Source organism: Corylus avellana, chromosome ca4 (genome assembly GCF_901000735.1).
Source record: "Corylus avellana chromosome ca4, CavTom2PMs-1.0".
NCBI classification, from domain to species: Eukaryota; Viridiplantae; Streptophyta; class Magnoliopsida; order Fagales; family Betulaceae; genus Corylus; species Corylus avellana.
The window spans coordinates 30,835,144-30,973,197 of NC_081544.1; the positions used below are offsets into that span (position 1 = coordinate 30,835,144).

The 138,054-nt window shown below is 36.5% G+C and overlaps 20 protein-coding genes across 29 annotated transcripts in view; 5 read left to right on the forward strand and 15 right to left on the reverse strand.

The window, feature by feature from the left end:
- Positions 1–498: 498 nt before the first annotated feature.
- On the reverse strand, positions 499–2,800 carry LOC132179732 (uncharacterized). Its single transcript, XM_059592497.1, has 5 exons — positions 2,549–2,800; positions 1,797–2,410; positions 1,480–1,588; positions 1,072–1,392; positions 499–971 (listed from the first exon to the last, which is right to left on the reverse strand). Exons 1-5 carry the CDS (start codon positions 2,699–2,701, stop codon positions 918–920), a joined length of 1,251 nt encoding a protein of 416 aa, XP_059448480.1. The 5' UTR covers positions 2,702–2,800; the 3' UTR covers positions 499–917.
- A 1,502-nt stretch (positions 2,801–4,302) lies between these two features.
- Positions 4,303–8,963, reverse strand: LOC132178900 (putative U-box domain-containing protein 42). Its single transcript, XM_059591476.1, has 4 exons — positions 8,797–8,963; positions 7,174–8,328; positions 6,417–6,726; positions 4,303–6,174 (listed from the first exon to the last, which is right to left on the reverse strand). The coding sequence occupies exons 1-4, from the start codon at positions 8,800–8,802 to the stop codon at positions 4,601–4,603; spliced, it is 3,045 nt and encodes a 1,014-aa protein (XP_059447459.1). The 5' UTR covers positions 8,803–8,963; the 3' UTR covers positions 4,303–4,600.
- A 1,414-nt stretch (positions 8,964–10,377) lies between these two features.
- Positions 10,378–15,504, forward strand: LOC132178891 (amino acid transporter AVT6A-like). The gene is made up of 5 exons (XM_059591467.1): positions 10,378–11,095; positions 11,929–12,081; positions 12,704–12,907; positions 14,205–14,670; positions 15,122–15,504. Exons 1-5 carry the CDS (start codon positions 10,675–10,677, stop codon positions 15,246–15,248), a joined length of 1,371 nt encoding a protein of 456 aa, XP_059447450.1. The 5' UTR covers positions 10,378–10,674; the 3' UTR covers positions 15,249–15,504.
- Positions 15,434–28,185, reverse strand: LOC132178890 (DNA-directed RNA polymerase 1B, mitochondrial). Its single transcript, XM_059591466.1, has 19 exons — positions 27,144–28,185; positions 25,342–25,614; positions 25,129–25,262; positions 24,957–25,023; positions 24,735–24,793; positions 24,358–24,475; positions 24,060–24,173; positions 23,760–23,891; positions 23,255–23,671; positions 21,090–21,140; positions 20,564–20,634; positions 19,479–19,563; positions 19,067–19,219; positions 18,910–18,984; positions 17,383–17,472; positions 17,223–17,270; positions 16,611–16,725; positions 16,378–16,481; positions 15,434–16,216 (listed from the first exon to the last, which is right to left on the reverse strand). The coding sequence occupies exons 1-19, from the start codon at positions 27,948–27,950 to the stop codon at positions 16,106–16,108; spliced, it is 3,024 nt and encodes a 1,007-aa protein (XP_059447449.1). The 5' UTR covers positions 27,951–28,185; the 3' UTR covers positions 15,434–16,105.
- A 684-nt stretch (positions 28,186–28,869) lies between these two features.
- On the reverse strand, positions 28,870–37,979 carry LOC132177361 (heat shock protein 90-5, chloroplastic). Its single transcript, XM_059589642.1, has 19 exons — positions 37,547–37,979; positions 36,941–37,014; positions 36,607–36,732; positions 36,430–36,523; positions 36,234–36,317; positions 35,998–36,141; positions 35,425–35,541; positions 34,982–35,029; positions 34,822–34,896; positions 34,534–34,638; positions 34,285–34,425; positions 32,556–32,648; positions 32,306–32,383; positions 31,963–32,217; positions 31,526–31,628; positions 31,242–31,416; positions 31,014–31,119; positions 29,540–29,629; positions 28,870–29,446 (listed from the first exon to the last, which is right to left on the reverse strand). The coding sequence occupies exons 1-19, from the start codon at positions 37,814–37,816 to the stop codon at positions 29,243–29,245; spliced, it is 2,382 nt and encodes a 793-aa protein (XP_059445625.1). The 5' UTR covers positions 37,817–37,979; the 3' UTR covers positions 28,870–29,242.
- A 1,399-nt stretch (positions 37,980–39,378) lies between these two features.
- LOC132177814 (uncharacterized) lies at positions 39,379–42,586 on the reverse strand. The gene is made up of 6 exons (XM_059590277.1): positions 41,915–42,586; positions 41,767–41,803; positions 40,914–41,150; positions 40,766–40,813; positions 39,804–40,243; positions 39,379–39,694 (listed from the first exon to the last, which is right to left on the reverse strand). Exons 1-6 carry the CDS (start codon positions 42,214–42,216, stop codon positions 39,622–39,624), a joined length of 1,137 nt encoding a protein of 378 aa, XP_059446260.1. The 5' UTR covers positions 42,217–42,586; the 3' UTR covers positions 39,379–39,621.
- A 7,924-nt stretch (positions 42,587–50,510) lies between these two features.
- Positions 50,511–52,501, forward strand: LOC132179272 (UDP-glycosyltransferase 89A2-like). The gene has a single exon (XM_059591972.1). The coding sequence runs from the start codon at positions 50,907–50,909 to the stop codon at positions 52,314–52,316; it is 1,410 nt and encodes a 469-aa protein (XP_059447955.1). The 5' UTR covers positions 50,511–50,906; the 3' UTR covers positions 52,317–52,501.
- On the reverse strand, positions 52,269–57,985 carry LOC132179271 (putative pentatricopeptide repeat-containing protein At1g13630). Of its 2 annotated transcripts, XM_059591970.1 has the most exons (5): positions 57,429–57,985; positions 54,937–57,067; positions 54,303–54,418; positions 52,579–52,664; positions 52,269–52,352 (listed from the first exon to the last, which is right to left on the reverse strand). In XM_059591970.1, the coding sequence occupies exons 1-2, from the start codon at positions 57,880–57,882 to the stop codon at positions 55,017–55,019; spliced, it is 2,505 nt and encodes an 834-aa protein (XP_059447953.1). In that variant the 5' UTR covers positions 57,883–57,985; the 3' UTR covers positions 52,269–52,352; positions 52,579–52,664; positions 54,303–54,418; positions 54,937–55,016. The 2 variants fall into 2 exon arrangements, with proteins under 2 accessions (XP_059447953.1, XP_059447954.1); XM_059591971.1 differs by lacking the exons at positions 52,269–52,352; positions 52,579–52,664 and adding an exon at positions 54,102–54,178.
- Positions 57,986–60,114: 2,129 nt separating this feature from the next.
- LOC132179632 (uncharacterized) lies at positions 60,115–62,468 on the forward strand. Of its 2 annotated transcripts, XM_059592374.1 has the most exons (6): positions 60,115–60,566; positions 61,116–61,173; positions 61,265–61,348; positions 61,910–62,051; positions 62,135–62,205; positions 62,365–62,468. In XM_059592374.1, exons 1-6 carry the CDS (start codon positions 60,164–60,166, stop codon positions 62,411–62,413), a joined length of 807 nt encoding a protein of 268 aa, XP_059448357.1. In that variant the 5' UTR covers positions 60,115–60,163; the 3' UTR covers positions 62,414–62,468. The 2 variants fall into 2 exon arrangements, with proteins under 2 accessions (XP_059448357.1, XP_059448356.1); XM_059592373.1 differs by having other exon boundaries at positions 62,135–62,468.
- Positions 62,469–65,973: 3,505 nt separating this feature from the next.
- On the reverse strand, positions 65,974–69,530 carry LOC132177302 (phosphatidylinositol 4-kinase gamma 5-like). Its single transcript, XM_059589565.1, has 2 exons — positions 69,148–69,530; positions 65,974–68,509 (listed from the first exon to the last, which is right to left on the reverse strand). Exon 2 carries the CDS (start codon positions 68,258–68,260, stop codon positions 66,332–66,334), a length of 1,929 nt encoding a protein of 642 aa, XP_059445548.1. The 5' UTR covers positions 68,261–68,509; positions 69,148–69,530; the 3' UTR covers positions 65,974–66,331.
- Positions 69,531–78,247: 8,717 nt separating this feature from the next.
- Positions 78,248–85,865, forward strand: LOC132179434 (transcription factor BIM2). The gene is made up of 8 exons (XM_059592162.1): positions 78,248–78,488; positions 78,593–78,759; positions 79,296–79,380; positions 83,062–83,131; positions 83,226–83,321; positions 83,812–84,206; positions 84,878–85,007; positions 85,384–85,865. The coding sequence occupies exons 2-8, from the start codon at positions 78,648–78,650 to the stop codon at positions 85,483–85,485; spliced, it is 990 nt and encodes a 329-aa protein (XP_059448145.1). The 5' UTR covers positions 78,248–78,488; positions 78,593–78,647; the 3' UTR covers positions 85,486–85,865.
- A 162-nt stretch (positions 85,866–86,027) lies between these two features.
- On the reverse strand, positions 86,028–87,782 carry LOC132178409 (rhamnogalacturonan I rhamnosyltransferase 1-like). The gene is made up of 7 exons (XM_059590848.1): positions 87,723–87,782; positions 87,547–87,635; positions 87,297–87,462; positions 86,911–87,200; positions 86,602–86,806; positions 86,371–86,528; positions 86,028–86,274 (listed from the first exon to the last, which is right to left on the reverse strand). Exons 1-7 carry the CDS (start codon positions 87,762–87,764, stop codon positions 86,028–86,030), a joined length of 1,197 nt encoding a protein of 398 aa, XP_059446831.1. The 5' UTR covers positions 87,765–87,782.
- Positions 87,783–90,848: 3,066 nt separating this feature from the next.
- LOC132178410 (rhamnogalacturonan I rhamnosyltransferase 1-like) lies at positions 90,849–93,975 on the reverse strand. Its single transcript, XM_059590850.1, has 8 exons — positions 93,754–93,975; positions 93,198–93,265; positions 92,989–93,077; positions 92,682–92,844; positions 92,301–92,590; positions 91,503–91,707; positions 91,220–91,377; positions 90,849–91,107 (listed from the first exon to the last, which is right to left on the reverse strand). The coding sequence occupies exons 1-8, from the start codon at positions 93,953–93,955 to the stop codon at positions 90,849–90,851; spliced, it is 1,434 nt and encodes a 477-aa protein (XP_059446833.1). The 5' UTR covers positions 93,956–93,975.
- Positions 93,976–98,518: 4,543 nt separating this feature from the next.
- LOC132179338 (rhamnogalacturonan I rhamnosyltransferase 1-like) lies at positions 98,519–102,217 on the reverse strand. Its single transcript, XM_059592043.1, has 8 exons — positions 101,825–102,217; positions 101,234–101,301; positions 100,599–100,687; positions 100,149–100,314; positions 99,769–100,058; positions 99,247–99,451; positions 99,000–99,157; positions 98,519–98,893 (listed from the first exon to the last, which is right to left on the reverse strand). Exons 1-8 carry the CDS (start codon positions 102,168–102,170, stop codon positions 98,665–98,667), a joined length of 1,551 nt encoding a protein of 516 aa, XP_059448026.1. The 5' UTR covers positions 102,171–102,217; the 3' UTR covers positions 98,519–98,664.
- Positions 102,218–103,912: 1,695 nt separating this feature from the next.
- LOC132179948 (uncharacterized) lies at positions 103,913–109,587 on the reverse strand. Its single transcript, XM_059592769.1, has 11 exons — positions 109,152–109,587; positions 108,458–108,621; positions 108,123–108,345; positions 107,877–108,045; positions 107,599–107,805; positions 107,356–107,490; positions 106,401–106,529; positions 105,674–106,074; positions 104,911–105,127; positions 104,294–104,487; positions 103,913–104,170 (listed from the first exon to the last, which is right to left on the reverse strand). The coding sequence occupies exons 1-11, from the start codon at positions 109,532–109,534 to the stop codon at positions 103,972–103,974; spliced, it is 2,421 nt and encodes an 806-aa protein (XP_059448752.1). The 5' UTR covers positions 109,535–109,587; the 3' UTR covers positions 103,913–103,971.
- Positions 109,588–110,196: 609 nt separating this feature from the next.
- LOC132179850 (uncharacterized) lies at positions 110,197–114,404 on the reverse strand. Its single transcript, XM_059592643.1, has 6 exons — positions 113,959–114,404; positions 113,765–113,868; positions 113,405–113,502; positions 111,708–111,913; positions 110,826–110,875; positions 110,197–110,578 (listed from the first exon to the last, which is right to left on the reverse strand). The coding sequence occupies exons 1-6, from the start codon at positions 114,347–114,349 to the stop codon at positions 110,528–110,530; spliced, it is 900 nt and encodes a 299-aa protein (XP_059448626.1). The 5' UTR covers positions 114,350–114,404; the 3' UTR covers positions 110,197–110,527.
- A 2,259-nt stretch (positions 114,405–116,663) lies between these two features.
- Positions 116,664–117,298, reverse strand: LOC132177042 (uncharacterized). The gene is made up of 4 exons (XM_059589249.1): positions 117,211–117,298; positions 117,074–117,138; positions 116,926–116,989; positions 116,664–116,836 (listed from the first exon to the last, which is right to left on the reverse strand). The coding sequence occupies exons 1-4, from the start codon at positions 117,296–117,298 to the stop codon at positions 116,664–116,666; spliced, it is 390 nt and encodes a 129-aa protein (XP_059445232.1).
- Positions 117,299–118,579: 1,281 nt separating this feature from the next.
- LOC132178691 (uncharacterized) lies at positions 118,580–123,649 on the reverse strand. Of its 6 annotated transcripts, none has more exons than XM_059591195.1 (6): positions 123,239–123,649; positions 122,563–122,637; positions 121,173–121,283; positions 119,969–120,786; positions 118,898–119,529; positions 118,580–118,797 (listed from the first exon to the last, which is right to left on the reverse strand). In XM_059591195.1, the coding sequence occupies exons 3-6, from the start codon at positions 121,180–121,182 to the stop codon at positions 118,689–118,691; spliced, it is 1,569 nt and encodes a 522-aa protein (XP_059447178.1). In that variant the 5' UTR covers positions 121,183–121,283; positions 122,563–122,637; positions 123,239–123,649; the 3' UTR covers positions 118,580–118,688. The 6 variants fall into 6 exon arrangements, with proteins under 6 accessions (XP_059447178.1, XP_059447181.1, XP_059447180.1 ...); XM_059591198.1 differs by having other exon boundaries at positions 119,969–120,723; positions 122,826–123,649; XM_059591197.1 differs by having other exon boundaries at positions 119,969–120,750; positions 122,826–123,649.
- Positions 123,650–127,312: 3,663 nt separating this feature from the next.
- On the reverse strand, positions 127,313–132,486 carry LOC132178548 (D-aminoacyl-tRNA deacylase). 2 transcript variants are annotated; one of them, XM_059590989.1, is made up of 9 exons: positions 132,294–132,486; positions 132,011–132,182; positions 131,765–131,907; positions 131,630–131,693; positions 129,841–129,893; positions 129,351–129,406; positions 128,821–128,895; positions 128,221–128,409; positions 127,313–127,638 (listed from the first exon to the last, which is right to left on the reverse strand). In XM_059590989.1, exons 1-9 carry the CDS (start codon positions 132,393–132,395, stop codon positions 127,551–127,553), a joined length of 942 nt encoding a protein of 313 aa, XP_059446972.1. In that variant the 5' UTR covers positions 132,396–132,486; the 3' UTR covers positions 127,313–127,550. The 2 variants fall into 2 exon arrangements, with proteins under 2 accessions (XP_059446972.1, XP_059446971.1); XM_059590988.1 differs by having other exon boundaries at positions 127,343–127,638; positions 132,011–132,194; positions 132,294–132,484.
- A 1,915-nt stretch (positions 132,487–134,401) lies between these two features.
- The window catches only part of LOC132179009 (uncharacterized), a 6,229-nt gene continuing 2,576 nt past the window's right edge, over positions 134,402–138,054 (forward strand). For both annotated transcript variants that reach the window (XM_059591616.1, XM_059591617.1), the window contains exons 1-3: positions 134,402–134,507; positions 134,596–134,711; positions 137,290–137,369. In XM_059591616.1, the coding sequence (XP_059447599.1) occupies positions 134,441–134,507; positions 134,596–134,711; positions 137,290–137,369 (263 nt within the window). In that variant the 5' untranslated portion in view covers positions 134,402–134,440. The remainder of the gene's footprint in view (positions 134,508–134,595; positions 134,712–137,289; positions 137,370–138,054) is intronic.

Below are 138,054 nucleotides of genomic sequence, written 5' to 3' on the forward strand. Positions count from 1 at the left end.
CGAAATTCAAAACAGCAGTTTTATCTTCGAAATTCAAAACAGCAGTTTTATCTTCGAAATTCAAAATTGCAGTTTTATTTTGAAATTCGAAATTATCTGATAATGGATAATTATCTATGACAATTCAATTCTCTTTAATACCCTTGTTTGAATTTTAAAAAATAAGCATTATCCTTTTATTTTTTGTCTCTGATTAGAATAGAAAGTCTAAGGGTATTTTCGGGTTTTAATTTCGTTTGTGCATAACGCAGTTAAAAATACAGAGGTTTCTGGGCTCCATTGTATCCTGGAGGAAAATTTGCTGTAAACCCTGTTGCATACCAATTCTGGTGGGGGAAAATATTTTCTTAAGGAAAGTGACGTTGTAACACACCTTAGGAGCATTTTCGTTTTCTGTACTTACCCCTATTTGTATAACAGGGAATCCTTCTTTTTTAAACGTCTTTTGAATCTCGATTGTTGCCATCACACTCCTATTCGAATGTGGGTGCGATCGATCAACCTATTGGACCTTGACTTTCCTAATGTATTATTGATCACACTCTCATTTAAATGTGGGTGTGATCGGTTCATTCTGCCTCGTCCTGGTCTTGTTCCCATGTTAGTAGACCAAGTGTAGTGTCACCCCTATTTTTTATGTTATGAGGAATTAAGGCTTCTGTCAAACGAAAACTGATTCTGAAAATAAGTTGGATTGTTTGCATAAAACGTGCAGCAACATCACCACCACCACCAACTACAAAAGAATCAGCAGCAGCAGCAACAACCACCACCAACACCCATTCTCAAATACACCACAACAAAAAGAATAATAAACAAACCTAACAATTAATCCATACAAGGCAATACAAGCAACATCTCACACAAGGAAAAGAAAGTAAAGTGATGTGAATTGTAAAACAACAAGTGACTTCTTTCTATTCATGTTCCCTTGATGTGCTGATGGACTCCCCTTGATTGTGTTGCGGGTTCTGCATAAGGTCAAAGAATACCTTGTTAAAAAGAGAACACATGCTTGGAGAGAGGCCATCTATTTATTATATATAAGGCTAGAGAAGCCAACAAGAATACCTGCAACTTTGTGCAGATTTCAATGATTTCAGCCGGAGGTGCCCAGTCACCAAAATTCCTCTCAATAAACTGGTAAGCAACTCCACTCTTTCCACTGCCAACTATGAAGAGTCCACCCTTGATTTCACCTTCTCCTTTCAAGTTATAGTCTATTCCCGTTGCTTTTGCACGCTTGTAATTTGCAATGGCTCGGGGGTTGAAAACAAATCCTGATAAGAACTTGTCCTTGAGAAGTTTCCCTCCACCTAGAGCTTTGAAGAACTCCATACCTCGATCATAGAGTACAGCACCACCCCAATACCTTGGCCAAAAGTCCCTTACCTGCATCACTAAAATACTAAATCAAGCAAATAGGAATTGATTGGAATTTGGAAGAGCTACAAGTTGAAGCAAGTGTTTGCTCAATACCTCTGGCTCTATGTGCTCATGAAGAACAGCAAATAGTTGTACTCCCAATGCATCAAATATCGGTTTTTTGGCGTAGAGCTGGTGAGCCTCAGCTCTGCACATGATGCACCTGTTTTCAACAACAAAACCATATCACCCTTAAATTTTAAGAAAAGTCACCCATGAAAATTTGAGTTGTGCAGACAAATACTCTTAGTAAAATTATATGATGAGCCCTTGATTTTCTTAATTTCCTTTTTTGTTGCTACCACTTGCAACTGTTATTAATGAACATACTTGTATAAACATGGTAGTGAATATAGAACACAGGAATTTACCCGGGACGTCGGAGGCAGAGGAGCACGGCCGGTTTATCTCGCCACAAATCTGAAGCCCTCATAGGTGGTGTCTTGGTTTTCACCAAACGTTCCATCCCAATCTTATACTCTGGTGTTAGTTTTTGAATGGAGATATTTTCAATAATGGAGTAAGGAGCAACTGTGTCAACTATAGGAGGAGGTTGTACACAACCACATAATCTAGGGTCAGCTGGTTGTGCAGCAACAATTCCTTTGAAGATATATCCATCTTTGATCTTGAAATCAGCCACCGATTGTTCTAATGATTTATCAGAAGTTGTCCCCCCTCTCACAAGGGATTTTCTCATGCCCTGCACTTTGCTAGAGTTGACAGAAACATAACTTTTCTGAAAACTATCCATCCTGTTTGCTTTAGTTGGAGGCAGATCATAAGGCTTCGGAAGCTGGTCTGCACATGCAGCTGTTCTGTCCATGAAACGGGCGATGTGGCCTCTCTTCATACCAACCTGACAAGAAAGATCTTCGATGCTCAAGCCAAGAAGCTCAGGCAGAGATCTCCCATCTGCCTCCAGCTTATCTCCATATTGCATCAGAGTACGGTCATGCAGGTAAGACCTGATTTCAACTGCATTCTGAAGTGGGAAAAATGCATGCTTTAGCAGATTAGTGACAATGATCTTCTGAAGGGATGGTTTCTTTTTTTTGGAAAAAGTAGAGATATAATAGAATTTGTGTATATATGATGAGAAGCTAATTTGTTGTCAACCAACCTTTTCCTGTTGTGTCATGTTTAATGCAATCATGTCTTCAGAATTCATGATCTTCAGTGTTGGCACATCATCCCAGCCTTCTTCTAACAGCTTTGGAAGCAGTCCCTTCAGAACTCCATTTCCGACAAACTCATCAATGGAAAAAGAAGCCATTGTCTTCAGAAGCAGAGAATGGTTCAAATGAATTAGCTGAATTTAGTCTGGATAATGGATATACAATAGACCTTGAATAATGCATATAAATACTCAATTTTTGAAAGAACACGCCTCCAACTTCGACAATGTCAATGATATAACAGTTGTTCAACCAATCCACCCAGCATCTGTATGAGTGTGATTATTAAATTCAAGGATGTTATTATATATAAGATAAAAAAAGATCTATAAAAGTATAATCGACAAGATATTTTATAAGAAAAAATATATAATGGACTAGATGTTTTGGTCTGCTGGATATAGATATGTATCATGCCTTTGGGCATTGCATAGCATTTTTAGTTTTACTATCTATGTTGATCTGTTCATAACATTATATGATTTAAAATTACCACCAATCATATTTGCTCAAACGAATCAAAGAATCTTGTTAGGCCAGGTAACCCCTTTGGTCTAGCAATCCGAATGCCTGGCCCACTTAGTATAGAGCCTAAGCATCCAAGCCTCGCCGTAGAAAGGACACTCTCTCTAAAAGGCAAGGCAAATACTCTTTCTTTTCCTCTCTCTAAGAAACTCTCCATTCAGTTTCTCTCTCTCAGGTAGAAGACTAACTTGATCATCGAAGTGTCCCCGGTCTCTAGTGGGACCGACAAACTTCGATGACCATTTTCTCTGTTTTGCAGAAGCTCCATCGCCAATCCAACTATCACATAATTATTCTAACAAATATCAGCAATATAAACCTGAAAAAATTTTTGTAGAGAGGTGTTTTCTAACTTAAATTAAGTCAGAAACCCTCAATTAAGACTTTTTTACCTTATTTATTGCTCACATCAAAGAATAAGTAATCAATTACAATTATGATTCCATAAATAATTTCTTATTTAGAATAAACTATTGAACACCTTAATTTGTATCTAATTAAACCATACGTGGCATGTAGGCCACACTTCAATTATTAGGAATTTCTAATATTCATTAGATATTTTTTCTGTTGAAGTTGGATTCTTGTGAGTTGCATAACACTTTGCTAAATTGTTAATGTCAAACAATGATGTGGTGATTTTATATAATTCCAAACAAACAATGTAATGAAAGTATGAATGGGTATATCCTTTCATGTGACGTATTCATCAAATATATATATATATATATAAAACAAGCTAATGCAGGCTAAAATACAACAACAAGAAGGAATATCTGTACCCACAAGTCATAACCTTAGACCGTCAAAAGATGCTTACAAAGATTGAGAGATTAAAAAAAGGGTAAAAGGTTGGAGTAAAATATTGGTTAGGAAGTTAGAATTGAAGCAAAATCTAACAGATGGGCTGCAGGCATTACCTAGTAAAGATCGTTCCGGCATTGCCAGCCCAGACTTGCCATGCTATATTTACGGATTCTCTTAAGGATGCCGAGGGATAGCCGGGCAAGACACGTAGGTACGACAGAATCATGACAAAAATCCCCCGTATCTGCTGATATTGTTAAATCAGAGAGAGAGAGAGAGAGAGAGAGAGGATTTTTCTGTTAACAATGGGAAGAACAAATTTACTTCATGAAAGGTCTTCTCTTTAAGGTTGAGAGAGATGGCAAAACTCAAGTCAAAGAAGTGATGACAAAGCTGGAATTATTGCACAAAAGATAGGCCGTTTTCTTCATCTAGCAAAACACTTCTATGTACACTAACATATAAACAAACTCCTACAACCAAGAAACCAATTAACCACAACTAAAAAACATGGGGGACCCATTTACAACTAGGACTCAATAATCACCTCTACAAGGTTCGTATGACCTGTTACAAAACTTCTTCACTTGGTAAAAAACTAAAACCTTTCGTGCTCAATATGAGCGCGCGTACTAAAGAGATTATTTCTGCATTAATCATATCATTTAACAAGTAGAGAAATTTGGCATCTTATTCAAATGCATCAAAATCTTCTCAGCCAACTGCCTCGTATTACCATCCCCATGATGAAAGGCGCTCACCAATGTGGCAGGCAACAACCTGTCCTGTGATATATCTGAAGAAGACTTGTCCCCACCTTTCACCAAAAATTTCTCAATCACCCAGAGTGACTTTTGCCACAGACCCTCTTGCTGGTGTTCTTTCACCAATTTAAGAACATGTTTTATGGCATTTACTTCACTCAACATGTTTACACTCTGGTCTACATCAACCTTGTCATCCAACAACGTACATATAGCTGACAAGGCAGCTTCAGCCACTTCAACATTCTCATGGTCCAAGCAAGCCAACAGCTTTTCAACTGCCTTTGCATCAATCAAACAAAATGTGTTTTGTGAAGAACATGCCCCTCGGTGAACTGCGCACACTTGTATATTACTCCGCTTTGATGAACCAAAAGCTAGGAACTTGGGTAACCTCATAGACTTGGCTTTCTTGATTTGTGGTGGTTTTGATAGACTTATTGATTCTGATGAGAGATTCTCCAACCCAATTGCTGATAACCTCTGAACTTCATCGCTTGATGTTTTCATGAGCAACTCTGTGAACACTAACGTGAAATTGTAGTTTCTTGCTAGAAACAACATTTGAGGATCATATAATGTTGCTGTGAATCTGACTAGAATCCCCACCAGGCCTTCCAAGTAAGCACTTGCATACCTGCTTGATCTTGTTCCACTTCTCTGGATTTGATTGATTGTTTGTAGGATCGTCGCGACTACATTCTTGCTCAGAAGAGCTAGGTTGAGTGTTAGGTTTTGGTGAGGGAGTTGTGCTAAATATTTTGCTGAAACTGCATGTCTCTCTGTGATTTGGGTTATGTCAGTCGGTCTCTGGATTAGATTCTCAGGTTGTCCTCTGGTTTTGCAGAGTCTTTCTACTAGTATATGGCCCATGTAGGGTGAAAGTGTACCCAGTAGCTTAATTGTTAGTACCGCAAGTTCTTCATTTGGATTATTGATGAATCCTGTCAGGTTGTAGCTTGCTTCAGTCGTTTTGATCGCTGAGACAACGATGGCTGTTGATTTTGGTGTCTTCGTCAGGCACAAGAGAATTCTGATATGGTTGATGTTGAGTTCATCAGGGGAGGAGTTCTTGAGCATGTAGATGATGTTGTAGGCAAAATAGTTGGAAGACACGATGTGTCCATGACTATTCACTTGGAGGTTCTCAAGGTCAAGTCCAGACTCAAATATATTTGCCAGTATTGCAGCTGCTTCTATTTTGGAGTTCATAGGCTCGTCACATATTCTCCTAGTGAACATCTCTTCAACCATAATTTGCACGACTCCAGCTTCCACTAGTATCTTGCCATTTGTCCCGTACGATGAGATTCGAGCTAGAGCTTTAAATGCTTCCCTTCTGCTCAAAGTATTCCCAAACTGAATCATTTTGATGAGTGGAGAAGAAGCCCTCTCAGCCACAGAGGTTTCGCTGTCATGTCCGAGAGCAATTTCCCCAAGGTAGCTCGCCATTTCCATTTTCGTCTCTTCACAACCTGTTATTCAATTCACTTCTAGTCAACATTAGTTGTTGTTAGATAGCAAGGAGTTTCCATAAACTCTGCTTATAATATGGTCATTGAAAATAGTCCAAAAGAATTCTTAGCTTCCACATAATTTTCTGGATAGCATCTTATAAAATAATTTTTTAATGACCTTTGCTGTTCTGTTTCAATATATTATTTTATTCAACTGTTTGAGGTAGCTTAGAAAGAGTAAGACGAAGTTCTGAAATTACCTTCAGTAAGTTGATTTAGAAGAGGTTCCAAAAGTCCACATTCTGCCATGCGCTTAATGTTATTTGGTGATCTCTCTAAGTTCCTTAGGATTTCATCTGCCTTTTCTGAGGCAAATTCATCGATTGAAGGTTTGTATTTAATAGAGATCAGCGTTAGGATCCCTCCAGTAACCGACCCAATTTTCTTGCACAAAGATAGGGATCTTGAAAGTTCAAGCAAGAACAGCAATGATGCATGCCTTATTGACTGGTGACTACTTGACAGCATCTTGATTACTGTTGAAATACTCATTGTTTTGGAAATTATTTCCTGCACAAAAAAGCCACCAATGTAGCATATTCCTCAATAATATGGTTTTAGAAGCTCTTCATAAGTAATTTTTAAGTAAGCTCATATACTTGTATGCCAACACATATAATATAACATAGAGATAGCAGAGATCTAGAACAAGAAGCGTGAATGTAAGAGCTTGTTTGGGAAGGTTTTGATTGTATGAATTGGAAGTTAGAGCTAAGGATTGGTCAATTATAGTTTATAAAGGTCCAAAAATATAACTATGCTTCCAAAAAATATTGGATATTCTTTGTTTATATAACTGAGTGAGACTACACAGTCACCTCTCAAGTTATCATTTTTATTTTATAATTTTGAAAAGCACAAGTATATCTGAGCATTTAAGGATAAGTTCCAGAGCACCATATTGTTTTTTCATAGTTTTTCTAAACAAAATTCAGGAAACAGATAAAGAGCTAAAACCTTGCAGTCATCATCTTCCTCTGCAAGTAGTCGTAATAGTTCCAATGCTGCACATCTAACATCTCTGTCTTTGTAGTCTAGAAATTTTACGAGCGAAGGTAATACTCCAACACTCAAAACTTCTATCCTGTTATATTGTTTCCTTTTGCAGATACTTTGCAAATCTTTTATTGCTTCGAGTACCATACTCTCTGAACTGGCTAAAGACAAAGCTGCCTTGGCAACCTTGATGCTGGCTGATTCATTCCTTTCCTTCCACTCCTCTATGGTGGACTTCAGAGCTATATTGGTGTTGAGATTTGTACTTACCAGCTTTTTCCCTGTGGTTGGGCAGATAATCTCCTCTGAGTTTTTGAATTTCTCAAACCACTCAGTTATTGCCTTCCTTTCATAGGTCACTCCTGATCCTATGGTGACTGGTTCATCCATGATCTTCTGTGTTAGAGGGCAAAAGAAAGTTTCATAAAGAGGCTCTACGTACTGATCCACCTGTGGCAATGTTGTTAAGGAACTTCTCATTTTCCCATGTTTTCTAGTGATGTCCGAACTGCTGCTTTTACGTGCAGGAGGCATATTTAAGAACTGAGGAGTTTCTGCAGAAACCTCAACACTAATGGGGTAGAGGTCTTTTTCTGTTGATACCTCTTGTTCCTTCAATTGCTTCTCCAAAGACAATCCATGTGTATTAAGCTCGTAGGTCTTTGCTAGAGTTTGGCTTGTACCAAATTTTGCATTCTGCATCTCTTTTGAAAGAGACCGGATAGCAACTTCTGCATATTCTTGATCTCCAAATGACGATGACGGTATCAGGCTCAGGCAGTCTCCCATGTGTTTTATCACCTCCTCAAGCTGTGCTATGATGCTTATCAGTTCATTATCGGAAATTGGTTCCATGCCTTCTTCGCATCTCTTCATGACATCCATGGCCAAATCAACGTTTTTGGATAGAGTTCGTAGAATCTCTATTGCATTTGCTGGGTGGCTCTCAGCTGTCAGCAACTCCATTATGGCCAGAGAAGCCCGGTAAAGGTAGCATCCAAATTCAATAAAGTTTTCCTTCTCCATCTCTATGCATACTACTGCTACTGTGATCCCGGAAATTGATGCCAACATGGACTCTGAGAGACCTATAATTGGGGTTGCATCTTCCTTGATCTGTATGTTAGAATGATAGAATTATTAAGCATTCAAGTAAGGAAATTATTTTTTCAAGAGTGACAAATTTTCCCTTTCTCTGTCCCCTGACACTTTCTAGAAACAAGGTCAGGCTGTAGTTCTTCACTAGTGATACATTTATCTTAGAGCATCGTTGTAACATCCAGGAATTAGAATAAATTTTATCCAAAACAGAATCAAGATGCATTCATCTAAAACAGAATGAGAGAGAATTATTAACTAATAATTAGTATTTCGGCTAAAACAGAACAATATCATCTAAAATAGCCGAAACTTGTGGAATTCGTTTACAGAACATCAACAATAAGTTTGTAAGATCTTTAGCCCTATAAACTAATGAGAACATCATACAATTTTATACCTGCGCACTTGAAAACATTATTGAGATTTTGTTCTGAGGCTAAAAAGAACAAGAAAAGATAAAAAGAAAGACTGAGAAGCTCCTACCGACATCCAATTGGAGCTGCTGCCCACAATGGCCTTCTGGAGTAGTAGAGCACCCAATCTTACAAAACCTGGAGTTGTGACTTACTCTAGAAGGAGATGACATTTATGAAGGGTGGTGGGATTATTTTGCCACTGAAAATGACTAATAATTTCGTTAATCTTATATATAATCCTATACTGAAGACCGTACTTTGCTGGAATACTATATCCATCTTCTTGCTGAATTTTTACATCTCTCTCTCTCTCTTTGAGTTTGTGTGTACATATATACGTGGATGTAGATAGATTCATTATTTCGCTAAAGAAACAGCTGCAAGACTTGGACCAAGTCAGCCAGAAATCACATCAGTTTGGTTTAAGCTTTCTTTCTTGAAGTTTCCAGCATTTGATCTGTATTTTCCTATTGTGATCATCAAATTTCAGTTTCTTAGATTTCTGTTGTTTATGCAACAACCCATTTAAGATCCTGGTTTCCGAATTCCTAATATTTAGCCTCTGATTATATCAAGTTCTTGATTGAGTTACAAGAGTCAAAAATTGCCTCTTTGATGAAGAAACAGCCTTCAAGACGACTCGGTAAAAGGGATTAGGCTATTGGCTTTTCACTTCAACTTCATTCGTCATTGATGATACTATTCAAAAGTTTATATTATCTAACCCATGTTTGACAAATTGCAGCACATAATTTAAGATTATGGCACAATCATATGTTACATCAAACACGTTACTTGCAAGAAACTTGCTGGTCTTGTCCATTTACTTTTTCTTCGGTACCTGCCCAACTACCACTAACCTCCGCTCTCATTCACCATCTGTCCATCGCAATCACCCTTTATTCATCTCCATTGCAGGCACCATCTCACCCCCACTCCCTCACCACGGCTGCCAAGAGAGTCATTCACACCGCAACATGCTCACAAAAAAAAAAAGAACTAAAGCTATTTAGTAAATTCATGTACGATTAGCATATAACTTGATAATATAGTAGTAAAATTTAGCTTTTGGATCAGTATCTATAAAAATATAAAATATTTCAGGGTTGATTTTCAATATTTTGTCATCTTAATTGTATGGTAGTGTATAACATTTTAGGACTCCAATATATATATATATATATATATATAATGCAAAGGATGAAGGAGTCAAAATTGGGTTCTGAGTGAAGGCACCATTGTCAACGGCAAGGCCCACTTTTTTCATGTGGGCCCTGCCCATATGTTGGGCCATTATTATTATCATCATAAATCTAATTAAAAAAGAAATAATTAAATTAATATATACGATAAGAATGTTTCTAGGCCTTGTTCAGAATCCTAAGCACATATTCAATTGCTTAAATTTTTTTTTTGGAGAAGAATGAACATAATTAATTGCTTGCAAGTTAACTCCAATTTTCTTTCCCAACACCAGGAAAAAAAGAAGAAGCAAGAAGAAGAAAGAAAAAGGAGGAGATAAAGACAAAACCTACACTTTATACACAAACGTCCAGTCCCTGATTACCCTACCACAAGAAGTGACTACGAACAAACAAACAAGCAAATGTTTTGTGTACCAGTACCATGCTGCTTGTAGGCCACTCTGTACTACTCTTTCTCCAAAGTTGATCATGCTAATATGCTATGTACAAATCATTTCAAAGAACGACTGTGCAGGGAATGAATGGTGATGAGTCAGAGTGAATCTGACAAATTTAAATTTTATCTTTGGGAGCCCACTAAACACGTGATGATCGTGTAGATTTAGTTTTTATTCTCCGATTTCTCTCGCTCCTACCCACCCGGCCTCAATCATTCATCATTTGGAATCTGGATTGAAGATAAGAACGCTACTTTTTTCCACCGGAAAAACTAGTATAGAGTGTCACCGGGAGGTGGAACCATGACCATTGACAAGGAGGAAACTAAGAATTCAAAAAAACCAAAGCAACCCATCAACGAGAAATCGCCGTTGTTGCCAGAGAAGGATGTGGGTCAGCTTTCAAGCAGGGAGGAGCTCAATGGGGCATCATTTACTGGCTCAGTGTTCAATCTATCTACTTCTATTATAGGGGCTGGGATTATGGCACTGCCTGCCACCATGAAGGTGCTGGGTCTTGGCCTTGGCCTTGGTTTGATAGTCTTTGTTGCTCTACTCACAGAAGCTTCGTTGGAGATGCTGCTGAGGTTCAGCAAGGTCGGAAACTCAGAGTCCTATGGAGAGGTGATGGGCGATGCTTTTGGGGGTGTTGGGAGGAGACTGCTCCAGTTTTGTATCTTTGTTAACAATGTTGGGACGCTCGTTGTTTACATGATCATCATTGGTAAAGTTTTGCCTTTGATGATTGATTTTTATTTTTCTCAATACCATATTTAATCTAGTGACTGTTCTTTTCTAGTTTTGTCTAGCATTACTGTTGAAGTATTAAATAGTATATAATCTGTGATTTATCATGATATCATAACAAAGGAATTGAATTTGAATATGAATTTACCGTTAACCTCCATTTTTAATTTTACATATTCTTAGGGTTGGTCTCACTTGTTGAGAGGAACTTAGAGCTCACTCGTAAAGGGGATTGTTAAAGTATTAATTAAATAATCAAATTTGCCATTTTCCTATCCGTTTAAGCTTTTGGAAATGTTGGAAGGAAGAGGCTGCCTCTGATTTGTATTTTGGTTAGCAATGTTGGGATGCTCATTGTTTACATATTGATCATCATTGGTAAATTTATGCCTTTGATGGTTCATTGGACTTATTTTTTCGACCATATTTAATCTAGTGAATGTTCTTTTCAATCATCGTCTAGCATTACTTTTGTTGTGTTTTAAAATTTGAACTTTGTTTAAGACCAAAAGGGAAAGGATTATGTGATTCTGGTTTAAGTACTCTTTGACATACAATGAGCATTAATCAAGATCAATAGTTAACTAGCTTAAACTTCCGGTTTTGATAGCATATAAAGGTAGAGAATGTTATAGACTAAACAATTAACCAAATAATGCATCCCCAGAAGGAAAATTGGGAAATCTAGTGTAAAGAAAATTAAAAACAACTACGAATAACTCTCTGTTTATCTATCATCATGGCTTGCTTGCTTTATAATGCAGTGATATGTGACTGTTCTTATGGCTTTGTATTGGTTATTTCACTCAGGTGATGTGCTTTCTGGGACATCTGCAAGTGGAGTTCACCATGCTGGTGTATTGGAAGGGTGGTTTGGCGTACACTGGTGGAACAGTCGTGCCTTTGTCCTTCTTGTTACAACCATTGTTGTATTTGCTCCATTGTCATGCTTTAAGCGGATAGGTAAATATCTGTTCTGTTAATCTTGTAAGAATTAACAAACACCAGTTTAACATCATAAATGAAGGGATTACAAGACAATTTCTCCATCTCACTCGGTACTTGCAGTCAATAGTTTATGACCTGTGATATTCAATGATCTGCTTCACCAATGCTCGCACTACCAAATGTTATTAATTTCGGTCCTAGCTTTTTTGAATGTGGCCACGCATACCATCTGTTTTATTAATTTATCGTGTTAGTATTTAAAGCACATGATTGAGATAACATACATGACTAATTTGTTTCATCCATTTGTTATATTAGAAAGTCTGAGATTTTTGTTTTCCCTTCTACCGCTACATGCATTTTGATGTGATTACTTTGCTTCTGAACTCTAAAAGAACGAGTAAGAAGTCAATACAAATCTTGTTCCCTTTCACAATGAATCTAGTAGGCCTGAATTCACGTACATATTTTTTATGCTGTAATACTGGAGATGATACACGCATTTCTCAAAAAATTCACGTCACCTTCATCATTATGACATGTCATCAAACGCTACAATATATAGCTCAAGCACTTTTATTCTATCTACCTTGTTGACATGTTTGTTTTGAATGACTCATACTTTCCATGCTTTCAGATTCATTGAGATACACATCTGCTTTAGCAGTGGCGCTAGCCTTCATTTTCTTAGTTATAACCGCGGGAATCACAATTATCAAATCGCTTGATGGAAATATTGCTATACCCAGGTTGCTTCCTAATATTACCGATATTACTTCGGTCTGGAATCTCTTCACAGTTGTCCCTGTTCTTGTTACTGCATTCATCTGCCACTTCAATGGTAAGTTGGCTGATCATAGCATAAATGGAATCTGCGATATACACATATGCATGCATGCTGAATGAAGGCATCATTTTTGTAGATCAGCGATATGTTTTGTTTTTAGTTTTCATTTTGTGAAAACTGGCAAAGAAAGGATGCAGCTCGGTATATAAAGCTGTTCTTCCTGCTAAGTATAAATCAAACTTTCCAACTCCAACACTAGTCCATCGAGAAAGGCATCACCTTTGCTTTACGGTAATTGTGTATCGGCAATAGTGAATGTTAGGATCATTCATGCAATAATGTTTCCCCTTTGAAATCCTTTTCTTTTTCTTTTTCTTTTTCATTTTGGGCAATTAATTTGCTTAAGAGAAAGAAAGGGGCTGAAAATAGTGACTCTGGTCAATTTAGGGTTTATGTGATCAATTATTGAGAAGCCTGCTCAAGTTGATTTAATGTTATAGATTGTTTAGATGCAGGTAGTCTTGCTCAATTTTCATTGCTCCATTCTTGAGATTATAGCCTAGTTTTTCATCGATTTCTCCTACCCTAGTGCAATTTATTGTTTCTTTTTTTGAAGAGTACTATAAAATCTAGTCTTCCTAGGTAATGGTCTCCTCAGAACTGAAGGATAAAGAGATACAAGCCATAGCACATACTGTAATCAACTTTGTTAATTCTTATTATAAAGTTCGCTGCGATATTTTGTTGCGAAACCAGTTTATTTAAATGTTTTAACCGGTGCATAATTCAAAAATTTAAAAGCATAAATGACTATGCACAACATGAACCTATGCAATCATCTACTTTATAGTCTAGCATAGAAGTTAATAACAGGGCTTTTGCCAAATCTTGGCTTGGTGTATGACAAGTGTGCTTCGTGTTGAACACCTCTGCCATAGACTGTTTTAGAAGACTTTACCTGCTTGAGAGTATGGAGTTGTATGATAATCACCACCAGAAAAATAAAATCACATCCACTTGCTTGAAGAATTACAGATTTGTCGAATTCTTTTAGGGGCCCCATTGCAGAGGCTCATTACTCATATTTTTTCCTTTCATCAATAAGTATTAAGTGGGAAGGCTCCCACCCTTGCTTTGGGCCAACGCTATTAATCTTTTGTTGATTTGATGATCTGTAACTTGACTACGGTGTCAAGAACTCTGTAGGATTTGCTAATGTGCTAGATTTTCCCCATTAAAGGCAGGTTCTTTATGAGAACCTACAAATATCATAATTTGTGCTTTATGCATTTCTTTATCTGTTGTTGATTCTTTTAATCAATACCTTCGTAACAGATTTCATTTTTGGCAGTGCATACGATAAACAGCGAGCTTGAAGACTCTTCCCTAATACGACCAGTTGTGCAGACATCATTGGCGCTGTGCTCTTTTGTCTACATACTGACAAGCTTCTTTGGTTTCCTCCTATTTGGTGACTCAACTCTTGATGATGTGCTGGCCAACTTTGACACCAACCTTGGCATTCCATACAGCTCTCTGCTCAATGATACTGTTCGCATCAGCTATGCCCTTCACCTCATGCTTGTTTTCCCAATTCTCTTCTATCCATTGCGCCTCAATTTGGATGGCCTTCTCTTCACTTCAGCCAGGCCTTTGGTTTCAGATAACCTAAGGTTTGCATTGATCAGCAGTGGACTCCTTGTGCTTGTCTTCCTGGGTGCAAATTTTATACCCAACATCTGGGACGCTTTCCAGTTCACTGGAGCAACTGCTACAGTTTGCATAGGATTTATTTTTCCTGCAGCCATTGCTCTAAGGTTAATGTTCTTTCTTTTACCTAGAATTTTAGAAAATGCACATATTACCATTTTAACTTGTAGGAATGGTGTTATGTCTACATGAGTTATTGAATGATTCTGGTCTGAGGAAAATAATTTAGTGATTAAAACAGAGAGAAGGAAGGGAAATGGCAAAGCTGGAACAGGTGACAAATATTTGGAAGATCATGTGCTGAACTGATATACAGCATTTCTTTTTCTTTCTTAGTACATGTCACTGGTCAAATGATGTTTGGTCGGCTTTGTCAGATAGTAGTGTAATAAAAATGTGGTATATAACATTTCTCTTAGCTCAACTAATATTTGTAAGCTGCTATTATAAATTGCAAAAAGGTAATAAACCAAACATTGGTTTAGTTGGCTACTTGGCTTAAAGCTATATCAACTATATGAGCGAGTCATCTTATCCACTTGCTGATTTCTATTTCAGGGATCGTCATCGCATAGCAACAAAGAAGGACAAGATATTATCTGTTTTCATGATTGCTCTCGCTGTGTTTTCAAATTCAGTGGCCATATATAGTGACGCCTGTGCCTTATTCAAAAAGAATGCATGATTTCACTTGGTAACATGGAGAGGAACAGTGGTTTTTCCATCTTTGGAAGATCTAGAAACATCGAAGTGTAGATATATTTTGTAATAAATGAAAGGATCAATAACTTGGTTATTTTCTTCTGCCTCATCTTATTTTGATGGGAAGAGGGGGTGATTGAAGGAGTGGCTTACAAGAGGACGCAGCAGTTAATAGAGAGAGAACTCGAATTGTGTATTATTTTTTCTCTTTAGTACCAATTGCAAAATTTTGTTTTGAATTACAGTAAGAATCAAGAGGGGAAAACAAGAACTAGCATCGAAACAAATTGCACACATCTTCGGTGACAATATACTAACAGAAAAACACATGACAACGATCCAATTGGCTAGTTGAGCCAAAATCATCAGAAGCCCAGTGAGATTGAGGAGCCTTCTTGTGGGCATTCAAAGCTATAACTCATCGCTCATCTGTTTTAATCACCACCAATCGCTTTAATGTCTTCCGTTCAATACCTAACCCTACTTGATATTAGTGTTGGAGCTGTTATTTCTACTATATGCTGCACGTAACATCATCTTGTTTCCTCAGATCCTTTAAAAAATAGTTGATGAAGAAGGCAGAGCCGAATGTCGTCTCCCAATCGCTGAAGCACTCTGTTTGGACATATATACAAGAATTTCCACGGGAAACTGATTGTGGGTAGTCCAACCTTGACTTTGTGCTCAACGTTTCTGCTATTATAATGGGCTGGAGCCACTTGACTTCGACAATCTCATGCCTGTGAATGAGCTAAAGCTGCCATCACCTTCCACTGAAGGACAAAGATTCGGAGTCCCTAGTTAAAAAGGGGCACTGCCAAATTAAGCATATGGCTCAGACTAGTTGAAGAAATAGGGAGATTCCAGCACATCTTTGAGATCAAAGTCTCCCCGCTCTGGCAGGGGAGGAAAGTTCAATGTGGGGAAAGTTGTCTGGAAGCTCTCCAACAACTGCGTAAGAAGGCAAAAACAAAAGCAATCATCAATGCCATGTCAACAGACAATAAATAACCCAGTGAATGCAAAGTAAGAAACCAATAATTACAAGTAAATAACAAAAGTAGAGATCTTCAATCATAATTGAAGGACTTTTACAAGTGAAGAAACTTTACATTCTCCAGTATTGGTGCATCGTAGAGTTCAACAAACTTTTCTCTTAGTATTCTGTTCATTTCATCAACATCACATGCGTGTGTCCAATATGAATCATGGACTCCTGTATTCAAACATAGGTATGACGTAATGAACTTTCAAACACAGTATGTATATGTGTGCATTAATGAAATATGAAATGTGAAAGAGAAAAAAGAAAAAAGAAAAAAGAAAAAGGGAATCCAGTTTAAACCTGCAAAGTTTAGGCCAGCCCTTTTGCTGGCAACAGCGGTCATCATCATGTGCGATCCGTCAAGGGAGTGCACAAAATTTGGGGGAAAAGCTGTCCTCTGCCGCTTAACCATGACCTATAAAAGTTACCCAAAGGAAAAAGGTGATCAAAGGATTGGTTCTTAGATAGCTTAAAACTTGCACTCATGAGAAAAGGGCAATACTTTAAAATCACAGACAGGATATGAATTTGTATGTGGTTGCAGATAGCTCCCTTAAGGAAAATCAGATACATGAATGAAGAAAAAGATTCAGTGCATGGCTGAAGATGGCTCCATTGAGGAATATCATGTACATACAATACTTGTTATATGGCTTGATGAGGGTTCCGTTATATTTTGTTTCAAATCTGAGTGTAAACATATCAAAGCCAGATTCAACTCAGATCCAAGTCTGCTCTCTCTCTCTCTCTCTCTCTAGTTTAGAATTAAAAATTGATAATTCCAATCAGAATACCGAACCTTATCCCCTTGACAGCCCTAATTAATTAGGCATATACTTGGCATGCAACAATGACCTTTTAAGGCACCGATATTAATGAAGCAGACACAAGAAAAAGGTTGAACAAAGCTACCTTGTCAGTTTCTCGTCGTAGTGTCAACACCTGAAGAGAAGTCTTAATCTGCATGGGATTCAACACAGCATCTTAATGAGATACCCAATATTAGTATTGGACTTGTTTGTAATTGTAAAAACTATTGAATAGGTATTCTATAATTTTGTTAGAACATTACAAGGTGCCTTGCCAGTTGCCGGTAAGGTTGTACAACAGGAAGTCCAAGAGGTGTGGTCCATCGCACAGGCTGATTCTCCGAAGCTATAACCTGTTTTATGTTCAAAGTTAGAAGTCAGACTCAAAGTTAGACTCAACAATGCAAAAGCATGAGCAATGGCATTTAAGTTTTGACCCTATAGTTTAAAATTGCGAACATTGTGTTAAGAGACACAGCTGGTATAGAATAAGTGGCTCACATAGCAACGAGTACATGTCTGACAACAGAGACAAAAAACTTCTGACATTAGAAATTCCAAACCATACATAGATGTTCACTAAGCACCAAGAAAAACATATTTGTGGATATATGTCATAACAAATATAAAAATTCCAGGACTTCACCTGAAGTTACTCATTACCTTGATCAGAACTATATAGTTCAGTATTACTGTGATGGCTGAGGTGCAGTCAAACCAAAAGACACACAAAAACAAAAACAAAAGAAGAATGGAAAATGGAACCAGAGGCCCACACCGAATACATTCTTCCTCCCAAACGAACAATTGGCATTTAAGATTTTAAATGTTGAAAGTGAATTATCATTGGCCAACCACCTAAATGTTCTTTCATGGCTTCATCGGTACTAAACCTAATCAGAATTTTCATCGAAATTTCCAATTCTGTTACCCTCTTGACAGGATTTGGCACATGGATGTACAACAGGCTAGGCTCCAAGCATCCTTGACCATTCGTTATGTATGTAATAAGAATTTTTATTAGAGTGAGGAGAGAACTTATGCATGCAAGGTGCATAAAAACTACAGAAGATCCACTAAAGTAGCTCAATGTAACTACAGAAGATCCGCTAAAGTTGCAAGATTCATGCAATATAAGATGTAAGAAGTCTATAATTGCTAAATGTAACAGCAGTACTGGAGATTTAAACTCAACAGTAGCTCAACACCATTAAATGTGTGATTATTCCTCTTGTTCCAAATCATCCACATGAGACAAAGGGGAGCTGCATTTCAGAAAGAATTGTTTTGAGGCTGTCCAAATAAACCTTCCCAGGTAAGATACACAACAAAGTCATTTCAGCCCATTTTAAAGGTAGGGTGCACACCAACAATTTTACCCAGAAAAAATAAAAACAAAAGGCCATAACTCTCTATTAAGGGAGCAATTAAGCAACAAGTGATCAATAGACCTGCCACTACATTTGCACATGCTAAACATATTAACTGGAATCATATTCCGACTGGTTTGACCAAGATATTCAAAGAGGTCTAATTAGAACACCCCACACCAACCCCACCCACCCCATGCATGAAAACATCATCTGATAAGGCTTCTCATGGCACGTACATACTTATATACATAGCATACAAGAGTCAATAGGCGAAAAAGAACAGAACCCAGAAACAGGTGGGTGGGGGGTGGGACAAAAAGCATATTTTGCACGTGTGCTTAAATTCCGCAGCTATTAATGGTTACATCAGTCACAAACTTCTGTTGTAAGCAAGTAATCACAAGATTGATGACACACCTTTGCACAATCGCCAAGCCAACTCATGATACTTCTTGCAGCTTCAAACATCTCTCCTAAAGCAGTCAATGTGGTCTGCTCAGGCAGTGAAATAATCAGTACAAAGTCTAATATATGCACATATTAGCATGCGTGCCGGACGGATTTATTCTTTTACCTTTGCAGCATAACAAGATGCAGCAAACAACTCGCTATCATCTTCAATGGCACAACGTTCCTTCAATCTCTTCTTGATCTGGTCACGGGCACCAATATAAGTGACACCATACACAGATGTCATCACTGTTTGCTTTACCAATTTCCGGTCCACCTAAGGATACCCAGTATTACAATATAACAAATGCGAAGGCAAACTACAGAATTATAATATAAGAAATTGCAATCAACTGGTTTCACAAAAAAAATCCTTTTGATGGCAACTCCAAGCAATCTATTTTATATACAAGATAATAGTTTTAGCTAAGTCATTAAAAAGTCTTCATAATTTTAACAATTACTACCACCCTATTGAAGTACATAATCTGGACCAAATTTTTACACCAAAATATTTGACAAGTAATGACAGAAACCTGATTGATTAAAAGCCTCGCGTACTTTGCATGTGGATTAGTTGCAGGATCTTTTTCTGCATCACTCCTCATGATATCTAGTACTCTGCAACCACAACAATAAATTTCAATCAGATTTCAATCAATGGAAATAGGAAAATCAATGAGGGTACTGGGTACAGTACCCCTCTGAATCTGTATCTGCTCATGAGTTGAACCAAGAACTCCTTTTATTAAAGGGAGAGAAGTACTATGTGTCTACAAGAGCCAGCAGTAACGTTAATCAAATTAGATTGATTAAAAGGATTGCTTTTGGAAAATTTAGGCACTTCAACATCAGAATTACTGGCATCTTTAATTGAAACATGATTTTTTTTTTTTTTTCTCTTTTTGATGAATTAATTGAAGCATGATTATAGCATGCAGAAGTAAAACCATTTAAATAATTTGAACCTAAACTGGCAGACTTAGTTTAACTTGTTTAAAAACAGAAACAAATGAAAATCAGTGGATTTTTTTTTTTTTTTTTTTTTGAGACAGGAACTTTTATTAATATAGCTGATATTGTAATGTAACCTCAAAAAAAACATAACTGCTTATTGCAATTTTAATCAAAATTTGGTGTCATATTATTACTGTCGATTCTCTTCTTCCTTTAGAATACATCAATGAAGATATCACATAATTTGTGAACATGGTCTTTCAAATCTTTGTTGATATGATTCTGAGTTTTGGATCACCTCTTTTTGTTTTTTTGCATGACGCACATGGTATACAACAGAGATAAACAACCTGAACAGGTCAACGAGGACCTTTCTTAATTGAATACCAATCAAAAAATGCTCATCGTTGATCTCTTTATACTGATTAAAGGAAGAAAATTAGTGAGTGGTAATCTTTTACTTTATCCTAACAAGAGAGAGTGTTTACTTTTAAACTTGATGTGACGTCTGAATGACAAAGCTTCACTTTAAAGCAACAATATTTAGTTTTGTTTTTGTATGTTTAAGGAACTTCTTTCCTCATTTCATCTTGGTTAGGTTCTCATTTTCTTTATTCTTTCACAATTCAGTGGAAAACATGTCTAGAGAGAGAGAGATGCTTGCCTGGCGGCGATTCCTGAGTAAACATCTGCAGGTTTGTCTCCCGCAACAAGATTTACTGCAGCTGCTCCCAGCTATGAAATTAAAGCAATTTAACCAATAAATAGAAAAATTTACACAAGCATGTGTGATGTACAACATACAGATGTTAGGCAAGAGTGCTGGAAATGAGTGAGGAAAGATTTAAGAACCCTAATATTTTCCAAAACCCCCTGGAGGTATTCTGATCAGCCATGAGGTGACATATGCGAAGAGCAGAACTGTGACTATCTCTCTCTCTCTCTCTCTCTCTCTCTATATATATATATATATATATCATCATGTAATTTATTTTTAATGTTGCGAGTTTCAATCCATCAAATTTATGGCCAAAAAGAACTTTGACATAATATGAAAGGCTTTAAAAATATATTTAAATGTCCTAAAACCAAGCTTAAACCATACTTCCATATCCCACAAAGATAGCTTCATTGTGCAGCTTATACGTACTGCAACTTCTTAAATCCCAACAACTAGAAAAGTTTGTTACCTTGTCCCTTCCAAGAGCAGCATAATGTTGTAAGCCATTACATGAACCATCCTTGCAAAAGAAGAAGGGAGAAACAAAAAAAAAATAAGACAAAGATGTATTATGGGAAAACCAAAGCATGGGTTTTGAAGAATATACATTTATATAAATGTGCATACGTGTGGGTGTGTAAATTTGCAAAAGCTAGGTATTCTTAATACAGATCAGGATTCCTTAGAATTTCTAGGATATTTTTTTGATAAGTAAATAGATTTCACTAAAAATCAAAGGCCACACTCAAGTAGACAGGAAGTATAAAAGAGAAATCTTATCATTATGTTCAAAGCTCGGGTCATTTCTTTCTATCCAAATGCACCACATCAAACAGAGTGGGATCATCTTCTCTCTTAGGATATTTTTCCGAGTGGATTTCTTCAAATCTCAACTATTTTTTTTCAAATTAAATGGTTGAGATAGTACCATATCAGTATTTGTCACTTTTATACCATATTTATCACTTCAATACTTACAATATTTTTCCATATTTTAAAAGTCATAAATGCTGATATGGCAAAATCTCAACCACTTAATTTGAAAACAATGGTTGAGATCTAAGGAAACCTACACGATAGAATGCCCTAAGAATCCTGTTGGGGGAGGATTTCCGTGGAAGAGTGTGTGGCGTACCCAAGCTCCTCTGAGGGCGAGTTTTTTTGTGTGGTCGGCGGCTTTGGGAAAAATTTTGACCCTGGACAATCTTAGAAAGTGACGGGTGATTGTGACAAACAGGTGTTGTATGTGCAAGAAGTCCGAGGAGACGGTGGATCATCTTCTCCTTCATTGCGAGGTAGCTTATACTTTGTGGAGCACCTTTTTCGGTCGGTTTGGGTTGTCTTGGGTGATGCCGAAGAGGGTTTTGGATTTTCTCGCTTGTTGGTGGTCTTCGGGGAGGAGGGAGAGTGCCGCGGTGTGGAAAATGGTGCCTACGTGCTTTTTTTGGTGTCTATGGAGGGAAATGAATAATAGGTGCTTTGAGGATGTGGAGGGGACTTGGGAAGACATTTTAGCCTCTTGCTTCCAAACTTTATACCTTTGGACCGTTGCGCATGTCTCTCCTGTTTCGATTAGTTATGATGATTTTCTTCTTCGTTTTTCTCCTTCTAGTTAGGTGATCCTATTGTATACTCCCAGTGTACCTTGGGGCGCCTATACGCTTTTTAATAAAACTTCTTATTACTTATCAAAAAAAAAAAAAAAATGCCCTAAGAATACTAGGAAATCTTGATCCTCTCAATACTATATTCAAAATATATATGCCCTGTATCACACTTCATAAACTATATAGGAGTACAGAGGTCTCTCAGAAACCTCTTAAAAGAAAAAGGAACAACAGAAATATCTCTATACAATTTTCAAGACCATCCAGACAAACTCTTGTGCAAGTGTAAACTGTATTAAAAGCATGTGTGACTTCCAACAATTTATTAACATTGCAGTTGTCTATAGGAAGGCATACCCTACCCTCCATATACTAGATCTTAGGAGCTGCTAAAGTCTTTTAAGTGCTAAGAAGTTTTGCAATCAATCTTTTTTGTGATAACCGGGGTATCCGGGGCTTTGCCCTGACTAGATCCCAAAAACACCGTGCAATGCGTCCCCTTCACACGGGTTGGGTAAAGCTCAGGCTTTCACTCGGAGGCGTGACTTCAAGAAATTGTTAACACCCAAGGGCGGTCGAACCTTAGACTTGATGCTTCATGAGACACCAGGGCCAAGTGGCTTACCACTCAAGCCAACCAGATCAGTAAAGTAAGTTTATAAAAAGAAAAAACTCCTTTTGAGATATTGTAACCTCACTTCTACATAATGAAACACATGCAGAAGCAAGCCACATGCACACAGGCACGCGAATGCTGCATAGAGAAGCATATAAATTTATGCAAGAAAAAATATCCTAGCTTAAGTTCCAGGTTATGCAGTTGCACACATCTGTTCTTTGTGCTTACTCTTTCTCTTTTTAAGCATGAAACATGCTATTTTATCTTCAATTTCGATGAAAAAGCTTCCAGCAAGGAATAGAAAGATTGGTTATTTCTCAAATGAATTAGAGTATCATGTATATAAACGATTATTACTTAACATAAATATTCCCCGATTAAATTTTGTGACCGGCGAGAAAAAGGTACCTGGTGGATAGGCATATGTGAAATACTAGTTTCTGGAGAGGGGCTTCTCAATGCTTCTGACAGATTAACACAAGCTGCCAGGCATTGGAAAGGATCCTCCGCACTTAACCACCACCTCCTTCCTTCAAGAGGCCTGTCTGCGGAATCGAAAATATCATCTAAATGGTTTTCAGTAAATGCTATCCGGCCCTCATAAGATAACTTGTCTACACCACCAGCATACAAATTTGCCAAATGTATCTTCAACCACCTTAAGCCTGACTTTCCAAGAGGGCGTCCCTCTGCAAACTCAAGGATGCCTCGGCATAGATCAGAACCAAGATGGTTTAAATATGGGTGCATGGGGTATGCACGACCTCGGAAATCAAGGTTATGTGGGTAGTAGAAGCCTTCTTCATCCTTCATCTTACGAGCAACCTGCTCCCAAATCAGAAGAATTAATACACGATCTATTGGAACATTCAACTACACTAAATAAATTCAACTAATCAAGGAAGCTTCTTACACAAAGTTTAAGTTCTATATCGCACCGCTGGGAATGCCTCTCACAATTCTCCTTTTTTGCAGCTTTAACTTTCCACCTCCATTTCCGAATTTCTGCTTCATCTTCTGTGTCTGGTTCCTCTGGCAGAGGAACCTATCTTGGAAAAGTGAAAGAAGAATGGTTAATGAAAACCAAAAGCATATTGCTTTAATGGATAATTATTTTGAGCGGTAAGTTTTTGTTGAACAAGATGAGTTCATTCATTCAAAATAGTGAAAACAAAATGCACCAATTGGAAAGGAAAAATAAATTGTTACCCACATCTTCACGGTCGACCAAGTCAGCAAGACCGCCTCCACTAGCCCATATTCTGTCTAGCACACCAAGTACCCTCTTGTTCACCCTCCATTTGGTATTTCCAAGAGTATCCAGAGCCTAGCAATAGGGCAACAACCAAAAAGCCAAATTCAGAGAGCTTCACAGAATAGCAAACATATGATCAAAGGATGAATTTTTCAATGCCTATCACAAAGGGCAAGATAACATATAGAACTAACAATCACACTAAGCAATAAATACAGATCAGTAACTAAAATACCAAAATCCAGAGTGCTCAGACCTCAAAAACAGGTTCTAATTGACTTCTTGGAGTCCTCTTAACTGCTTCACGTAGTTGTTTTGCTCCATGTGTTCGCATAACATAGGATGGTAAAAACAAGTATGCACCTTTATCATACCTGCCAAAGCATTGCGAAATTTACTAAAAACCAACATAGGACACGACCCTGAAAGAGTACAATCTATCTAGCTTTCAAATGAACATTTAAGTGACACAACAAGCTAAATAAGCAGAAGATATCCAGAACATTTTGATTCTCTATTTTTATGATCCAGAGTCCCATATTCTATGATTAAACAATATCCTTTTGCCAAGAACCACCCCAAGTTAAATTGATCAAATAACCAGAAATTTTGATAGAAAGCTTGATGCCATACCCTGTCCAGTTTTGAGGAGGCACTAACATAGGCATGTACGGAATGACCATGTGCCTAGCCTGTTTGGACATAACAAAATAAAACAATTGTTACTCATCATGAATAGAAAAGCATCCAATGAAATTCTTCGTTGCACTTCCATAACTGTCAAAATGAAAATTTTTACTAGAAGAAAGCGCCAACCAAATATGAGCAGCTCCAGGAAGCTAGTGGTCTACTTACAGTTCTCTGTAGTCCTTTGAAAACTAATGGGTCGCATTCAATAACACCGTATCTTCTGCTGGACTTCCTGTAAATATGATGGGAAAGAAAAAACACACAATTAAATATAGTGTGTTTGTGTGTGTGTGAGAGAGAGAGAGAGAGAGAGAGAGAGAGAGAGATTTAATCTCACTGTGTTTCGTTCGTCACAGTTTTGAGGGTGTGTAAAAATGCAGGCCGAATATCTGGTGGGCTATCTCCTAATTGATCGATTGGAGGTTGTATATAGGCTGTTTCCGCCAACAATTGAATTAAGCGGCAGCCAACCTGGAAAGTACAAACACCAAGTTATAAAAACAACAGCAGCAATATGACATCCACATTTACAAGTACAGAAATCACAAACCTTAACGTGAGCTTCCTGACCCCAAGGCTTTGAGTCATCATGTGCCTTCAATATTCCCCTTACTTGATGCACCTTTTGCTTCTTCATCAGTTTAGAAACTCTTTTCCTTAAATTCTCCTGCTCTTTGGTCAGTTTCCTTTGTTCGTTAATCATGGGATCAGATTCACCTTCAGGTTTCTTATCTGTTGTGTTCTTATCAGATTCACCTTCAGCATTCTTATCTGTGGCGCTCTTCTTCTTCTTTGTCTTCTCCAAAAACCTGTATATCCTAGCCTGGTGCACATAACAGATTATCACATGCAAGTTTTTTACTAATAGAGAATGGCAAGAAACTGGACACCCTGCTTGGGCAAATTGTAAATTCAAGTCCTTGTGCACATAACAGATTATCACATGCAAGTTTTTTACTAATAGAGAATGGCAAGAAACTGGACACCCTGCTTGGGCAAATTGTAAATTCAAGTCCTTGTGCATAACAAGCACCAATGCCTCATGTGGAAGATGGTTTCATCGTGCCTTATGTGGTGTCTTTGGAGCCTTAAGTGATGTCTTTAGAGGGAAATAAAGTACCGATGTTTTGAACCATGAACGAATAATGGGGGAACTAAAGGATTTTTTTTTTTTAAGACTCTACCTTTGGACAGCTGCCTTCTACTCAAGTATTTCAAGTTTTCATGTTGTTCTTGAGCTTTTTTCCTCTTCTAACTACATGTTTCTCTTGTATACTTCATATGTACTTGAGTTGCGTCTTTTGCGCTTTTTTTATAAATTGCATTTACTTATCAACAAAGAAAAAAAGAAATAATGCCTCCCATTTCTTGATGATGAAAAAACTAAAAGTCACTAAACGTTTTTCATTAAAAAACTGAAATCTAGCTGCTGAAGGGCATTTTGGTGTCCATGGAGATTTAGAGCAGCAGCATTAAGGAAGAGATTGTAATAGTAAGAATCATGGAATTTTCTAAAGCATGCTGGGCAAATACAAGCAGTTCCACCCACTGGAACTGTATAAGAATGTGACGAAGGTGAACTACATTAATGATCTTCTACTACAAGTAACAGATTCAACTTGATTGCCACATATATTTGAGATCTACCTACAGTCTGTAAGATGAAAAAGATTATAAAAGACAGATGCTTTGTTTCCATTTGTTTGTCACAGTCCATCAAAGTCGAATGCTGAAGATTTGGTGGTACATTGAAAGAAATTACTTTCTACCAAATAAAAAGCAAACCAATTATCAGGAGGCGGCACGTTATGATGGACAGATGTTGCATGTGCAAGAGGAATGGGAAATCTATGGACCACCTTCTTCTTCATTGCAATGTGGCTTCGGCCATTAGAAGTGCTTTTTTTAGTCGTTTTGGAATGTCCTCGGTTATGCCTAAACGTGTTGTTGATCTGTATGACTGCCTGTGGTCGTCGTCTAGCAGGCCAAGGAGTGTTGCGGTGTGGAAAATGGTGCCCACGTGCCTTATTTGGTGCTTATGGAGGGAAATGAATTATAGAAACTTTGACAACAGGGAGAGGACACAAGGATAAATTTTTTTGATAAGTGCTAGGGTAAATTTTATCTTTGTTTATGAAACATTGTATCTACGGACAGCGGCATTTGTGTCTCCTTTGTTGATTAGTTATAGTGACCTCCTTGTTCGTTTTGCTATTTCTAGTTAGGTGGTTCTTTTTGTGTACTTAGGGGTGCCTTAGGCTTCCAATGAGATTGGTTTATTTCTTACAAAAATTTAATTAAAAAAAAAAAAGGCAAACCAATTATCAAAATGAAGATCATAGGCATACTCACCTCCTGCTCGATTGCTTCACCTATCTGGAGAGCGGCTTGCACAACCCTGGTACTGCCTATCCCTCCAGTATTCGTCATCAACAACCCCATCAACTTATGCATTGTAATGACCGCCATCTTATCCGCCGGTAATTGATCAAAATGTGGATAATGAGAAGGTTTCTGCCTCTTTTGCTGGCTAGATTCTTGATCCTCAGCAATTGCATCGCGTAAGGGCTCAAACCAACCAAGAAATAAGGACTTCATGTAAGGCAAATTGGGTGCAAGCTTATGTTCACACATATCCGTCAGGAGTTCCTGGTACTCCTTGGCCGCCTCATCCCACGCCTCAGTCTCCATCTTTATCTGCCGCCTTCGAAGCGTATTATACATCCCTATCCCCATACCCGCCACCATTTTCTTCGGCCGCCTAGATTGAGATTCCATCGCCTTGTCTTCTTTAATCATTTCCTCCATCAATTCTTGCACTTCATCGGACCCCGACAAGTCCTCCTCGGAAGCAATAGCCTCGGCGGCGCTCGCATAACCTTTCACACAGCTACAATTCCCGGAAAACCCAAAAGGGTTACTTAAATTTGCGGAGCTGGGTCTTCCCAATCCACTTTTTTGAGAAGATAACACACCACTTCGACCAAAACCCATTATCGGAAACCAATAATTTACGCATTTTGGGGCCTGGTGAAGTCTGATTTTCTCGAGTAAATTCAAGTCTTGAGAAAATATAATGGAACTAGATGGAGAAGAAGAAGGCAGGCAAGAGCGAATAATCCCTTTGGAAGAAGCTTGCCTGGCTAAATTCCTCCACATGTTTCAGTGGACTTTCTCTGCTTAGCAAGAAGGGTAGAGGAATCAAGCTCGTTGCTAAAAGTAGCAGATGAAAATATGAGAATGGGCATAAGAAATTAAAATTCTCTTCGATTTTGATTTCCGGGAAAGCGTGAGACAGTAAATAATGGACAAGAAAGAAATGGGAAACGTGAGATCTCAGTGGAGGAGGAGGAGAACAAAGAAGCGCACTTCGTAGCCGCCTTCAAAACCCTCCTTAAACCTACGTTCTCTCTGTTTTTGTTTATGTCGTTCCGAATATTTAGAACTCAACCCGTGTTTCTGACCCGCTGATGTTTACTGGTCCAATACTCAAAAGCCCTGCCTTTATTGGGCTGACCCAATACCCAATGTGCTCCCTTTTTTTGTTTTTCCTACCGAAAAGAAGCCCATTTTTCTTTGCTGTTCTTTTCCTTTTTACCCTTTTTTTTTTTTTTTTTGTCCTTTTCAAGCCTTTAGGATTTGAAGTTTTACAGAATGAATAATTGGTTTGATGAACCATAATGTCCAATATTTTTTTTTCTTTTTTTTTTTGGGGGGGCATCCAACTTCTTATGTCATGTCGCCATATTTTACATGATAGTAAACATAGTTGACACAAGGTTTTTTTTTTTTTTTTCCGAATAACAAGAAGGGTTTAAGGAGTGTTTTTTTCACTCTTGATTCTAAGAAAAAGAAAAAGAAAAGAAAAAAGAAGTGAAAATACTCCCATAACAACTGAGAGCAGCGACCCATTTGACAATGGAATATGTCCAGAAATTAACTCTTCTCAAGACCTTGAAAAAAAAAAAAAAAAAATGGCAAATAACATCATCCGCAATAGAAGTCATGGACCATCCGGCAGAGAGGTTTTTGATAGCCGTGATAACAGAGCGAGAGAATTCGGCCACTACAGCCAACCGCAAGTAATCTAATTCACTCTCCATATTATTCTGGAGCAAATGGTTGTTTTCCAAGTACAATAGCCTTGCCCTCTAAGCTCTAATTGCGAAGAACAATAAGGTAAACACGTTTCAGATGGTTCTAGAGATAAATGTCTTGCTAGTTTGTTAAAACAGTGAACTTTCTTTAACTCGTACCAGAACCAAATTGACAGGTATTCATTAGTAAAACCTACAGCAAATTATCCATAGCAGCAAAACTGTTTCTTTTCCCACAAGTTAATCAGCATCCCCTCTCCACCCCCTTTCTTTTCTTCTCTGCTAATTCTCTTTCCAAGCATTATTCTTTTAACAATAATGAAACAAAGCCAAAAATTGTCCTCCAAAAGACATTTAATCATTCCAAGGATCATTCTCTGCCCTTACTTCAGATGGTTCAACCACTTCTGTTTCTGAGGCTTCGATAACTGTTGCACCAGATTCTGAAGCAGCTTCTGATGCGTCAGCCTCTTCCTCCTCTGATCTGCCCCATCTTCCTCCAAGGGCCATTGCCATCATCTCATAGATTTTATTTCCCAACTCAGCTGGGCTGTCGGGCTGTATCATTCAAGCAAAAAATTCAAATAATGTCGAGCTACTTTAATTCATGCATAGCATGTAATAAGAGAGAAATTTTTGGTAAGCCCTTACTGAGAATCCACTGGAGATCAATGCTGTATCAAACAAGAGGTCAACAGCTCTCTTGGCATCGGTGCTTTCAGGTGCGTTCTTGCATGCAGCCTGCAAGTAGAATAACCAATACCATTGTTGGTCAGACTCGGGAGCAATTTTTTTTTGTGAATGGGCAAGATAAGTATCATTAAAGCAAAATTAGATACATGAGAGGGTGAAGACCCAACAAACACCCCAGTAAAAAACGTAAAAAATAAAAAATAAAAAATAAATTGGTAATGAGCTAAGCCTGATCCAGTATCTCCTTGGCCTGACAGCCAAGAAATGGGCCACCGAAATGGCAGTTTTTGAAGCAACCCAAGAAATGAACTGCTTGGAAAGACGCCTGCAGCAGCAACAAGGGAGTGAGGATACCACAGATACCACAGCAAGAAAAGATTGCTCTAAGATCGACAGCGCTGAAAGTGATGAAGAGGATCTCCACTCCTATTTTCAGTGAGAGGGTTGCCCAGCTGTTGTTGCGAGACGGACATCGAATCTTACAGTCTCCATAGGCCAAAAAGAGAGGCACCGGCTAGGGAGAGGCAGAGAAGAAAGTGGAGAAGAGAGGAGATATATATAAAAGCAACAGATCAACCACCTGGGGTGGCGGCTCATGAGGTTCACACATGACAGAGTTGTGCATGAGATGCACGATGCAAGGGACGGAGAAGAGATGATGGCGGTGGGAGGGAGCATGGAAGGGAGGCAGGGGTGGAAGACGATAGATCTGACTTCCAAAAACCAAAAAAAAAAAAAGAGAGAGAGAGAGAGGGAGAGAGAGAGAGAAAAGGAAGGGGTGAGGGAGACAAAAGGCAGGAAGAGAGGAGAAATCTCTTAGAGAGATGGAGAACATCTCCCTCTGAAAAAAAGAGAGAAGTGTGTAATAGAATCAGGAGCAGTTATTATTCAACTTAAGTCTACGTTTAGACCCTTAGCTCCCTTAAAGTCAACTTCGATGTTGCCATCAGACCCAGCTTTGCTGTAGCTGCTGCTACCCTCAGAGACCACAAGGGCAACTTCCTCGCTGTGAGGACTCAAAAGCTTCCCCCATGGAGGAAGCCAATCTAGGAGGAGCACATGCTACACTCTTGGCAGCCAACCTGCATCCTCTCATGGCTGTTCTTCCCTTCTAATTGAAGGTGACTCACTGCTCACTATCATTGCCATCAAGGACCCTCATCTCTTTGAGGATGGGGCTTCGCCAGCACCTGCTTCCCCTAAGGGAATGGACTGCTTTTAAATCTTCCAAATGTGCTAATTTCTGTGCACATCAAGTAGCAAAATGGGTCACTTATACCCCAGTGTTAGGAAGCATTTCCACTAATTCCCTCCTTCACAACTCTGTTAGGATTAGGAGTATAAAAGATACCTCCATTGTAATTTCCTTTTTTTCCCAATTAGAATAGGAAGAAAAAAAGTCTACATTTAGCACCGAGTTAAATGGTCTTACATTGAGATCTTTGACTATGGGATGATCTGGATTAACTTCCAATATTCTCCTTCCCCTCATGAACTCCAAACTAGAAGTATCTCCAAGAGCTTGAGCCTTCATCAATCTACAAAAGGGTGCAAAAGAAAATTACTCAAACCTTCATTGAATAAAGTATGATCAATGCGTCTTGAGGATCAAGGAAACTTGTCATGATTACATATTGTGAACACTAAAAGCACAACTAACCTTTCCATATTAGCAGACCATCCAAACTTGCCAGAAACAAGCACACAGGGAGATGAGCTTAGACGCTTTGAGACTTGAACTTTTGCTACCTTATCACCAAGTTGTTGCTTTATCCAATCACAGAGAAGATTGTATTCTTGCTGTGTTTCCCTTTCTTTCACCTCATCCTCATCACCTGGTATAAGACAGAGTCACGAGAAAGATGCACAACAAAATCCCAAGAGATACAAGAATTAAGATCAAGTGTCACCAATAATCTCACAGGAAATAAATAAAGTACTAACCAAGCTCTAAGTCTTCCTTGCTAATGTCAACAAATTTCTTTTCTTTGTACGTCTGCAGGTTCTGGATGGCGACTTCATCTATAGGTTCAATTAAGTACAGAACCTAAAATATATACCCCATATCAGTAAACCGGAAAGGATGTAATATCAAATAAATTTTCCTATACAAAAAGGAAAAGATGCTTAGCTAACACTTCCGCAACTCTTTTTCATTTACATACATAACTTAGTCTTAGCCAATTCTAATTACAAGCACTCACAAGCAAAAGACAATTATTTAGCATTCAATCTAAATTTAGGTTTTCCTTCAACCATTTCTAATTAACTTATTAAAAAAAATCTTCTCTGACAATTTGTTCTATAGCCTTGCAACCCAAATTCCCTTCGTATGTAATAAGCTTATTATGGGCTGAACAAAATTCAAAAAGAATGCATACCTCAATGTCTTTTTGAACCAACTTCTCCAAGAAAGGAGCAGTCTTCGCACTTTTCAAGCTGTCTGTTGCCAAGTAATAAATGGCCTTTTGGTTTTCACCCATGTTTTCAACATAATCATCTAAGCTTTTCGGCTCCTCCTCACTTTTGGAAGTGTAGAACCGCAACAATGGTGCTATGCGCTTGTGATTTCCAGTGTCCTCAACGCATCCTAACTTTATGAACCTGCCAAAGTTCTCCCAAAATTTCTTGTAGTCCTGGAACCAACATATTTATTCTCTCAGTCCACAAAGAAGCCTCAATTGAAATTGAAAAAAGGATAGGCAAGGTTTAACCGATATGGACCTCTTTATTTTCACTTTCAGAGGTCTCTTGAATCATGTCAAATGTTTTCCGGACAAGTCTCTTTCTCATTATTCTTACCTGAAAGTATCAAACATATGGAAATAAGAAGCATGCGATTATATCTTGATTCCAGGAAATCATAAGCCACTGATAACTGAAACAAATACACTCACAAATTGTAAACTAGTTCTACCATAATGTATACATGTATTTTGTGTATCTACATCAATGTTGACAAACTCAATCTTACAATTCTGCTTTCTTGAAGTATCTCTCGAGAAACATTGAGAGGAAGGTCATCTGAATCCACGACACCCTTCACAAAGCTCAAGTAGCGCGGGAACTGCAAATTAAAACACCAAAAATTTGATCAAGTCCAAGAAGATATCAAAAGGTAATGCAATCAAGCATCAATATGCAACACTTATCACACACAAGAAATCAAATCTCTTAAAATAAAATGGCTGACAACTTGTATTTTTATTCTTATTTGCAGAAGATTGAGAATGTGATTGCCAATAGTTTTTGGACCAAATCGCATCTGCTCCTTCTATCGGAGTAGAGGGTAAAACTATGAATTCAATCCAAAAAGGTAAAAAAAGAGGTGGATTCAACCATATAAAAAAATTAAAAAAGTAAATATCTTACAAATGTGAATTATTACAAACAAATAAGCTTATTAATAAAACACTCTTATTCCAAGGAAACTTAGGCAGACAAAAGACCGGCCATTGCTGTGTTATCAAACCCACTGTCACTCAATATAACTAAAAGGGGAAAACGCTTTTCACCATTTTGTAGGATACTTTTTCCTACTACAAACAAAAGACTGGCCATTGCTGTGTTATCAAACCCACTGTCACTCAATATAACTAAAAGAGGAAAACGCTTTTCACCATTTTGTAGGATACTTTTTCCTACTACAAATTTGGCATGTCATATACTTGAGGAAATGAGAACTTTTGAATCAGTGTCTGATACTCATTATAGCACTAAACACAAAGAAGAAAAATTCATTTACCTTAAAAAAAAAAAATTAAAAACGAAGTATCATACAATTTTATTGCAGTACATGGTAATTACCCTGTTGTCTAACTGTTCATTGTTCTTAAGAATTCAGAAAGTAAGGAGTGTGTATCTCATGTTTAATATTACCAACAAATACTCCTTGTGTTGAGCTTTTGCAAGTGGTACCGTCCAACACCTGGTCGTGTTGAAACAGGACTCAGATTTCCAAGTTACTGATAATAAGTTTTTTTAGCTTGATATTTGCATTCTTACTTCCATATCTCATTGAGGGGTTTCAAATCATTCCTTTCTTGAAAAAACATAACCATTTTCATCCAAAAGCTCCCTTCGGAGTTGATAGTCTCATTCCAAAATTGACATCATGTTGCTAATTAGATACCTTGAAGTATCCATGTTGCATTTTTTAGTTCCCTCAAAATAATTTGCTTCTTGCACTCATAAGCTTAAGACGGGAAACATTCCAAAAGTTAGTAGTAATTTAGCTTTCTTTAAAGTAGAGATTTAAACAATATCTTTTCAGTTCAGTGAGCCACAAGGTCTGCAATTAAACTGGGAATTGACACATTACTCTATTTTCAGCAGATATCCAGCTAATATGTTCAACCGTGTGAATAAAATTATCCACGTAATTATTGTGATTATTATGCATATTATTACATGCTGTTAGAATGTCATATCTCTCCATATATCTCTGACTATAACATTTAATAAGAGAATAATGGATTCAAAAATTGAAGCCAATGCCATCCTCAATGTCAAACCATATAGCTTTAATATGGAAGATTATATTTCTCTTCTAAAATACAGACATAATAGTTGCTTATTACCAATTTTCTCCAACCTATAACAAATTAAGTTTCCAGTACATGTGATAAGAGGCATTATTGACATAAAACTCTCGGCGTAAAGAGCAATTTCATCAAAACTCAAGTTAATATGGTAAAACTTACCAGCTCACCATCAAAATCATCTGAGATAAATACACGCTTCACATACAAACGTATATTCTTTGTTTTTGGATTAACCACATCATCATTGTTAAGCGGGCCCATCCCAGGAATATAGAGGACACTTCTAAACTCAACCTCACCCTGCACATTTTTCAGAGCAAAGTTAAAGTTGTAACTATATAAAAATAAATAAATTTGTAACTACAGATATCACGTGTACGTAAATAATTTATGAAAAATTCTACATACCTCGGTGGTGAAGTGAGTGTGTGCAAGTGGATCCAAGAATTCATTAAAAGTCTTCTTGTAGAATTCATGGTACTCATCCTTCTCGATTTCCTTTGGATTCCGCATCTACAGCACACCAGAATAAGTAAGATATAGGATATGAAACTAAATGCATGTTTTCTAATAAGTAAAACTAAAAGCACATCTGACCAAGAGACTGCAAAATTCAAGCTATTAATCCATAACTCCATAAAAGAAACTTAGTGCCATATATAATGACCTTGGAAACCAGATACAGCTTAAACTCACCCAAATTGGTTTTGTCTCATTGGTTAATTCCCAGTCCCAATACTTCTCAGTTTTAGTCTTCTTTTTCTTCTCGCCCTGGACAAAAATTACACTAATACATCAAATCCAAATTCAGAAAGAAAAGTGCAATGCCCACAATCAGGAATACCATGTTAATTACCTCTGGCTTTGATTCTTCTCCTTCTTTTGGTTCTTCCTCCTCTTCGACCTGCGCAAGTTCAAGTTAGTATAAAGACTGGATAACAAGCAGTTGCTTTATTGCATTCAAAACAAAGGTTTCTTAAACCATGGCTGATGAAGAGATACATTAGGATTATATCATGAGATCAAGACAATGGAACAAAATAATTGAGCAAGGCAAAATGACCTAGAAGAAAGATGTTAAGGGTGACAACTATTTTGATAACCAATACTCTACAAATTATTGGTAACACCACTGTTTGTCACTACATAAAGCAAAATAAAATGTAAAGAAAAAAGAGAGAGATAGAGGACACGTAGATACTTGTTTTACAATTAGATAAACATACTATGCACATATCCAAAATTTTCTATTTCACCAACAACCTTCCTCATGAGAGGGAAGAGTTTAAGGTATCTCACCTCAACAGTCCTTGATTTTTCTTGCCATGTATAGATGGGGAAGGAAACAAACTGAGAATAATTCTTCACCAAACCCTGAATCCGAGCCGGGTCCGCGAATTCATACTTGTCATCCGGCTGCAAGAAAAACAACAAAATGAGGGTGCTTTTGGCTTTCAGGAAGCTTATATTTAGGAGAATGAGCAATTAAATATTCTACCCCCTTTGAATAAAAATTATAAATTATAAATAATTATAAATTATAAATAAAATAAATAAAATAAAAAAATAATAATAAAAAAAAAAAAAAAACTATTAATTTGTGCACAGCACAGGATGACAGACAATGCTGATTCTCTTTTATTTCCCTGCTAACCTTCCAGCAACTGCCAATATACCCTCCTCCCTCGTTCCACATAAATGCAAATAGCATGGAATAATAACAAGGCAATCATTAAGATAAACAACAAGATCCAACATCTCACAAAGCTCCATTTACTAATTCTCTTTTCCATTCAAACACGAAGAGTCTGACAGGCACACGCAGAATTTCCATCATTTATCTCATTAGAAAATAAAAGAAGAGCTGCATACTCTTAAATAGAGTGTGATCTGCGTTCCGCGACGTAGGAGCTTTTCAGGATCAGTTTCTTCCTTAATCATATATGAGCTACTGTCAGCTACAGCTTCCCAAACATACTGCTTATCTGATCTTGGGCTCTTTGTAGACACGACAACCTAATTGTGTACAATGTAAACGAATTAACATCAAAAACTTTAAACAGGAACAGAAAATTCCACCAAGAGTATAACTTAATTATGCTAATCACCTTCTCAGAAACAAGAAAGGCAGAATAGAACCCCACACCAAATTGACCAATCAGACCATTGTCTGCCCCAAGTTCCTGATTTTCCTGACAAAATGTAAGGCTGGAACTGTAAGCTTCAAGAGCATAAAATAAAATAATCGAAGAGGAAAAAAATTTGTAGAGTAATGCAAACCACAGATATATGCAGTTAAAGTACCTTAAGAGCCTTTAAGAATTTTGAAGTACCACTCTGTGCAATAGTTCCAAGACAGTCAATGAGCTCTTCTTTGGTCATTCCAATACCAGTGTCTCTGCAAATTTAAGAAATCCCATCTCAAACAACCCCACTCAATTATCCAGGAAAAGATTCAACTGTAATTTAGCTTCACCATACGTTATAGTGATAGTCCCATTGTCTGGATCGGGTTTGATACGGATCTCTAGCTCACCAGCATCTCCAAGCAGAGAGGGTTCGGTCACACTTAGGAATCTCAACTTGTCTAAAGCATCACTTGCATTACTGTAACAGAAGACTAGAACTGTGTGAACATATAGACCAAAAGAAAATATCACCAGTCTCAGAATACCCATCCCTGCATATATCTAAAGCACACATTTACTTGAAAAACTAGAGTGTATATTGTATGAGCAGAAAGCGAGATTAGCAGTATTTCAGCGCAGAATGTATCACCGGAAGTGCGTTTGACTTGGAAATAGCATATGCTCACCTCACAAGCTCCCGAAGGAACACCTCCTTGTGGCTGTACAAACTATGAACTATCAAATCCAATAGGCGAGTGACCTGCAATTTGCTTTAATCGATCAACTTTCAATTCAAAAGTCATTACAAATTGAACCCTCAAAATCCCAGGAAAAAAAAAAAAAAAAAAAAAAAAGTAAAGGGTCCAATCAGTTAACAAGTTAAAGACCTCTCTAATTCTACAGAACGCACAAATTCCCCAACTACTTTACGTTATTCAAGAAAACCCAATTAGCTCGTCGGATTTATGCCCGAATCATGAACTTTTAGATTGAAAAAGTTAAATTCACATATTCATTTTCCTCAACGATAAGGGAAAAAACTGATATTGATTCTAGTAGTCTCATCATTTTTGCGCGCTGTTGTACAATTGCTGAGAAGCAGTAAAAAAAAGAGTAAAAATTGAAACAATAGCAAGCTTTGATAATCGGGTAGAGTTGCAGTTGTACAAACTCGGACTTCAACTTTCACTCCCATACTTTCTCAGAAACCAGACAAGGTGTAAACGATATACAAATCCAATTCACCCAAAACCTAAAAGGCCCAAAACTCAATGAAATTAGAAGAGACCCACCTCAGCTTGGTACTCATACTTCTCACCAGAAGTCTCCGAAGCCTCTTTCTCGGCCACGGCGGCCTCGCACCGCACATCGATTAGACTGTTCCTTCTCTCAAGCCTCCACTTCAATCCAGCACAATAGAAGCCCTTTCTGGGGCCATTTTGTGGCACAAAAGCACTTCTCAGATTCAAAACCCTGTTGCTGTTTCTCACTGAAAAGGGGGATGATGAGGGAAGCGAAGCCAGAGAAGCAGTGGCCAGGCCTCTGCTTAGAACTGGAGCCATTGAGAGCACGGTAGAGAGTTAAAGAAATGAAGCTATAGAACTGTATTTTGGGGGCCTCACTATCTTATGTGATGGGAGAAAGTGAGAGTTTTGCAAAACCCTCTAAAGGGTTTTAAGAGGGGAGAGTAGAGGGTTCTAGAAATTGCACAAGGATTGAAGGGGGCTTTGTGTTTGGAGCTATCTGTGAGGAATTGTGAGGCCTGGATGCTGCCATTTCAGCGTCCACAATATCTGCTTCATTTTCTCTTTTTTATTTTTCTTTAACGCATAAAAATCATCACTTCTAATATCAAAATTCAAGAAAATTCTTCAATGACGAACAATATAAATATTGTTAAACGTATTTTATTTTAACTTTGTTTTTTGCAAAAAAATTGCCTTGTCGTAACTAGTATGTATATAAATATTGAAACTAAAAAATAATGGAAGTAATTATAATTCTACAAAATAAATTAATATATAGTATTGTGCTTCGTGAATGATAAATGAAATGGCGTTTTTAATTTAAAATAAAAACCAATTTTTGTAAAAAATTATATTTTCATTAACTGCACTATAAAATTGCTGGTATACCACGTAGTAAATCTATTTGTGATAGACTGATAGGCCTCTTTTAGTTGTTAAACCGATCCATTTTCGATGCAACCTCAAGCCAATGAAACTTACAAGCAGGGCGAACACTATCCATTTTAGGCCAAACCTCACATGACCTTATCTAGGACAACCGAACCTAACCTAATTAGGTCGGCCGGACCCATTCAACTCAGATAAACAGGCACATAGTGCGTAAAGAGAAGTTATATTAAAGAATGGCGAAAGTGTGCATAGGAAAAGTAGGGGTATAAGTTAGCCTTTGAGTCTCTCCATTAACTAATTACATACGAGAAAACACTCATTAAAAGAGAATGACATTGGGTCATTAAGAGGTACACTAATTTTTTTAACCAAACACTTTTCCTCTTTCAATTTACTTTATTTTTCGAAGAAAATACCGTCGTAAGCATTGAAATGATCCATGTTGAACTACTGGTGGGACACTTTGATCGTTCTTTTCTCCTTATCTTATAGGTTTTCTTGATTAAGGGCATAGTGTGCAATCAACCGACTTCTTTAATTGTGATTTTTTCAAATCGTACATTTTGAAACGGTTAAACGAAACAAACACCAATCAATATTCCATTCGACATATACAAAAAGGAATGGAATAGCCCTTCATGCAGGTATGATCTATACACTTAAAGCTGCTTATGCCAATTTATGCAATGAGATTTGATATCTCTTCAGGAATTTGTTAGGCTCAGAAGAGTTGGCTTAGTAATGAGAATTTATTTGCATTTTTTATATTCTTATAAGCTCTTAAGTTTCCTTTGATAGGGAATACCATAACTCTTCATTACCACTTAACATGAAGCCTTGTAGAATCTAGTTGCTTGCAATTTGAGAAAATATGGGACATAAGCAAACCCGTCTGGAAACCGAATCACGCATTGGACTACTTGTTGGCACTGCTTGATTAGATGCAATGCTTGATTTCTCAGTAATGCAATAGCAGTGATGGGGCATTACTTGTTATTTGAGATGAAAGTCATTTTGCCAAAATAGACAAAAATTATAAATGAATTTGTGGAATCTGAAACAGACATTTTACTTGTGCCAGAACAACTAGCCCTTTAGCACCATTAACACTTAAAAATCTCTCTCACCTTTTGATATAACAATGAGTTGAACTTCCCAACCAATCAACCAAACGTTAGAATTCTTATAGAAATCTTGTGGCCCATTCAGAAGTACTGAATCCTTGAAAGTCAGGCCTCCAAAGCTGTCTGCCTCAAACAATCAACATTACACAATCCAACTGATCTCACCATGTCTCCCAACCTGTCATGGTCAAATGGTTCCAACAGTCGGTCATATTTATTTAGACAGCAAAAGTAAGCTAATGAAAAAAGCATAGAAAATTTCAGATTCTTGAACTAGTTCAACTGACCGGTCAAAGCTATTCCTTGCTCTCTCTGATTGATCTGTGCTGTTCCTGGCCTTTCCAGACCGATCCATACTCCTTCTTGACTTCTCCCTCTTGTCTGTGCTGGTTCTTGATTTTTCCCTATGGTCTGTGCTCAGCCTAGACTTTTCCCTCTGCCCAGTACTAGACCTGGACTTCTCTTTGTGCTCTGTGCTTGGTCTGGACTTTTGGTCTGTGGCACTCACTGAGTTCTCTGATTGTTCTGCACTTTCCCCAGCCACAATCTGCAGACGGGGTAGTTTCTCCACGGCTGATATGAACTTCCTGAGATGCTTTAAGTACTCTGGATAGAGTTCCAAGTTGCAGTGATTTCCTCTTTTAATCCACAAAGGTTCATACTTCTCTTTACAAAGCTCCCACAGCTGCTTACCATGGGAGAAATCCACAATTTCATCTTCAGTTCCCTGCCATTACCCAAAGGAGTATCAAGTGGAAACGCCAACTAGAATCCTGTAACTAAATGTGTCGAAAATTCAGGGGAAGAATTCTGGAATTTTATGGCTGTAGAAGTGCTGGTTGCTTGACTAACTAGCATGAAGTGGCTGGGTTTCTAGCCCTTCCCAAATTGTCATGTCAATTCATAGATCATGAAATGTTGAAAAAAGGTTGTCATTACATGACAATACAGAATCACATTCATATAATAAGTTTGAATCTGAAAAGCACAGATTGATAGACTTTTTTCAGTCTCTATACCCCTGTGCCAGAGAACGCCGGTTGGTCCATGGCCATACTTTTCATATCAGGAATTATTGATGATTTCTATGACAATAACTTATCTGAATTTCCATTTATGAGAAGGCAAGAACTGATATATATATATATATATATATATATATATACACACATTAAGTTGACCCGAGTAAATTTAACCCTTGTGCAGCTCAGGGACAATAATCAAAGGATCAAACAAAGGGTACACTTACATGAATGACCAGAACCGGGGAATTGACTAGTGGAATCTTATCAATGTTCTGCAACAGAAACAAAGGGTGCCTTTTAGTAAAAAGACATTAATATCTCATGCAAAACAACAAAGCTACAGTTTAAAAGGGTATTGAGGGGATCGAAAACCTTATATATGTCAAACCAGAATGTGCGCTTCACTGGGTACATGACACGCAGGCCAGACAAGATGGGACTGTGAAGAATTACAGCTCTCAATCGGGGCAAATGGGTAGCCAGTTCCAGAGCAGGTCCACTACCAACCGACTGGCCATACAAGATAGTGTCTTCCTCCTTCACTCCATATGTCTCTTCAAGGCATTTATAAGCAGCTTCTATGTCGGCATATGTGTCCTGCTCACTCGGCTAATAGGTACAGATATACCAGATAATTTAGTAGTCTGCTTCTTACTCATATTCAAATCTCTTTAACAACATTGGTAATTAACCAAGTTAGCGGCAGTGGTTTACAGGCAAATTACTTGTCATGACCTCATGATCTAAATTGGTTAAGAAATGAAATGGCTATAAAATTTTCGTGTTTTGAGTTGTTTGTTAACATATATACCTTTGAAAACAGAAACAAAAGACAAAAAACAAAGATAGGCCCTCAATCCAACATATTTATCACAGACTGCTCACTTTTGATTCAATTTAATGATCACTGATCAAAACATAACAAATAGTTGGCAATGAATCAATGACCAAAAAATAGCAAGTTTCTTTTCGTTCCTTATTGAATCAATTAAGCACATCAATGCAGAAGATTTTTGTACATTATTTTCATGGGGGATGCCACACAACATGGGTAACGCACCCAGATATTAGAATTATTCAAAGTTTGTATACTTTCTTCCTTGACCAAAAAAAATGGCATGCTGGGCTAATGACACGTGCCCTACCTTATTGTTTTTAACCCAATTTGATCGCCTATCATCCACAGATCATTTTAGAGGTAAAAATAGAGAGAATGTGTGTATACCTTTCCAGACGACTGTCCATATCCAGAATAGTCGTACCTGTAAACGCAGAGAAAGTCATACTGATTCTTTGACTGACTGGAAATTCAAGAGAAACAAATATCATAAATTTAATTGATCTATGGATCAAAAAATCGATTTAAAACTGACCCCATAAGATTTACGCCAAGGTGAAGGCTAAGCTCAGTGAAAATGTGATACATCTGGCCAAGATCAGCGGCATTGCCATGAGAGTAGAGCAGAGTCATAGATGCCGACGGGTTCTTCACGTACATGGCAACAATCTCATTCCCTCTCTTGGTGTTCAGCTTCAACACGTCCACGTCATCTCTCTGATGAACATCCGACATCCTCATTTTCCCAGTCGCCGCATCGACATATATGGTATAAGACGGCGGGTCCGGTGGAAAGAATGCGAATTTAGCGGCCATCGAAGATGTCGCCGACCCCATTTTGATCCCAAACAAGAAAAAAGGCACGGTTACGTGATATTAATTAATTAACTGGTTTGGACGAAAACCGTTGGTGAGACGGAGACCTGCATGGTAGAGTTTGGCCTAGCTTGAGAGAGAGAGAGATTTTGGAGTGTATGGGAATTCAAGAATCTGTGGTCTAATGGCTTATGTTTGGCTCCTGAGAAAAATCTTTAGAGCTTTGGTTTATGGGTAAGGGAGCGTGGAGAGAGAGAGAGAGAGAGAGAGAGAGAGAGAGAGAGCAGACAGAGAAAGGACAGAGACCTGGGAAGGAATTTTTGTCAGATTTTCCGCTAAGATTTACACAGAGAGAGAGACAGAGAGAGAGAGAGCAGACATGGAAAGGACAAAGACATGTTAAGGAATTTTTTACAAGTTAGTGATTTCCGCTATGTAATTTATTATGGTTATAAGTTACCTTGCAGTAGAAAGATTGGAGTAGGCGTTGTAAAAAATATATAATTTTTTTTCATATAAAATTAAATTTGAACCTTTTTTTTTTTAAAAAAAAATACTATAATAAATATACAAAATCTAAGCCAAAATCCAAAGGACATGAGCAAATACCAAAACTTTCCATAGATTTGTTGGATTTATTTATCATTATTTTTTTCGAGAAAAATCTTTTTAATCTAGTCGGATTAGATAAAAGTATGTTTAAAATGCATGTCATTTTCACGTACGCTTTTAAAAATATATATAAAAAGTATGTAAGAATAACATGCTTTTTAAGACATTTATCATTTTAATAAATAGTATTAAAGAATTTTTTTACAATCCAATTCGGTGAAAGTATTTATCTACAATCAAATAAATTGTCTAATTAGATTGCAATACTTGTGTATCAAAAGTCACTAATAGTTGAAAAATGATGTTGATCAACTTCAAATCCTTTTGAGAATTTTTCACGAATTTGGCAAAAAAAATATAGAATGATATAAAAGTAGGATTATGAAAATATGAAGGGGTCAAAATCATGGAATGAGGCTCTTGTGGACATAGCAATTAATTTATTAAGAAAGGGCCACACAAATAGTAGTTAATGGGTGCTAATCTTTAACTTTCTCTAAATCAAATGTTGTATCTCAATTAGAATGACGTTTGAGTGGATCATAGGAGCCTAAACGAACAATTAGTACATATTTTGGAATTCACACCACTTATCTCTTTTAGAATTTTGAAAGTGCTTTTGGACAACAGAGTGGGCCAAGAACGCCTACCTCTTCCGCTCAAGCAAGAGCGTGACTACACGCTCATCTCTTTTTAACAAGCACTGCTAGTCAATAATGTCTGATTTTTTATTACCACGTCATTAAACTGTATGACAGTTGTGCAACAGCCTACCAAATAACATTACTCATTACTCGTTTTTTGTGACTAATGTATGAAAAGAAAAGAAGAAGAAGAGAAAAAAGAAGAGGAATGATGATGATGATGAATGGTGGGGGATGAAGAATAAAAAAGAGAAAAGGAAAATGAATGGGGTGGGTCTGGGTTGAAAGAGGAGAGGGGGGCAGCACATGATTGCATATTAGTGGTGACATTTTGTAAGCCATGAATGACTGGTAATCTTCCTTTTCACTGTTTGTTAAGCTCCGATCCGTCACTCAAGCGTGTTGATGGTAGAATTGGAAAAGCAGCAGCAATCATTTTCTTTTTCGGTGTGTCCTAAACGACCACACGTTGCTTCTTCCCAAATGTTGGCAAAGGGATGTTCTGTCATGTAAGTGCCTCTTGCGTCCATCCCAATTTAACATACTCACTCCACCATTTATTGGCTTACCGACAAGATATTCGTCTTGTCCATTGGATCTCTTTGGTTCAATTCTTATGAGATTTATATTTTCTCTTCCGTCTAATTCTTGCAAATTTACCACTAAGTGTATGAGTTCTTCTCTCGTTCAATTCAAATTCACAATTAGATTTGCCTAGAAAAATAATAATTACCCATTGATTTATTTCCCTTTTTCTTTTTTTTTTCTTGGCATTGTAATATTAAAGGTAATAATGATGATAAAAACTGACAGAAGACTGATAATAATAAATTAGAGAAATGCTAGAGCATCTACTTCGGTCCTTCTCGCATCCTTTTCTATCTTCTTTTTTTTTTTTTTTTTATATATATATAAAAATCAACTATTAGATATTTAGTATCATACATTCACTTAAGTGTGTCCTACAAATTTCATGGTTTATTTTTTATTTTTAAAAAATTATTAAAAAAAATTGTCTAATTAACGACCAAAGAAAAGAAAAAGGTGAATAAAAATCATTTACTTAATTCAAATTTCTATTTTCTCTTACCATTTACTCATGCAAGGTGTTACAAATCCATTGGCTCATCATTATGGATTCCTTAAAGAAAACAAGTTGTTCCCTGTACTAATTTTGGGGTGGCTGAACAGGTACTCCAGACTCCCAAACATTATAAGTGATTTGGTTCAACTTCAGTTTTTTTCTTTATTTATTTTCTTTGTCGGCTGTCCTATAGTTTTTTTTTTTTTTTTAAGGGTATTTTAAAAAATTAAAGTAAAAAATAGTCCAATGCGCCAAAAAATTTTCCGTCCGTTTAAAAGTAAAATGCTATAAATTGAGTGGTAATTAGACGGAACATACGTGTTATATTTGAAAGTTTGATCATATAAGTGCAAGAGGAGTGGTAAAAATAAAAGAAGCAAAGGAAGCTTGAGTTCGTATCATATTCCCCCTATATAAATTATTTGTCACGCTTTCAATTTTTAATTGATTATTAGCAATTAATTTTCTGGAAATCTGGAATAGTGTCTTGTCTAACAAGTTTGCATGCCTCGCTTTAAACTCAATTTTTATATATCCCATGAATAATATAAGTGGATGATGGATGGATGGACCCGCCCCCGATCCTCTTTGATTTGCTGGAGATGTGAGCATGCAATCACATCCAATCATATGGCCATCTGTCAGCCCAGGGGTAGCAGGCAGGCAGCCAGGCAGCCTTGTTGATTTTAAGTCTGCTTGTTTATGCTGAAAAAACCTCTTTCAGCAGCTAAACACACACCTCTTAATTTGCTTACACTTATTATTACCTTACTGCATATATTCAGAAGTGACTTGCCAACGTCTCATTCTATCAACGTATCTCCTTTAACAAAAAAGACAAAAAAAAAAAAAAAAAAAAGTAATGCTCAATTATATTTTTATTTTACAAATATTTGAATGTTGTTGGGAATAATTTCATCCAACCGGCCTTTCATATCTTGGCACCATTGGAGTAGAACTTACAAATCTAGTCAAATTAGAACTCTTTGAAGAATGTAGCACAATAGTCATACTCCAAGCCTAATTGAAGTTGGACTCAGGTCAATTCAAACTCTCAGCACTCCCACATTAAGTTGGAGAATGAGACCTAGTCAAAATATAACTTTACTTCTCAACCTATAAATAAGTCCATACACTAATGGTCTGTTTGAGATTACGTTTGAGACGCCTAAAAATACTTTTAACACTCAAAAAGTCCGTTTTGAATAAAAAAATATTCGTTTGGTAAAAAGATTAAAGGCACTTTTAGGGTCAAAAAGCCTAAAAATTGTCAAAAAGCACTTTTAATAAAAATTATTTTTGATTTTTAAAAACTCTACTTCTCAAACGCAATTTCAAACAGGCTCTAAATATAAAAGATAAACTGAATTATTATGCATTGAACATATTGTTTTTTCAGGAACTGACTTAGGCATCAGAGTTTCTTCGGCATAGACGCCGGCAAAACTTTTGACGCTCTTGCCATTTTGTAGCAATTGTGGGAACACGAGCGTGTTTTTCACACCATAGCGAAAACCGTTAGACTGAAAATTGTTCTAACAATTACAATATCCATTAATTTTAATTCAAAATCAATAATGTATATAGAATGGAAAAATACGTGTAAATTAACCACTTTTCACTCAAGATTGCATTTCGTAAAAGAATCATGGGCCAACCTGGCCGACTTTAGAGTTGAGGCCCATACTAATTCTTGTCCTATGGCATGCATGGGCCCATATTCAAATCCTGCCCGACTTTAGAGTTATATATGCAAATCCTCTCTTGTCCCATATTCCCTGCTTTATTATTTACTTTTGGTAATTCATATTCCCTGTTATTTATTGTTGGTGCAGAATCTTCAAAATTTAAAAATAAAAAGAAAATTTCTTTTAATTGGTGTGCATTTAAGTTACAACAAATACGTCTTCAGGATACAATAAAACTTAGAAAAAAATTTAACGTTAGATTGCGTTATTTCGCATAAAAACAAAATCAAAACAAAACACGCACCTCAGATTTTCTATTATGGCAAAAAGCTTAAGTAAAATACAAAGCTTTGAGAAAGATGGTAGTAAGAGAAATAATTCAATTTCAAAATTTGGCATTAAGTGGGCTTACACTCAAATGTAAACACCCAAACAGTGCTTTAACTTAAACTAATAGCTAGTTTGGTATGAGTTGTAATTTGGGAAAACAAATTCAAAAATACTTGTAATTTGTATTTGGTTTGGGATTTGCAATCAATGCTGGTGGCCATGTGGAAGGGAAGAGCATGGTTGTGGGTATATAGGGTGATTATGATTAAATAAATGGTGCAATTCCCAATAATGAAAGATAGTTGCGGTGGGTTGTTGGTTTAATCTGGCCCTTGTGAATTTACAAAGCCAGCCACACAGTCCTCTAGGGACACCCGACACCGGCCCACTGAAATGAGGTTATTGGAAGGAACGCTTTCGATCTTCTAATTCCTATGTTCAAAACCTGCACTACACTGCTTTTTATGATAATGGCACCCACTATTCATTAGATTTCACATTGGGCTCGCCTATACAAATAAATTTTGATCAGTTAATCGACTACTTATCTGGACAAATTGGTCATGCATAGTCTTTCACATTACAAGTATTAGTTAATTTACAGCAATTTAGGCAGGTAATTATTGTAATCCTTAGCTCTAATCACTTGCCCATATATGACTTGATATGATTTTTGTTTTGATGTTGTTTTTAATGAGTTGGGATCTCCGGTAAATAATAATGCTATCAAACAAACAATTGGGAGAGGCTTTTAATGAGATTCACGCACTATTCAAACTGGTTTTGATGAAATTTCTTTTAACTTAGGACAAAGTTTTCCTTCAAATTAGGTTGGAGAAATTTCCTTCAACGTAATCTATAAAAGTGACATGTGTCCCTTTAACATATAAGATGCACATGTTTTTTAAATAGCAGAGATAAAGTTGGAATAACTTTTATTATAAATCTATGTACATTTCACATGCTATTAAAAAAAAGGACATACGTTACTTTTATAGAGTAGGTTGAAGGAAATTCTTCAAACTCAGTTTGGAGGAAAACTTTGTCCAAATTTAATGTTTAGGTTCTTAGGTTAATGGATAGAGTTTTCCTCCAACTCAATCTATAAAAATGACATGTGTTTCTTTTTTTAATAACATGTGAGATGCACATGAGTTTTTAACAGTAGGGACAAAGTTGAAATAAATAATAAAAAAACTCATATGCATCTTACATGTTATTAAAAAAATTGACACATGTCATTTTTATAGACCGGGTTAAAGGAAATTCCTCCAATTCAATTTGGAGAAAAACTCTGCTCCTAAGTTAGTAGAATGATAATAAATTACTCTTAAAAATATGTGAAATATGACACTTGTCACCTATTGAAGTAGGTCGAAGAAAATTTCTTCTAAACTAATTTGAAGAAAATTGTATCCCTTTGAATAGGCCTTAGATTGTTCGAACACCTGCTTAGATAAATAACCCTTATTGGGAGCCGCTCATGGTCGTAATAGAAAATGCGTTGCAATCCAAACAAGAAATTAATTGCAGTCAATCTCGATACCCTTTCAACACCTATACTTTTACTTTCTCTTTGTATTTTCACGTACACCTTCAATTTGATTTATGTATTTTTGAGTGTACATCTCACTGAAAAGAAGAAAGAAAGGCATAGAAGTGCCCTAGCTAGCTAGCTAACTTCACCTTCCATATCGAGAAAAGCAGGGCAGTGAATAATAAAAAAAAACAGGCTACAGAGTTGCCAACCTCGGAGAACCAAGCAAAGGTCCTTCTCGTTGATCGCATGGCGGCAGACAGGCGCAAAACACACGTACCTTCCATTCCACGGCATCGAATGCACCACCCTGGGACCATTTTTATCGTGCAAATTAACTTTATTTTATTATTATGTTTGATTTAAATCAATCACATCGAGATTCTCGTATTGGGTAATCCAACTGACACATGGAATTACACAACTCTTCATGCATTTGTTTTTTTTGTTTTTTGCGTAAATTGCCTATATATATATATATATTTAATAACCAATCATTTCCATATTGAACGTGGAAATTAAAAGGCGGATGTTGGAACAAGACAGCGGTTCATCTCTTTGACTTGCATTCCTATTTGACTCCAACCAGATCTCTATAAAGCTATCAACTTCTGAATTCATCTATTTTTCTCTCCCTGCATTTTGAAACATACCCAAACAAGGAAGTTCAGCAACACAGAAATGGCGTATATGAAGTTTCAGTCTGCCTTTCTTTTTCTACTCTTTCTTTGTGCTGCATGGCTCTCCTTAGCACATTTAACAACACAAGGTATTTTTGCGTTATTTCTTCTACTTTTTTCTTTTTGAGGGTGCATGACATTTTCATTTTTTCTTTTTTCAAAGATAAAACTGCAAGCACAGAAGCCAATGATGTTTCAAGTACTGCAAAGGTAATTCCTTAGATATTTCGTTATAGTTTTTGGAATAATATATAGTATCTATTGGATTAAATATAATGGTTTCATGTTATTTACCATTTACCTGCGCGCAGGGGCTTCTGGAAAATGAAAGGGCTAGAGCTTTTTACATAGACAAGAGGATAGAGGGAAGGAAAATGGCGGCTGGGAATGTGAAGAAGGTATTAGAGAAGAAAGAGGATATTGGTGCAGTAGTTGGAAGGAAACCATCAAACATGTCAAGTGAAGAAGGAAAGAGGGGGTCAAATGTAGGATATAATAAGCAAAGGGTTAGTCGATTTCCTCAAGATCAGGTTGATAAGGCAGGTTTTGTCGCTTTCGATGCTGATTACCATGAACCAAGGCACCACCCACCTAAGAACAACTGATGAGGATTTATAAAGCTTTTTTTTTTTTTTTTGGAAGTCCTAGCTACTAAGAATGAGTGTTAACTGTTAAGAATAGTTATCATGTGATTTCTTTGATGCCAATTTTGAGATAAAGAGCTTTATATATATTAAGTTATGAATATTGAGGAAATTAAGTGATATATTCGAATCAAGCAAGTCAATTAATCGACTATTTCTTTGATTGCTGAGATGTATGTAAATGTCTCTATTTGTTTCTGTTGAAAATACAGGGGCATCCGCATGGGCACGCCCCTCCGCATACAAAGGTAGGCGACATAACAACGCCCAACTTGTAAGTTGGTAACTAGCTGGCAGAATGCATATCAGATATCTGACAGGTGTTATGTCCGTTACTTAGTTTTTTTGAAAAGAATAACTTTTGGCACGTTACTCCAAAAAAAACAATTTGCTCCCTCCTCATTACTTGGGCCACGCTATATACAGTACTCTCATATTGAATAGGTTGGGAGATGGATGAAAAAAAAAAAAACAACGTACTCACTTTTAGTATATTTTTCATTGGTGCTCTTAGGCTGTAGATTATGTGACTCCAGTAATTTATGGTAGTATATTCCACGCTAGGAGAAAGAAGAAATTCATTGGAGAATCATGTGAAATAATATTTGATTTCAATGCAAATAAAGTATTGTTCTATTCCGTTGCGCATAATTAATTTTTCTAATAGTTTCCTAGTAGATGAAGATATATGAAACTATATATGATTTTGAATTAAGTCACAAAATAATTAAAAGCATTTGTATGTTTTACCCAAAAAAAAGAGGAAACTAGCCTTCATTTCTTACTTAATTTTTAGAAAATAATATTTTCATATGACCAATAAAACAATAGAAGAATACAAGAAAAAACACCTGACATTTCGCCAACTAAAAAGCTAAAGCTCTCCCAATACTTAATCGTCTTGAGGGATAAAATTAAGATTTTTTGCGTGTAAATGGATCACCTACTATGTTAGTATATATATATATATATATTCTTTCTCTATATATGGTGTTTATGTAAAATAAAAGTGGACAAAAAATTCCTACATTTGCAACATACATTCCAAAGAGAAATTTCACAAAAGAAATGGATTGTGACCACCATTTTAATGTCTTCAAACGGCTAGAAAATATTTCCATCGTAAAAATTGGCAAGTTCATCATACTATTATTATTGAGTCGACTGTTGGACCTTCTCCGCTGGCTCCGACTGCGAAAGCTGGTACACAATCAGGATAGGATTCTTTTGTCTAGTTTGTGGCCCTCTCTTGCACTACACGTGTTACTCACTTCATCATACACGAGTTACAACACAAGTCTTTCTGCCCTACTCACAACAACGAATGGTTAGTTGGTTACCAATTTAAGTCAACGTCGTGCATTTTGAAGACACTTGGATTGTGACGTCATTTTCTTATATCATAATAATAATAATATTAAAGCCAGCCTACTAATTAACTGGTACTGGAGTCTGTCTGGGCAGAAGGAAGTCGTCTTCCACCTCCGGCACGATGAGTACACACATCCTGGTGTTTCCGTACCCGGCCCAAGGGCACATGCTCCCACTTCTGGACCTGACCCACCAGCTCTCCCTCCGTGGCCTCACCATCACCATCTTGGTCACCCCAAAGAACCTCCCCACCCTCTCCCCTCTCCTCTCCGAGCACCCCTCCATCCAAACCCTCGTCCTCCCCTTTCCTCCCCACCCCAGCCTACCCGAAGGCGTCGAGAACGTCAGGGACATCGGCAACGCTGGAAACGTACCCATCATCGCCGCCTTGCGCCAGCTCCACGACCGGCTTCTCCGCTGGTTCCACTCCCACCCGTCTCCCCCTGTGGCTATCGTCTCCGACTTCTTCCTCGGCTGGACCCTACACCTAGCCCACCAGCTCCGCATCCCCAGGATCGCTTTCTTCTCGTCCGGTGCGTTTCTGGCCTCCGTCAATGACTACTGCTGGCGCAATATGACAAGCGTTCCCGATTCTTCTACAGCGCTCGTTCACTTTCCCGATCTCCCCAGATCGCCGTCCTTCAAGGAGGAGCATCTGCCTTCCCTCTTCCGCATCTACAGCGAATCCAACCCCAACACGGCGTTCCTCAAGGATGACGTGCTCGCAAATACGTCGAGTTGGGGTTGCATTTTCAACAGCTTCGACGAACTGGAAGGCCCATACTTGGACTACCTCCGGAGAGTCGTGGGACACGCGCGCGTCTACGGGGTCGGCCCGCTGAGTGTAGTGGGGATCAATGACGGTGCCAATCGGGGCAACCCGGACTCCGATTCGGGCAACGACGTACTAACGTGGCTCGATGGGTGCCCCGACGGGTCAGTTCTCTACGTCTGCTTCGGGAGCCAGAAGTTGTTGAACAAACAGCAAATGGAGGCCCTGGCGTCGGGGATCGAGAAGAGCGGGACACGATTCGTGTGGGTGGTGAAAGCGGGCACGACCCAACAAGAGGCGGAAGGGTACGGCGTGGTACCGGAGGGGTTCGAGGAACGGGTGGCCGGAAGGGGAGTGATAGTGAAGGGGTGGGCGCCACAGGTGAGGATACTGAGCCACGGGGCGGTGGGAGGGTTTGTGAGTCACTGCGGGTGGAACTCGGTGCTGGAAGCGATAGTGGCGGGGACGATGATCCTGGGTTGGCCCATGGAGGCGGACCAGTTCGTGAACGCCAGGCTGCTGGTGGAGTACATGGGCGTGGCCGTGAGGGTGTGCGAGGGCGCCCACTCGGTGCCTGATCCGGCCCACTTGGCGGGGGTGATTGCGGAGTCGATGGGCGGGGAGAGTGGTGAGAAAGCGGGGTCAAGGGCACTGAGGGATAAGGCGCTTGAAGCGGTGAGGGATGGTGGGAGCTCTTCCAGGGATTTGGATGCTCTTGTTAAGGAGCTGGCCCTCCTCCGACCGAGTCACGACGCTTGAGGTGAAATCTCTGTCAAAGCTTCTGGACGTTTTTACCTGTCAAATGCAAATTCTTTGCAAAATCATTTGTATAACCATAACCATTCTTGCAAATGGTTATAATCGAACCCAAAAAGTAGCATTAAATAAATTCCTAAACAAATATAAGTGTGTGAGGACACGAAAATATGATTTTGTATCTTCAACGAGCTCTCTTCTATGGGCTACAATATATGAGTGATGAAAATCTCATGTTTGTCTTGAGGGAAAAAAAAAATCGTACCTAATCTACACGTCACATTTACAGAGCTACTAAGCTTCACCATTCCACCATTCGGAGTTGGTTCTCACTGAAAGTGGCTGCCAGACCTACAAACATAAGAGAAGTAATTGAAGAAAAAAAAAACCGACCAAAGCTTCAGCAACTAGAGTTTATACGATCAAAAAAACAGAGGTGAAACAAACGATCTATTGAGTTGTTTGTTACATGCACCGTCTGGCAAGTAAAATCAGCATAGTTTTTCCTTTTGCAAGTTATTGGCTCAGATGGATTACCCTTGAAGCCTGTGTGGTGCCACAAAATTCGGTGGCCTTGCAAAGGGAGATAGCCCTACAAAGCTCGTATCGAATCAATATAATGTAAAATACCTCTCTGTTATTATGCGTCTTCGGTGATGTCCTGGTTGTCCGTGGAAATGGTGGCCATCTCCAGGCACAAGCCAATAAGGATTTTGATTGTAATTTTCCTTGCAATCATCCGGGACAACTTGGTACTTGCGATATTTTGGCTCGGGACACATTTTATTTAGCAGTTTTTGGGATGTTAAATACCATTGAATCAATTACTTAGAAAGGATAACATTATTTTCATTATTTTTTTTTTTTTTAAAAAAAACATTAAATTCATATTTCAAGGGCAAACAAATGTTAATGACAATGAATTTTTAACCTCCACACCACCACGAAAAAGTTCCAAAATATGACACTAATATGCGTGTGCGTATGTATGCATGCCTAATTGAATATATGGTTTTCACTTAGAGAGCCCCTCCTACTAGGATGTGGTGTAAAACTCATTTTTACGGCATTCAATATAAATTTGACACATTATGTAAAAACATCAAATACAATGGAGATAAAAACACAGTATATTTAATTTAAATCAATCCCATGAACTTTTTCATTCATTCTAACTCAACGTCCATCACTCACCTCAGAGCCCTCAACACTAGAGTCTTCAAAACTAACTAAAACAGTGGATCCAATAGTTTTATCAATGGATATTTTGTCAAGAAAAATGAAAATTATTTTGTGCGAATGGTTATATTATTTACCTTCATAAGAGCTTTGTTATAATTATATGAAGGTAAATTATTTTGTGTTTGATAACCGCTGCAGGCTGTGTTAGCTCTTATGAAGCAAAGGAGGTGTTTGATATATGTTTAGTGCTTTTATGAAGGTAAATTATATCAAAAACCTCCTTTGCTTAGGCCCATTTCGATTGACACTCCCTCAGTTTTCAAATTTGCTGTTAAGACCCTAGTGCTACAACTCATTCCAAAGAGACTTCTCTCCATCACACTTTCCGTCTAGTTGGCAAACAGAAAAGCACGTGTCATGAGTCTCACATGCCACGTCACATAATTATTTTTCATTAGAAAAATAATAATATAAATAAAAAAAATAAAAACCAACTCATTTCGTCCACCCTCCTCCCAAACCACCCTACTCTCTCCACCACCTCCTCTGTTGCAGCTGTCGCATAGTTCGACAGCCTCCTTCCCCCTCCTTCCCCTCTTCCCAACTTCCCTTCCCTGCTCCAGCGGCCCGCAAGACAAAAAGTAAGGGGTCACTCAGGGACCATATGTTGACTAAAAAGGGTTCTACAAAGAGAAAAGTTTTATTTAAAGCAAAGTAAGAAACATTTCAAGCTTCAGAGACACAATTAAAACCAAAGAAATTTCAGAGCTATTAAAGACGCAATTTTAAGATATATAAACAGAGAACCTGATCTAATTCAGAGAATGAGGATGCCAAAGCGTGAAGCTGGTTGCTGACATTGAAATGCTGTAGCAAGATTTGAGCTTTTCCTTCACAAGAGTCTTGCGTCTTATCCTTCTCCCCTGAAAGTCCCATCATTCAAACTTAAGAAAAACCAAATGCTTCCTAGAGTCACAACAACTATAGAGAAACAGTTTCTTTTCCATTTTCTGATACAATTAGGCCCAAGTAATATGTGACACCCTACAAAGTTAGAGGGAGGAAATGATTTAGTTTTGGCTCTTGGACCACTGAAATGAAGTTTTTATTTTGTTTCTACTTTTTTCTAATGGAAAGAATATCTGATATAAGAGATTCATAAGGCGTGCTTTCCTGTTTTCCAACTGGACAGAAAGGGTGATGGTAGGGGTCTAGTTTGGAATGAGTGACAACATAATAGGTGTCAAATGGCAAAATTGAAAACTGAGAGGGCATAAATAAAAACAAACCTAAGTATAGAGGTGTATGTACAATTTAACTTTTATGAATATAAAGAGATGTAACAATGACATTTTAGAGGATTAATAACTACTTTCTAATTTAATAGTGTATTCAAAAAAAGTGACTAAAACAAGTATATGCAGGTGGTGTGATGTTATACCTCATGTACTGACTTCTCTATCAGCCATGGAACGGCTCTTTCTAATAGTGAGTTGCATTCAAATCATCATTTCCCATGGATTAATCAGGAAATAACCCAAATTTGATCATCTCAGCAAGTAGTTCAAAAACAGATTCGAGATCACCTTCCCGATGGAAAGCATTAAGCATCACCTCACAAATTTCTTGATCAGGCAAAATTCCATCAGATAACATCATACAGAAAAAATGTTTGGCTTCGTTTATTAGACTCCTTTTGCACAATCTATTGATCACAGCACTGTAATCTCTGATTGAAGTTTTAAACCCCTTCTCCACCATTTGACGAAAGAATATTACTGCCCTACTTACGTCACCCTTTACACAATGTGCCTTAACAATTGTGGTATAAGCAATTTTTGTCAAATTTATCTTTCGATTCACCAGAGAAAGAACTAGCCTGTCAGCATCCATCAGATCACCATGTACGCAAAGACCATTGATGAGGACATTATATGTGACAGGAGTAGGCTGCAGGTTATGCAGTAGCATCTCATTATGTAACTGGCAAGCTTTGGTCGTGTCACTAGCTTTGCAGAAACATTGGATGATAGTATTATATGTAATCTGATCTGGAGTCAGACCCTTAGCATGCATATCCTCAAGTAACTGGACAGATTCTCGCAACTTCCATTGTTTGCATAGTCCTTTAATAACTACAGTGTACGTGATATGAGTAGGCATTACAGCTTTTGCTTCCATCTCCCGAAGCAATTCAAGCATTCCTTGCATATCTCCTACTTCACAGTATGCATTCATAAGAGTGGTATAAGTTACCGCACTTGGAACCAATCGATGCAGCTTGATGGTATCCAAGAGACTTCGAGCCTCACCTAATTTATTGTTTTTGCAGAATCCATGAATAAGAGTATTGAAAGTAACAATACTAGGGGTAATCTCTTTTTCGGTTAATTGTCTGTATAACTGTACAGCTTCCACAATTTTACCAAGTTTGACATACCCATCCAACATAATATTATACAGAACTATATCCTCCACTGAGTCGCTAGCTATCAAATTATCAAAATACTTCCTTGCCTCTAATATATTTCCTGTCTTACACAGACCTAACAACATGGAACCATGTGTAAAATAATTTGGAAAGATTCTCCTCGAGCACATTTCCTCAAATAGTTGGATAGCCCTCTGGACTTCTCCTTTCTTGCAGAGGCCATGAATGAGGATAGAATATGTTATAGTATCTGGTTTCAATCCTACAGCTTCCATTTCATAAAACAATTTCAATGCTTCTTCAGCCCGTGCACTTTTACACAAACTGCTGAGCAATACACTGTATGAGATTATGCTCAAGTGAAAACCTCGAGAAAGCATCTCTTCCCGCAACTTAAGGCCTTCATCAATATTGCCTATCTGGCAATGCCCACATATCAGTATTGTATATGTAAGATCTGGATTAACCCCTTTAAGCAACATGTCTTGAATGACCTTCCAAGCCCCACTCATGAAACCAAGTAGACGAAACCCTTTAGCAAGAATTCTGTAGGTTACAGTATCAGCCTCTACACCATGGTTCTCCATGTCATTTTTGAACTCCAAGGCTTCTTCCATGGAACCTGCTATACATAGCCCATGAATAAGAATATTATAACTGTATGAATCAGGTACTAGTCCACACTTGAGCATCATACAAAAAAATGACTTTGCAACATCTACAAAACCCAATTTACAGAACCTCGATATGATGGTATTGAATGAAACAATGGAAAGTCCAGCATCCTTCCCTTCAGCATTCTGTAGGAAGGAGACTGCATCATGTAGCCTGGATTGCTCGCATAGACCATCTATAAGTATGGAATGAGTGTACTCATTCTGAGGAGTTCCGGTAACTTTGATTTCATTATGAACATCCCACATGGTTTCAGTGTGCCTCAAATTGTACAACAGACCGTTATATGTTTGTATTGATGCATGCAAGTTCAGATCTTTCATCTTGGCAAGAACGAAGAGGGCATCTTCAACCATTCCATATCTCGAATAAGTAAAACCCAATATATCCCATACCAAAATATTTGAATCCCAGACCCTGAAGTTATTCAAGAGCAGCTCACAAAGTGAAGGTGCAGAACCAGAGCCTACCAGAAATTAAAAGATATTTATAAAGAAAAAATTCAGACCAATCTCAATGTAACTAATTTAGGTGGGTGATCATCTTAAATAAAAATCCTATGTCAAAGCAATAAATTGAAGACATTGAATTGAGGAAAAACCAATAAAGTTTTCAGCTATAAGAAACAGAAAATTTCAAAAATTTCCTCTGCTCCGCTCCACCCAGCGCAGTACAAATTATAAATTGGTTGATTTTTTTTTTTTTTTGAATTTATACAAACCTAAACGTTACAGTAAGGGTTCAAGCTTTCAACTCAAGTTCCTTTCCCACAATTCATAGCTACCAAAAGATCCTTTTTTCCTAAAAGAAACAATGGAAAGCCATACCTTCCTCTTCCACCATTTGCTTTATGACCAACTGCAACTCCTTGAACCGTCTTTCCCCTGCCAAAACATGCGAAACAACAAACCACGAAACCCTCGAGTGCCGAAACCGATACCAATCCTTCAACAAATGGAAGAAACCCACCGCAAACTCCGGGCTCTCGACCCTCAAAACATCGATAATCTGATCCACCTGAGGCCAATCCAGCGTCAAAACCACGGTACGAAAATAATCCCCGCCGAGAAACCTACTCAAGCCGAAACTCCTCAACCCGGAGAGAATTTCTCGGACGGTGTCTGTAGGGTTTGGGACAGCAGAGGGAGTGGTGGGCTCGTCGTAGAGCTTTGCTGTGGAGACCGAGGATTTGGTGAAGAAGAGGGAAGAGAGGGGGGCGAAAATTCGGGACCTTGCTGGGAAATGGAGGGGGTTCTTCCATTGATGGAAGTGTTTGAGCATGGACTGGGGGCTAGGGTTTTAGGAGAAGCAGTCGTTCACTTTTCTGTTTGTTTCTCGGGAAAATTTCGGGAATTGAGAGGTGGAGAGGAATAGAGGGGTTTGGAATTTGAGGAATAGTGTGAGGGTTTTGGGTGGGTGGGGGTGGGGGAGAGATTAGGGTTTTAGAGAGCCGTTGGTTTCGCGGCAATTTTGAAGGCTAGAGAGAGAGAGAGAGAGAGAGAGAGAGAGGAGAGAGTTTTCGGGGTTAGGCTAATTTGGGGCGGATTAAGTCAAAGACGGTGTCGTTTTAATCTACGATTGTTTTATTCACAGTACTTGCAAAATACAAACATAGAAATATTTTGCCTTTCTATTTTTTTTATTTTTCTAATATTTTTTAGATGATATATTTTGAAGTAAACTCATTAATTATCAACAAGTCAGAACAGTACCAGCTGATTGATTGATCAAGAGAGCTAGCTAGAATTAAAAGAATTATAACATTGAGTGTGGTTTGGTTTACATTGCGCATTACAATTGAGCAATGTGACCTATTTACAGGGAGATTATGGTAGGTGAGGCAAACTAAAAAAAGTTGTAGGAAACTTAGGACACGTCTACAATAAAACCAACACTTACTCTTTAAAAATTCTTTTGAGATAAACGATTAAACGGTAATTCAACATAGCATCAAAATAGTAGTCTTAAACATATGCTTTAAATATTTCACGTGGGTTCCGTGCCGTGCCGTAGCTTAATGGTTAGAAAGGGAGTTTAGTAAAGAAATAAGACACAACACCTTAAACATTTGACACAATGATGGATGGCATATCTCTGTCTTGCAGGCAACAGGTATGCCTCAAACCTTGAGGACAAAAGAGTAGGAGTTAAGAATAAAGCGGACCCATTACACTTGCCATGAGACAAACACAGCAACTAAAGGAAAAAGAGATATGATTAGGGTTTCCTCTAAGTGGTGGGGGAGTGCCATTCTCATTTCTCACCCTCTTTACTTACTAAAAAAGGGGGTTTTCAGCTGGGATTTCTCTGTCTTTCTGCGGAAAAAGAAACATCTTAGTGATAATTAGAGAGAGCATATAATTATTGAGTTCTATATTCAACCAACCCTTTTCAAATTACTCTGCTTTGGTCCGTACCCAAATGGGAATCTCAATCTCTCATGGTGGTAAAAAGCTTAAATTAGTCGCCATGAATCACCAATGTACTTTTAATTACTATTACTCTGCCTTTCTAGAAATTCAATAGTTCTTCTTATCTTTTTACTTTTTCTACTGTGTCTTCTCTCCATTTACCACTCATGAGCTTGGGGGATATTGTTTAGAGCATGCAAAGTCCGGGAATATTCTCCTACAATTGTGATAGATGTAAGCTACTTAATTGAATTCACATGATAGGATAAGCCCTAAGGAGAAAAAGGAGATCTTTTATGTCATCAAAAGTGTATAAATGATTTCATTAGGTTAAAATCACCACTTTGATAAAAAAAAAAAAAAATGATGAATTCAATCGTTTAGTTAATTTTCTAAAACTCATTTCCTCACCAATGAGCTTAAACTTAAACTAATGTTATTTTGTAGTCTTCCATTCTTCTTCCATCCAACATTTTTTTAAAATCAGTCATTGAATCTGTAAGACCTACACCTTCACCCATGTGGATCGTAATGACCGACTCTTAAAAAAATTGGATGAAAAAAGGACTGAAGAATACAAAATGAACTTTCACTTAAATTGCCTCCTCAATAAGTAAAATCGAACACGTATAATACGACTTTAACTAAAATGAGGGAATAAATTAGCCTTATTATCAAGTTATGATATTTGTATAACATTACACTAGTACTAAATAACATTACTCATTAGTCAATTAGTTCCCATCTTTACGTTAGATAGATTGCTCTCTCTTTCTTCTTTTTTCTTTTTGTTTCTTTTTTAGTATTGGAAAGAAAAGGAACTAAAAGATCCTTCAATTGATATTCTATAAATAAACCAGATGGGACCATATACTTTTGTAGTATCTTTTTCAAGAGATTAACCATCAATTAATATGTATATATACTCATATATATATAAATATATAGATTTTGCTTAAAAACTAAGTAGCAAGTATTCATCCATAATTGTGAAGCTCACATTTCACCAACCAACGTAAAAGTAGTGCTTGTCTTGACACCATCTCTTTTTAAAACCCCCTGATCATGATCAGATTTTATGCATCTCAACCCACCTTTACATCTACCCCAATTAAAACAAGAAAACAAAAAACTTCCTTATCTTCTCCAGCATGTCTAGAGCAAATGTGAGAAGACATGTTCTGGAGAAGAACAAAATCTTGAAAGAAAAAGAGAAGCCATCACACAACATTCTATCTAAACACCTTAAGAGAATTTACCCAATTGGGCTTCAGAGAAGCAGTTCATCATTATCCTTATCATCTGTATCTTTGTCTTTGTCACAGAACTCAGTCGACTCTTCTGTTACTGATTCTACCATCCCACTGGATCAGAAGATTTCTTTAGCATTACGACTAATTGCACCACCTGAAAGAAGAGAATCCCCAGTGGATAAAAACCTGCAACCGGCTGAAAGAAGAGAAGCCCCTCTTGATAAAAACGTGCAACAGCTAAGTCAGGATACTTGTTCTGGGGAATTGATCAGCAGGTGTAACTGGATTACAAAGAACAGTGGTAAGTTTTGGTCTTGTAATTTATCTATATATATGTGTGTGTGTGTGTGAGAGAGAGAGTGGAGACGTTAGATCTCAAGGATAAACAATTTTTTAGGGTCACGACTGCAGGTGAAGTTAAAGCTCGAGTTTTTACCCTATAAACACTTTGCACGGTGTTTCCCAAGATCCATAATACCCCAGTTATGTAAATATATATATCTGGACTCAACTTATTGCATATGCAGGGATCTGCAATAGGAAACCACATACTTACATTGCAATCCCTGTAGATTAAATGGGATGTGATAAACAAGTTTAGTTCTATGTGAGTTTTTATCATGCCTAAAATGGCGGCTGTTTTGTTACTGCAACAATGATATAAAAAATATGTAACAATGGCAAAAAAGGTACCATCTGTCCTGTCATGGGATGGAATGGCTATTCGAAGGTAAGTTCTCAATCAATTTCCGCCCACTGTACTAATAATGGTATGATACAGAAATTCAACGAAATTCTACATATATAGAAACTGATGTGATGTTGTATCTCTGTATATATATATATACAGATAAAGGTTATGTAGCGTTTCATGATGAGTGCTGGGGAGTTCCAGTTTACGATGACAAGTAAGTCCTTTGTAATTTTTAATCAAAGTCTGCAGCTAATTTACAGAGTGATCATATGCCAACCTTTACGTTGTAAATTACATATGAACAGCCAATTGTTTGAGCTGCTTGCACTCTCTGGTATGTTGATGGACTACAACTGGACTGAAATCCTGAAAAGAAGGGAACTATTCAGGTAACAGTGTTTATTTATGCTGGCCTGTCTGTTTGATTAATTATTTTCTATATATTTTTCACCCATTCTCTTCTTTATTTAGATGTTTAAATTCATTCATTTTTATCAGTTTTAGGTTTTAGATTAAGTGGTGATAGCATAATATGAGACCAAAAGTGCTGATCTACTTTAAACATCAGATTAAGTTTTTAAGATATATGGTGATTTAAAAACCATATTTACGTACTTTTTACCTTTTTTTCTTATAAATAGAGACACATTTTTATATTATAGATCACAGTTATAAATTCAAACCCTAACTGTCTTCATAGATCCCAGTTATATATTCAAGCCCTAACTGTCTTCATCAATCTTCCTCTTTTTCTCTCTTCTGTATATCCTATTATATTTTTCTACAGTGCCATGCATCTCTACTAACTAAATGTACAATCTTACAACAACTCGTTTTACTAATATTAAATAGCTAGCTAGCCTAGTTGTTAGAGCAATATTCATGTGGTTGAAGGGTTGAATAGCTTATATATGTAAATATATATATTTGGGTTTGTATTTATAACATAGAGAAGCTTTTGCTGGATTCGACCCAAATATTGTGGCCAAAATGGGGGAGAAAGAGATTACAGACATAGCATCAGACAAAGCAATAATGTTAGCAGAGAGCAGAGTAAGGAGTATAGTAGACAATGCCAAATGCATATTGAAGGCAAGTTTTCTCACTTTCTGTCACATGCAATGAATTGAATAGGGTTGCTCATTGTACTTAATTTTCTCAACTTAAATGTGTAGATTGTGAGGGGATTTGGATCGTTTGGTAGCTACATGTGGGGTTATGTGAACCACAAACCAGTGATCAACAGGTACAGATACCCAAGAAATGTTCCTCTGAGGACTCCAAAAGCAGAAGCCATTAGCAGGGATTTGCTAAAGCATGGATTCCGGCTGGTGGGGCCTGTGATTGTGTATTCCTTTATGCAAGCTGCTGGTTTGACAATCGATCATCTTGTTGATTGTTATAGGTACACTGAATGTGTAGGCCTTGCTGAAAGACCTTGGAGGCACATCTAATTAACATGCATTCATTATTTCATATCTATTTGTACTAATTAAATTCTGGCCAATATTTATATATTTTTATACATATAATATATATATGTATAGTTGGTGGGCTTCAATAAGAAGTATTTGCTCTAGCTAGCTATGATCATCACGTTAAAGTTATGCATGAAAGGGAAATGAGGACCAAAATTGGATGTTGAGATGTATCCTTTTGTGGGGTTTTGTTCTGCTACCTTTACTTGCCTAAGAATCGTTCCATTTACATATGCAACTTTATTTGACATCAATCAAGAGCTTTTCTGCTTTCCATACGCTCCAAAACTACTTGCCAAACCCCAAACACAATCATGTAGACGATCGAGTAGGTTCACACATGAAGCCTCGATTAGTGGGCCAATTGTATTAAGACTAATTTATTATGACTATTAAACCAATGATCTAATAACTAAACAACAAGAGATCTATAGTGGCAAATTATGAGTGGTTATAATTTTTCTAAACCATAAAGGGTACTCTAGTCTAAGGAAAAAGAAAAACAAGCAGCAATATGTCATTTGCTATTATCTTTGTTGTCATGTTTTCTTCTTCTTCTTTTTGTTAGTATAAAGGCTGTAGTTGAAGCTTGCCAGCGATTTAGGCTGGAGTGCAGTTAAGAGTACTACAATTCTTTTACAAATTGAGGTGAAACTCCATAATTTGGAAAATAATGAAACAAGTTGTCGGTTTAATTAATTATTAGTTGACGTGCAAACCATAAAGTACTCTTAATCATTTCACTAATCATAAACTGTAACATCAATTTATAAATGACTCAAAATAAAAACTGTTATATCCAAATATTTTGCTTCATAGGCTTGTAGCTCCAAAATGTAAGGTAGAAGCCCAAAGTTTTTCCAAATAAAAGTCCATTGGAGATTCTAATTGAGTTACTTAGGTGATTCCCCATCAGAATTAGAAGTTGTAGCCCAAGTTCACGAGTCCAAATAGGCCCATATATATGGTACTTATGGCACCTACTTTATCATAACCCAATCATGGGCTACAAGCTGCATCAAGAAATCTGTAAATCAACTATATGTTGTTAATTTATGAACAACTTCCAAATGGTGGTTCAAGGACTTCTCCTGCCTCAAGATGTTGGGAATGGAAACTTTCACCAGCCATAAACAAACTTTAAATGCTAATTTCGTTCCTGATTATGGCTATACCACTGAAAGCCTTTCAAAATAATGGATATCGTATTTGTCAGTAAGATATGCCATTGCAAAATAATGGTAATTGGCGCAGGCTACGAAGACCACCTTTGACTAACTTTACTTTGTTTGGTTGCACGGCTCGAAAACACTTAGCTTGTGGTGACCGCACAACCACTTGTCTCTTTTTTTATTATTATTTTTTTTTTATGATGATGAAAAATTGGTTTGATGTGTCAATGAGGTAGTAATTCAATATAACATGTGTCTGATGTAAATTAACTAGCGAAGACCACCTTCGACTAAATTTACTTTGTTTGGTTGCACAGCTCGAAAACACTTAGCTTGTGGTGACTGCACAACCACTTGCCTTTTTTTCATTTTTTCTTTTTTAAAATTTTTTTTTTTATGATGACAAATTGGTTTGATGTGTCAATGAGGTACTAATTCAATATAACATGTGTCCGATGTAAATTAACGGGCATAAACACGTCTCTTTTTTTTTTTTTTTTTTGGATATGATAGGGCATGACCACATGTCACTAGCAACGTTTTAAAATTTAATAGAAGAGAGATGGAATAAGCTACTTAATAATGATGTGAATCTTAAAAAGGGGATTTGATAAAAAGGTAAAATCTCAAAAACTAGGTACAATAACATTTTTCCCTAAAAGTAAAAGAGTCCTGAGATGAAAACTGTTTATTTATATTCCAATTTCACCAAGTAAAAACTCAACCTCAGCAGACATGGTAAGATGTTTAATCAGTTTAGAGTCAAAATTAAAAAATCTTTACCAAACTTCATTATTTTTGCTTCAAGATGTTATGAAGGAACAGACAAAGGGACAAATCTGAGTCCCCACCTTTGTCTGTCCATGCTCCTCCATTGATGCATCAATATATCTTGCATTACAAACCTACAAAGACATTCATGAACCCCCACACCTCAGAGACAAGTTGCAGTATAAAACAAAACAATTCAAATCAAAGATAAGGCAGCCACGTCCACCTCACTCACTGTGCTGCAGACTAATATATATTATATATATATATATACTCTCTGCCAATACAATATTCTCTTTAATTCCTTCATGTTAACTCTAGTCAAATTAAGCACCTATTCGTACACCTAAAATATAGGGAATTTTTCAGCTCGCAAAGAAAAGTTAGATGGAAACCTTCAACAAACCTCTCGAGTCTATCCTCAACGTAGATAACTTCGACTGCTACCGTAAGTATGAAGTTTGTTGTTGCAGTCGCCAGTCACAGACAGATAGATAGCCCCCCACCACTGAAAGCTACCCTTGCCACCCATCTTTAAGCAAGCTTCTTTGATATATATGCTTGTAACAAACGGGCTCCTAGATTCTGAAACACACTCAAGTTCCCCCTTTTTAGCAGAATCCTTAGCTATTACTCCTTTATTCTTAATTCATTATTAGGAGTCGGCATCCCAGACAAAAACATCAGCAAATTTCCAACACTCATTTGCCAAATATAGCAAAACCCAAGAAGCTTCTGATATCAAAAGCACAAACTGCAGGAAATCCGCTGGATATCTACAAGAAAAACAAACTAAAAAGAAAAACTCGTACGTGAGCATAGACGGACTCCGCCAAGTGGTTGAGGGGCCAGCCCTTGAAATTATATCGGTCCGATGCTTCGTGGGACCGGAAAAATATGGTAGTGTTCCTCTGTTCAAGTGTTCTGTATAGGTTGCTAATATCTTTCTTGCCTCGTATGTCAGCATTGACAAAGGCTGTTTGTATTCCTTCTCCTGAGTTGTTAATTTGAACAAAGCATTAAAGCATGACATAAACAAGACTTGCGTCTTTTTCATTACCGACTAAAAAATACATCCGACAAAATTTAGACGGCGGCGGTGGGCAGGCGGGCGCTGCTTGTTTTTGTGGAATTCATTTCTTTGCTAGTGATTATGATAAGCACTTGAGTTTGGATACAAGACATCACTATAAGCAATCGATTACATACATTTTTTATAGATTAACAAATTTATTTATTTATTTTCCCTTTGTTTCACTCATTGCAATCCAGTTAATGATAAGATAGGCCTCCACCAAGGAAGAAAAACTTGAACATCTTAACCAATAAACAAGCAAAATCCATTATGAGATGAGATCCCACTTCCCTGGGAAATAATTACAGGCACTTGCAGTCTTTCTGCACGCTGAAGTTGAAGGTGAAATTGACTACTAATTTCATTCCACAAGAAAAAGTAAGAAAGCAAACTTGACCGGACCCATTCTCCATCATGTGATTGTTAATCCAGTGTTTATCCACCAAAGCTCCAGGATAAAGATACAAGCCAAGACAAATAGAGGGAAAACAATAGTGAAACACCATTTCTCTGATAAGTCGAAGAAACACAGAAGACTATATTCACATCATTTTCTTTTTTGGAATGGCATTCTACAAATTATTTATAAAACAAGTCCATATGGAGTGGAAGGAAAAATAAATTAAAAAGAAAAAAAGAAAAAAAGTAAAAGAAACGAAACAAAGGAATACACCAAATTCTACCCAGCTCACAAGTTGGTTGTTACCAAAAATATTTACAGCAACCACTAATACCGTTGCTCCCAACTAGAAACACTGCCTGCAAGAAAACCCATAAACCAAACCTATCCTAACAAATCCTTCACCCCCACAACTACAAGCCTACAAAGTCTTATTATTCTTTCCTCTCGGTCAAGCAACTACAGGAATCTCGATCTCAAAACTGGCACGAAGTACCAAGCCTCTGCCTCTGCCTCTGACCTATGGTCACAGACTTCCGTTTCTCAAAAGCTGGGTCCAGCAGCTCTTGAAACTTCTCCAGAAATATTGTCCACTCATCATCACTCATGTCTGCCAGCTTCACGAAGCTCATGCCTGCAGGAAGCTGCTCATTTGCGCTCCTGTGTGCAGACGATGTACTGGATAAGTAGCCATTTTCAAGTTTTGATCCAGCATGTTTCTGGAGCTTTAGATTCTTCTCGCCTAAAACGGTATACTTCAACGACATGGAAAGCTTTGACATGGTTGGGATCTTTTCAGGAGCTGGCAGAGTTGCAATTCCCTCTTGCTCTTCTTCTCCTTCACTTTCCTCATCCTCCTCCTTGATGCTTTCCTCTAGTGTAGATAGTGAACGGCGGCCATAACCACCCACCATTCCAGTTTGGAAAGGTGCTCTTGTCATATAATCATCTAGTGCGATCCTTGGGCTAAACTCTGGCTCCAGTTCCTCACAGTCTAGATAAAATTGGAAATCCTCAGTTATAGAATCAGCTTTAGGGGATAACACCTCATCTGCTAGGGTCCTCCTTGCCTCCATGCACACAACCTCGAGTTCACTGGGTTCCTCCTCACCGCGGCGGAATTCCCTACTCATCATCTCACCAATTTCAGCAAGGCAGAGACCAAAAGCAGCAGCCTCCTTGAGGAAAATGGTGCAGAGAACCAAGACTCGGAGACAAGCCTCTCGAATCATGGGAAGTTCCATACGCAGCATCTCACATTCCCGAACTGGGTCAAGATTTTTTATGTACTCAAGCTCATCCTCTGAAAATGGAATTGAAGCCTGAGGCCAATGAATCCACTCAAAATATGGATCCTCCAAAGTTTCTGGCAGGCAAAGGCCGTGATCAATAGGAATGAGCTCCACCTGACCAAACCTCCCAACACCATCAAGTTTTCTAACTAAAAGGTTTCCCGCATGCCTGTCTGTGTTAAAAATCCTAATGTCTAAGATCCCAATACGATGCACAGCCGAAACTGGGAAACTGGAGGTCCCATGATCACTGGCATCAAAATCATGAGGGATGAACTGTTGGAAAGATGCAATCTTGCTTACCAGCTTTTTCTTGTGAGGCTTATTCCCATTCACCCCATCATTGACATTGAAGATTGAGTGAGTGATCTTCACAAGGGCGGTGGGAGGCACATTTGCAAAGTGTTCAAAGTCAAGAAGGTAAGCCGCAACTTCTCTGAAACCCGTCTCCCCAACCCGCACCGAACGCTTCAAACCTGGTTGCCCAAGAGCTTTGCCAACAAAGCCTTTTGGGTTGTTTGGCGCAAAAGGTTCTTCATCTGTAGGCTTCACAATTGCAACACTCTCACCTCTGCTATTCCTAAAATAGTATGCACCGCCAAGTCCACCATGAACAAGAACAGGATCAACACCTATCTTAATTGCCTTCACAATGTCCTTGACCAGTGGTTTCATTTTAGTAAAGCGATTTGACCGGCCTAATACCTCAATGGGACTGCTCTGATCTCTCTGCTGGATATCCCTCCCAGTGGGAGACAGGCAAGGGGTTGACGAGCTTCTATGCATAAGATTCCGTGTAAGAAGAAGAGGGCAATCATTTCGTACGGCACTAAGATCATTCTTCAACACCATATCCCCAAAAGTGAGTGAGCTCTCCTCGGTCGGGACATTAAGGGCAAGCTGCAACCTCCTCTTCACGGTATGGGCATTGTCACAGCGATCTAATTCCATCCCCAAAACACACCCAGTTTCAGTTTGCACAAAAACCCGTCTCCTCCCAGCAGGCTGTTGTTTCCCATCCATTCTCCTGTTCCCATGGCACTCCCCAAGCGGACTCTTAAAGATTGCCACTGCCATCTGGGTCTGAACAGGACTGTCCAATTCACGAGACATTAACGCAGCCGGCAACAGAGGTGGCAGTGGAAGAGATCTCCTTCCCTCCCAAGAAGACACCCAACTCCAAAGCCGACCGCGATCGTTCGAGAGCAGAGCAAGTCTCCCCAACAATCATCAATCAACAAACTCAAATTCAAATCCCACCCAAGATTCTCTAAGAACCAAAACACAAAACAAAGGGAGAAACGAGATGTAGCTCGATGCTAGCTACATCCAGGGAGCCATTGCGCCAAATAATGCGAGAATCTGCAAAAGCGATTACAACTGATTCAAAAATAAATTCTAACGGTATCAAATAGCACATAAATGGCCAAGTCACAGTAAGAATCTGAGTCTAAATTAGCAATTCACTTAATTTGGACTAAGATCAACAAAACTCTTGACCCATTTCCAAAAAAAAAAAAAAATCGAAAATGAACCGATGCGCGCTACTGGTTTTAAATAAGGCAGGTCTGAAATCTTCGCCAATCTAAAGAACCGTTCAGATCTCGGAACCGCAAATACATGCAGAACCTCTATCGACTGTCGCACAAGAACCTCCGAGCATTTACTTGATTAAAATTGTCTTATCTCCAAAACAAATCCTCTATTACTTGAACAACCACCAAGTGCAGAAAACGTAAGGAAACTGCAAAAACTGGACACTAAAGCGGATATTTCGATAAAATCGTCGAAGCTACGTTTGGTCACGGAGAGAAATGTAAGAAAAGGGAATGTCTCAGGTGGCCCCAAAATACAGCTTTTGACGACATTATTTCGATACCATCAGAACATATGGATATCTTCAGAATCAAATTGGGGGAAACATTGTGGGAAAATTTCTGTTAACGTTGTTGAGACCTCCGAAACCCTGAATAGAGAAAAGAAATGTTGGAGAGACTTACCAGAATGAGAGATCTGAGCGACGCCGGCCTTTAGAGGACCTTTCAATTTGACGAAGAACCCAAACGGGGCTAAAGTGCCGAGTCAGAGGAATCAGAAGGGTGGTTCAAGGGCAAGGAATCGGTCCCAGTTGACTCGGGGGTCGGGAGAATTATAGCCCTCCAATCCACAAGCCCTTTGTCTCTGTTCCTGTCTTTGTTCTACTGCTCTCTCTCTGCGCTTTCTGTGTGACTCGCCCTCTGCTTGTTCTTTAACTCAGCGCGTAAAGCCCGGTTAAAAAACTAACCCTGGTTAGAAACCTGACTCCTCACTCTCTCTCTCTCTTTCTTGCTCTCTGGTTTATGCCTAGGTTGTGATTCGACGAAGGCTCTAGAACACGTATCCGGGGCCGCTGGATCTGGAAGCGGTGAGTAAATCTGGGACGTGAGATGGGTTTAAATGTGGGGATTGTGTGGGGTGAGGGGAGAGAGGGATGGGTTGGGGACGTGGAGATAAAGGATTGGACAATGACGTGGCGGGTCACCGTCGGGTGTGTTTGCAATTTCTTTGCCGATCCGATAGTCGACTAATTTATTAGAATACCGCATTCACCCCTCACTCAGGTCCGTAAAATGTGTTAAAATTTTTTCTAGTTTATTTGAGCAGAATAATATCATATTATTTAATTAGTTAATTCATAAAAAAAATGAGGGATGAAAATATATTTTTAATATAATTAATTAGATATTATTTAATTTAAATAAATTTGAGAGAATTTATGTTCCACGTCGAATGGCTTAATAGGTATTTTTAAAAAATCGCAGTTTTTTATTTTGGAAAAAAAACAATTTTCATCAAAAAGTATACACTAAAAATATAGCATTTTAAAAAAAAATAATGATAATCTAAAGGTTATGAACCCATATCATGTCAGTGTACTGTAACTATGGTGTGAAGTATAGCATTATATTTTTTCTTTTTTGGTCTAATGTGAGAGGGATGCTGAAGTTCTTTCAGGTGATTAATGATCGTAGGGTTCGAATTCAATGGGTGGCGTGGTGAGGGAAAGTTCAGTACCAGGTGATTATTGCTGCCGTTTCGATCTATCAGGGAAGAAGGATCTGACGGTTCACAACGCATTGGAAGGAAATGGCAAAAGATCCTGTGTTTCCCTAAATGGTATCATTGTCAGGGAGTGGGAGTGCACGTTATCGTTAGGCAGCAGCAGACAGTGGTGGAAAGTGCGAGTTCGTGATTTGAATGGGTCCAAGATAGCATGAATTGACATATTTGTACCCTCCATGTTGATGATTCAGAATAAGTTAATTATATTATAGAAATTATCAGGAAAAAATGTGATATTTAATTATTTATGAAGATATGAGTTTATTCAACCAATGCTGGGTGCTTTCTTAGTTTCTTTACTTATGGGGTTTTGAGAAAGTCACTCAGCCACTCGAGTACACTGCTTTATATATGGATTTCTTTGTCTATGCTTTTTTAGCCAATAAAATCACATGCTGCTTTCCTTGCTAATAAGATGAAAGAATCCCAATTTAATATGAATTAGGATTTTAGTTATATTGGAATAGTATTTTTATTCTTTCAAAGAGTAAAAATATAAAAATATCTTTGTAATATAACTAATCGAATATTATCCAATTCAAATGAATAGAAGATAATTGAGTAATTCTAACAGGCCTACTTATGTCCTACTAGAATAATGTAGTTATAAAAATTACTTTTTGATCAAAATTCAATAATGGTTAATCACAAGTCCAATGGTAATTTTAATAGCCACATCATTCTCACTATGACACAAGTAACAACATCTTTTTACCGTTAAATTTATGTTTATTTTAAAAGTCCTATCAATTTTAAGAAAAAAAAAATAGTAAAAAGATGTGATATTGAAGAAAATTCTCTCTGCGAGTAAAGGTGGGGGTTTTCTAATGACCCTCCCCTACCCTTGTTGAGGAGGCTTGCAGAGGATCCCTACCCTTACAAGGGTTTGTGGGGTCCCTAGCAATCCATCCCAAAGGCAAGATAGGGCGGGTCACATGGAACTCTCCAACCCTTTAATCCACCTGTACAAAGTGGAAGGAGTCCCACAATCATCCTGCAAAGATGGGGCAATCCCACCATGAACCACCCGCAGAGTGGGGGTTCACTTCTTCCTTGACCCACTCTAGCACGGGACAAGGCAGGTCGTAGGGAACAACCCTATTCATGTGACCACCTCTACAAGGTTGGGGTCTCTTGCAAACCATGTATTAAAGAGTGATCACCACCTATAGTGGAGATTCTCTTCATTACCATATATATATATATATTTTTTTCATTTTGCATAAGAAGAGGGAAGAATTCAAACTAGTGACCTTCATTTCATTAGATGTGGTCTCAGTCGATTGAACTACCACTTTTTAAAATGATACGTTAATTTGATAAGAATGTACATGTGACAACATTTTATGAGTTTTACCTTTACATAACTTTTTATACACGTGGTAAAAATTTTGTTAATTTTTTGATTATGGAAAGATCATTTTAACAAATGTTAAAAAACACATAGGACCGATCGAAGTTGTGACTTTTGAAATCCAAAAGAGATATTTGATAAGATGATAAACCACATGAATTTAATTTATATTTAAGTTGATTGTTACATAATAAACATTGGAGATGAGAAGAGTTACTTTATTGTATAATTTTAATAATAAAAAAGAAAAAGGTGAACACTCAAGTATTGTTGATAAGAGATATTTTAGTAAAATCCATTTAAATATTTGCCCTTCGAATAGAAGCAATATAATATTGGTTGGTCAAATTTACCGTCATTTTGCACGATTAAAGAAGTCGTTACGTGCACGTCGGCACATGGGACGTGCGTCCATTGACGGGGCGTTATCAATTTTCTGGTCTCTCAGGAGCCCGTCACAAACATTAAAGCATTAGATATCACACGTAAGAAGAAGAAGTACTTTTATTTTAAGATAATCAACTTGACACGAAAAAATCCAACCGTGAATAATGATTCAATGGCTACGATCAGTTAGCGAGGTTTATCGTGAGCGTAGAGAATCCGATCCCACCGTCCGGTCACAGATCCCACTGTGTCGTACAGTCAACAAAAGCCGGAGACTGGTGCGTACTGCATGTGATGGTAACTCGTGGGTCATGACTGTATTATCTGATCTGTCGGTATTATCCTGCCACGTGTTCCTGTCACTATTTGATTAACTTTTACGAACCAACCTGTAATACGTACGTATTGGGAAATTTCTCCGAGCCTCTCGCCCTCGGCCCTTGGTTTGGAATAGATAAAACCAAACGTACAAATAATTTTTGTGTTGCTCCAAAACTCTTCACTGAATCATAATGCATTGAACGAAATGCGAATCAAGCGACAACAAACCTTATCCTCTTCCGTGTTTTACGATGTTGATGTACCAGTAGGATTAATTAAGATAAGTATTATTTTTTTAAAAAATTACTTAAAATTATAAACTCTAGAATAATATTAATTATATACTAATTTTAAAAAATGTGTGTTTGTTTTCAAGTATTAGTGGAATCTAAGATCTATTCAGTTAGTGGAAAATTGGATTTAAATGTTTTGTCGATTATTAGAAGTTTATTAGCTAGGTTGATGAACTAGATATATGCAAAGTTATGGCCTTTTTTTTTCATTAATAATAAAAGATTACACTGTACTGCAGTTTCCTAGATGCATGACATGGTATGGAGTCCTCTAATTTCTTACTTTTATATTTATTCATGTTAAAATATTTGATATTATTCTATTATGTTGACTTATATATTTTAAGGTTTCTTATTTATTACTCATAGTTTCTTTATATATAGAGGCTCCTGTAATCATATCATCAATAGAAGAGATGTAGTTTATTATATACTTCCGCTCTCTCTCTCTTCTCTCTTTATTCTTCCGCTCTCCAATATATTCATAATATATTTAACACTAGAATATAAAGACTATGGTTAATTAATCTAACCCCATTAATCCTAGTTTTCTTTTGACTGGCAAGACCTGAGAAAACCCAAAATGCATGCAGTGTGATAGCGACCAGATGCATACATTGTATTTTGTAAGCGCATACAAATCACAACGGACAAAACTCAAAGGGATGGAGCAAAGTTATTTCTGTACGGAACAGACAAATTTGTAGTATGATTCGCTAAAAAAAAAAGCAATCTTCAAACGGAATTATTCTGTGGGCGGGCGGTGGTGGAGGCGCACATGGATTCTCCTCTACTGGTCAAGTAGTGGTGAGCCTGCTGTTTTAATTTAATACCACTCTTTCTGGGCGGTGTTTAAATATGCAGTTTTCGTGTATATATATATATATATCCACCATGACTAGGGTTAGAAGAAGGTTAGGTTTCCTGATCAATAACGATAACAACGGTTCCAAATATTGTGGTGGGGTTTAATATATATTAATGTTGCTGTGATTCTAAGGAAGCTGCAGTACTATGAACATTATCAATGTCTGCTTTTTCAACGTACGTGAAGAGGGCCTAGTTATTTTGATTTGTAAGTTTTTTACGACCTGCTGCTCTGCCCTAGAAGTGCTGTACCCAAGAAAGAACACAAAGATTCCACATGTTCAACTTTCATTGGCTGCCGCAGACAATGTTGTCCATATTTGACCAAATTTTAGATGATTCAAAATTTATCGGGATAAAAGAGATTTTATATGAACCTCTCACATTACAATTACACAATTATAATGTGATAACGATAATAAATTATTGGAAATCTCCATCTTCCACGCACCCACACGCCCTATTGTTTGCCTTGATTTGCGGCCTTTTGGCCGCCATGTACTACCGTAGATAAGTCATTTTCAATAGATAAACCCTCTATGAATTCGAATTCGAATTTGTTAATTTTCTTTTTCATGACCACGTGCATGCTTATTTTCACTGGAAGTTTTTTCTCTTGAATAGTGATTTATATAACACCGGTGTGCATAAACAGTGTGCACGCCGGTGTTATTTATAAAAAGAACTCCCTCACATTACAATTACACAATTACAATGTGATAATGATAATAAATTATTGGAAATCTCAATCTTCCACGCACCCACACGCCCTATTGTTTGCCTTGATTTGCGGCCTTTTGACCGCCGTGTACTACTGTGGACGAGCCATTTTTAACAGATAAACCCTCCATGAATTTGAATGAGGATTTGTTAATTTCTTTTTTCATGGCCATGCATGCTTATCTTCACCCAAAGTTTTTCTTCTTAAGTAGTGATTTATATAACTTCGGTGTGTATGAACAATGTGCACGCTAGTGTTATATAAATCACTGCTCTTTTCCTCTTACATGAAGCCATTGCTTTGTACAGTAGTATGCTATACATGTACGTACACAAGTATGTGCCGGATAAATGAGCATAAAATTTAGCAAAATGTAGTTATGCATATGCATGCATATGGAACGATGTGGTTAGAGTATGCATTCCATTCACATAGCATGATCATCGATCTCATTCAAAATTAATGCAATTCATGCCAATAATTAAAGTACGTCCTTTTCCAACAAGACGCGCACGTACATGGGATTATTGTAGGGTAATTACTACAGGGCCTAGCAAAGTTTTAATGTCCATTATGCCACTGTTGATACCAGTAATTACTAAAAGGCCCAATCTTGTCATCAGTCTAATTCAATTGTGGGTCAAATTCACTGAGCTTTAAAAGCAGTTTATAATTAATAGGATGGGGTGCAAGCAAGTACCCATTTTCCCCCCGGCCCTATAGATTTTACAGTCCATAACAGGCTGTTGGTACCCAGGCCCATGCCCAGGCCCAGGCCCATGCCCAGGCCCATTGTCTTGCCACGCGGCCCATTATTCCACTGTGATACCATATATATATATAGTTGTTGCAACCGAGATTCATGGACTTGGTCTCAGACCAAAAAGGAAAAGGTGATAGATAAGTCTTGTATTTAGTGATGATTTAACAATATATAGTCAAGTCAAATGGTCTTTTGGCTTTGGCTTGAAGGCAAAGTAATGAAGCAATCATTATATCACCTGTCAAATTAGCTTAGAATTTGCATTCAAAGATGTATTTCAGTTTTATCCTCTATAAACGCGTGCTTCCCCCCTAGCCTTATGACGTAGTATGGGTAAATTAAACCTATATATATATAAAAGAATAACAATTCTTTCCCAAATTAAATCAAGAAAATTATTAAAAGATTTGTAGAAAAATAGAAGAAAATCCAATTCTAGCTAGCTAGGGAGCTTCTAAACCCTAAACAGACAAAAATACAACATAAATTGCAGCCTGAAACACCTTTATTGAGTTAACATGGAATATAGAACTGTAACCCTAAGAAAAAAAAACGAAATAAAACACCAAATTGCGATATTGTTCGAACGGAATTAAGTCTCGTTCAAATGAGACTAGAGATGAAACCTTACAAATACTAAAACCCGTTATTGGTTGGACGAGGATTGACCGGGACTTCAACTGAAGCTCTTGAGAATAATTCTTATATTTTTCTTTGTGACCCATTATAACTCATTAAACGTTGAAATTAGGAAGTCTTCATGAAATATGAATTTGTAGCCCTTTGAATAAGCTTGCTATTGCTATTAAAATTGTATTTATCCGATATTAGAATATGAAGATATGACATTTTTATTATGGTTGGTATGCTAAAAAACTGGCATGCATTACCTTCTTTCTCTTTGTATTTCTTAAAAGAAGAGAAAAAAAAAAACCCAGAAAGCGTGTCTTGAGAAAGACGGGTTCGTTCGATAATGCTTTTTAGATTTTACTTTTTAGAAAAAAAGTAAAAACATTAACAGATATTCCATCAAAACACTTTTCAAACAAACAAAAAAAAAAAGAAAAAAAGACCCAAGAGCTTGATCAACGAACCCCATATTTCTCAAGTAGAATAATCAAATAATATATAATATGTATCACGTTTTCTGCTTTTCGTCAAACTTCTAATTTTTAACGAAATCATACTCGTGCTTAGCGGAGATTCTCGTCAGTCTGGCCTCCCTTGACATGCTTTGAAGGTTGACTCGGTGCATAATCTGCATAATCTGTATTTTTATTTTTTATTTTTTATTTTTTTAAATTCAACTGGAGAAAAAAGTGTAAGTTTCATCGGCCTTTGGTGAATAAATTATATATAAATCAAGGAAACTTCTAGGCACTATATATATATATAGTGCCTAGAAGTTTCCTTGATTTCGCAAGCCAAGCAATAGCAGAATATATGCAACATGTGTCAACGACAATTTCAGCTGCTAACAACATAGTACTAATTAAGACAAGGTCAACTTGAACGGTTTGCTGACAGACATGATCACCAAATTGCGACGATCTTTCCCTTTGAGCTTTCAACTTTTACACATGTAGGTTTATCGTAACCATCAAGAAACCTGAGCTTATATAATGGCAATTAAACATGGATTCCAAACTACGTACAAGCAATTAATTGATCATATTTGCAGTTGAATATATACTTGGTCTCCAATATTATTTTCTCCGGCCAATTGATCTTTGTCGAGTTATATATATATATATACACGTTGAGCTAGAGCAAGAGAGATGGGCAAGGATAATAAAGAGATCAGTCCACGGTACTGGTCAAATATCTTCATGAGTTCATTAGCTTCAATATGCTTCAGGGCCTCCGGTGAAGGTGACGAAATTATAAAGAGTACAAAAGCTGCGTCTCCCAGCGGGCCAGAGGCCACCATGGTTGCTGCTGCTAAACATTTCTCTTCTGCTCATAAAGTCCGGTTAATATAGTTTAAATATTACCAGCTAGCTACCCAATTGTATATTTTTATTTGTCTTTATCTTCCAGTTTTAGGAGTATTCTTGTAATTTTCAGATTATGACAAAATTTTCATGATGATGAATAATTATACAACGTTAACGATTCCCTAATCTGTATTTAATCAATTTATTTCTCAACGATTCCCTAAATAAAAGTATACAACTGTTTGAGGTGGTGCCTAGAGTCCTCTACCAACCCATAATCTGAATTTGGTTGTTCCCTGTATGACAAGCTGGCCCTGCATGAAAGAAGGATACCCACTTTATTATTTTTTTTTTTTTGAGCTAACATAAGATTATTATTCTCTAAATTTCTTTATCAGAGGTTGCGAGACTCTGATCACTTGCCTTAAGCAGGTTGGCCCTATAAACTCGAGCTGCCTAGGGCACTTGAACTCCGTACCCTTCTCTCATTTTCCTAAAATTCGGACACAAAATTATAGTTGATCCTTTCGCCAACCTTCTCGATAACCCATGATCCTATTAATAAATTAATAAAGGAAAATGATTTTATACATAAAATCAAAATTTTTCTTTTGGAAAAAGTAAGGGAACACATGCAAATAACTTCAAATACCAACATTAAGGTGTCGAGATCATTGATGAAATTTTAAATTTTTTAAAGATTAATAAAATAAAAGGATTTGACAATTATCGTTAATTAGCTTGTTGATAATTAAAATATCGATCAAACTTTTTTTTTTTTTTCTTTTTTTTTTCCGTAATAAAATATTTTAAATCAAAATTTATATAATTTTGGTAAATGTCCAGTGTATCATCCAATATATTTCAATTCTTTACCTTTAGGATTATTTTAATATATTCTTTTATTTTTCTACACTTTTGATATTTTTACCAAGTTTTTTATACAAATATATGATCATATCTTTCTAACCATCTTTTATTTTTCTACACTTTTGATACTTCTTTTAACATGTCCACACAAGGAAAGGGGAAGATGAATTCGAACTAGTGACTTTTGCTTCATGAAGCGTGATATACAGCCGATTGAGCTATCATTTAGGGACAGTCTTGTGTGTGTTAAGGGAGAGAGAAGATTCGAACTAGTGACCTTCACTTCATGAGACGTGATACACAGATGATTGAGCTATCTCTTAGAGACAGTCTTATGTTGCCGGTTTTATAAATTGTAATTTTTGGGTAAAATACTGAGAAAAAAAAAAAAAAAAAAAAAGAGAAGAAAAAAGACAAAAAATGGAAGGCAGGCTAACTCACGGGAATTCACCTTTCCTTGTATTATTCATTAAAAAAAAAATTAACCTCACGGGAAGCACGTGAGCAAACTCACATGCGATTTCTTGCTTCCATCCAATTCTCCCAGAATGAGCCATGGTGACTCGGAAGGCATTGGAGGAGCCGGAGGCATAGCTTGACCGTTGCTGTTATCACCGGCGAACCCAAAAGAGAAAGAAAAATACCAACTTTCATCGCAGTCTTGAAATCTCAGCCGGCGAACCATTTGAAGTTAAACTCTTTTCCCATTTTTCACCCCTTGCAGAGGTTATTTCTCCAGCTTCTGTGTCTCCTTTATTTCCCTACATCTTACAGTCTTATCTTTTATCTTTTTTTGTGGGTTTATTTTTTATTTTTTAATATTTTTTCAGATTCATAGGGAAAATCTGAGCAGAAAGAAATAGTATTTTTTCATAATAAAGAAGGATGAGAACAGGAAAGGGTAATCAGGAGGACGAGGAGTACGAGGAAGAAGAGTTCAGCTCCAAGAAAGATGGCACTTCTTCCACTGGTAACAACAACAACGCCAACAGCAAAGGTTTCTCCCGTATTCAGACAAACCCTTTTGTGTTTTTCGCCTTGACATTGTACGTGTTGTGTTAGATCCAATTCTGGGAGATCCGTTTTCCTTTGTACGAGATTATGTAATAAATCGATGGTTTTTGTTGTTGTTGTTGGTATTGTTTGCTCTTAAATTTGTTTTGAAGCCAAGCATAGTGCAATCTCTTTCGGGCTAATTTTGGTTTCACATGTTAATAATTGTCGAATTCTCAGTGTCCCTTGAATTTGGAAACTGATATAGAGGCTTGTATTTACTGCAAAATAAAAATATGGACGTTTGTGTCTTAAAATTTGGTTTTTCGACTTTGTTTGCTGAGGATGTTTGGTCTGAACTGTTTTACAAAAGGGTAAAATTTTAAACTTTTTTTTTTTTTTCGTTTCCTATTATTATTATTATTTCTTTTATGTTTTCATTTTTGTTTTTTGGAATATTGGGACTTTACTGCTGACTGCGCCTCATTTGTCCGTTTTGAAATTTGAGTTCTTATGTGGGGATTTTGACGCTGAAACCAGATGCCAAGAACGATGATAAGGCTAATGCAATGCGATCTAAACACTCGGTCACAGAGCAGAGGAGGAGGAGCAAAATCAACGAGAGGTATATTTGACTGTCTTTCCTGTTTAGTACATTCCCTGATGTCATATCAGTATAGCCTCAAATCTTTTGTAGAGTAAATTTTTTGATAACCATGAATCTAGGAACTGCAGTCTTTAATAACAATTACTCTGCAGTTTTTGAAGGTTAGTAGCTTGGTGTCGTTATTGGATTTAGCTGCCTTACCTTTTATGAGGTGTTTGTATGTGTGATCACTGTCATGAATATCTAATATCAATGGGCTGCACCATTAGAATTTTCGTTACTGGCAACCTATTACTCATTGTAGGGTGTGTGCTGTAGACCAAAACACTAGCATTTTTCCTTCACATCACGAGGTTTCATGGTTTTAGGTAGCATATCACACCATTCGAATTTTTGTTACAGGTAGAATATCACATAGTGGGGTTGGGCTGTAGCCTGAGTGTAATACATTAGTGTTTTTCCTTCACATCACAAGGCTTTATGGTTTTATGAAAACTTTTTATTGATATCATTATCTTCATCACTGCATGCATTTTGATTTCTTTGAGAACTGAGAGGGAAAGGGACATTAAATAACTGACTTTTTGATATGTGATGGACAGAGACCGCATGAAAGTCATATTGTCTTGTTCATGGTGCCATATTTCATCCAATTCCTTTTAATTGTTTTATTAATGGGTGGTGAACTTATGTTGCCTTATTTCATCAATCTCGTTTGCTGGCAAGAGTTGCAAGAATGAAAGGTGCTAATGAATGCAATTATTTTAGCCTTGTATAAGTCCAGTACTATCGAAGCTTCTTTATCTTTTACAATACAGAATATATAGATATATATATGATGAGATCCCAAATTTTTTGAAGCTTGAAGTGTTTTCCTTCTTTTTGGACAAAAAATTGTGTTATTCCATACATAGGAATTTGTCCAATAAAATCAATGGTTTTGAGCATGTGTTTCTATTTATGTTCTTTTTAATCTATATGAGGAACTTCTGTTTCTCGATAAATCATATCAAGCTCATTCTCTTCACAAAAAAATCAAAATTAAGAATATGATGCGAAGGTACTTTGCTGTTTGTTGTCATATCTACATTCCCTTTGGCTCTATCATAGTTCTAAAGTCTTTCTTCTATCTTTGATCTGGGTGTTAGTTGGCTAGTTACCATTTTGTAAACGGGTTTATCATTGATTTTTTTTATTTTATTTTTATTTTTTATTTTTTAATTTTTTATGAATAATAATTTATTGAAAAAAAGGCAAAGCATGGGTACATGAAAAGTGTACAAGAGACGCAGCCACCCTAAAGGTGTTGAAAATTTTTAAAGTTAACAAGATTTAGAAGATTGAGAGAGGGAAAATTAGGAACATAGATTGCAGCCAAAGCCCACGAAACTCTGAATAAGTTGAGAACCAAGTGCCAAAGATCACTAGTGTACTCACAATGGATGAGGAAGTCATTTACGGTCTCCTCATTCTTTTGCATAGGCAACACTAGTTTACTAAGGTGAAACCTCGCATTCCAAGATTATCAACTGTGAGGATTCTACCCAAATTTTTCGTCCAAGTAAAGAAAGCAATGCGTGGCAGGGCCTTGACCTTTCAAACACTTTTCCAGGGGAACAAACCATGCTCTCCATACTATAAAGATTTATAATAGCTCTTCACTTCAATGTCGTGATTGCTAACTGGAATCCACATGCATTCTATCTACCTCCCCTGGGTGGGTTTTCAAGGATATTGCAGATTAAGGAAAGAGTCACGATATTCTTATAAATACTCCCCACTAGGTTGATAGGTCTAAAATCCATTGCTTCCAATTACCGAATCTTTTCTGGGATGAGAGCAATAAATGTAGTGTTGAGGCTCTTCCTGAACAACTCATGTCAGGAAAATTATGGAAGACACACATTAGGTCATCCTTCGCTATAGCCCAACAAGACCAAAAAAAGCAATAGTGAAGCCGTCAAGGCCTGACCACTTGTCACCATCCATGCTAAGCAAAGCCTGAAGAACTTCCTCCTCTTGGAATGGTCTCTCAAATCAATTTGCTTTGGCGGAGTCTAAACAAGGAAACGCAAAACCATCTAATTTAGGCCACCAGGTAACTGTTTCATTAAAGATATTTTTGTAATACTGAATGATGGTATCATTGATCTCCCCATGGGTAGAGGTAACAATATCGTCAATGCAAAGATTGGAGTTGAAGTAAGAGTTGGCAAGGCAGTGAAAAAAATCTCGTGTTGTGATCCCCTTCTTTTAAAACTTCTGCCCCCCAGCTAATTTCTTGCATAAGGCAACATTCTCCAAATCTGATTTCGCCTTAGCCCTCTTGACTCTCTCCTCTTCTACAAAACATCTCTCCTCTTCTAGGTGATAAAGAGACTGGATCTCCTCCAATAAGGATTTCTTCCTTTTGTTGACATTATCGAAGACCTTTTTTCCAGCGCTTTAAGTCAATTTCAAAGTTTTAGTTTACTAGTAAAGACAAAACAAGGAGCGCCTAGGAACTGATGAATCCCACTACTGTTTCACTATTTCTACAAAACCCTCTGCTTTCAACTACATGTTTTCAAATTAAATGAGCATGATCCTCTAGACATACCCGCACTGTCAAGTAAAATGGAAAATGATCTTATAAGGGTTGAGGAAGACAACATTGAATCAGGTCTGGGAAATGCTCTTCCTAATCCGGAAAAACTAGAAATCTATTAATTCTGGACATAGAGGAGGGTTTTGATTTCCCACATGGGAGAGGTTAACTGAGTTGCCCGCCCCCCACCGTTTTGTTCTAGAAATCGATTAATCCTTCCCACGTTCTACAATTCATAGCCTGAAGGAATTTCCCCCTGGCTCGAGAATGAACTTAGATGAGTTTGATTCTACGAAGAAAAACTGCCCCATGGGTCCTACATTATGCAAGCAGACTCAAAGTAACAGAGACCTCACAACAATCAATTGCAAATGTTGAATGGTATGGACTGTGACCAAATCTTATCAGAGTTGCAAATGTTGCACAGAAAACTGGTGTATTGGGTATGATCACTTATCAGAACAGAATAGTCGAATAGTATAGTTGGATTACTCCAGTTTGACAATAAGTTTGGTCCTGGGTGGCACTATTTCCAATTTAATTGGTATGTGTACTATTTCCAATTTAATTGGCATGTGTCCTAGAATCAATTTCAGTATCTGATTTTATGGTTTTTGTGGGCCTTTTTTTTTTTTTTTTTTTTGTGGCATTCTCTATTCAGATTTTAGTTTTGGTAAGAGACCAAAAGGTTGACAATTTTCATGTTTTGTGCTACACTACTTGTAATGTAATCCATCTGAAGCTAATCATGTCATTTGTTCACCTTGTCTCTTATGTTTTTATAAACACACACAAAAAAAAAAAAAAAAAGATTCAATATTGCGGCTTGAGTAGGAAAGAAGGATGTACTACTTATGAAGCTTGCATGGCTTGGTTCTGTTTGAGGTAAAAACTGTACATTGTTATGTCATGGCCAGACCAACTGTAGTTACATGTCAAGCCTGTCAAGTTTTATGTTTGTAACTGGTAAAATTATAGGTTGCTCTACTAGGAGTTGAGGAGGAGTTTTTGAAAGATTTTGATATGTTTGAATGTGTGGTTTGTTTTTATAATATATCTTATGAAGTCTGATGCCAATAGACCTTTTTGAAGCTTAATCCTTTTTCTTTCAGATTCCAGATATTGAGAGATCTCATACCCCATAGTGATCAAAAGAGAGATACGGCATCCTTCCTAGTAGAGGTAAGTTTTTAGTGAATAAACTAGTACACATTTTTTAGAATTAGTTGTTACTTTTTTGTGCTTATATTGATTGCTGATCACAGTTTCATTTTAGGTGATTGATTATGTTCAATATTTACAAGAGAAGGTACAAAAGTATGAGGGTTCTTACCAGGGATGGAGTTCTGAGCCCACAAAGTTGATGCCATGGGTAAATTGCTTATACTTGCATTCATGCAATGTTTGTGCCAAAGGTTGACCAGTTAGAGTTTTCCTTCAACTTAATCTATAAAAATGACATGTATCCAGTTTTTTTAATAGCATGCGAGATGCACATTTTTTAATAAGATTTATTTCAACTTTGCCTCTACTATTAAAAAAACTTGTGTTTTTCACATGCTCGAGAGATACATGTCATTTTTAGAGACTGAGTTGGAGGAAGTTCCTCCAACTCCAACTCAGTTTGGAGAAAAACTGTCTAGGTCGACCTGCATACTTGTATTTACTGAAGTATTGAATAACACAGGCATTCATTTCTTGATTTAAGAGACAGCTTGTTTCTGGTTATTGATTTTTTTCTTACTGCTAATGGAATCGTACTGGTGGTGGAGAGGAATTGATGAATGCATTTTAATTGGAAGTTTATTTGCCTGTTGAAATTCTTGTCACTGCTAACTTGTTCAGTCGCCTACTTGAAACAGAGAAATAGTCACTGGCGTGTTCAGAGTTTTGTTGGTCACCCTCAAACCATAAAGAATGGTTCTGGTATGGGGTCAGCGTTTCCTGGGAAGTTTGATGAGAATAATGTCTCTCTAACCCCAACCACGCTTGCAAGCAAACAGAAACCTGTAGAATCTGATCCTAGCAGGGATATCACCTGCAAATCAATGGATCAACCTGAGTTAGGAAACAAGGGATTACCTCTGCCCATGCCTGCTTCTGTCAGAGGTGATGGCGTGCAAGCCCATCCTCTTGAGGGACCAGTTTCTGATGCACTATCAACTGAGTGTCCCATGACTAGTGAAGCACTGAGCCAACGGGAGGAGCTGATAATTGAAGGGGGAACAATTAGCATCTCAAGCGTTTACTCTCAAGGGTGGGTATTAATAGAAGTTTGTGGAGTTTCTTGTTTTCAGTAACTATGAGCCGCCTTCTTGAGATTTAGAAATATTTGGCATAGCACCTTTATAGTTTGACTACTATTATATATGGAGTCCCATCATGTTTGCTTTTTTCTGTCCAGTTCTTGTACCTCTATTCTTGTCTCAGATATGATGTGTGACAGACTGTTCCTTGACAATCTATTTTGGACTTGTGGTTCTAAGAAGCTTAGTCACAGTTTCAATGAGGCATATAGCTTGTACATTTTTTTTGTTAGTGTGTTTAACTTCTGACTTGTTTTAGGAAACTTCCCAACCTTAATTAATATTTCAGTAAGGCTTCTCTTGTGGTTTATGAATCAGGAGTAATATTGTATAGATGTTAAATCAGGCTGTTTGGGCATTATATCATCATTTCACTGTTTTTTTTTTTTTAATTATTATTTTTCCCTTCATTTTATAGTTTTTCAAAAAATTTATTGATTATATATCAATCAAAAGTTGGAAGTCTGAAAAATGTGTCTCAGCCCCATTTCCAGTTAGGTTTTATTGTTCTCTTATGTTATCTGGTACCCACGGCATATGCTTACAGCCTTTTTCCCAAAGGCTTTCATGGGTTTTGGTGCTAAAGTATAAGCTGATGACGGATTGGTTTGGTGCTGGCCAGGTTGTTGAACACTTTGACACAAGCACTGCACAGTGCGGGGGTGGACCTGTCACAGGCCAATGTCGCAGTGCAGATTGATCTTGGGAAGCGTGCAGACAGAGGCATGATTTCTGGAACATCCGTTGCTAAGGTATATATATAAATCAGGCCCATTGGTTTTGGTTGGAGAGTTGGTTTTTTGTTGGAGAGTTGGTTAACCAGGATTTAGGATCTTCCAATTCCTATCGTTTGAACCCTTCAATCTCATCACTCACTCCCCTGGTTGCCAAAAAGACTGTTAAGAAGTTTGGGAATTCAAATTCGACCAAGTGGAATCTTTTAACGGTTCTTTGTCTTTTTTCCTGAGCTAGTGGAGCACTAGATGTTGCCTGACAGTCCATTTTTCAAAAAAAAAAAAAAGTTTTTTTTTTGCTGACAACTTTTACAGCCAATTTTTTGGAGTTGAACAAAAAACAGTTTTTGGTATGAAGAAGTATAGGTAATGCTATCATTCTTTCATTGTCCAGGATCATGAGAATACCCCCTCTAGCCATCAAGCGATGGGACATCGAAGAGATGCAGGCTGCAGAGAGGAATCAGATCAAGCTCAAAAGCGGCTAAAAACATAGAACTAGTACTGCACTTCATGAGTCTCCATTTTTCTTGTTTACTTGCTTCTTTGTCATCTCCTGGTTTTTGTACATGCTTGTGTCTTTAGTTTTCTTAGGTTTCAACACTTTTCATGCGACTGATGTCCGGAAGCGTTAAATTATAAATTTCTACTTCCAAGAGTTCCTTCTAAGAAATCTGTTCGAGTGATGCCATTGCCTGTATTCTGATTGTAGCATACCTAATCTCAAATGCAGCCTTCTGGTGACCAATTTCCTGGTACATAGGCTGGTTGCTCATGTCTTGTATTTTTTTTTGCTTGAGAATGTTTCTTTTTCTCTAAACAATTTGAACTTGACATTCCAAATTAAGTTCTCGTTATATTGAAGGTCGAGGTTGTCATCAATGGGATCACATTACATTACAGTGAAACATCATTATTATTTTAACATATTCAATGCTATCATAGTCTTTCAATTGATTACAGGAGATGTGTGCGTAGGAAAGGGTGAAATAACACATCTCTAATCCCCTCATCAAAACGCATAACCTACGTGTTTTATTATGTCCTCTCTGAATTTTTAGCAATTGCTGGCAAACATTCCTGTGGATTACTATAGAAATAATCTTCTTGCATGGGTCTCGCAGGAACCTCTGTCCTTCGAGTGGGGCTGCCCATGCTATCAGCATGGCCTGTCTTCACTTCTTGGGAGAATTCATCCCAGCTAAGTGACCCATTTCTGTAATGATCTATCAGATACACTAGAAGCCATCTGTCTAGATTGATTGTCATCTTGAACCCCAAATATCTATAAAACAGTTAAACCACATAAATTTTGTGTAAGAATTGCAATAAACGATGAATTTTAAGATTAATTTAACGATTGGTAGATTATATTGAATACCGTCGATGGCCCTCAACAACCCTTGCCATGTTTCCTCCATATGTTGCCACAAAAATGTCACTTCGTAATGATACAATGTAATCCAATGCAGCCATCATGTTTGAATGTTTCAGGAAGGGCTTAAGGTCTGAGGTTGTCAGCAATGTTTCCTTTTTAATCTGTTCCACAAAAACAAGAGATAATTAAGCAAAGGCTACCATGTGAGTGATTACATGCAATTGATAAACTAACCAGATTTGGAAAAGCTGCTTTGAGGGGAGCCATTCTTCTCTCTCCCCCATATATATTTCCAGCAGCAACATAAATTTGGATACTAGGATCAATATCCAATGCCCTCAATGCAAGTGCAGTTTCCTCGGGGGTTAAAGGGCAACGACCGTCTTTTCTTTTCTTTATAGAATTTATTGCTTTTTGTACCCACCATGGGGTGTCATATCTGATAACATGTACACAATTTTATGCGTTGGACATTAACAAAAAATGCTGCTAAAAAGTTTCTAAGAAATCAAGATTTATCTAGAAACGAAGATAACTGATCACCTCAGTTTTGTGAGTTCATCAACTTCTGTCTTATTGCAACCTTCATTGCAGCCAGTGAATGCTAACATATCAATTTCATATCTGAGGTGAAGAGCCAAGTAAGGACCGTTTTGCCTCAGAATCTTGACAATCTTCTTCCCTATTTCCTCTATAGGGGTGGTGAATCTCAGAGCTTCATAGTTTGCTCGGCACCGCAGCTTCTGAAGCTCTTCAGGAATCCCATTATTTGCAAGCCTATAATCAGTCTTAGTGAAATGCAACACTTGGTGCTCTTTTATCAGGGGAAGAATCTGCATGCAAACAAACACATGAACAGGAAAACAAATTATACTCGCACAATTAAATTTACCAAGCATGATTTGATCAAATTGGGGGAAACAACGTGCCTTGTAGTAATAATAGTCCATGTTGGACCATCTGCTGGATTCCATGGAATAGATGGTAGCGTTCTTCATTCTTCTCTTCTGCTCATCAGGCACCCGTCTCAATATCCGAACCTCATTTCTCAAAGATGTAATAAAATAATTCACATCAAATATATCTTGGAATTCACTGCTCAGAGTATAGCAATTCGTTAAGAATTTCTCAATAAGATTCAGTAAGAGAAAATGGAAGCAGATCGATCAAAGTTATCACCTCCTGTCATGCCAAATGGAGGTATTGTCCAATTCGGGAACAACAAGCGTGACATTCAAATATCTTGCAATGGCAACCATGTCACAAATCTGTAACATATATAACCAACTCAACGGTAATCAGAAGACACTAATACAAATAGTGGCTACATTTAAGGAAACTAGTAGATTACTTACACCAGCTCGCATTTGATTCAATCCACCATTTGCCGAAACCATCAGATATCCATTGTTTTCATATACTCCTGAGACAAAATTATTTCACATTTATTGATCATCCACAAATGTCTTAAACCATAAGAGGTATTGAACACAATGATATGTGCCAATAAAACAAGAATAACAGTACTCACTTGGAGGTGGAATGTCAATGTGATGAGAAGACCAGAACATCAACAACCTCGGTGTCATCTTCTCACTCAGGGGTCTCAGTTGCAGTGCACAGGCGCACAACATCAATAACGCCGTGGCTCCAACCATGCAGAAGTTAAATTTGTCTGAGCTTGACCCAACTACAACCCAACTCTTCAACTTTTCAACTTTGATCCCTCCCATATTAATCAACCTGCTCGATCAACTACTTTTCATCTTTGAGATCCCTCCAATAACCAAACTAAATTTTTTAGTTGATCAAAATCAAAACCAATTAACCTTAATTAGTGTCATCCATGCATGTCTCCTGTACAGCTTAAAACTGTACATGAAAAAAACACAATACTGTTTTAAAAATATGGTAATAGCTAGGTTCCATTAATATATTAATAGATTACTACATATATATAGAAAAATATTGTGACATATTACATATAGTCGAGTGAAACCTTACGTGAATAGAGAAGAAAGATTTGAGCTTGATTTTCCAGAGCACCAATCAAAACAAACACCGTTTGTTGTTGACTTACGAGGTATTACGCCGAACGTGGTGTTCCGACCAGATTCCGGTTATAAAAGCCGGACAACTGGTTTTAGGAGTCGCCGGCATATAGCCGTATAATAAGTTTTTCAAAGAAATAATGGAGAAAGATCCTATGCGGTTTAGGAGGAAAAAACAACAGAAAGTGTCATCCATTAGACGAACATGTAGCCATTTGTCAACCACGTTTCTCCTTTCTCCTTCAATTGAGAGGGACAGAAAACAGAACAAAAAAAAGAATTAATAATAATAAAATTTGTCTAAGCTATAGAATCATCTAGGCAATGAAGGGTGTATTATATTTATATATATACACACGAGAAAAATGCCTTTTGCCCATTTGAAGTTGTACATGTACCCTTTTTTTTTTTTTTTTTTTATTATTATTGTCTGAAATATAAATGGTAGAATATAAATTAAATGGTTAAATTTATAGTTTTTTATTAGCTTAAACTTTTGTAATAAATTGTAGTTTAACATGGTATTAGAGTAAAAGTTCTAAGTTTGAACATTGTCTTCGTTATTCACATTTTATTTTAATTAAATATTCTATGTGTTAGGCCTCACTAATTAAAGGAAAATTTGAACTCACACGTGAGAGAGAGTGTTCAGATATTAAATAAATAATTAAATTTTCTATTTTTTATCGACTTAAACTTTTAAAATAAAGTGATTTTACACTATGCTTTTCGCTGTGTTACTTTTTTCTAACAACTGTAAACTAGCAATGGACAAACACACATATTTCTTTGTAGTTGGGGATTATACGATGGTGATCACTCTGGCTTAATTAATAACAGCAACACTATTATATATTTTACATGTGGTTTAGAAATATGTTTGTCACAGAGGTTGATGGAAAGCAATATTGGATTAGTGTTAATTGTTGGCATCGTAATCATTACGGCCATCATCGATCTAATTAGTCATTACTATGGTCTTAATTGTGACTTGTAAGGGCCGGGAGAGATTGCAATATTAGCCTGAAAAAAAAAGAAAAAAAAAGAAAAAAAGAAAGAAGCCATTGACCTCTTGATTGGAATACTATGGTGGTCTCATATATAGAGTTGATTTAAAAAAGAAACGCATAGGTACAAAGTTTTATATTGTTTACTTACTAAGTGAACTGGGTTTTACAAGTTATTTTATAGAAATTTCAAATTGATTAATCTTTTAAGGGTGATAGCAATTAGCACAAATGTGATTAACATTTTTTCTGAGTCATTAATACAAATGCATGTAGTACTAGAGCATTGCACCTTAGGGGTTTAAGGAAGATGATCGGTATCTCACATAGAATGAGTGCATGGCTTATAAAGATATTCATGAGTATTAAGTTTCATATTGTTTACTTATTAGATGAAACTAAATTTTATAAGTGTTTCTAATAAAATTCTAAATTAACTAATTCGAGGGTAAGTATAGTTCTCAAAAAAAATTATCTTGCCATTAAATTTTATTATTTTAATTTTGCCTAGCTTCCAAGATGAATTCCAAGGTCCGCCTTTCTATTTACGAAGGATTCATTTAATTTCTTTATGCATATCCCTCAAGATATGGTCGGTCCAATTGGCCGGGGACATCCTAATAACTAAATAAGGTCTATCAACAAAATTTACTTTCGTTTGAATAGAAGAAGCTATCTCTATCAAGAATCGGATATAAATCTCCTAACGGCCCGTTTTTTGTTCAAGCTGTGCTTAGTGGGCTTTTTTATCGCTTTCTTTATTATTATTATTATTATTATTATTATTATTATTTTATTTTTTTAATTTCTTGTGATTTGCAGCTCTTTTTGTATTTTGCTGCTTGTTTATTTTGTGGGTTGCTATCTCCCAGCATTTAGGCATTTTGATCTTTTAGTGGAGACTTTTGTAACCGTATTTGTGTTAGTTCCTCTCTTTCATTCAGTCCCAACAACGGACTACTATAGTGCTCCTTCGGCTTCAGTCTCTTTCCGGTGGTTATTGCTAGTTTCAAGTGGGGGTTTAGATATGTTCATCTTAATCTGTGCCCATTTTGCTTCTGTAACCACCTTGAGCGGCAACTTATTTGATCCATTTTCTACCTTTTGTAATTATTGTCGCACTGTTTTAATTTGTTTTGGGTATGTTGTTGGGGAGCCCACCCCATTTTTGTTTTAAGGATCACTCGCTTTTTCTTTTTTTTCGGATTAGGAGTGGGAATGATCCTCCCCTCTAACCCTTTCCTTATTCAATTAGAAAGGAGAAAAAGAATCGGATATAGTTTTGTATATATATATATACACATATGAGTGCATCATTGGTGTTGATCTGATCATTAAACAATAGATTTCAAGGGTATATATATTACATTGATTGGCCGGATAACATATTCAATCCACAATCCCTGACCAAATCGTAATAAATTCATAATGAGAAGGGTATGCCCTTTGATTTTCTGACAATTGGTGGCAAACACTCCTGTGGATTAGTATAGAAATAATCTTCTTCCTTGGGTTTCCCAGGAATTTCTAGTCTTCGTGTCGGCCCACCCATGCGATCAGCATGACCCGTCTTGACTGCTTGGGAGAATTCGTTCCAGCTCAGTGTTCCATTCTTGTATTCATCTATCAGATTCACTAGAACCATTCTGTCTAGACGAATTGTTGTCTTGAACCCCAAGTATCTGCATTCATGTGTTATTTATATAATATATACAAGGGTTTATGTCTAAAGCAGCAATATATATATGATAATTAATTAGAAATTCTTCTTAATTAAAACATATATATATATACCGTCGATGGCCTTCAACAACTCTTGCCATGTTTCCTCCGAATGTAGCCACAAAAATGTCGCTTTCTAATGATACACTGTAATCCAACGCCGCCATCAGGTTTGAACGTTTCCGGAAGGGTTTAAGGTCCGAGGGTGTCAGCAATGTGTCCTTTTTCAACTGTTTCTCGCATCAAAAAGCAAGAGATGGTTCATCATCTGAGTAAACCCTAGCTACCATATATATATGCAAATGTTTCAGAAGTTGCATGCATGCCCTTCAAGTTATTCAATCGATCAACTTACCAAATTTGGAAAAGCTGCTCTGAGGGGGGCCATTCTCCTTTCCCCACCATATATATTTCCAGCAGCAACATAAATTTGGATACTAGGATCAATATCCAATGCTCTCAATGTAAGTGCAGTTTCCTCGGGGGTTAAAGGGCAACCACCTTGTTTTCTTTTCTTTTCTGAGTCTATTTCTTTTTCCTTCCACCATGGGTAGGCATATCTGATAACATATATATGCACAAAGTTTTAAGAGATCAAATATAGGGATAACTTCAATTAGAACCTGTATGCTATCACGGGTTTTGAGAAGACTCCCTCAAATTTAAAAAGTCTTCAATTTCATCCTCTGAATTTTTAATGTGATGCAATTGACCCCCTCTGTCAATTTTTGCTGTTAAATCTTAACGAAAATCACTAAAAAGACCAAATTGCCTTCAATTTTTTGTTTTTTGCTTTTTGTTTTTGTTTTTTTGTTTTAAAAAAAAAATCAATCTAAAATTTTATAAAAGTTTTAAGGGTATAAAGGTTATTTCATCACTTTTAATGTCCAAAAATTGACAGAGGGGTAGATTGCATCAAATTAAAAGTTTGAAGGAGAGAAATTAAAAGGTTTTGAAATTTGGAATGATATTTTCAAATTACGTAATAATTCATGGGTCCTTCGTAAAGTTTTTCCTTATAAATAAGTATTTCCTGATAGAACGCATATATATACAGTATTCAGTTCAAACGTCTTATGTTATCTACTTATTTTAACATATATAGCATCAAAAATACATTTTTGAGCGTAATTAAAAGATGAAGATAACTCACCTCATTTTTGTCAAATCATCAATTTCTGTGTCATTGCAACCTTGGGTACAGCCAGAGAATGCTAACATGTCCATTTCATATCTGAGATGAAGAACTAAGAAAGGGCCTTTTTGCCTTAGAAGCCTGATAATCTTCTTCCCTACTTTCTCTATTGGGGGAGTGAATCTCAGAGCTTCATAGTTCACTCGGCACCGCAGCTTCTGGACCTCTACAGGAATCCCATTATTTGCAAGCCTTGTATCCGTCTTGGTGAAGTGCAAGAGCCCATACTTTTTTATCACCGGAAGAACCTGCAGCTTGAAAATATAATATTATTAGGATTAGGATTAATCAGATATCTAAAAACTTAAATATATTGGAAATTCAAAACCAATTAATTACCGTGTCATAAAAAGACATGTTGGACCAACTAGCGGGTGGCATGGAGTGGAAGCAAGGTAAGTACTCCATGATCTTCAGCTCTTTTGGCAGCTCTTTCAATATCCGAACCTCATCTCTCAATGATGTAATGAAATGGTTCATATCAAATATATCTTTGAACTGACTGCCATTTTAATTAAAATAAAGGGATTTCTAATTAAGATTTACATTTGAGAGATAATCTAAAATCTAAAATTCAAGGTTGAAGAAACGATAAATTAAATTAAATCAAATGAGCAAGTAATTATACATGTACGTGTTGACCTACCTACTATCATTCCAGAAGGATTTTTTATCCAATTCAGGAACTAGAAGCGTGACATTCAAATATCTTGCGACAGCAACCATGTCACAAATCTGTGTATAGATGTATATACATATAGCAAAACCAAATTATATTTAGAGTTTAGAGTTTAGGGTTTAGGACGTACAGTAAAAAAAAAAAAAAAAAGGGCTGTAGAAGCGCAAAGTACTTACACCAGCTCGCATTTGATTCAATCCTCCATTAGCCGAAACGATCAGGTATCCATTGTTCTCATAGACTCCTGAAGTATAAAGGCAGAAAAATTTCAGACTGATTCCCAGGGTCAGAAATCTTTAATGCTTTAAATACGCACTTATAAGGACAAAAAAGGGAAAAAAAAAGTATTTCTAAATAAAAAGTTCAATTATATATGTAATGTCATTGCAAATTATACTGATATTATTCTAGGTACGTGCGTCTATATTACGTTACTGCATGCAAGCTTCTTTACATTTTGCCATTCATGTCACGTGTATTTTTGTTGAGTCGTCAGCATGTTTCATCCTCCATTAATCAAAAAAGAAAGGAAAAGAAAAAAAAAAAATACCAATGATGCATGGATCGATGAAAGACGCTAATTGATTATCGGAGATGTACACGAGATGAGCGCCACAATTCAAAAAAATATTTCTCAAAAGAAAAACCATGTATAGGCTATTGGTTGCAAAACAAGCTATATATTAATCATAACATGTGAAATAAACAAATTAAAGCACAGCATGCACTTACTTTCAGCCGGAATGTCAACGTGAAAAGAAGAGCGGAACATGAAGGGCCTCGGCGCGACGGTCTCGCTGAGCGTTCTGAGCTGCACCACACAGGCGCGCAGCAGCAGAAGTATTACGATTCCAACCACCCACAAGTTCAGTCGAGCTGTCTGAAACCGAGCTACGATCAAACTCTTCACCTTTTCAGCTTTGATTCCCTCCATAATCAAGCTCTTTACATTCTCCGTTTTGATTCCTTCCATATTGCATGGCTTCTCCTTCACCTCTCGGACCTTGGGCTCTTCAGGATCAATCTTGGCGTAATCCATAGTATATAAATATTCAGAGTCCCGAAAGCTTTTATAGAAGGCACCAGCATATATATATAAGCCCAAGCGAATTATATCACTAAACACAGATATGGGACCACGTAACTATCAATATTTATATGCTATAATGATTTAAAATTGATAACAAGAAAATATATAAGAGTAATTAATAAGGTTGCTTTAATGCATTAAACAAAAATATTGTGACTCTTATATCACATTTTAAAACCGAATTCTGACTCTTATGACATGTGATTAATTGCGCGCAATTGTCATCACATATTAATTAATCGAATTCAAGTGTACTTTAAGTTTCAACAAAAGGAGAGAAAAGAAAAGAGAAGAGAAGAAGAAAAAAAAGTATTATTTTCATCGATTTATTACACTTATTAATTTGAACGTCACAAAAAATTGAGAACTCTGATAACTAAGCACTCAATGGAATATATCACTAGACAAGGATATGGGACCACGTAATTATCAATATTTATATGCTATAATAATTTTAAATTGATAACAAGAAAATAACAGTAATTAATAAGGGTTGCTTTAAATTTAAAGCAAAACCATCTGAATTGATCCATTTGAATTGAATTGAATTGATCAGATATTTTTCAAAAAATATCTGCATCATATAACAAAGAAATTATTAACAAGATTCAAACCTTGCATATATATATATATATATAACAATGCTTCTTCTTTATTCATTTTATAAAAATAGACCATGTTGCTCTAACAAATTAACAATATCATAGATACAATGAGAAATTTCTTTTATTTAAATCTAATATATGCTTTGTTTAACTCTTTGAATGTCACCGTCTCAATTAGTTTTCAAATCTGCAACATATTCCAGCAAATCACGTCCCTAGCCACTGCTCAGTTCATCAAAACTTTCTCAACTAGATAGTGATTTCCTTGCTTTTTCATCTCCTTTACAAGTGCATTCTCAAACGCAATCACCTTCGCTACATCTACCATCAATGACAATTTTTTTATATGTCTGATAATTTCTCTGCCATCGGCCAGTGATTTGCTCTTAGAAAAGACTCAGAGAGAAAACAAAAGATATACCAGATATCTAAGATTGCTAGTCTGAAGGTTTTGTAAACAGAATCTTAGAAAACGACTAAAGGGAATCAAAACCCTAAAAAAAAAAAAAAAAATTCACCCCGTAGACTGCTATTGAAAGCAAATTCATCCCTAGAATCAAATTCGTATCATATATTCAGGGTGGCATAATAAACAAGCCGGATCGATATTTGAACCCAACCCCGAATTTGTAAGATTATGTTTATAATGGGTATCCAATTTTTTTTTATATATATATATGTTGATTTGTTATCAATTAAAGTATGCATATAATGCTTTTAATTGGTGTATATATCTTAATTTTCACTTAGAATTTAAGAAGAAGATGATCTATGCATGTCTTCTTATAGTACTTAGGGGAATCGGATAAATAAAAAGGGTACAAGAAAATGAATGGAGATGCAGGTGACCCGTGAGTACGCATAAGATCAATCACGTGCATGCATTATTTTTGTTTTAAAATTCTGGTCATTAAAAAATTCAAAGTAATTTTTAAAAAAAAAAAAAGAAAAAGAAAAAAAAAGAAGAATGCATTTTTTTATTTTTATCATAAACAGATTAACTAGGACGTTCCTACTCCTACCAAAACTTTTCCTTCACCTTCTTTGCTTTTCCAAGAAAACCTCTACACTAATACTACCTTCCTTTAACAGCACTACATACAGGACAAGAAGCAGCAGCAAGAAAAGCTTCACAATTAATACTTGTTATTAATTAAAGTATGCATGTAATGTTATTAATTTGCAACCCAGCAGATGTTATATATATCACCGCATCGGATTCCACGAGAGCTACAGTTGCAGACTGAACAGTGCAGATTCCTATATCTCAATCTTGAACTTTGTCTTTTCGTTGCCGTACAGATTTCTCCAACACATGCATGATAGTGCATTGGTGCAGGATATGTGGTCGCTTTAACGTACATGCATTATTTTAAAAAGATGAATGGAGATGGTTAGTACTGAGTTGATAGAAGCACGTGCATGCATTACTATTATTTTTTCCCATTCTTAATTATATGTTCCTATATATATATATGCATGACATGAAAACATTGTAATATCAACCACAAAACAAGGTGGGAATCCCAATTCTACTACTCTCCCCGCTAACATGGCTACACCTCAACCACCCCCTTTCCTTCCCAAGAATTTGCAGGGACCTCATATCCTCCTTGCCTAGACAAGGACGCTGGCTTCAAGGTAAACTCCATCAATATCAAGGCTTTTGGTTTCCAACTTGGAGCATACAAGGAGTTGTTGCATAATCATTTCCCTTTCTATTTTATCATGTGTTGGCATCGGGTTAGCCTCTGAATAAAATGTTTTTTGTGTTCCCTGATTTGATTATCAACGTTTATGTTGACATCTAATCAATCTTCAATAAAATGTTCTTTGTATTCTCTAATTTGTCACTATTTGATCATATATGTGATAATACCCATCTCCGTTGGTTACCCATCCTATAAAGAAATGATCTTTGGATGTTATAATCCTATAAACACTCAATATGTCACTGATTTGGGATTATAACAAAAACAACCTGGGGATGATTAGAACAGAATAAGTTTTTTATTTATTATCGAAGTTCATGGGCTCAGCCGCTGAATTTATTTTTTATTTTTAAGGGTTAAATACATATCTATTCTTCTCGTGGTTTAATACTTTATCAAAAAGTCTCACAAGTTTTCAAAAGTGACAAATTAAGTATTAAGATCCACGTTTTTTTTTTTTTTACCCTTATTAAAATGGTCCATTTGTCATGTCTATCGTCTAAAAAACTAACGAAATTTTTGTCATACGTATATATGCATGCAAAAAATCACGTAAGACTTATAAAACATTGTGGTGCGTACATTCTTACCATATCCGCATATCCTTTAAAAATAAATTAAAAAAATAAATAAAAGAAAGAAAGAGTAAGTAGGAGAACATTCCCATTGTCGGTGGTGATAAAGCATATATTATATAATTCAGGCCCAATCAGAACTCAACGGAGCTCAAGCTCAGGCAAAAAAGTAAGGTATATACCTACTCACTTGAAGATGCTTTTGATATGTTTTGTAGGGGAGTGAATCCATTTGGGCCATATTGGGATCATGTTTTGGGATATTGGAAAGAAAGCTTGGAAAATCCTCAAAAGGTGCTCTTCTTGAAGTAAGAGGAAATGAAAAAACAGCCCATTGCCAATTTGAGGCGACGACTCGCTGAGTTCTTGGGATGCCCTTTTTCTCTGGAAGAAGAGACCAAAGGTGTAGTGAATGATATCTCTAGGTTATGTAGTTTTGACAATTTGAGCAACTTGGAGGTGAATAAAAATGGAAAATCGTTATACGGCGGAGAGAATAATGCATATTTTCGTCGAGAATTGGACCGCATTACTGAAGAGAAGTTTCATGGTACTGGGTTAGGATTGTAGGTATTCAGGTTGCATCATCATTTTCTTTACTATTGTGTTGTGTGTTGGCATCTTTCCTGCCTCCAAATAAAATGTTTTGTGTTCTTGATCCGATTGTCAACGTGTATGTTGACATACATCCGATCAATTCATCAATTAATAAAATGTTCTTTTTATTTTTTATTTTTTATTTTTTTATATTCTCTGTTTTGTCACCCTTTGATATATGTGATAATAATAAAATTGTGTTTTGATATTGGTGTACATATTCTCATTGGAACAAGATCTTCTCCAATTCATTTGAATTGGATAATATTCAGTTAGATATATTTTGGAAGGATAATATTCAATTAGATATATTTTGGAATAGTACTTTTGTCTTTTTACTTTTTTAGTAGACAAAAATACTCTTCCAATATAACTAACTAGATATTACCCCGTGCAAATGAACTGGAGATGATCCTAATTCATCCCGGTACGTACCTTAATTATTGTGTCATATATATATATATACCGGGCCAGTACTAGCACTTAAAGTCTAGAAACTGTTAAAAAAAATTATAATTTTAATGGATAAACTTATTTACAAGCCACCCAACCCCGCCCCCCCCCTTTTCTTCCTTTTTTTGGGTTTGCTTTTAATGCTAAAAGTTCTTATATATACTGAGCATTAACCTCCCGGTTACTTCGGCCTGATCTATTTCACAGCAAATAGAATGCCGCAAGACTGGAGTACTATATATGGAAGGAACAAGGAGACAGTGCTACAAAGAATATTTTGTTCCAGTAAATTGAATATACTAATTACATAATTTATTGTGAGTTACACTTAAATTAATTTGATATTGCCCTCCATTTGCATGGTACCCTGTATATATATATTCATAAATTTGATTAGACAACACCTTTTTCTAATCCCATTTACACCATGAAAAACAAAATGAACTACTTTTGTTTTCCAATGTTGTCACAGGAATTGAAGCACATTATTACAATAGAACGAAGAGCCCCATGTGGACTATCGTATAACTAAAATTGTTCTGATGGTGTATGATAGCAGTAGAAATTAAAATTGTTTTGATAATCACGTGCTTAATTTTCATGGTTCAAGATCAATCAAGTGGTGACAAGCACTCGTGGGGATTTGTCCAGAAATAATCCTCTTCCTTGGGTTTACCTGGAACCTCCGATCTTCTACTTGGGTTCCCCATGCGATCTGCGTGGGTTGCCTTCACCGACGCCGAGAATTCATCCCAGCTCAGTGTTCCATTGTTGTACTCATCTATCAGCTCCACAAGAATCTTTCTGTCTAGAAGGATCGTTTTCCTGAATCCCAAATATCTGAAAACCAAAAAAAAAAACTTATGTATATAAATGGCTTTTGTGAGATGAATTTGATGTTTCCAAGATCTGCAATATGAGTAAAGAATAAGTAGGTCGACAGTACCGTCTGTGGCCTTCAACAACTTTGGCCATGTTTCCTCCATATGTAGGAACAAAAATATCACTCTCTATCGCCACATGGTAATCCAATGCTGCCATCTGGTTTGAATGGTTTTGGAAGGGCATAAGCTCCGAAGCTTCCAGTAATGTTTCCTTTCTAACCTGTTTTTATTTTTACATCACAAAAAGAAATTAACGCATATATATATATATCTTTGAAGTTGTTTCAATTAACATATATATGTACTTACAATATTTGGAAAAGCTTCTTTGAGGGCTGCCATTCTCCTTTCTGCCTTGTATATTTCTCCAGCAGCAATATAGACTTGGATATTACGATCGATGTCAAATGCCCGCAATGCTAGTGCAGTTTCCTCAGGAGTCAGAGGGCATAGACCATCTTTCCTTTTCTTCACCGAATCTATTTCTTTTTCTTTCCACCATGGGTAAGCATATCTTTTACATGAATTTATCCAGGTTAGTAAATCTATTATGGGCGTGTTACAATGTTAAAATATAAATTAAATGATTAAATGATTAAATTTATCATTCTCTATTAGGTCTTGAATTATAACTCTCTTTCTTTCGTTCATCTTTCGTTTTAATTAAATATTTAACCTCTAAAAGAGGGAAGAATATGATCCTCTCCATTTCAAATGTGGATGAGTATTTTTGTTTTTTTATTTTTTATGGACAAAAATACATCTTTACTATAACTAACTGAATATTATTCGATTCATTTGAAATAGAGAAGATCCTAATTCGTGTCTCACCTCATTTTGGTGGTCTCTTCAATCTCTTCTTCGTTGCAACCTTCTGTACAACCTGAGAAGGCTACCATGTCCATTTCATATCTGAGATGAAGGACCAAGAAAGGCCCTCTTTTCCTCAAAGTGTTGACAACCTTCTTGGCCACTTTCTCAATCGGGGGAGCAAACCTTAAAGCCTCATAGTTTACACGACAGCGTAGTTTCTGGACCTCTTTGGGAATCCCATTATTCGCAAGCCTAGCATCGGTTTTTTGCAAATGCAAGACTTCGTACGTCTTTATGCGAGGAAGAATCTGTATATATATATGCAAACAAAGATTAATATCTTCATATATAATTAACATGAGCTAGCTATAAACGACGATGGATGAGGAACGACCAACCGTGTTGTAGTAATATGTCATGTTAGACCAACTAATGGGTGGCATGGAATAGAGGGACTCCACTTCTACTTTCTTCTTCTGCTCAGGAGGCAGCTCTTTCAATATCCGAACTTCATCTCTCAATGAAGTGATGAAATAATCCACATCAAATATATCTTGGAACTGACTGCGCATATAAATCAAATAACCAAATTTGGTAACAATATATATATATATATATATATATATATATATAAAAAGAGAGAAATGATTGGTGTTAATTTTTTGTCTATATTTTTCTCATATCATCTTACAAATCAATCATTAGATTTGTGGACTTAACTATGTGGATCTCACATAAGTCAATGATAGACCTCACAAATCTAATAGTTAATCTATTGAGTTTGTAAAAGAATATATATATATATATATATATATATATATATATATAAAGAGTTTGTGAGTACTCACCTGTAGTCATTCCAAAAGGAAGTATTGTCCAATTCTGGAACTATAAGAGAGACATTTAGGTATCTTGCAATGGCAACCATGTCACAAATCTGTGAAGAACCACGACAATTCAGAACGTTAAAAATGAAGAGAAAATGAGAAAGGAAGGAGACCAGAGATTAACGTACGTGCATGGTTTGGTTTTAATGGCCTATGTGCACGACAAAAAAGTTCAAAGGACAATGTTTTTTCTGATTCACGTACGTATAATGAAATTTATTCATGAAGGCATGCAACCATAATAATTTACACATATATTTTGCATATTAATAGCAAATCAATAAATATATATATATAACTAGTCCCCAAGAGATAATTCAATCGACTGAAATCACGCTTAATGAAGCGAATGTCACTAGTTCGAATCCCCCTCTTGTGTGGACATATATATATATATATATAACTGGTTGATTCAAATACTGTAAGTCCATAATTGACTCGATCATGTCGATCAATCCATGATTAACTCATGTTGATATATGGAAAGTGAATAATTTTCACCAAGGAGCTTTAAATCGAGCAAAGAAGACTCATAAAGAAGTGTAAAGTAAAATCTAGGGTACGAAAAAATGCTGTAGGGCAAAAAAATAACTTACACCAGATCGCATCTGATTCAATCCTCCATTGGACGAAATCATCAAATATCCATTATTTTCATAAACTCCTGGAAACAAATTTGAAACCGTTTAAGATTGCTGCTTCTTTTGAACAAGAAAGCTTACGTTACACTAAAATGATCAAAGGATGTATTCAGTTAGGGAAACAAAAAAAAAAAAATTGATCAAAGGATGCAATTACAAATTAAGTAGACATGATGCACCTATAACGTCTACACCGGCCATAAGATTTGACAAAGATTATATACATATAGCTAACTCTCAAAAAAATAATAAAGAAGAAGAAGAAGAAGAAAAAAGGAAGGGAACCTTTGCTTTGATATATACCATAAATCTTACCACTAAATCCAAAAGCTTAAACTTATAAGAATTGATGGCTTTAATTATTTAATTTATATTCTAACAAATCTCCTGTATTTACATTAATTAGACTACAAAGTGGTCATTGAGGGCAAGTTTCCCAAAGATTCAATTCAACATTTTCTTCTTTTGGCAAAATATATAGCTAGATGGTTTGATAATGGTACTAATTAGATCCTTAGTTTTCATAATTGCAAATTAATCACTTACTTTCCGGTGGAAGAGGGTATGCGATCTGACGCTTAAATGCGGTCGGACCCAATGTCTGGCCTATAGCTGTCAGCTGAATTACAATAGCCCACAGCAGCACCACCGCCGTGGCTCGAACCGCCCAATGTTTCAACCGTGCCAATCTAGACCTAATAACCATCATACTCTTCAACTTTTCAGCTTTGATCCCTGCATTTATCAAACTCTTCAACTTTTCGGCTTTCATCCCCCTAATGATGAAATCCTTCAATATTTCAGCTTTGACTGCACCCATATACTTCAACGTAATCTTCCTATATGGCTTCTCCTTCTCCGGATCCTCAACATCATCCTTGGTGTAATCCATCTTCAAGAAAAGAGTTAAGAGTTTGAGTGGGCTTAAAAATGGTGTTTAATTAGCTGAATTTCCCGACCAGGTTTCCGGCGATACTCCGGGGAGCTGGCTTTAGGACAACAGTGGCATGCATGCAAGAAGAGTGCGAGGATGCAAGTTTTTAAATAAGAGAATAATATGATTATATTATATTCCTCCACTTGTTAATCACATTGATTGGTTTCCTTTTCTTGTGGATTTAATACGATTTATTATACTTATTATAGAAAGGATTGAGACCTATGGAAAACTACGTACGTACATGATGGGATTGATTGAACAAACAAATACGGTACACAAAAATCAGCAATTAGCATCGATTAATATTGCCAGATGTGTTTAAAATATTTTCTTTTAAATTAATTTGCTCTAAAAATCCTTGTTAAGTTTTACTTAGAAAACATTTTTTGTTTTCTTATATATGTGGTTTCGATATACGAACTCAACATAAAATTAGCGAGTTAGGATTGATGGGTCTAACCCACCTAATTAAATAAATCAGGTTAAGGTTGACATATATAGTCTTATACTAATGTCTCGACATGACCTCAATCCAACAAGAGACATAAGGACAAAAATTATTCCCAAAAAAAAAGTGAAAAATGTTGTTTCAATGAAAGTTGATATCCAATTACTCTTCTCCAAATATGAACGATAAAGGAAAGTGCATTTTACTCTACGGTTGCTGGAAAATATATTATTCTCTTATATTAATCCATGGATGTTTAGTTTTGATTAGAAAAAAAAAAAAAAAAGATTGAAAAATTAAGAATGTTAATTAAGATCAACGGTGAGGCAATATGATTGTATAGATTAGATAGGTTGAGACAATATATATATATAGTTGACATGGATGGGTTTATTAGTTGGTGCCATATGTATCTTTGTCCATAAATATTTCAATTCAACCGTAGGATTTCGCTGTCTAAATTTATATGCTTCAATTTAAGATGGAAAAGAATGAAGTAGCGAATATAAATAAGGTTGCTGTATTGCATTGAAAAGGAAAATTGCGACTGTTACCACATGTTCGTAACAGAGTTGTGACTCTAATCACGTGTTATACTCTCTCTTTCGCCCTCTCTCACAGAAATTAAAATTTGTGAAAACATGGTAAGACCCAAAATGTGATTTTAAAAATGCAGTTTAAAAACTAGACAAAATCGCAATTTAGTTTTTAAAATTGCAGTTTAGCCTTTAAAATTATACGTTTTCAAAAAAAACCTCTCATTACCTGCGATTTAAAAACGCAATTTTTTAAAAAGATAATCCCAAACAACGGATTCATTTTTCTTAAATGTCATCAAACGAGATAAGCTTTTAGAATTCTCATAAGTTAACCAACCGTGAGTTGAAATTAATATTTGAGAGGAGGAAGGATGGAACCCATCACCCCAAAAAAAAAAATGTGAATAATAATAAAAATAAAAATAAAAGTATTCATCAACTTAATTGGGCCATGTTCGATTGCTTGACCAATGGGGATCTCATCAACATTTACTTTAAGCATGGTCCCCATAATTTATATATGCTCTTAATTATGAACCATTTTGTCAATATTAATACAATTTTTTTTTTTTTTTTTTTTTTATATATATATTCGCACAAGAGCGGGGAGGGGGGGTCAAGGCACAGATCAAGGCGCTTCACACTTAAAAATAGAATAAAAATTTAAGAGGCTTCAATGTGATGGACACACTCTAACATATACCAAAAAAAAAAACACCATTCTTTTTGTTTCAATTAATCCAGAATACTTAACCCCCTATTGAATTTATTCATTGTTGAACATCCCTAAAACTTTGATAAGAAAAGCGTAATCATAAGCCATTTCCTCACATTGACCATAGCGTCCACCTTCACCAAAATGTCCTCCACTCATATTAGTCTTCAAAAGGACTGCACCCGAACATTCAGAGCATGTAGTATCCCTTACTTTGGCCACCCATTTTGCAGCTTCCCAAACTCCGACCCTGAGAATGAAGATTATGAGCCACAAGTATAAGTTCATGGCGATTTTCTTTATATGTTATGTTTATTTATGCATGTGATTGTTGATGACATCAAAAGGCAGAAGATAGAAGATAGAAATTTGCCTTGAGTCATGAAATGATGCTGTAACCAGCATTGAAGGATAACAAGTGTGAGGAGTAATGTTATCATAAGGAGAATAGCTCAAAATAGACTCAAATTGGGACTGTATCTGAGGATTCCCAAATTCTTCATAATCCAATATGGTGAGAGGCAAACTAGGATCCAACAATGTGTTGCATATATCAAGAAATGGAACCTGTTACAAGAATTACCCAAACATCAGTGCCAACAATTTAACAATAAGAAAACTAATCATTCAAATTAGCCCAAGTAATACTATGAATCACCAGATAAATTAGCATAAAAAGATAATCATCATATATAAAGTATGTACATATACTAGTGAAACTGATATATATTATTCAAACACTAATCACTTCTAAAATTGAAAAATGCTAGGCTTACAAATAAATTTTACAAAAACAACTTTTACAAAGTGATGTGGCACTATATGATTGGATTTTTCAAAATTTGAATTTATCTAATTTCCAATCATGTTGTGCTACATCACTTTGTAAAAACTTTTTTGTACAAACAATAAAGGCTATATATATGGAACAAAAAACCACTTCACTGGATCAGAACACTAAATGGTAAAATATTTCAGTTTAGGGCTAACCTTCAAAATAGCAGCACGAAATAGATCCGGGTACATATTGATAGCCGCCCCGACAACTAAACATCCTGCACTATATCCAATAGCACCGAGCCGATCTCTATGAACATAGCCCTCACTGACTAGGTAGTTGGCACATGATCCAAAGTCATATACGGAATTCTGTTTCAACAACCCACTGCCAGACTTATGCCACGAAGAATCACCACCGCCACCGCCTCTGCTCAAAACAAAACTTCTTGTGTCATATATATAAAGGAATCAGAATCAACGCCACACTCATTTGATTTTTCAGCCAAGAAAGCAGCTTCTTGGCATACCAAGTGCAAAACATTCAATCTCAAAATTGAAATCAGTGTAGGTAGTAAATACAATTACTTGCTTATTTTAAAAAATATAGAAAATACCAAAACATTGATGAAGACAACCTAAGATATAGGATCAACTAGAGCTTAGAATAACTCATCAATTTTATGTACATAGACACAAGACAAGTTTAATTTATATCAAATACAAACAGGCAAAACTTTTACATATGCAAGTTCAAAAACAATCAGCCCTCTTCTCGCCTTGGTGGTTGGGTAGTCATATGGTCCTTCGGAAGGTCACAGTTCAAGCTATGCTAAGCTAGCAACAAATAAACTGGCAAAACACATTAGCAATCTGATTGGTTTCATTTCATGTATAGAGTTAACGTATGTTAATGTCCACTTCAAAAAATCAGTGCCAAAAATGGACAAAAGAAAAAACTTAACGCAGAACCAACCTCACATCAGCAAATGCCACCACCCAACCACGATCAAGCAAACTCAGGCGATTTGCACACCAGCTTTTTTCTAAAATTTCCCCATATGCCCCATAGCCATGTAAAACTCCAGGAGACTGACCCTTCTGCCAGGATTTTTGAGAGTACAAGATGGTCAGAGGAATCCTCACACCATCATAGGAAACAACTTCCTTTCTTTCACAACAGTATGCACAGGAAAATTCCTTCCATCTCTGTGATTCAAAATTTTGGATATTTTCTTCCTTGTTTTGAGAACGAATCGTATCTAGCTCATAAGCTGCTAAGCATGTTCTATTAACAGAAACACCCATCACTTCCTCTTGCTGCACAATTGAGTATGTCTGTCTTGACATGTCATAGTCAACAATCATATCAGGCATCTGCAGATTCCAAAAGAAAGGATAAATATTTTTATATCAAAACCAAGGAGCATATCTAACTCCAAAGTAGCTGAAAATAGTATAATTAGATGTCAAAATTGAATTTGATTCCTACAAAATTGACAATATTCATAAGCATTTTAGCAATTTTTACCAATTTGGTGGTACTTGGCACTGCCTCCAAGTACCACAAATATTCTACTAATTGTTCCATACAGCAGATTACTAGAAAAAAGGGAGTAAGGCACTGCGAGGGTGGCGGGGCATCAGACAAAAAGCGTGATGCATATGTGGGTAAATCTAATTATAATTATTAGAAGTTATACCACTGGAGAAGAAAGCACCACGCGGTAAACCAAGCTCATGAAGTCATGGTTTGAACCTGGAACAACACTACATGAATTTGAGGGCAGGGGGAAATACCATGGATTAAGATTCTCAATCTCTATTTGATGCTGCAAAACATTCAATATGCACAGAACATGAGTACAAATACATTTGTATATGAACAGAGCATAAAATAATTTAATTTTTCTCTTTTGTAAGCAGAACTTACATATTGATTAGAACCACCATGACATAATCTGAACTAGAAATTAAAACAGCTCAGAGAAGGGGAAAATCAAGCATTAGTAGAACCAGAGATATCTAATGATCCAGTGTCCCTAAGATGAGTAAATAAGTTATGTTGAATGTATTTTCTTACACACATACGCGCATGCATATGTTGCACTTATTTTAGTCAATTAAAACTTCAGTGCTTCTCTCCTTTTATACATCTACATGATCGTAAGTGACCAACCATAAATGTATCATTTGCATATGAAGTACTGAACCACATATCTGATGTTCTATAGCAAGGATAGGATGTAAAACCATTGAATCACATACCTTGTCACAATAGATTTCATTAAAACAGGAACAGGGATATAGATTCCACAATGGCTATGACAATTACCAAGATCAAATCCGAAATTCCTGTTACTGACATAACATCACTCTGAACAAAGTATTCTGCCCAATTTTGTGGCAACATTTTCTTTTTTTTATCCATTCTTTTACACTTCATTTGATGATCTTATATTTGTTTTAATCTGTAATAAAGGATCCTACAAGCATGGTTTATATTTGTTTCTCTCTTACACAGGACGATGTTGATTGTAACATGATGTCCTTCAAGACTACAGAGCATAAAGGCAAAACAAAGATGAAATATCATCACTCTTTACTGTTCATATTTTCATAGTAAAGCGTAATGCAATAAAGCAGAGATATAAATACCTTACAATTAACATTAATAGGCAAATCGATGGAACAAAACATAGGAAAGCCATTCTTATTGACAAAAAGCACCAGATGCCCATTAAAAATGTCCATATCTTGTAAGCTAATATCTTCTCCTGGAAGGATGACATTCTAAAAGGAAAACAGAAGTATTTCAGAGATGAGAAAAATGGATACATAAAAGAGAGGCAATCAAACAGTAAATTATAAAATATACATGGGTTGGAGAACAAACTTCACCTGCCAATTTTCTGGCTGTATATCTTCAACTCGGCATTTAGCCAGGTAATAGTTTCCACCAGAACACTCCTTATTCTCAGTCAAAGGAGCATTTGTAAGAATATAAAATATACCGTAGTGATGTTCCAAAAAATACTGTACACCACAAACACGCTCACATATTCTGCGCAAACCATCAAATGGGTTGGCAGCATCTATTACGTAAACCTGCCATAGACAGGACAAGATATAAGTCCACCATTTGAGAATAATAACAACATATGCTTGCAAAGGAAAACTAAAATTAATATGTAAATTCCTTCCTCGGATGAAGTTCTTGAGTTTGAATTCACAGTAATGAACTTGCCATCTTTTGTGCTTGTAATGTCCACACAAAAGCTGGAATCACTCTCTGTAAATACTGGGACGTCATCTGTATCATGAAATCCTAGTTTGGTACAGAGAACCCTGCCCAAAAAGAAAGAAAAAAGGGTAAGAGAGTATCATGAGCCCCCAGGAAAGAGGATCCAGAACAGTCACCTTGCCTGTAAGGTCGTTGATTATCATCTGATATTGTATAAAACAGAGTATTTCCATCTTGAGCCCATGCCAAGCTAACAACCCCATCAACTCGTAATTTTGGAATAATGCATCCACTTCTAAGGTCCTTAATTTGAAGCATGAATCGTTCACTGCCAGTAATATCAAGTGTGTATGCAAGAAAATTGTGGTCGGGTGAAATTCGACATGCACCCACGTGCACATAACCTGCAACATTGAACGCCAATATAACAAAAAATATTAGCTAATAAAAGGTAATATCTATGAGAAAGAATTTATTGGTGCTCTTCTCACGTAAAGAGGTAAGAGAGAAGCTTGCCATATTGCTCCGCAATTTCATTCCAGTCTAGCAAAGGTTCCTCCCTTCCAAATCCTCCGCTTGCATAATGAAGAAAAGTCTTCATAGAACCACTTTTCTGAGTATCTAACCTCCTACACAGAACCGGGTATTCCTTTCCCTCAGGAATGTATTGGTAATACAACCTGCTCAAATGTAATGAAGACAAATTTTGAATTTCAAAGAATTGCCCCTCCATTAAAGCAGAAAGATAAAAGTTAACTGCACAAATCAAAATTGGTGCAAGTGTACCACTCTCTTCACTCCTGCATTCCCCTCGTCACATTCACTAGAAATTCAAGTCCACGCCTATTAGATAATGCTTTCATTATAACAGCTTGGATTGACAGTATGTGCATTTTAAGGCTTTCCAAGCATTTCAACCCACCCACTAACCTGCTACAAACTAAATTAGCTCGCCAATTGATTTCCATGAGCCAGGGACTTCACCATGAAAATCCAAATTCTTTTCATTTTTTACACCAACAAGCACTTGTACAAACATACAAATGATACAATTCACTAACATAGCATTCCAACCAGTCAAAAGACTACATATATATTACAAGTCGAAATTTATGAATTTCGCGCGCACACGAAACTCACATAAAAATTAAAAGAAAAATTGTAAAACTTTGCGAAAAAGACGAAATGGGTTGATGAAAAATGAACAAACCAGGGTCCCCAGCGCTCAGGAGGAGTGGAAATAGTGGCAGGCATTCGGCTTTTCATCTCGGAAAACAGCGTGCATTGCAGGTTGTGGGTGTCAGCCATAAAAGCTTCAGCGTACGAGTTTTCTTGGCTAAGGTACTCAGAGAGATCAGGGTCGTTGGTGTTGGACATCCAATGGAAAGGATCTTGCCACGTCCTCCCATGGGCCGTTACTGTGAACGGGATTTTCTTTGGGACCGGAGGGGCTTGCGGGGGCGGCGAGAAGGGGTGGCCTCTGCAGAGGGAGGAGAAGAGGGAGGAGGATGCGTTGGGGATGAAGAGAAAAGAGAGGGACAAAGTGTACCCTTTGATTGAGCGCTTGGGGCTTAGCAGGGAGGCAAGAGCCATAGAGCTTGGAGGTTGGAGACCAGAGTGGTAACTTCAGAGTTCAGAGTGGTGTGTTTTTTTTTTTCTCTCTCTTTTTTATTAATGTTATTTTTTAAGAACTACATTTTACCTCTAAACTATGTCTTATTTTTAAATATGTCATCGAACTTTAATTCAGTACAAGTTAAACCCTAATTTGAAATTTCAGTGCTATTATACATTGATAGTAAAACGGTGTGTTTTATTGCAATTACAACATATTTGCATATCCTGCTATTAAATTATGATACATAACATCCCTTTATCAATATAACTATACCTTATTACCACAACCCCAAAATAGATCATTTAATTCAAAATGACACAATCAAATTAAAAATCTAAAAATATAGATCAACTTTGTTAATGTCTTTTGAAAGACATTTTTTGTCATTTGTTTGAAAAAAATGTTCTAACGAAGCAAAAATTGTTTGTTAACGTTTCTGTTTCAAAAAGAGAGAACAAAAAACAAAAAACAAAAATGTTAACAATATTTTCGTTTATTCTATAAGTTTACTCCATCACCTCTTTAATGCTATCGTGTTACCAATGTTCCTCCCAGTATATCATCGTGTTTTTTTTTTTTTTTTTTTCAGAAGTTGGATTTGAGTGCAATATGTTGAGAGACTTCTCTATGTCAAGACTCAAGACTACGAAAGAATATTCACTTATAGGTGAATTTCTAACATTTAAAAAACCAAACATGAATCAACGGAATCAAGTCATCTGTACAAGGCAAGTTAAGGTCAAATATGTCCGCCAACAGCCTAAAAAGGCATCATATCATAGCTTCCCACTATTTATATAGCACTAAAACACATAAATGAACACAGATAACATCTAATTCGGATTTGCCAACCATATACCCGCTGCACCTCCTAAGAAATCACCATATTAACTTCGATATCACCAGTGCCTTAGTCACATAAGCAAGTCTTGGCATTTACTTTGTATTTCCCTCCAACCGGCGGGGTTCTAATCTGTTGCTGCTGCCGTATCCTTCGTATGCTTCTCATCTTCAACATCCTGTAATTGCCCGTAAGATTTCAAATAAGTTTCCAACAAATCCAAGGTAACAATTGTTTGGTGCAGGCTAATAGTTCCATAGTTATTAGTCTAATTAGTCTTTTAATTTTTTATCAGTTTGTTGGTCAAATTAACTTGGAAGCTTTTTGAGTGATATGTGAGGAATTGAAATCAGAGATGAAGCATAAGGCACTAAATTTGAAGATGTAACAAGAGAAAAGTGAATCATGAGATCAGTAAAGCTTACTGAATTGTCAATCTTGTCAAAATCATCGTCAAAGCTCCCCTCACCATCCTCTGAAAGACCATGTAAGATAATCAAAATGTCAGTCTAGTTCATGGGTCTTTAAAAATTAAAAATGAGAAGTTGAGAGTTCATGTGTTCTTGAGTGTCCCTTTTTTGAAATGAAATTCTTATTCATAGAAAAAGTTGAGCTCGAAATGCAACAAATTGTCCACAACTCACAAGTTAAATAATTTAGATTGCATATCTTGCACACAGATTGTCAATAACCTCACCGAGATAAACAACTAGCCATGCTTCAAAGTTAAAGACCTAAGCTATGTAAATGATAAGTACGTAATCTGGAGTTCCTGGTGTCCAAAACAATAGAATGATCTTCTTGTAATTTATTCAAATTTTAAATGTATCCATCATCTATTTTTTTAATAATTCAAAAAATTAAGGACTAGAGGATTTAAACAAAAGTGCTGATCCTATCCAACAACATAGTCATTGCTATTGTGCTGCCGCAATGTTCTTTAAATGCTTTATAGAAAACAGCAGACCGAAATACCAGCTTATTCCCCTACTCAAATACTTCTTTTGACAATCAATACCACTTTCCAAAGGTCAATTCTGTCACTTGAAGGACAATTTACCAAATGGAAGACCATAAAACATTTGAAATTAGTGACTTGTGTGGATGCACTGTGCCAAGCCATGAACAATTGGGAGATATGCACAATGTGTTAGCAATGCACATTCAGATGCCATGCAAAATTATGCTGCAGTTTATACTATGTTTTGAAGATTGCATATAGTAAACCGTGTCATATAAAGATGCATGGATATATTAAATTGCAATGAGGCTGTTGAACATGACCACATGTCAAAAATGTTATATACCTTGACCTCCATCACTATCTTCAAGATCTCCCAAAAGAAACGTATCCAAGTCCTGCTCAGCTGATGATGAATTGGAACCTTTACCCTTTAGGTTCTTCCCCGCCCCTTCTGCTTTCTCTTCTCCTCCGGAAGTTTGCTCCACTTTATCATCCTTTATGTTTTCTGCTGCTTTGAGCTTAACCTCCTCCATGTATTGCTTCTCATACCTGATCGTTAGTTTGTAACCATTGTAAGAAAGGATGTTAATTCTAACTAGTCCAAATTATAACAAAATTACAAAAAAGGAAAACAAAGAAAGAACCACCCATGCCACCATGTTCATCACTAAACAATAAATCAGTAGTAGCTACTTCCTATATAGCACCAAAATAAAGTATCTTCCCATCAAAACCAAGCTCGCTGGCTCATGATAGGCTATAATAAAGGAAAATAGGAAAATCAGAGAAAGAATTAAAAAGTAGATTTGACTCATTTTAGTACATTGTAATATAGTAAAATAAACAGTAAAATTTCACATATTTACGTTGCATACTAAAAATTTTAAGTGCAGCATCTGAAAGTAGCACATACTCTTGTACTTATAACAGAAACTGCTTATGTAACAAACCAAGCATTAGTAATATCATTTTAAAGGCACTAAGATACAAATACCAGCATATCTATCAAAAGACATTCAACTAGGCGGTATATCTAACTAAATATCTGACAACATGCACAAGCTGATACAACCACCAACACATTGAATACAGAATTACCTGTACTTTTTTACAGTTGATAGCTCTGTGACTTAAGCATCAATTTACAAATTAGGGAGAATACTTGCTTCACATTATATTTTTGAGTTTACCTTCAAATACATATTTCTTTATAACAATTCAACATTGTTATCCATTCCTTTTTACGGTAGAAAAAAAAAATTAAGAATTAGTTTTGCAACACCTTCTACCAGATCGCATGGGGCATCATCAAAAATGATTATATTTGAAGTACCTACTTTTCTTTTCCAAGTTCACTTATTTGCTGCTTCTTTACCAATTTTTTTTTTTTCAAATGACGATATAAAATTCAATTTAAATATGATGGTGCCATTCATGTCATATAGGTGATATCAAACACAATTGCCTCTTTATTTTGGTTTGGTAATTCAGAACAATTAGTCATAAAGGGAGAAATTAACACACTTTCGGAAGCTTAGGGGGAGGGGAACAGAGCGTCAATTAGAATTCAGGGGAGAATTGACACAAGGAGCAAAGTTTGGGATGATTATGTAAAAACTGTTTTTGCTTATTATAAATTTGTGAGGTAGATATCATGTTTAAGATTACTGATTTTACTTCTATCATAACTCAGTTACCGAAAATTGAATATAGTATGTGGGAGAAGCTCCCATAGTAGAATTCCATTGTGTTTTGATTTATCCCATGTACCTTTCTTTCTTTTCTGAGCTACTCCTTGCACCTTTCATTAGCATGACAAACTGTCTTGCCTTTTCCTTATAAAAAAAAGCAATAATTATTTTATTTTATTTTATTTAAAGTTATAGTATATTAAGAATCTTCCGCAGGTTTACATTATCTTACCATTAAATATTCAAAATGTAATTTGGGATCGCAATAGAGCTCAATCCAACAAACAAAATATTGTGGAAATCCATCAATAAAAGCAGAAGTGCTTCACTCAAATAAACTATTACTTACGGAGCCACATGGCTGCTCACAAGAGTGAAATATATTCTCCAGAATCTTCTTTCTTTCATAACACGCGGGCACAATTCATATCTTAATCTTGAAATTTCCTGTAAAAGAAAACTTATTCAAACAGTTAAAATAGATATCATCTCCTCGTCAACACAAAATACGGTGCTAAATAATTACAGGGCAATGCGTATCTCTTCGTCAAAACATCTAAATAACACTTATAATGGTTTCCCTATCTTCTTCGTCAATTGTCAGCCAGCCCTTGACAAGCTAGATCAGCATTGGAAAACCGTAGAAGAGAACGTGCACGAAAATGTTTACGTACTAGATGAGAACCCAATTCTGAAGCAAAGAATTTACCTTAACGGAGGTGAGAACCATGGTGGCATGCTTCTCCTGCCACTCCGTCAGATCCTTCCGCACGTTCGACCCCGTCGTAGCCACATCTGACGCCTCTGCTTCGTCTGCATTTTTTGACCGTCAATTGAGAAGGAAAAAAAAAAAGATCCAAAGGAAAAGAAACGTCCAAAATCCAAATGGCATTCACATATTACCGTGGACTGGAAAGTTCTGGAATGTAGTAGAAGTGAGTCCCTTAACGAATTCTCGCAGATCGTCGGTGACTCCGAACTTGCGGAGCTCCGAGGGGGAGTAGGAAGCGGAGGCGGAGGCGGAGGAATTGGCGAGGGAGAGCGAGGAGAGCTGAGAAGGGATGATGATATCGGGGAGAGAGAGGGAGAGGGACTTGATCTGGATCTGGTCGGCCTGCTTGAGCGCCGCGGTTTTGATCTGATCGGCCTTCTTGGAGGCCTCGGCGGCCAGCTCCTTCGATTTCTTGGTGGTTTCCGTGACCAAGTCGGAAATGGTGACGGAGTTCGTGAGGGTCTGGGATCTCTTCGCCGCTTCTTCTGCAAAGCTCTTCGCCCTCTTCCATATGTCTTCCATGGCTCTCCCTCCGGTTTGCGTTTCTCAATCTGTCAGATTCTTTTCTTCCACCTTGGAGAGACCGAGTAAGTCAATGAGAAACTGCTCTACGACGGCGTTTCGTGTTGTCAAAGTCGAAGAGGTCTTCTTTCTTCGGTTTCACTTCCGAGAACGCACCGTTTTGGTCCTCAAGTCTTAATTCAAACGCTATTTCCTCGTTTTTGCTCGCTCCTAGTCCTAGCTGTAATGTCAACTATTTATTCCTCAATTAATTAATCCCTAATTTGCTATCGTAAGAAATTAATCCTTTTCAATTTCATCCTTTACTAATGAAAAGGAGGACCTTATTTTTTCGCATAACATCTCAAACTCATAACAGCATTCACAATGGATTAATCAAATACTTTTATCTAAATGTTTATTGAGATTTGTAAAAAATTTCAAAATTAGATTAGCAACAAAAAAAAATACAAAATCAATATTTTATTTGATTAGCTAAAAAAAATGATACATGTAGTGGCATTATTTATGGGAGCTATTTTATTTCTCTCTCCACATCTTTCTTTTCCCGAAATTTTCTCCTACTATTTCTCTCTACATCTCTTTGTTTTTTTTCAAAAAGTTGAAAAATATGATCTTTAGGAAAAATATAATCCTTATAAAAAAAAAAAATTGTAAATATTTAAATAATATAAATTAAAATATAGCTAATCGGATTTTGGACGCCTTTAAAAATTTATTAGCTAAACTAAATAAAGTAAGTTTTTATGAGCTATTTTGCATACAAATTTGGCTACTCCATTGTGAGTGTCCTAACTAAAATAAATTGTTTATGATAGTAAGTATAACATATAAAAATTATCAAAGGTAGTGGTTCAATGACCCAAATAAATTTTCAAGTGGTCAAGACATGTACTAGAGCGTGAGTTTGAATCTCCACAACGGAAAATCCCCACATATATCTAATTAATATCAACCACCTTGAATTCCTATTAATGTTCTAGCGGGTCGTGCCTTAGTTTGTAATTTTTTAAGATTTTAAGCATGCTACATCACATGTTTTTTCCTAAACCCCCATAGCATGTCAAATGGCATCCACTCTTTTCTCTTTTCTTTTCTTTTCTTTTTTTTTTTTTTTCTGATTCTGAGGTCTTTTACCCTTTCTTGATTTTTTGAGGAATTTAATAAAAAAAACAAAAAAAAAAAAACCTTTTTTATGGGCTTATAAATTAGCATAATACTCTTCAACTTTTAGCTTTCCGCCGTGACCATGGCTAATATAAGTCGTGCATATTGAGAACAATAATATTGTTTTCAACACAAAATACATAAAATTATTCAAATTAATAAAGAGTTTCACCTATCATCTCTCATAGCACATGGACGTATTTTCTGTATATTTTATAATTAGGTTGATATCAAATATTTTTTTATAAGTTAATTGTAATCAAATATTGAGATTGTAATCAAATCAAGGGGAATTGATTATTATATTTATATTTACGAAATACCCTATATATAAATAGGGACTTTTGTATTATAGACAAAGAAAATTAATAAACACAATGTAATCTTTAGGAGTTATTCCAAGTAGTAGACGTAAATGTCTAACATCAAACCACCTGTAAATTCAGTGTCATTTTCTATGTTGCTTTCATGCACTCTTATTCTCACATCATCATTATTTCAACGAATCAAAATTCCAAAAATCAAAATCTCCTCCGCTCAACAAAGAGACCACATCATGATACACAGTAATTAACCCAGCACGACATGAAGTTAATTACTGGATAAGAGTACATAGTAATTAACCAGGAGTCCATGATTAAGTAATTGGCATGCTCATATATATATATAAAATTTAAAAGGTGTTCCTTGATTGCAACAACAGCCCCATCAATGGAAAATTACATAAATATGGCAGGCAAATGCATGCACGTCGTGACAACATAGGGGTTTAACGAGGTTGATGGTCTCCCACTTCATCACATAACAAAAATTGTTTACTATAATCAAGGATGTTAATTTTGGTTTCCACCTAATACAAAAGGCATGCATGCACATGGTTCGTATAACTTGGACGACCGTGTTGAATCTGATGTTGACCATACTAAAAAAAGAAAGAAAGTACAAATTCATAGGACAAAGAGAACCCTAAACGACGCTCCAGTAGGGTCCTTTGTTTTGAACATGTCCTAGGGTCTTGCTCCGCAATGTCAGCTACAATGCATATAGAAGAAGTGACATGTTCCTCATTTCCCTAATTTATATTATTATAACATTTCTTGTATCCAAAACAGGATTAATGAAATTAATCCGATTCAACACGTACGTTTCATGGACCCACCGGCATGGACTTGTTATGTACAGGACGTCGTCTTCTTACTTGGGAATAATCCATCGTATAAAACTCTGACGTGTCCGCCCCCTCATCAATCCATTCTTGCCACGTCGACCCTTTGCTTCCATGCACCACAACCTGCTCTTTGTCGACCTTCGACGACTTACCTGGAACATGTCACAAAGATTAAAGGAAGGACCACAGAGATTTGGTATTTAAGGAAAAACTCAACCAGTTATATATATAGAGAGAGAACCTGCAACATGTTCCTTATAATGTCTGTCGTATGAGTGGAAATCTTGACCTCCATATCCTTTAACCTGTACGTTTTAAGGAAAAGAAGAGAAAAATGAAGTTAAGAAATAAAGAGATGTTTAAAGGTTTTATGAAGATTAGATTCTTACAGTTATCTCAAAGAGTTTGAGCTTCCTTGGCAGTGCAGGGAGAGAATGCTGGAGTTCATTGCCTGCTTGTAATTAATGCAAAAGTAATGAGATTATAATCATGAGAGAGAGAGAGAGAGAGAGAGAGAGAGATTTACCCCTTTGCACATGAATTTGCAGAGAAGAAGATGGTGTTAGCAAAGCCAAAAGCACAACACAGAGCGTAGTCATAACTAATGGCTCCATTACTTACTATACTAGGAGTCTTTCGTGGAAGACTTGTTTTTATGTAACCAAATGAGGAAATGGGTTTGATTTATATCCACCAAGGGAGGAAAGGAAACCCACAAGAGAGAGAGAGAGAGAGACAAGAGTACACAAAGCTCAAAATGGAGAGTTCCAAAACAACAAGTAGTAGCTATACATGGAAAGTAATGTCATTGTCATCCCTTTTTAGAAGCATTCAAGCCCTCGGGGTTGCTAATTAATTTTATCAGCTAATACTGTGGGGCCCCAGTTTCTATCATGCTAATTTTTTATGTTAACAACGAAAACAGCTCAATCTTTCTTTGCCCAAGTGGAGAAAATGTTTTCATGGTGATGATGTGCTTCAAAATGATCATACCCGTTACTTTTCATATCCCCAAGGAAGCCCTTTACTTTTCATATCCCAAAGGAGGCAGGGCAGTTCATGTATATTGATTCATTCAAATATTTGGTGTGGTTCCTAGAATTACTCGTACTAAGAATTATAAAAGTTAAAAAAATATGTTAAAGTATATAAAAGTTAAAGAATCCCAAACTCTAAAATATCTATAAAAAAATTAGCTTATATATTAGTCTTTTCGTGTGCCACCGTTATTAAATCACGAGAAATAGTCAAAATTCCTTCAACTTAAATATTTAAGAGAATAATGCGTTGATTCCTCCTCGTGTTTTCCTCATTCTACGTAAATATTGTTTGACGAAAAAAGAAAACTTATATCACTGGTCCCTTCAATGAATTAATGGGCTTCTAATTAATGTTGATTATATTGAATCCCTTTAAAATTATTTGTAAAATTGTAGTAATTAGTTCATACTGAAACAAAATCTTTATGGGCACAAAAATCTTTTTTCTTTTTTGGTTTCTTTTGTTAAGGATTCAAGTCCTTTATGGTTAACAAAATCTCTGCTTTACGTCCCCTAAATTTAAGATTTTGTGAGAATCCAGACGCCATGCCGTGAACATCTAAAAGGATTGTGCCAATTGGCCCTGTTACAAAATGATATGATGATAAATTCTGATAACCCAACACAGTGTTCTCAATAAGGAGGCCTTCCACAGAACATCTATGGAACATATACTATATTTACAGATTAAAAAGTCGATCAATGAATTAATGGCAGTGATTATGAGGTCAATTTTTCCGTGATGAGAAAAGGTTAATTTCTTAGAGAGAAAATTAGAAGATACTTCTTACATGTCAACTTGCAGGCATGAAGCCATACTCAAAGCATGACACTAAAAATCTACTGCACAAGAGAAACCACAACAAGAAGAGGATGTATATATATTTATCATACTCAATAAAATAAAATTCTTGTTCATGTATAAATCAGATTCTAACTAAACCTAGGATAGAAAAAGAAACAATCAGAATCTACAGCAAAGAAGGCTCTGCCCCCAATTTCTACACTTCCGGAAATGCCTCCGTTCAGCTTTTGCCATTCTAACTGGACTGCTATTCCATTCAGACTGTAATCTGTTGACATGGTAAGCAATATGAATGTGTTAGTAATAAATTGGAATAGAGAGATAATAAATAACGAGAGAGATATATAAGAAGTATTAGTGTTGATTACATGGGAAAGGCAAAGGAACGCGTGCTGGTTGTGCTGCTATCTGATCGAAGAGAGACACTGCCAGAATAAGCTACTTGCCCGGAGTAATTTATAAGACTTCCTAAAGGACGACCTACTGCAGAGAAACTTTCCTCTCCGTGACCTACTGCAGAAAAACTCGTTTCTCCCTGACCGCGTTGAAGTTGCCTTGAAACTGTATGAGCATCAGGAATGCCCTCTTCAAGCTTTGATGTAATTTGAGTTTCAAGACATTCACTGTCACCGATTGCAAGACGCTCCTCTCTGCTGCTAGCTGCGGGTGCTAAAGAGTCAAAATCAAAGGTGATGCTTCCGTTTTCAACCTTGCTATTGTAAACTAACTCATTCACAGGACTGCCATTGCCTGATTCCCCAGATGAAGAAACGTGAGTAGGGCTTGCCAACATTTCATCCTCACTGTTATTTTTTGATTCTTCAGCTGAAGAAACCAAAGCAGGGGTTGCCAACATTGGATCCCCAGTGCAAATTTTTGGTTCTTTAGTTGCATAAACCAATGTTGTGTTTGCCAACATTGAATCCCCACTGCTATCGTTTGATTCTTCTGCAGCAGAAACCAAAGCAGGGCTTGCCAAGATTGCTTTTTCAGTAGAGACCTGCATTTAAACAATTACAATTTACATTGCATCCTCAAATGCCAACCTCTCTCTCAAGCATAAACTTAGGGTTTAGGGTCGAGAGACTTCCAGTGCTAGCTGTCCTGCTATGCCATCAGTAACATCAACAATTTATACTGTCATCACTGGAGACTGAATATCACAGCTCCAACTGATCAAATTCTAGTCATTAAAAATCACCCTTTTTTTTTCTCCTTTTTGTTCTCAGAGTAGAGTAAAGGCAAATTCTATGTAAATAGTCTCATGCAAGCAGTGTGGTTGCCAGTTCAAAAACAAACTTAGATTAAAAGGAAACATTTTCACCAACCCATCAAATGAAGAACACTCCAAAGTGGATCTCATGCAAAGTTAAAAATCAAGCTATTATTACAGGTTGTTTTGATATATTACACAATAATTTTGGCTAAGAGAAGCAAACCTGAAAGGGTTGTTGTTCAACGTTATTGCTGTCATTGTTTGAAGACTTGAAGTGGGAAGTATATGTGCCCATATCTAGCACTGGAAGTTTATTTCCGGGCAAAAAAATCTCTTCAGAGAAATTAGTTGCAATACTATCAGTGGCACCTTCCCTTGTCTGCATTAAATCCTTCGAATCACATTGATTAGCAGAATCCTTGTTAGAATCATTTTCTGCTGAAATCTGTAATCCATCTGGAGTGGACATCTTAATATCTTCTTTTTCTTTCACGGATTCTTTGGTTTGATCCTTCTCAAGAGGCAGATCAATACAAACAGTTTTCTCATCTGAACCACTCTCAAACAGTATCTTCTCCTGAGAAGGCACTCCTTCATCAATGCAGATGTCTTTGACAACATGGTAAATACTCTCTTTGTAGCAAACTGTCAATTCTGGCAGTTCACACTCCTTAACACCTTTGTCCATAACAAAATCTGAGTCCTCATCAAATGATCCTGTTTTTCTGGAAGAATAAGTACGTGATGCAACAATGTCTCTGACCTCATCTTTGTTTTCATTTTTTAAATCATCCATGCCCATAGAACAGTCAAATTCTATAGCAGTCCAACCATCTCCGTCATTTATGGCATATGGTAGGCGTAGTGCATCTTTCTCAGTGTGCTTTAAGTTTTCCTTCATGATCAGGTTTCCCGACTTTGTGTCAGAGTCCAGAGCATTGTCATTGTATTCAAAAGGTCGGGGCTTATGGCCAAGAGCTGAATGGCAAAACACTTGTTCACTATCTGCAACTACATTAAAATTTGGAATGCCAGTGAAAACTGAAACCGGGGAAGATAGAACATTCAGGGTCTGTATCATGTTGAAGAACTTAAGAGTACATAAAAACATGAATTCCGTGAAAGTTAGGAGTTTGAAAATATAGTTTTTTAGATTAAACATTTAAAAGGCATGTCAACTAACAATAAACCCATCTCCAAGAAGTCAAATTATCATATGAACACTCCATTCTCAACGAAGATTAGTTTGAGTATACAAAATGTCATACATCAAACTTGTTTAGGCTACCCAGATGCTCATACATTCTACAGTCTCCCAACTTTTACAACGTAGGACTGCTAATTGTAAGGCAGAGAAAAGAAGAAAGAATGCACCAGATGCAGGAGTTAAATAAAAGAATATAATTAAAGAGGAAGACTGTTATTACCAAATTTCATCGTTTACATGGACTGGGAAAGATGGGAGAAATTTCCGGAGCAACTGTATTTGATATTTCACACCTACAACAATTCTGGTAGATGCAAGCAACTAAACGACCCTGCCCATCAAAATGCAAGACAACTTAGGTAAAATAGCCTTATTTTGAAACTAATAGAACAGAAAGATGTTCTAGTACAGAGGAGCAACAATACCTAACTGGCTCACTGCAATGAAAGAAACCATAAGCACATATTATATTTATATACTCTAATTCAACAGATTTTAATGGTCCCATTAACTGAAAAGAAGTGCAAGTCCTAATGATACAACAGAACAGATAAAATCAAAAATGTAAAACATTGGTCGGCAACAGAACAGTAATGAAAACATCCCACTTCTAGAACTTCTCGTGGCAAAAAAAAAAAAAGGATAAATGTTACTCTCACATTACTGAAAGTGACACGTTGCACAATGTTGGACATAAACACCAACCCAAAACCTTTAGATATAACAAACTATTTCAATTAACTTAAAGGAGAAATTACAGGTTCCTATCAAAAGGTTCCTATCATTGTTTTCGCTATAACTAAACAATATTATCTATTAATAGCCAATTTTCAATTGAGCAGTCATCATGTTAAAACTAAACGAAAAAAGACACAGGCAACTTGCTGAGTTTTCGACCAGAGCAACATCAAACAATATTAAATTAAATTAAATGCAAAGCAAGGCTCAATGGAACTTCTATTTTGATTCACAGAAACAAACACGTCTCCATTAAATTGCAGCAAGAACAGGGTTATACAGTATAAGCCTATAAGGCACAAGTAGATATCTCCATGGCAGAAAAAGTTTCGGTTAACCGGGTGGGTTTTTATTTTTTATTTTTTATTTTTTATTTTTTTATTTTTTAAAGGAAAAAATATATATATATATATTTTCGTATATAAGAAAGAAGAACAACTTTCGGCTGATTGTGTGGACTCTTCTTGAGCCCATTCTCAATAATACTAGAAGACAAGGAAAAAAGTAGGAACTTTTAGAAAGCTTCCATAAACTTTCAACAGCAAAATTATAACCCAAACATTTTTTTTTAAAATAAAACATTTTTAAATAAGTACTTTTACGAAATTCCCACCGTCTTTTTGTGTGATGGCTCTGATTAGATCCAAGCCAATTACAATAAAGAAAACCAGAATAGATATCCAAAAGCTAACAGAGAAAATCCCAGATGGATCTTACTTCAATCTAATGCGAAAAATCAGTAAAAACCAAAATAACAGAATATCACAGATCTGAATCGGATCCCACCAAATAAACAGGACCCAAAAGAATTCAAAAGAAAACGAACAAACAAATAGAAACAAAGGAACTGAAAAGAAGAAGAAATGTAATACCTGTAAGATCAGCTCAAGAAGGAACCAACCCTTTCTCTGTCTCACACCACAGCAGACAATCCCCTCCAACTCTCACTGCACCCAGAAATTAAACAGTTCAAAAATCGGAAAACTAGTAAAAAAATACAACTAAGTCAACAAATCAGGAAAATAAAAGAAAGTAAAAAAAAAAAAGAAAAAAAAGAAGGGAACTTTGTGTTGTGAGAACTGAATCATTCTCTCTCGGATCGTGAACAGGCACAGACACAGAGGGGAGAGCAAACCTTATGTGGTAGAGAATCAGAGAGAGAGAAAGGCACTCCGGGGTTTAATTAAAGTGATAGTAATAAAAGAGAATCAATCAAAGCCCAAGCCGGCGTGAAGATGAAGGGGATGAAAGAGCTCCACGCCTGTAGCAAACGGAGGTTTAGAGAAAGAGAGAGAAGAGGGAGGGGCAAAGGTGTAACAAATATTCATTTATATATTTGCCCTCATCTGGAAAAGCATAATAAAGGTCAACTGGAAGGAGGGTAGCAGTTAATACCATTAAATACAGAGAAAGAGAAAGAGAAAGAGATGGAAGAGCAAGAAACAGCCAACTAATTAATAGCCTGAGTTATGTCATTTAATTTCGCACCCTTTCACTCACTCCCTTTTTTACAATCTTCCCAGTTCCCACAATTTTGCTTACACTCACCTCTGCCCATGAACTTCCCCGGAAAATCATATTCTCCCCACGGAAAAAGGAAAACACTTTCCGCCACGCCAAACACCAAGCTTTCGCGATATACCAGAAGCCCTTTTTAAGTAAAGTAGAGGCTTTGACCCTCTCCTTATTTAAGCCGAAATTCCTTTTCCAACTGGCATTGATGCGGTGAATCTGAGCTCCTTTGTTGGAAAGTCAAACCGTGCTTGACATCGTCGGAGGAGACTTTTTTATTTGTTTGTTTCTATGTTTGGTTCGCCGGAGAAAGAGAATTATGGCGTATCTGCTAGTCTCCTGGGTGTGTGATGCTGCCGTGTCAGATTCTGAAGATCCCAGAGCAGCCCATGGGCGATCTGTGATTCTTTCGAGCTGGCTCTCTCTCTCTCTCTCTCTCTCTCTCTCTCTCTCTGAGGTGCTTTGTATTATAAAATAATATTTCAGGATCTCTGCTTCTGTTTTTACCTTTTTTATATATTTCAACGGGTCCCCACCTTTTGAAGACACACGGTGCCTTTACTCCAGACGTTGTGAGCACGAAATGATCACCGTTGGATTTTAATAATACATGGATGGTCTTCGTTAAATTTTTTATTTTTATTTTTTCTCAATTTTAATTTAAACTTCTAAGATAATTATATATTTCCTAATTTATCTCATATTTAAATATTTCCACCTATTGAAAGAAATTTGAATCTATTAGAACATATATCTTACAACAACAAAATTACATTAATAATAAATCAACTTTATACCAGATTATAGACTGTTTTGTTAAAAAAATAAAAATAATTTGATTTGATTTTGTGATAAATAAATTCCTGAGATCTCGAAATGATCCAATAACTCTTTCTGATATATGTGTCTAACAAATATAAAAAATGATACCTTGTCTGTCACTCACGGTCAGCTTCATTAGTTTAAAATTTTTTTAAAATTTATTTATTTGACTCTCTAACACTTCTCAACAAATATATCACTTTATGCAAAATACGATCTGTCACAATGCCATTATAAAATTGTAAATATACCATCAAATAAAATTAAAAGTTGACTAAAGTGGTTGGTCATACCATAATTATGGGGTGGTTTAGCCAAAGTAGGTGGTGAACCACCCTATGGTTATGGAAGTCGTTTATCAACCCATTTATTAAATTTTGGGAATGATTTAGCTATCTTAACGGTTATGGGGTAGACAACTACTTCGGTCCAAACTATTTTTTTATTTTTTTATTTTTTTTTAAGATAAAAAATTATTTTTTTAATTTAAACCCCAAAAGTATATATATATATATATATTACAAAGCTGATATTAGAAAACAATACTGTTCCAGTAAAAAAAATTAATAAATTGTTAACGAAATGGTTAAATTTATTATTTGTTATTAACTAAAAGTAGTTAGAAAACGAATGATTTCGTTGTGTGGATCGAGAATTTTATCGTATGACAGGATCCAGCGAATCAACGACGCTCTTTATACTACCGAAGCGGGGCTATTGTTGGGATCAGCACCGGCGTCACATGACCTGGCGTGTGATTGGCTCACACGTGGCGGCTGGAATGTGATGGGTTGCTATTGTGCGCTGGGGGGGGCCCAGGGATAGCAAACCTTGGGTCTGTATTTGGTCAGGGTAGGAGGGTGACAGGCCAAAACAGCAAGTGGTCCAAATGAATGAATGAAATAAATGATGTGGTACTGTTCGGACCAACCCCGTACTATAATGTTTTAACGTTTGGGAATTATCCCAATTAGCCGTTCCATGTTGAAAGGGTACATGAATGCGGATGTTCTAAGAATTCTAGTTTCTCAAATTATTAAGTTTGATCGTCCATGTTTTTTTGGTCTTATTAAGGAAACGAAATAACTTGTTTTCTTCCCTTTTTTAAAAAGAAAAAAAAATAGCACAAATGGTTTTTTTTTTTTTTTTAAGTGATTTAATTATTTCATTTTCTTCTAAAAAAAAAAGAAAAAAAGCACAATTCTTTTTCCTCCAACAACAAAACAACTCACAACACTTCTTCTTCCTCATGTCAAAAAAAAAAAAAAATTATAAAAAATTCTAAAAAATTCTGAAAGAGTATTATTACACTCACAAGATTTAAATTCATGTGACGGTCTAAAAATGGACAAATAAGTATAAATAGGTACTGCTCATGAGTTGTCATTGGCAGTACACCAATGGCAAAAATTTGTAGAAAGATATTTTTAAAAATCATATTATATAATATATCCCTGCATCTATCCCATCTACCACATTTAGTAACCATGGGATTTCCACTCAAATCACATTGAAAGCCTATCAACTAAACACCTTGATATCGATAGGGACAGATGCCGTATGTGATCGAAAACAAGACATACACTGATATATTTGCTGTTTAAATTGTTAGCAAATTTATTGAAAATCTAAATCTCGAACAAATAGCATTATTCATGGAATATCATTACTCGAACAAATTATTTCGATTGTATAATGCTTAATGTGACTTGAGGGTTACCTAAATGATCATATGATTTATGTCCCTTATTCTCTTCCCATATTAATTGCATACCCTCTCTTTGTATTAACTGATTAGAGAATAAATAAAGCAGCACAAATTGTAAATGGCAATTATACGAATGCCCAGATTGGCTTAAATTGAAACAAATGGATCATCAATGATCTGAAACTGATGGGTGAAATTAGAGACACAAACAACCCTTCAATGATTACACCATCTACTCCAATACTTCCAATTGGTACATTTGCTATATGATGATATTAATGCTGTTTCATATGTCTCACCAACAAACAATCCTGAATTCTTGTACTGAAATAATTCCAACATTTAATGAGACCCCCTTTGAAAAGAGGAAGAAGAAGAAGAAGAAGAAGAAGTAGTAGTAGTGGTGAAATTATGGGGTTAAGAAATATGGGCACCTGGGGTTTGGGCAAAAACAGACAAAGAGCACTTTTTGTGTTGTTAAATTTTAAATATATTTGTTTGTTTTCTTCACATTTCAATGAGCCTTGTAGGTGAGCATTAGGATTGAAGACAAAAGCAGCCAAGACACGTTCCAGCTTCAAGACAACCTCTGCCTCCCCTGATTGAGGTGACCATTGGGGGACAAAACCTGCTCCAGTTGTGCCCGTGTGTGTCTCCTGAAAAATTTGTATACATATTTTGGACTCTTGTCTCTTTTGTGATGGAGACTTGGCCCGCCCATAAGGATAGGGAGCATTGCTGTACTTCAATTTCTTTTGCTTGATGGTTTTAGATTTGGATTTTTCTGAGAGAAGATGATAATATCAGCAACCCCAGAAAAAAAAAATGTTTTCAAAATCAGATTCGTAGGATTAGACAATGCCAATGAATATGAATCGTATGATGGACTTCAGCCACTGGATTGGTGTTTGACTTCGTAACTCTAAAGGAATTTAGGGAAATGATGCACGGAAATGAGCTGTGGGTGGCATTGGCATGCATGCTCTATTGTTATCATGAATAAAGGAATGCCTTCCTTGTGAAACAATCTTTGTCAAGCCTTTGTGGTGAAGCAAGCATTCTTTTATAAAATTGCATAAAAAAGAGCATGCATTGGCACGTCATATATTTACATGTAAAACCCAACGATTATGTCATTTTGTAATATAAAAAATTGATAAATTATTTTATTTGTCTAGCATTGCTTTCAGGACATACCAAAAATCTCTCAATATGTGGTTGATGTCTCAGTGCATGTCAACAAAAGCATACCTATCTTGTCTGATTAGGTTTATTATAATACGTAATTGGTTAAATTGACATATTATCAAATGCAATGCTTGAATGGCTGGACAACAATATCTATTGGAAACATGGTCACCAAAGAATGACAACAATATTAAAAATACAAGTCAACATCCAATAGATGGAGACCACTTCATCTCACAGGTATGTGCTGGCTTTGGTCTTGTCCTTTCTTCATATTCTCTTCTCTTTTTTTCCTTCTTTTTTTTTTCCAGCTGGCTGTAAATTACTTGACTTTGAGCAGAAGCTTTAGTCAGGCCTTGCAGGCCCCATCAAAGCATACAATTTCCAGCAGGTGTCTTTGTTTCTTATTTTGTTTTTACTAAACACAAACTCTCACATTTATACGGGATTAAACTCATTATTTCATTATTTTATTTTTTTTTAATTTATAGTTTTTGTCATTAAAACTTACATCTACATACCATATCAAATGAAAATGTAATTATGTAAAGTATTATAATAAGCTGACAAAATTTTGACCCAACCCTTGTCTGGGAAAATGATGCTGTCAACAATTATGTTCTTCAGAAATCAGTAGAAGTCAGCTGGTTTGCCAATTTTTATGTTCTGCTCACCTAGGAACCCTGTTATAGCATTCTTCTGCCAGCTTTTGAAACTCCTGCAACCAGTAAGTAGCAAGGTAACCTGAGGGATTGAAACAATTGGGGAACCTAACAGCTCATGCATTATGTAATTATATACCTAAATCTCACTTAAAAAAGAATGTGCAAAGTTATAATGCTAAACAAATGATCCTCCAAGAAAAGGAGTGAATAACAAGGAAAGAACCCAAAAAGGTAAATTGTAATCATCTAGCTGCACCACTGCATTAGAATTTCATACTTATGGTCCTACAACTTTATGCTGTTCATAATTTGAAGCTCATTGCTCAGAGATTGCAATTTTAGATACTCTGCGCTCATATCTCTACCAACATCAATGTTTCACGTGCCAAGAAAAAAAAAAAAAACCACACTTGTTAAGCCAAATAACCATAACTTGTGATCTAGATGTGCTTTAATAATGATTTAGATAACCCTCCTTAATATGCATCAGCGGCATTAGAGTTTCGAGTGTCGGAACATATATTTAGATCTCAGTAATCATCAAATGCAATTTTTAGCACTAACAGTACATCTATATAGCTAAACCATAATGGGTGTCATGCAATTAAACCAAATATTCTTCTCTGTGATCTTACTTGTGATCAAGATGTGCAATAATTTCCCCACCAGGGAAAGCCAATCTTGTAGCCTCAAATGCAGCTTTAATTGATTCCCTCCAAGTCCCGCCAACCTCTTTTGCATTTATTTCTACTTTTGACAAGCTTGGATCTTCCATCGGCAAGGAGTATCCGGAAAGTAGGTGACCCACCCAAACACCATCTTTCCTATATTTACAATCAACAGATGACTCATTTTCAGAGTAGGTGTGAAATAAAAACTATTTAACTATTATCAATTGAGAATACATTTATCTATGCTTCAGTTAGACATCCAAATAGCATAATAACAGTTAAGACTATATGAGCTCTCAACAATAAAGACCTATGATAGGGCAAAAGGACCCAAGATTGATGCAAACATTACTTCCCCATAACAACACACACTAACCAAAAAAAAAAAAAATCTGAGTTCAGATGTTTCTTCATAGCTTGAAATGATCTTTTTAGTATAGTCACATCCACATGGTCAACCCATTTGAAAGGTTAGAGTTCAAAGTCACAAACTAATACATAATAGTAAGAAACATATTGCAAAGAATCAAGAGAACCGAAAACTGCAGGATGGCTGTAACTTACAGAACTATGTCCATATGCCGAGGTGCATAATGTCCACCACCTATCCCAAGAAGGACTCTGTTATTATCATTCTCCCTAGGTCACAACAAAATTCAAAATTGACGTTAATGAAGCATCGTCAATAAGAGGGGACAAATATTGTAGGCCAAGAGCATATCATAATAAAATAAATTTTATTGCATAATTATTCTCTATTTCTAGAATGAGTAATACATAAGAACATATCAACATGACAACCAGAAGAAAGAAATAAGTTAAAGAAGCCCAAGTCCAACCTGAAAAATGGAACGCACTAAAAAGAACACTTACCAAATGAGCTATCATGTAAAACAGAATGCACAAAATCACGTATGGGAAGTGGTAAAACAGGGGCAGAAATAAAGGGCAGGCCTATGGGTATTGAAAATGAAACTAGTTTACTATATAGAATAAGTGAGTTTTGGTTCAAGAATGAAAATGCAAACATCAGGCTTTGCATCAAAAAATTGATCAAGAAATAGCATAAGAGAATCGTTCTTTTTGGACTGCACCTGCTCCAGTTTCCTACAGCAGCACCTCCTCCAAGCCCAAGTCCTTCAGTGATTAGCTGCAACCACCAGTTCAACCAAATTTCAGTAAAAAGAATTCATTTTTATATAACTCCTAACAAGCCATTGTCATAATGCAGATTGAATACATTTATCCTTAATTTGAAAAAAAAAAAAATGGTTGAGAATAACTAAGGTGCAAATATATGAACATATGTCATCCATATCCAGTCATATGACTTTGCTGCAGCACATTGGAGAATTTGCGTGACTAACATTTTTTTTTTTTGATAAGTAACAGAAGAAACTAACATTAACACTAGAACTATGATCGTGACTCTCATTGATTGGAACATGCCAAAACTTAGAAATTAAGAAACGGCAAAAAAATAAGGGACGTTGCTTGCACAAAAAACGTAATTTTTTTTTTAAAAAAAAAGGACATGTCGGTGACTGATGCTCAAAAAAATTGAAGTCATTAAGTGATACTCACCAGAGCAATAACACGAGCTGCATCCTGCCTCTTCCAGTATTCTTCTGTGCTACCTATATCAACCAGAAGAAAGCAATTAGGTATAAAATAGAATATTCAAATAAATTAAATGTAATATAAGATTGGCAGAAGCTCAAAATATGAATTTCCAGCTGAAAACTAGCACATATCAAGGCTCCATTTGTTTCTACAGGACATGTTTTTCCTCAATAGAAGATATTTTGGAAAAAATATTTTTTTCCTTTTTTCTTTTTATTTGGTTGAAACCTTAAAAATGAATTTTCAGTGTTCATTTGAACGACAAATTTCAATGGAAAAATCCATAAACAAGCAACACTAAAGCCCGTGGAGTATTGAGAAAGTGGAAGGGGGTGGTGGTGGTGGTGGCACAAAGAACCAAGGAGGGTGTGTCCTGAGAGAGGAGAGAAAAAAATGGGAGACATAGAGAGAAGAGAGTATTGTTTCTCACGAAAATGACTTATGCATTTTCCACCACTTCAGGTGTAATTTTCAGTTGACCAGAATAAAATTTTCCATTGACTAGTATCTTTTAATAGCACCCAACACACACACACACACACAAAAAAAAAAACACATATTCCGTATAACATTTTATGCCAAAAGCCCAGATATGCAAATTTTCCTTTTTGGGCCAAAATGAAAAAAACTCAGATCTTCAACATAGCTAAAAAAAATATTAGGATGAACATGTTCGTGAGTTGATAAAAGAGGAAGAATGAAACAATACTGTACCATTTGAAAAATTGATACCATGTTATTCAATTTTTCCTAGTTCACCAAGATTCATTTTCAAAAAGGTTCGTTAATAGTTATACACTAGCTCTCTACCAAACACAACATTCCTCCTTCTCCATGCTTAGGCACATTATGACTGTTGTTTACTTTTGAAATAGCTTTCAATGACAGAAGTGGTGAAGTTGTAAACACTAAGCCAAGCTATAGAAAGGTCATTTGACACTAAAAGCTCCTAAAAGAAGAAAAACCATGACTTAGTACAAAACCTGTCAAAGGAACAAGAGATGCAAAGATGAGTTACCAAGTTTTATCATCTAAATTAATCATCCACGAGATATAAAGATTGAAAAGAATGCTAACTAGACTTAAGGTAGGCACCACCAAGTATTATCATCTGAAATCAATCATCCATGAGATATAAGGGTTGAAAAGAATGCCACACTAGACTTAAGGTCAGCTGGCCGAAATTTGGATTCTGGACTGTCATGACTGATGCTTATCACTTCAGATGTTTTTAAAAAGTGGGGTTATAAAGTCAGCCATGCCTCACGAACCAGAAGGTTGTTAGATGAAGAGGGAAAAAAACAAAATGAGGATGTTTGGCAAGAGAAATAAAGATGAAAAAAGAATGCAACTATGAGAAATTGGACAACATTGATTGAGGGCAAGAAGAGGGAAAGTCAGATTAAATTGCTATGAGCCTATGATCATAACGTAAGAAGACCAATGAACACACTTGCAGGAATTATTAAATTCTAGATGAATTCACCCAAGAAGACGGGAAAAAATAAATAAATAAATTCTCACCCTCCAATATATGCTAGTTTGCACCTTTAAATTTTTTAGTAGTCTCGAATTGCTTTACCACAACTAATCTATTACTCTTGCACAGAATTCTGTAACTGAAGGCAATTTAAGAACAACACAACCAGAGTAACTACAAGTCATATATCAATTACTTGAAAACACTCGTGTGCCATGAAATTCACTAGATAATAAAACAAACCAGAAAAGAAGTATAGAGAAGACTCACCAATCTCTATAAACATAGTTGGTTTATTAGTCACCGGTCCATGATGAGTACCCTCCAAAGTGATCTACATATTTGGTAACACAAATGTCAAAAAGAACAATCATATTAGAATGAGCTGAGCAAGAGAAAAGATACCTCAAACTCAGGAACCAAATTATGAGAATGAGCAATCTTCTTCAACAGTCTCAGCCAGGGGCCAATCCGAGGACTGGGTGGCGCCGCCCATCCAGGCTTCCCACCCTGTGGCGGAATTTCACCTTCCCTCAAGTGAGGTACCCCTGCGCCACTCGAGGGAATCGAAAAAATAACCATCTTTTCAAGAATAAACATAATGGGAATCAGAGAAAGTAAAAGTAAGCAAAAGGGAAATGGAGATTTCACCGATAGGGTGAACAGTGAGAGCGGGGCGGTTGGAAACGGCTGTATGTTTGCTGAGGAAGATGACCTCGTCGACGGGTTCGCCGGTGGCTTCCTCCCAGCGCTGGTCCAAGTGATCCTCCACAATTATGCTCTTGTCGTGGAGCACTAGCCTCACCTCTTCGTTAGCGAAGCTCTTCATATCCTCCTAGTAATCACCAACAATCTTAAGAAACAGAATTTTGAAATATGCAATCAATGAAAAAGGAAATTCAAGGGCTTGGTGGAATATGGCTTGGAACTGAACCTGGAAGAAAGGGCCTGGATGCCAGCCGGGCATGGCTAAAAGCGCGTTGGCCGGGTTTATGGACGCGGGGTCCGTCGTCGTCGCCACCACCAGCTTCACCATCTCTCTCTCTCTCTCTCTCTCTCTCTCTCTCCCTGAACTGTATTTTTTTTTTCCCAGCCAACGGTTTCTGACCGACCGCCACTGGTCTCTCTACTTCCCGCTGGGACAAAAGAAGGTTGGTAATTTAGACATTTTAACCCGATCTACTGAAATGACCGATATACCACTCCAGTTAGGGTTTAAGTTTTAACTCATGAAAAATCCAGTCCTACTTACACAATCATCTCAAAAAGATTAATCAATTTAGAGTTTCTCTATAATCCTGTCTAAAGTTTAGTTTTATCCATTAACTAAGCAATGTAAAACTTAACACTCATAACTATCTTTATAAATAATCTACTTTATATAGGCCACTCTTCACATTTTCAATATGTGATTGAGTTGTTAGATACATCTCCAGTAAATTGGCACGTGCAATCCACCCTTAATTAAAAATGACAAATTGAATAGAGCACTGGTTAATGTTTTTTTGACATGTCCACATAAGGGAAGGGAGAGGGGGGTTCGAACTAGTGACTTTCGCTTCATGATGCGTGATTCACATTCAATTAAGCTATCCATTGGGGACAACACTAGTTAATGTTTTGTATTGCTTATTTTAAATAATAATTAATTTATCTTATTACTTAGAATAATAAATTTTTTTAACAATAATTAAATAACTAATGAGTAGCAAAGATATTTACTTTATGTCATAACAAATAAATAAATGAACTAATTGAATAACTTGTAAACAAAAATCTAGTTTGCTTGAAAAGTAAAATTAAATAAAGTGGGTTTGAACAAAATTAAATTAGATAAACTTGAGGATTCAATGCTAACTTGTTCATAATCACAATAGTAATAAGCTATCTATTAAAAAAAAAAAAAACATTAATAGTGGTGATTTAGTTGTTTCAATAAAATGTTCAACGTGGTTGAATATGTATTAAAATGAGAGGTTGACTCTGAGGATAAAAATCATCAATCATATTAGCATTAGTTGTTTTGCGTTTGGATAGAAAGTAATGCCAATTGTTCTATTTGTGTTCCTTAGAAAATAATGTGACTTTTAAAATTATAATTTGATTAAAATTAAATAATAATCCATCATAAATTCAATAGTGATTTTAAAAATCACATTAATTTTGAGGAACACAAGAGAGACACAATAATGACATATAAAATTATGTTGTGACTCGATCACTTAGTTGAACTTGAGAAAGCGTTTGCGGTTTACATTATATAGGCATCTCATGCGCTGCTCTTAAGGGGAAGATGCTACTATTGTAATGCACGGGTAGAATAACTATATAGATAATACTAGACATCTCAACATTTTTTCCCAAATGATCTGGTCCATTCAATAAATATATATATATATATATATAGTGGGGTCTAGATCATTTGGAAAAGGAAATTTGAAAAAAAATATTGAGATGCTTAGCAACCCTCTAACTATACTGGTCTTCTTTCAGCCTGCTTTCTAAATTAAATTTAAAAAAAAAAAAAGGGAAAAATATAAAAAAGCTTTACAAACTATCAGCCGTTTTCGATTTAACCTCATAATGTTTCAAATGTGATAAAGTAGCCCCCCAAACTACCAAACTATTGCATTTTGGCCACTCTGTTAGTCAAAACCGTCAGTTTGGACGAAAACTGTAAAACGACGTCGTTTTGTTATGGGTTAGTTACTACAATGCCCTTTTATGAAAAAAAAAATTTGTTGGGAAAAATATAAAAAAGCTCCTCAAACTACCAACCGTTTTTATTTTAGTTCCCCAATGTTCAGAAAGTGATAAAGTAGCCCCCAACAAAATGACGTCGTTTTGCAGTTTCCGTCCAAACGAACGGTTTTGATTAATGGAGTGGCTAAAATGAAATAGTTTAATAGTTTGGGGGTTACTTTATCACTTTTGAAATATTAGGAGGTTAAATAAAAAACGACCGATAGTTTACGAGGCTTTTTTATATTTTTTCCCAAAAAAAAAAGAGAACAAAGAAAAAAAGGTTAATAGTTCCTACCCGAGGGTAGAGAAGGCGCTTCGGGTGTCCAGTAGTGACAGATGTTTTACTCCACTGCATTTCACAGGATCTCTCTCATGGCAACGAAGCCCCACCGCCTCCAACAATGTAACTCTCTCTCTATCTCTCTCTCTCGCACATACCTCTGTTCCGTGCTTTGATTAACAGCGCTAAACCGATACTCTCGCTTACGCAGCAACAGTTGCAGGGACGTCTGCGTTGCAGAGCTCAGTGAAAAGGTCGAGGACAATTACCACCGAGTCTTCCATGAAGGACGCTTTCGGCAAATACGCTGAATACCTCAACAGCCTCGTAATGCCTCTTTTATCTCATACCCCTCTTTTCCCATGTCGATTACTGTATTCTATAAAATTGCCAATTATTACAATGCTATACTTCTTTGCTAGACTGTGAATGTTGTTCATGAATAAATTAAACACCAAATTTCGTCGAAAAAAATAGTTTTACCCATTGGTTTACTTTTCAAGTTCTCTACAGAAGAGCTTGTCATGTTAAAAGTAGTAAGGAATTGGGAGCGAGAAGCCCCCTCACTGTCGTTTTTAGGTACCACGCGCACTTGCAATGACGATTGTTGAATCCAAACAACACCAATCTACATGACTGCAACCCCATAAGCTATGCACAATACTATAGGACATAAGCTCCATCTTGGTCTCCCGAAGACAAATAACATCTGCCTTCCCATTATTTGAGTAAATTCCATGATAACAATTTGAGCTTCATGGATAAACCAAGATACTGCTCCCCTTCACTCTGCTACGGCTTGAATTTCCACCGGTGGAATCATAGTTTATCGAGCAGGATAATCTTTCCAACTCTCTATTACTTCTGAAGACTGTTTTGGAGTTAGAAACCCATCCCTCCTGATTATGACTTGCTATGATAGATGTAAACGGCTCCATAAATTGCCCTTCAAACCCATCACAAGATAGACCAATAAAATGGCGAATATCCTTCACCTTCTGCAAGACCCAACTAGAAGCCATAGGCTCTGAACACTCAGGTTGGGTAAACACGCTAGGGGAGAAACAATTCAAAGGTTCACAAACAAAGGGATCCTCCCTATTACAAAGCACAAATTCTATACTTGCCCATCCATGCCTGTTTGTCTGTACAATACACATCAAGCCCATCCAGACTACAAGACACTTTGCCACCTGTACCACTTGCTTCACCCACCCTTACCTCCAGCCAATTGTCTGCTTCCTTATTCGATTGACCCTCTTCCTTACCTCCAGTCCATTGTACCGGAAAAAAAAAAAAAAAATAGCTAAAATAATTATCTACTAATAACAGCCTAATACCTTGGAGACTTATTGGACCAAATATACTTCTTATATTGAGTAAGGGCCAAGCCTAGTTTTAGGCTTCCACAATGGATAATTCTTCTCCAATGAGTCCCTTTGAGCTGGACTTTTTATGGTGGGATTAGAATTATTCTGTTTTATGATAGAGATAGCCTCAATTCCTTGTTCCCTTATTTTTTTTTTCTTTTATATTTTATTTTTAGGTTTGAAAAAAAAGAAGGGATTACTTCTTTACCCAAGCTCGTCTAAAGCATGGAAACTGTACCTGATTCTCTGTGTATTATGTCAATGTGCTTGATCTATGATGGAAGCAAGGAACCAAGAGTTAACGGTAGTTTTGAATTCATTTTTTAAAACTGCCCGACTCTGTGATGCAACCTGGATGCTAGCTTGAAACTTCCCATCTAGTTGCTTTTGAGTCTTAATCAATGAATATATGGTTAAGCTGCAATCGTCACAGAAGTGATTTTTAAGAGTTAAAAATTAAAATGGCACGTTCCAATGTTTAGGATTGCCCAGAATTCAGTTCTTTCAGCTTTTAGCTAAAAATGGTAGTGCTTTTTATTTGTAATAGTTATTGGTCGTGCATCAATCTACTTTTCTTTCCTATCATGACTGCTCCAAATCTGTGTGTACTGATCCAACGTGTTGTCTTACATTTGATGGTCCTCCACATTGCATGTGAAATATGTGGACAGGCAATTAATATGTGTACACAGCATGAGGATGTGAACAAAGTGAGTTGTAAAGTACAATTGCATGGTAGGTCCTTGGCGTTAAGCATTCAGCCTAATAGTGCAGTTGCTTGATTAGGTACTTTTACTTAATAACTATATGACTGGACATGGGCATGGATGTCGTGTGAAGTCGGATGCATGAATTCCATGTAGCCATTTTGTAACACTCTGGTCTCATATTGAGAATATGAGTAGTTACATAGAGTGAGTGGTTTATAAACACACTCATGGGTGCTAAGTTACATATTTCGTAGTTATTAGGTGAAACTTGGCTTTATAAGTGATTGTAGGGAAGCTCCAAATTGATTAGTCTTTTTGAGATGATAGAGTAAATGTGCTAGCGCTTTTACCTAAGTCATAACAAATGACACCAGAGCCACGTAGTAATGCCATGTGGTATTGTTAGCACTGCATGACATGAACTTGACACCCCGGTCCCATATTAGGAAGATAAATAGCTCATATAAAATGGGTGGTTTATAAAGACGCTCATGGGTACCAAGTCACATATTACTTATTAGGTGAAGTTAGACTTTATAAGTGATTTTAGGGAAGCTCCAAATTACTAGTCCTTTTAGGGTGATAGCGCAGATATGGCTATCGCTTTTCCTTGGGTCATAACACTTTCACCCCATTTGGTGGTTTTTAATGAATCATTACCTCATAAAAAAATGTGTGAAGTTGTAACACTCTACAAGAGGATACATTCTGCAAAATACCCAAGCTTGTAGTTATGCACAATAAAAGTTATTGGCATTATGTGGTTTGCTACAAATATTCATTTATTGGCGCTGCCACCCATATTACTATTTTTTTTTTTGGTAGAATGAAAAACGTGAAAGAGTGGTGAAAGCAAGTCGTGACATCACCATTAACAGCAAAAAGGTCATATTTCAGGTGCACAGGTAATGGTTTTTTTTTTCTTCCTGATTTTGTGTGTTTGGGGAGAGATTTTTTTTTTTTTTTTAGTTTATATTTTTGTATATCATTAAAAAGCGCAAAAGGCACAATTTAGGTATACAAGAGAAATGCCTAACTAGAAAGAGAAAAAGGGTCTAGAAAAGCAAATTAGTAAGTCTAAAGTTGCTGCATATTGGTAAAAAGTATTGAAGAAAAAGGACTTTAGATCCACCATCGTCCTTTTGCGGTCTCCAAAACTCCTATCATTTCTTTCCCTTCAAATACACCACAAAAGGTATGGCGGTATTATCTTTCACACTACTGCACTTTGGGGACTGCCACTCAACCCTTTCTAACAAGCGAAAAGATCAACCACCTTTTTAGGCATAACCCAAGTTAGCCCAATACGACTAAATATAACGTGGAACAACCCTCTCTTTGAAGGGACTTAACAAAGTTTGTCTTCACTTGCCCGGCTCACTCTAGAAGAGTACAATAAATTGAAAAGAAAAACAAAGACATTCACCTCCCAATCATGAGCTGCTCTGATAAAGCTTACTTTCCACTTAAAGCCACTAGAAAGCTCCAAATGATCTGTCATGAAGGCATCCTTAATGCGAGCTAAACTATACAAATCTAGGAAAGTTTCCTTAAGGGCTTGATCTTCACACACCACGAGTCATGCCAAAA

Coding starts and splice junctions, on each gene's coding strand:
- LOC132179732 (XM_059592497.1), bottom strand. CDS start 2,701: ATGGCTTCTTTTTCCATTGATGAGTTTGTCGGAAATGGAGTTCTGAAG. Junction 1,393..1,479: donor ATGAGCACATAGAGCCAGAG/GTATTGAGCAAA, acceptor TTAGTGATGCAG/GTAAGGGACTTTTGGCCAAG. Junction 972..1,071: donor AAATCTGCACAAAGTTGCAG/GTATTCTTGTTG, acceptor GACCTTATGCAG/AACCCGCAACACAATCAAGG.
- LOC132178900 (XM_059591476.1), bottom strand. Junction 6,727..7,173: donor AGGAAGATGATGACTGCAAG/GTTTTAGCTCTT, acceptor TTTTTTGTGCAG/GAAATAATTTCCAAAACAAT. Junction 6,175..6,416: donor TCTAAATCAACTTACTGAAG/GTAATTTCAGAA, acceptor ATTGAATAACAG/GTTGTGAAGAGACGAAAATG.
- LOC132178891 (XM_059591467.1), top strand. CDS start 10,675: ATGACCATTGACAAGGAGGAAACTAAGAATTCAAAAAAACCAAAGCAA. Junction 11,096..11,928: donor TGTTTACATGATCATCATTG/GTAAAGTTTTGC, acceptor TATTTCACTCAG/GTGATGTGCTTTCTGGGACA. Junction 12,082..12,703: donor GTCATGCTTTAAGCGGATAG/GTAAATATCTGT, acceptor CCATGCTTTCAG/ATTCATTGAGATACACATCT.
- LOC132178890 (XM_059591466.1), bottom strand. CDS start 27,950: ATGTGGAGGAATTTAGCCAGGCAAGCTTCTTCCAAAGGGATTATTCGC. Junction 25,024..25,128: donor ACTGTGACGAACGAAACACA/GTGAGATTAAAT, acceptor TCATATTTACAG/GAAGTCCAGCAGAAGATACG. Junction 16,726..17,222: donor TACGACGAGAAACTGACAAG/GTAGCTTTGTTC, acceptor TAACTTTTATAG/GTCATGGTTAAGCGGCAGAG.
- LOC132177361 (XM_059589642.1), bottom strand. CDS start 37,816: ATGGCTCCAGTTCTAAGCAGAGGCCTGGCCACTGCTTCTCTGGCTTCG. Junction 36,733..36,940: donor TTCCTTCGGGAGCTTGTGAG/GTGAGCATATGC, acceptor CTTCTGTTACAG/TAATGCAAGTGATGCTTTAG. Junction 36,142..36,233: donor CCTTTCTTGTTTCTGAGAAG/GTGATTAGCATA, acceptor GTACACAATTAG/GTTGTCGTGTCTACAAAGAG.
- LOC132177814 (XM_059590277.1), bottom strand. CDS start 42,216: ATGGGGTCGGCGACATCTTCGATGGCCGCTAAATTCGCATTCTTTCCA. Junction 41,151..41,766: donor ATGGACAGTCGTCTGGAAAG/GTATACACACAT, acceptor TGTACCTATTAG/CCGAGTGAGCAGGACACATA. Junction 40,814..40,913: donor TCTGGTTTGACATATATAAG/GTTTTCGATCCC, acceptor TTTCTGTTGCAG/AACATTGATAAGATTCCACT.
- LOC132179272 (XM_059591972.1), top strand. CDS start 50,907: ATGAGTACACACATCCTGGTGTTTCCGTACCCGGCCCAAGGGCACATG.
- LOC132179271 (XM_059591970.1), bottom strand. CDS start 57,882: ATGCTCAAACACTTCCATCAATGGAAGAACCCCCTCCATTTCCCAGCA. Junction 57,068..57,428: donor GCAAATGGTGGAAGAGGAAG/GTATGGCTTTCC, acceptor AATTTCTGGTAG/GCTCTGGTTCTGCACCTTCA.
- LOC132179632 (XM_059592373.1), top strand. CDS start 60,164: ATGTCTAGAGCAAATGTGAGAAGACATGTTCTGGAGAAGAACAAAATC. Junction 61,174..61,264: donor GTTCCAGTTTACGATGACAA/GTAAGTCCTTTG, acceptor ACATATGAACAG/CCAATTGTTTGAGCTGCTTG. Junction 61,349..61,909: donor AAAAGAAGGGAACTATTCAG/GTAACAGTGTTT, acceptor TTTATAACATAG/AGAAGCTTTTGCTGGATTCG.
- LOC132177302 (XM_059589565.1), bottom strand. CDS start 68,260: ATGTCTCGTGAATTGGACAGTCCTGTTCAGACCCAGATGGCAGTGGCA.
- LOC132179434 (XM_059592162.1), top strand. CDS start 78,648: ATGAGAACAGGAAAGGGTAATCAGGAGGACGAGGAGTACGAGGAAGAA. Junction 83,132..83,225: donor CGGCATCCTTCCTAGTAGAG/GTAAGTTTTTAG, acceptor GTTTCATTTTAG/GTGATTGATTATGTTCAATA. Junction 85,008..85,383: donor CTGGAACATCCGTTGCTAAG/GTATATATATAA, acceptor TTCATTGTCCAG/GATCATGAGAATACCCCCTC.
- LOC132178409 (XM_059590848.1), bottom strand. CDS start 87,764: ATGGTTTCGGCAAATGGTGGATTGAATCAAATGCGAGCTGGT. Junction 87,636..87,722: donor TGAATCAAATGCGAGCTGGT/GTAAGTAATCTA, acceptor TATATGTTACAG/ATTTGTGACATGGTTGCCAT. Junction 86,807..86,910: donor GATGAACTCACAAAACTGAG/GTGATCAGTTAT, acceptor ACATGTTATCAG/ATATGACACCCCATGGTGGG.
- LOC132178410 (XM_059590850.1), bottom strand. CDS start 93,955: ATGGAGGGAATCAAAGCTGAAAAGGTGAAGAGTTTGATCGTAGCTCGG. Junction 93,266..93,753: donor CGTTGACATTCCGGCTGAAA/GTAAGTGCATGC, acceptor TTTATACTTCAG/GAGTCTATGAGAACAATGGA. Junction 92,591..92,681: donor ACATGTCTTTTTATGACACG/GTAATTAATTGG, acceptor TTCAAGCTGCAG/GTTCTTCCGGTGATAAAAAA.
- LOC132179338 (XM_059592043.1), bottom strand. CDS start 102,170: ATGGATTACACCAAGGATGATGTTGAGGATCCGGAGAAGGAGAAGCCA. Junction 101,302..101,824: donor ATACCCTCTTCCACCGGAAA/GTAAGTGATTAA, acceptor ATTTGTTTCCAG/GAGTTTATGAAAATAATGGA. Junction 99,158..99,246: donor AAGAAGCTTTTCCAAATATT/GTAAGTACATAT, acceptor AAATAAAAACAG/GTTAGAAAGGAAACATTACT.
- LOC132179948 (XM_059592769.1), bottom strand. CDS start 109,534: ATGGCTCTTGCCTCCCTGCTAAGCCCCAAGCGCTCAATCAAAGGGTAC. Junction 107,806..107,876: donor GAATTTACATATTAATTTTA/GTTTTCCTTTGC, acceptor TGTCTATGGCAG/GTTTACGTAATAGATGCTGC. Junction 104,171..104,293: donor GCATCATTTCATGACTCAAG/GCAAATTTCTAT, acceptor CTTCATTCTCAG/GGTCGGAGTTTGGGAAGCTG.
- LOC132179850 (XM_059592643.1), bottom strand. CDS start 114,349: ATGGAAGACATATGGAAGAGGGCGAAGAGCTTTGCAGAAGAAGCGGCG. Junction 111,914..113,404: donor GTGAGCAGCCATGTGGCTCC/GTAAGTAATAGT, acceptor ACTAACGATCAG/GTATGAGAAGCAATACATGG. Junction 110,876..111,707: donor AGATAGTGATGGAGGTCAAG/GTATATAACATT, acceptor ATGGTCTTTCAG/AGGATGGTGAGGGGAGCTTT.
- LOC132177042 (XM_059589249.1), bottom strand. CDS start 117,298: ATGGAGCCATTAGTTATGACTACGCTCTGTGTTGTGCTTTTGGCTTTG. Junction 116,990..117,073: donor TCAAACTCTTTGAGATAACT/GTAAGAATCTAA, acceptor TAAAACGTACAG/GTTAAAGGATATGGAGGTCA. Junction 116,837..116,925: donor TTATAAGGAACATGTTGCAG/GTTCTCTCTCTA, acceptor GACATGTTCCAG/GTAAGTCGTCGAAGGTCGAC.
- LOC132178691 (XM_059591192.1), bottom strand. CDS start 120,907: ATGTTTAATCTAAAAAACTATATTTTCAAACTCCTAACTTTCACGGAA. Junction 119,530..119,968: donor TTGAACAACAACCCTTTCAG/GTTTGCTTCTCT, acceptor GTTTAAATGCAG/GTCTCTACTGAAAAAGCAAT. Junction 118,798..118,897: donor CGTTCCTTTGCCTTTCCCAT/GTAATCAACACT, acceptor CCATGTCAACAG/ATTACAGTCTGAATGGAATA.
- LOC132178548 (XM_059590988.1), bottom strand. CDS start 132,395: ATGGTGAAGCTGGTGGTGGCGACGACGACGGACCCCGCGTCCATAAAC. Junction 132,195..132,293: donor ATCCAGGCCCTTTCTTCCAG/GTTCAGTTCCAA, acceptor GGTGATTACTAG/GAGGATATGAAGAGCTTCGC. Junction 128,896..129,350: donor GCTGTAGGAAACTGGAGCAG/GTGCAGTCCAAA, acceptor GTTGTGACCTAG/GGAGAATGATAATAACAGAG.